The following is a 144,179-nucleotide window of genomic DNA, read 5'->3' as shown; positions in this document are numbered from 1 at the left end:
ACAGACATATAGGAGTTGCTACTATTAAGCTGCAGGATGGCGATTTCTCTTCTGACCTTCTATCCATATTGTCCGAGTTTCAGTCGTACTTTAATTATTTATTTATTTAAAGCATTTATAGAGAACACTGTCACCATACTGGTATCCTGGTGCTAAAGTCTCTACAGGTACTGAGAAAGAAGACTACTGCAGCTGAAATAGTGCTAAAATGTGAGGAGGGAGTTATTTAGGGAAGAGCCAAGTTTTCAGGGCTTTTCTAAAGTGCAATAGATAAGACAAGGATCTAGGATGGCGGGTAGCTAATTCCAATCCTATATCCGGGTGGTTTGCATCTCCATGAGTGCCGGAGAACTAAAATCTATCCACCTCCACTTTCATGACTGTTGGCCCTGCTTAAGCATATTGTGCCTTATTTATGAGGCCCAACTGGCACTATTGTGCCGCCGAAAGTCACTTTTTTGACGTTCCAGTGGCACAATGTGCCACTGACATATTTATAAGGCCACATAAAGCCATGTTACATGGCTTTTTCATGGCCTTATAAATATGTGCCTGTTCAAGCAGAAAACTGCATTAAAGGCCTGTTCCATGAGTGTTGCTGGGGGCGTTTCCAGCAACACCATCAGCTTTTTGACACTGCCACAGATTTAATAAAAATTGTAAGTTTGAAGCAGCTCCAAAAACGTACGCCTCCCAATGGGAGACGTAAGTGAGGCACATCGAGGAAAAATATATTTATTTCTCCTTGTTTTTTAGGTCTCGCCTGCCAATGCGCTTGCGCATTCGAGTTGGCGAGAGATATAGGGGCTTAGCCAGAGTTTAACCAAACTGGCGATTTGATGCTGTGCCCGTGCGCTTTTTAGGTCAATGCGCAAGCGCATTGACCTAAAAAGCACGTGCACATCAAAGCCAGCCATCTGTTCCCCAGCTTGTTGCCGCCAGCAGCTCTTCCCGCTCCGCCCCCTGCTGCATCAAAGCCTTTCATTCCCCCCAGCGTGCGATCTGACTCAGCCATTTCTCCTGCCCTAATTATTCACGGTCGGCCGGCCATACTTTCAGTTTCACGGCCGCCAGGCCGTGTCTCCTTTTATTTTAACTTTTTTTTTTTTTTACATTTCTTAGTTACCGCTGGGTCTATCGATTCCACCTCTCTCCCTTTCCTTTCTTCGGCGCAACTGGAAGCTTGGCTGATGATAAATTAATCAGTACATTTACGCAATATACCTAATTTTCACTGCCCTTTTCGGTACAATTGTCAATTTTAAGCAATGTACCTCCGCTATCAAACACAAATAGGGGCTGACTTTATTCCCACATATTGGCACCTAATCGCCAGTTTTAGTTAATGACCAGTATGAGACAAAGAGTCTTTCACCACTCATATAGTCTTTCCTCACTTTTTGCCGCTCTTTTGATTTAACACAATTGCGGTTGACGCTCCAGCTCTTACGTATGTCCTCAACCAATGAGCTTTTAGAGACTTCCATTTTATTCACTTCCTGGTTCCAGCCCTCACTCTTCCCCTACCTGGTACCGAGTGATTTGTCGTGGGGCTGCAACTTCGCCGTATACTTTATGAAGGGTAGATTCACTGTGTCTTGCGCGGTAATTTTGGTTGTTGCATCACTATTAGTGAAAACATGAGCCAAACACCATGTATTTGATGTTGTGAACACGCGCTACCCACTCGGGAGTAACATGGTTTTAGCAGTGGTTTGCTCACGATTTTCTGAAGACAAGTTGTCGTGTTTTGGTGTAATGGGGCCAACACAACAACAGGTCTGTTATGCATAAAAAAGAAGGTAGAAGTAAAGCCAAGCAAATGCATTCCTATTTGTGAGAGAAATAGCAAGCTGTGGCGTGGATTATTTTTTTTAAACCATCTTTTTGTTTGCTTTTCAAAGAACTGAGCTTGAAAGAATCGCATGTTGCTTCTGTTATGTATTATTCAATTACGGCTTTCTTGCATGGTAACTAATTTCTGTATTGTCTTCATAAGCATTTCTTTATCCACTTTCGTAGAAAATATACTTCTGAATATAACTAAAGAGAATCGTATTAATTTCTCTTGAATCAAAAACAATAGTAATGTGTACGTTGCGGCTAGTTTGTTTATTGCCCCTCTTTTCAACTGTGATTTCTTCCTGTTACCTCATAGGCCAGTACTTATCCTCATTGGAGGGATACCATGTAGAAAAAGAACATTTTGAAACTTAAAGGCATATAGACTGTGCACCTTAAAATCTGATTGCTGTCTTGCAATTAAGACCGTTCAAAGCTATAAATGGACTGCCATGAATTGGTATGCTGCACCCGGTTCTCACTCTCTCCTCCAATATCCCTCTCACTGCTCTCCTCTCTCTCACTCTCTCACTCCAATCCCTCTCCTCTCCCTCCTTCCCTCTCGTCCTCCCTCTCTCTCCCTCCCCTCACTCTCTCCCTCTCCCTCTCTCCATCTACCTCTCGCCCTTTCCCTCACTTCCCTCTCCTCTCTCACCCTCTCCCTCTCTCTCCCCTCTCTCCCTCTCTTAACCTTCCCCCTGCTCTCCTTTTTCTCCTTCTCCCCATCTCCCCATCTCCCCCTCTGCCTGCTCTCCTCTCTCTCTCCCTCTCTCCCTCCCCTCTCTCTCCCCTCCGTCCTTCGCTCTCGTCCTCCCCCTCTCTTCTCACTCTCCCTCTCTCCCTCTACCCTCTCTCCCTTTTTCTTTCTCCCTTTACCTCACTTCCCTCTCCCTCTCTCCCTTTCCCTCTCTTCCCTCTCCTCTCCCTGTCTACATCTCTCTCTCCTCTCTCCCCCTCTCTCTCTCCTCTCTCTCCCTCTCTTTACCCTCTCCCTCTCCCTGCTCTCCTTTTTTTCCCTCTCCCCATCTCCCACTCAGCACCACCACAGCATCACTCAGCACCACCACAGCATCACTCAGCACCACCACAGCACCACTCAGAAATGCCACAGCACCACTCAGCACTACCACAGCACCACTCAGCACCACTCAGCTCCACCGCAGCATCACTCAGCACCACCACAGCATCACTCAGTTCCACCACAGTACCACTCAGTGCCACCACAGAACCACCACAGCACCACACTGAACCACCACAGCACCACTCTCCACCACCACAGCACCTCTCTGCACCACCACAGCACCACCCCAGCATCACTCAGCAACACCACAGCATCACTCAGAACCACCCCAGCAACAGTCAGCACCACCACAGCACCACTCAGCATCACCACATCATCACTCAGCACCACCCCAGCATCACTCAGCACCAACACATTATCACTCAGCACCACCACATTAACACTCAGCTCCACCGCAGCATCACTCAGCACCACCACAGCACCACTCAACACCACCCCAGCATCACTCAGCACCACCACAGCATCACTCATTGCAACCACAGCATCACTCAGCGCAACCACAGCATCACTCAGCGTAACAACAGCATCACTCAGCGCAACCAGAGCATCACTCAGCGCAACCACAGCATCACTCAGCGCAACCACAGTATCACTCAGCACCACCACAGCATCACTGGTTCAAATATGTTCTTTCAATGTTTCAAGCTGTTTTCAAGCTTTCAAGCTTTATTACAAATCACAAAAAGATGTTAATATTTCACTTTTGTTCTTGGATTTTCGTCACAATAAAAAACACTGAACATAATCTTCACAAAAGTAATTCACAAAACTTAAAGCTATTGACATTACAAATTAAATTAATTAGGTAAGAATTAATTATTTTAACAAATTAAAATCCATTGTTATTTGTAATATCAATACATCTAAGTCACGTAAATACAAAACATGTTGCATTACAAATGCTATCGGTGTCACATTTGCGAAAGTTATAACTATTGGCATTGTAAATGACAAAGCTATTAATTTAGCTATTTTCAAAAACAACACATAAATAAAAAAAAAAGTCATTTACAAGACCAATAGCTCAAACTTTCCTAATGCGAGACCTATTGCATTTCCAATGCTTGTCTTCTTTTCATGTGTGCTGTATTCTACATTCAGCAGCACACATAGAAAGAGGGAAAAGACTCTTGTGATTGTTGTTGTGCGCCCCTTCCTGCACAAAAACAATCCTGCATGAAATGGAGGCACCCTTGCACCATGGGCCTTAGTTTAGTACTAGGCTGCTAAAATGGAGCCAGCGCAGGGAGAAAGGACAGGAATGCACAGTATTGCTTAAATACAGTGCATTCCTGCCCTTTCGCTTTGGCGTACAGCAGTGCTGCAAGGTGCCTCGCTGCTCTGCCCTATGCCAAAATCCCATAAAGTAGGCCCTATGTGGTTTTTTTAGCCGCTTCTGCATTGATTATGTTCCGTTGAGCTGTACTGCTAAATTTTCAATAAACAGAAACGAGTTAAATATTCCTTTTTAGTGAGACCATGGGCATTGACATAATCAATGCTCAACTGACAAAATATGGTGCTTCACGATTTGTAAATTGTTTTGCAGCGCTTCAGCTTTCACTCAGCATGACACAGTGGTGGCCTCCACAAACAAAAGGTGGTAGGGCTTTGGAGGAAAACGTGGAAGTGGTAGCGCGGGGGGTCCCCTGGCCCTGGCCTCGCCCCTCCCTACGCACGCTGGCTTAGCCACGAGCAGCTGAGAAATAAAACAATGAAGTATATTGTTTGATTTTTCAGGTGCTGGCTCTGAACCAGTGGGGCAACGCTCCTCCGCCATTGAGGAGGAGCCGCCCCTGTTAATTGCGGACCGCTAGTAGAATCTACATTGAAGGGGGCCTGAAGAAGCGCTTCTGAAGCCAAAAGCTCTTTATTTGAGGCTGAGGTGCAGAGAAGGAGGGTGTGGGCAGGGCCTTCATCTTGATGATACTCACGGGCCACAGGTGTCCTTGGAGGTATTGGATGAACGTTTTCATGCACATGTGCAATAGGGTCCGACATCCCCAACAAGTAGTGCTTTAAGTGGGCCGGGACTCTCAGGTATGAAGTACCAGAAAGGGAGAGTACCGGCACTTCTAAAGAGAGACGTAATACTTTTCATTGGAGAGTACCAGCACTTCTCAGAAACGAGCAGGTACTCTGGTGCAGAGTACCTGCACTTCTATTTTTCCATTTCAAGAAGTGCCGACAAGACGACATGCTGCTTTCTTCCAGAGATATTGACTGGCGGAGGAAGAGGTAGGTTTCTCTTTGGGATAAAATCTATGCTTCTGAAACCGACCAGAATGTTCCGATTTGACATTTTTCTGACCTTGAAGGTCCCAATTGCCAGGGAGGGCAGAAGGAAGCAAGCGGCCATGAGCAGGGGTGAGGACACTTACAGAGACTTGTTGTGTCTGGCCCGGTCCTGCATTGCATCAGTCTCATATCGGTACTCAGGGCAGAACAAGATGTGCCACGGAAAGGCAGATCCAGCCCATTGGGTTGCAGATATGATGCAATGCACTCGATGCAAGCCAAGTGAACCCGTCTTGCAACAGAGCAGTGCAGTGAGATTCCTTCACTTTGTAAAGATCTAACCTTCTGCTAAAGGTTTACTAAGTACTCAGCATTCACCCACACTGTAGGTGGCCGTAATGTGCACTGAGAAGGCTTTCTTAAACTCTGCCCTGCTCGCAGCGCTCACGGGGCACATGCGCCCACCTTGCCATTACTAATGTCAAGGGACCCGATTCACAAGAGTAATCTGAGACAGAATCCTAATTTTACAACTTTCCGTATTCACAAGGGGCATTTTGGAGCAGTAAAGTTAGTATTTTGTCTGTAGCCTGACCTCGTCAGTGCCGGTCGCTCTACCCGCCGCGTGGCCCCTCCAGGAAGTCACCGGTTCCCTGCTGCCGCCGCCGCCGCTCGCATCGCTGCCCTGATTGTGCCCCCACTGTGGTTTTTAGGATCGCCGTAATATTGCCCTGATTTGTACTGTTCTGTCTGCTCCTGTTGCCTTGTGCTGTGTACTGTTCTGCCCCCTGTTTCACCGTAGTCTTGCCCTGATTTGTACTCTTCTGTTCCTGTTGCCCTAGCGCTTCTGTCCCCGCTGTTGCCCACTCCGCTCCCTGCCGCTGCTCCCCCGCTGCCCCGCCCCCACTCCTGCTGGTTTCCCTCGACCCTCCCATTCGCCACCCCGCCCCACCTCCCAGCTGCTCCTCCCTCGCTCCTCCCCCCCACACTCTCCATTTATGGCAGAGTCCGCACGTGCGCGCAGCGGGCACGCCAAAGGTAAGCCCGTCTGCGCCCGTCCGCGCCTGGACCGCGTCCAGCGCCAGAACCCCTGGCCCCCGCAGAAGCCAGCCCACCCGCCGGACCTACGACGCAGCCACCCTCAACGCACTCAACACCGGCCGGATCCCGAGCTGCCACCGAGCCACCCCTGGATGCACCCACGGACCCTTCACCTGCCAATCCTGCAAGTTCTCCTGCAACCGGACCTGCACCGCACCCGGCAAGCCGAACACCAGCAGCAACCGCCTGAAGTGCCTCCTGCTCAATACCCGCTCCGTCCACAGACACGCCGTGGAACTCTGGAACCTCCTCGACTCCACATCCCCAGAAGTCGCCTTCCTCACGGAAACATGGATGAACGCCTCCTCAGCGCCCGACATCGCCATAGCCATCCCAGACGGATACAAGATCACCCGGAAGGACCGCATCAACCAGACCGGAGGAGGCATCGCCATCGTCCACAAGAACATCATCCGCATCACCACCAACTCCGACGACACCCTCACAACTGCTGAACACCTGCACTTCCAGATACACACCGACCCCAAGACCACCCTCAGAGGCACCCTCATCTACAGACCCCCGGGACCTCGCACACATTTCAGCGAAGACATCGCCGACTTCATCAGCCCGCACGCCCTCCCCTCCGCCGACTACATCCTCCTACGGGACCTCAACTTCCACCTAGAGAACAACAACGACAGCAACACCACCACCCACGCCACCCGAAAACACCACCAGCTGATCCACACCACCAAGAAAACCACATTCAAGGAACAACTAGACAACAACGCCCACAACAGCAAGGAACTCTTCAACATCATCAAAGACCTCTCGAACCCTAGCGCCGAAAACAACGACATCACCCCTTCGCAAGACCTCTGCAACACGCTCGCCTCATTCTTCCACAGCAAGATCGCAGATATACACAACAGCTTCAGTACACTGCCAATGCACCCTACGACCATACCAACGCCCTCCACCACCACCCTCCGCGCCTGGACCCCGGTCAACACCGAAGACACCATCCGCACGATGAACTCCATCCACTCCGGATCACCAAACGACCCCTGCCCTCACCACGTCTTCAACAAGGCCGACTCCGTCATCCCACCCCATCTCCGGAACATCATCAATGCCTCCTTCGACACCGCCACCTTCCCAGAGAGCTGGAAGCACGCCGAACTCTCCGCCCTACTGAAGAAACCATCAGCAGACCCCACCGACCTCAAAAACTCCTGCCCCATCTCGCTCCCCCCTTTTCCTGCCAAAGTCATCGAGAAGACCGTCAACAAACAGCTGGCCGCCTTCCTCGAGACGAATGGATCCCTCGACCACTCGCAGTCCGGTTTCCGGCCCAACCACAGCACCGAGACCACCCTCATTGCAGCCACCGACGACATCCGAGCCCTGCTCGACAATGGGGAAACAGCGGCCCTCATCCTCCTGGACCTCTCTTCAGCGTTCGACACGGCTTGCCACCGCACCCTAGTGCAGCGCCTCAACAACATCGGAATCCAGGAGAAGGCACTGGAGTGGATCATCTCCTTCCTCGCCGGAAGAACACAGAGAGTCCGCCTCCCCCCGTTCAGATCCGAGGCCACCAAAGTCATCTGCGGCGTACCACAAGGATCATCGCTCAGCCCCACGCTGTTCAACATCTACATGAGCCCCCTCGCGGCCATCGCACGCCAACACAACCTCAACATCATCTCCTACGCCGACGACACCCAGTTAATCCTCTCCCTCACAACGACCCCGCCACCGCCATGACCAACCTACACGAAGGGATGAAAGTCGTAGCCGAGTGGATGATGAACAGCCGCCTAAAACTGAACTCAGATAAGACGTAAGTCCTCATCCTGGGATCATCACCCTCCACCTGGGACGACTCTTGGTGGCCTCCCCGCCCTGGGCAGCGCACCCAAACCAATGGACCACGCACGCAACCTGGGCTTCATCCTGAACTCCTCCCTCTCGATGACCAGACAAGTCAACGCCGTCTCCTCGTTATGCTTCAACATCCTACGCATGCTACGTAAGATCTTCCGGTGGATCTCCATCGAAACCAGGAAGACGGTCACCCAGGCCCTCGTCAACAGCCAACTGGACTACGGGAACTCCCTCTACGCTGGTACCACAGCCAAACTTCAGAAAAGACTCCAGCGCATTCAGAACGCTTCAGCATGACTCATCCTGGACATCCCCCAACACAGCCACATCTCCGGACACCTGAGAGACCTACACTGGCTCCCCGTCAGCAAGAGAATCACGTTCCGACTCCTCACCCACGCACACAAAGCTCTCCACAACCCAGGCCCCAGATACCTCAACGACCGCCTGACCTTCTACACTCCCACCCGCCAGCTACGATAGACCAGCCACGCCCTCGCCGCCGTTCCCCGCATCCGCAGAGCCACAACGGGAGGAAGATCCTTCTCCTACCTGGCTGCCAAGACGTGAAACTCCCTCCCCATCCACCTCCGCCTGACCCAAGACCACCTCTCCTTCAGGAGGCAACTCAAGACCTGGCTGTTCGAGCAGTAGCGGACCCCCCTCCCCCAAGCGCCTTGAGACCCTCCAGGTGAGTAGCGCGCTATACAAATGCTGTGATTGATTGATTGATTGATTGATTGATTGATCAGTTAAACTTAAATTTTACTTAAGTTAAACTTAAGACCAAAACTTACGTTTAACTGAGACAAAATCCTAAGTTTACTGCTCCTAAATGCCCCTTGTGAATACCGAAGGTCATAAATGTCGTGTTGTCGTGGTCAAGGAACTCAGGACACAGGTAATGGTCTTTACTTCTTTATTATTACAGCTTGGCCACTGTGTGCCCACGCACATCTACATCCCCTGATGGCTGACCATGAATGCCCCTTCCCCACACCCCTGACCGGATGTGGTGTCCGGTTTCTTCAGTGTTCCCTTAGTGACCTACAGGGTCCTAGGGCCAGATGTAGGTAAAATAGATTTACCGATTTTTAATTACCGAATTTTACCAATTCGGTAATTAAAAATCGGTAAATCTAAGGGGTGGATATGTAGGTATTCCAGATGTGCTGGTATACCGATTCGGAAGAATTCGGTATTTACCGATTCGGTAAATACCGAATCGGTAATGCCCATTCATTCCTATGGGCTTTGAAGCCCATAGGAATGAATGGGCATTACCGATTCGGTATTTACCGAATCGGTAAATACCGATTTTCACAAGGGTGCAGGGGGTGTCACTTTGACACCATCTGGCACCCCCAAAACAGGCTCGGTGCCATGTGGCAGGCATACATGCCCTACGGGCAGGTCTGCCTGTCACATGGCATAGGTGTGCATGCACACATGTGCATGCACACCGGAATCGGTATTTTACCATCAAATTGGATTTGATGGTAAAATACCCATTCGGTAAGGCCTCTGGGACTCTGAAGAGTCCCACCTACATCTGGGTGCCTCAGAATCGGTAAAATTACCGAATTTTTATTTTACCGAATCAGCAAAATTACCGAATCGGTAATTTTACCGATTCAATAAAATAATGCCCCCTACATACCTGTCACCCGTTTACCGATCGGTAATGGCCAAAATCGGCCGTTACCGCTCGGTAAATGGCCTCAAACGGCCACCTACATCTGGCCCCTGGTGCCCTGTTGGAAGGTCAATAAATAAAGTTAGAATTTTGTCTCAGATTAGTTTTCTGAATCGGTCCCATTGTGTTACAGACCAGGATCTCTTCCCGCATCCAGCATAACTCGAACCTCTTCATACAAATCTGGGAAAGATATTTAAAATATCTATAAATATATTTACTACATTTAATATATGCTTGTTTGCATATATAGAGTCCGATCCACTAACACATCAGGTTATAATAAGTCGTGCACTTACAGGACAGAAAGCAGATGGGTTCATGGATCTGTGGTGGGGACTGCATGTGGAGAATCAATGTCAGTACATTGTAGTCACAGGTGATTTTGTACATTACCTTCCACAAACTGTCAATTTTAGGCAATGGTCGACCGAGTGATTTGCGCACCATCAGAGCCAGATGAACGCCCTAGTCTTGACATTTCACGGTCACACACCTCATTTCCTCTGCTGCACAGCACCATGTCATGGTTGGAGTTTATCAGTTGGGGGCATATTTACAATAAACTGGCAGAGTGCTGTGCTACTCCAAAATTAGTGACCCTGCGCTCCGACAGTTTTAAAATGCAGGGATTCGCCATATTTACAAAGATATCCCTGTGTTTCCCCTAGCGCTGGAGCTAAAAAAACTGTCTAGCGCCAGCGCAGGCCCCTTAGCACCATTTTGCAAGGGTGCCTGTGCTTCAGGGGCCATTGCTTATGTGTAGGACGGGACACCTTCCTACACATAAACAATCTTTAGAGGCAATTTGCTCTAAATATGTGTCCTGCACCATGCAGCATAGGTGGAAAGAGCAATATACGAGGAGAAATAAAACATTTCTCCTTGTATCGCCGGTTTAAAGGCCAAGTATTTCCTGGTCTTATTTTTGGCACAGGTCCATACCTTGTAAATACAGGGCAGCGTGAAAAAGCAATGGGTGTTTTGGCAGAATGCCCACTGCAACACCCATTGCACGCCCCTTTTACAGTAAGTGCTGCATGAATATGGGAATTATTTACACAAGGCAGCGGTGAGCCACAAAAAGTGGCTTAACGCCGTCTTGTAATTAAGGCGAAGGAGTTAATGTTACCAGAATGTCACAATAAGTGACATTCTGGTGGGGTAAACATCTTGTACATATGCACCTTGGTTTCATCAAGGATCATAAAAATAACACTGACATTAAGTTTTGCTTGCACACCTCCATTAGAACAACACATCTGTGTGAAGTTAACAATTCAGTAAAAGGCTGAAACAATGTTAATCGTCAAACACGGGGACTCCATCCTGACCAATCCAAAGGGACCTCTCAAGGGTACCTCTTAAGTTTGTTCAGGTGTCAAGTCCTCACACTCGTTTATAACACAATGGGGCATATTATCAAGGGCGATATTGCGCTTTAGCTAGACGTTTTCCAGCGAAAGCGGCGATATTTTTATCGCCCTATTAGCATGCTATCGCTAGCAGCAGTTAGCGACAGCTTGTAGGCGATAACTACAGGTTTGGGGCCCGCTTTGAGTGCCTGCGATATTTATCGCAAATGACATGCAAAGTGGGCGTACCCAACCTGTTAGCGACTGAAAGCAATCACTAACACAGCTATCGCCTATTAGCAAGGCAGGCAAATTGATAAAAAAATGTGCACTTAGCGCGAATATCGCCAAAACCTAATGCTTGCTCAGACCACTTCTTAACCATGTATATCCAATTGGAGATGGATATTCATGTTAAGTCCCCATTAGCGATAATGCCTGTATATCACTGGATTTCCAGCGATATTCACGCATTGAGCTGCTATCGCCGGATATTTTATCGTTTTGGAGATAAACATTGGTAATAACACGTTATCTCGGCCATAATATCCGGCGATAAAAAAAATGCGCTAAATACATTATCGCTATTTGTTGCTAATATGCCCAATGTCTCTGCTCTGTAAACTCTGCCATAATGTTCCTTTTTAAAAAGAATCAACACTGGAAGTGCAGAACGGCTATGATACCAACTTTAGGGCAGATCATCCGAGCCTCTGTACCAGGTGCCTACTGCACAAACATTGTCTGTACTTTGCGTATTACCAAGAACAACTGCCATGCCCACCTAGAGAGGGAGCTTCATTTTAATAGTGAGGCTCCAAGCATCCTTTCCCTTAGTTAACAGAGGTAGCAGAGGTCGGAGGAGGTCTTTCCCAGTTCAGCTGCAAGCTGAAGGATATAAGTCTCTGTGCCAAGTGGCAAGGGGAATTCTTAAAGACCTGGGAGTAGATTTTTAAAACAATTGATGCAAAGCAGCAATACTGCGTCAAATGGAGAGAACAGGAATGGGCCATATTTACTGACACGGTACATTCCTGCTCTCCCGCTGCACAGGCTCACTGAGTGCATCCAGAGCCAACACAGGCCCCCTTGAACCAGGGTGCAAGGGTGTCTAAATTAGAGGCAGGATTGTTCCTGCACAAAAACCATCCTGTGAGTCTTTTCCGTATTTCTACATGTGCTTCAGAATGCAGCACATGTAGAAAGAGGAAATAACAAGGAGAAATACACATATTTCTCTTGTTACACTTCACCCGGCAAGGTGTACCATTCTGACACATTCCCAGGTTTACTAGTGTTAGTAAATCCAGGATTGCATTAAAAACACGGGTGTCTGTGTGGGAACTCCCACGCTCCACCCATGGAGTGTCTACCCTGTGCTGAGTAACACAAGGCAACGACTTGTGCTGCCTTGCCATACTCCTGACTGACTATGCAATGCAGAGCCATGCCACGCAAGGTGGCTCTGCGTGGCCCAGTAAATCTGACTTAAGAGCTTGCGTCGCCTTGCATCACCTTGCATGATGTAATGGGGATATAATCCCTTACTCAGTCTGGGCTCAGTTCTTGTTGGAGGAGTGAGGGGGTTAGAGGATCCTTATGTGTTTATTCTGTTTTTCTTGTCAATAAAAGTCTTTGCTTTCATCCTCTGCATTGGCAGGCATGTCTCCCCCAAATCTCGTCATTGTGTGTGGCCCTCTTGGGCTCGCAAAAGCCAGGGACCATATTTATGACATTTGTGGCACAGGGCAGTGCAGCAAGTCACTTTGGTGGGCTGCCCTGCGTAATAAGGAAAGGGTATGAATGCGCAGCATCCTGGTGCCATTTTGGTTTGGCCAATGCTTGTTTACTTAAGCCCAGGGCTCGAGTCGGGGTACTACGCGGGCGGTCGGCATCCCCCCACTTATTTTACCTGGAGCTCGATAACTAGAGCAAATAGAGCCACACATTCACTCTTTGGCCTCTCTGGGGCGAGATCGGAGCTCATTCAGAACGCTGCTCACGTGCTGGCTTCTCTGATGCAATCGCATCTAAGTGGTGAGCGAGGGGAGGCAATGAATCTGATGGTGCAAGCCACCTTTAGTGACGTCACTTCCTGTTGTGACGTCAGCTTCTCCCTACTTCTTTTTTTAGGACTTGTGCCCTGGTTTTGTTTGAGGCATCTCTCGACCTGCTTTACTCCCAGGGCACACTACCTTATCAAATGTGGGTACGATCTGTCCCCAAGAAACACACTCGCACTCACAGATGGGATGAGGACAGTTCGCCAAACCATCATACGACGCTCTACCGCGGCTTAAGCAGGGCACAAGTCCTATAAAAAGAAGTGGGGGGGACTGACAATATGCAAATTACCTCTGAATTTGTCCTGGTGTCCGAAAATTACGCAGGGACAAATTCAGCTTATTTCTGTGGGGCCCAGCTTCTTGGCAGGTGGACAGCGTCCAACCTGTGAAAAGAGTAGGGGGATGCCATCCACCCGCGTGTATCCCCGACACGAGCCCTGATTGGAGAGGTGGGGAGTGTGGCGCAGTGGCCAAAGGGCTGGCTCCAGAGCACGTTGCTCAGGGTTCGATCCCGACGCCAGCGGCAGCTCAGCACAACACCCTGTGACACTGGGGAATAGCCCAGTCAATCTCACCGAAAGCCCCCAGCTCCTTGAGACCCCAGGGGTGATTAGTTGGTGCTTTACAAATACCCAATACAAACCCTATGTAGAGGGTGTGCAGTCCGCCTAGAGAAGTCACTTTCATCTGTGAATCTGGAACTAAGGGGCATATTATCAAGGGGGTTTATCTCCGCTTTTTTGGCTTTAAAAGCCAAGAAAGCGGAGATAAAATTATCTCCCTATTACCTAGCTGTCGCTAACACCAGTTAGCAACAGCTAGTAGGAGATAGCGACCATCTTGGGCCCCACTTTGCATGTCAGTGATATTTATCAATAATGACATGCAAAGTGGGCGTGCCAAGATGTTAGCGACTGAAAACAGTCGCTAACATCGCTATCTCCTATTACCAACTTTTGGAGATATTCGCGCTAAGCGCGAATATCTCCAAAAGCTAACACCTGCCCTGAGCAGTTCTTAGCCATGTTATCCAATGGGAGGTGGATAACATGGCTAAGAGCATTAGCTCGGTAATGCATGAATATCGCTGCCTTTTCAGCGATATTCATGCATTGCGGCGATTTTTATCGCATTTGCGATAAACCTTGGGTTTATTTGCGGTAAAAATCGCCGCAGCTCTGCGGTAAATTTTTGTCTCTAACCAAGCAATAGCGATAATTATCGCTATTGCTTGGTAATATGCCCCTAAATACTTTCAAATCATTTCCAAGATCTGGGGTAAAGAGAGGAGAGGGTGTAGCTTTTCGGCTAGAGCTGCCGACTTTGGATCTGGGCAAATCACGTAATCTCCTGCGCCTACCAAAAAATTAAAGTGTTCTTATGTAACGTTACCTGCATACATGCCAATAGACCCGATTCCGGTGGGAGGCTACCGCCTGAAATTGCATTTTCTACAATAGAAGTCAATGGGGAATTTTTTTTATTTTCCCAATTCTTTTCACTTTAAATCTCCCACGTCCCTGTCCTAAAATGTTGGCATGTATGAACCGGTGCTCATGTAAAGCGCGCCAATACCTTTGGGTCGAGTCCATGCTGTATAAATCTCCAAGAAAAAAGTGGGCTTGGGGTGGCACTGAATATGGGCGTACGGGGACCCTGGCGCACTCCTTTGTTCTTTAATGCTGAAGCAGCTATTCAGGGCAGTTTTCCACCCGGCCTCCTGAGCCCACTTTCTCCAGCTATGTTATACATTTACATATTTATGTTTTTTGCTGTTATTTACATGATTGAGCCAGTCTGCGAGGAGCAGTTGGCACATTCTGACACATGCATGTTATAGAAGCAACGGCTGAACTTTTGCAAAAACTAAATGCAGTTTAAAATTGTGCGGTTAACAGAAAGCACCAAACATATTGTAAAACAATAGTATCTCAAGTTTACTGTGCACTTGGTTCAACCTAACTATCCAATTAGGCTGCATGGTTGATTTTAAACTGTTTGTATAAGTTGAAGTGTAAGAGAATCTATATATTTCTAATAATCATGTTACGATTTCTGTGGTTGTGTCACCATTTGCTGCTATTATATAATGTTTTTAACTAAACATACAATAAACCTGGCATGTAACCCAACATTATTCTACTCGGAAACTCTGGTTCGATGGTCCATCACAGAGAGCTCTCCCAGGTGGACACTTAATACATCCAAAGTGTCCCAAATGTAACGTCAAGGGAAACAAATGTCACAGAAACTCTTTATGGTGATGAAGATCAAATCAGACCCTTCACAAGTGTCCCAAAGGACAGTAATCACACTATGTTACAGTTCAGTCCATTATGAAGATGTTCGTAATTGTTTTGCCGACACGTGTTTCGCTGTATGCAACCCCTCTTCAAGGCTACAATTTAAAAAAAGTAAAACAAGAAGCAAGCAGAAGAATCAGATTGAATCCATAAAAACATATGTGAGATTATCTAATTTAAATAAACTTTATTTATTAAATCTAACAACTCAACCAAAAAATATTAAAATCACTATGTTTACTGCATTATAAAGTTCTTATTGCAGCTCACAGTGATACAGAGGTGAGCTGCTCACTTGAATAAACAAACTATCATAAATAAATATGGTACTCCAAACCAAAGTGAACAAATCCAGAAGATGTCTTGCACACCCTAAAGTGCACTTTGCAAACACATATAGGGGCTTATTGACAAGCCCCTTGCGCCGCTGCGGCATTACTTTGTTTTAATGCGACGGCGGCACAGTGTGCTGGCCCATATTTACAAGGCCACGCAAAGCCACCCTGCGTGGCTTTACATGTGCTTGTAAAAAAGTCCCCATTTCACGCATTACTCTACGTGAAAGAGGCGTTCCATGAGTGTTGTTGTGGGTGTTCCCACGCAACGGCCATGGATTCTGCTGTATTCCCAGAGTTATAACTTTAAATTAACCTGGGAATGCATCATGATCATACACCTACTCAGGGGAGACATAATAGTGACACAACAAGGAGAAATACTTTTATTTCTCTGTTTGTTCCTCTTGCTTTGTGTGTTGAATTCTGCATCACACATAGAAAGAGGAGATGCCATCAGGTGTCCCTTCCTACACAACAACAACCATCCCTGCGCCATATTGCTGTAAATATGGCGCATCCCTGTGCTTTTACAATGACACTTCTCTGCGCCGTAAAATGGCTTGTGGTGCCACGGTGCATCATTTCCTCGTAAATGAGGTCCATAATTTTCTAACACACAGTCGTGACCAGAAGGAGGGTAAGTCTTGAAGAGCACTTGAGAAAAGAAAGCTTTTAAATGGTTTCTGATGTAGTAAGGAGGTCAGTCTCAGAATTAATGCAGGTAATTCCAGAGGTGCATGGTGTATGAGATGTTGCCTCCTCTGCCGAGATGGAAGAGAAGAACCACTATTGAGGTATGTCTTCGATCTATGCTGAACCCTGCTCTGGCTGGTGAGAATAAACCCTGGGTTTGTTACTCTTCAGCTGTGTACATAGAGGAGAAATCAGGACTGGATAATATGCAGCAGTGATATCTATCTATCTTCAATCTATCTATCTATCTATCTATCTATCTATCTATCTATATATATATATATATATATATATATATATATATATATATATATATATATAGATATATATATATATATATCTATATATATATATATATATATATATATATATATATATATATATATATATATACACAATGTCCTATTCAACATTGGACAGGACCCTTTACCACAGTCCAGTCCGTGGCGTCACCTTACACCCTTGTGTGTTACCACATTCAAAGCGTTTGGTCCATAGTTCGGGTGCACTGGCGCTCTTTGTTAGGCGGTGTGTGTCTATGGGCGGACCAAGCTTCTTAAAATTACAACAACCCCCTCCACACGAGAGAGGAATGAGTCGCCACTCCATCCGATTTTACCAAGTTTTTATTTGCAAACAGCACGTTCTGATGGTTTTGAATCCAATGCATTTCGGTCACTTCTGTGACCTTCGTCAGAGATGAGGAAAAGAACTTCGCAGGTCGACGTAGCAAACAGGTTCTCCACACAGCCATAGTGTTTTTATAACATCCTTTGTTGTTGCCCCCTACTGGGCGCTACGTTTACAGCTCAGTGCAAGTTGTTATGGGATATGTAGTTTGCTCCTTGCCTCGAAGTTCTTCACCTCTGCAGTGCTCTCTCGGAAGCCCGTCACAATGTCCTATTCAACATTGGACAGGACCCTTTACCACAGTCCAGTCCGTGGCGTCACCTTACACCCTTGTGTGTTACCACATTCAAAGCGTTTGGTCCATAGTTCGGGTGCACTGGCGCTCTTTGTTAGGCGGTGTGTGTCTATGGGCGGACCAAGCTTCTTAAAATTACAACAACCCCCTCCACACGAGAGAGGAATGAGTCGCCACTCCATCCGATTTTACCAAGTTTTTATTTGCAAACAGCACGTTCTGATGGTTTTGAATCCAAAGCATTTCGGTCACTTCTGTGACCTTCGTCAGAGATGAGGAAAAGAACTTCGCAGGACGTTTTAAACAAAGAAACCCACTGAAATTCACCAGTTATTGTTATCGCAAGTGACTATAACTCGTGCCCTAAAGTACTCATCAATGATGTCGTTTCAGATGTTGCAATGTTTTATCAATTATATTATAGAACATGTCCTTAGCGATGTATTATATGTAATATACTATGTAATATACTACTCTGGAACAACCCCGGGCGTTTTCCAACTGACTCCAGACCAGCTCTCCACACCTCGAGAACTGGCATAACTTGAGTATACAGACTGCGTTTGCCATGTTTTGTTGAATTTCACTCAAGATGGCCATCTTGACACTGGTGGTCATTTTTCTTTTACTTCCTCCAATAGCTCAGAGGATAGCTATGTATTTCTTGGGGTCAGTCCATCTCGCTGATCCGCGCCAGAATTCAGATTACAAAACATATGAGGAAATCCCCTGGATTGGCATGCAAGGCTGGATGTGAAAGGCTAGGGCAAGGGCATCACAGAGAAGGTCCCAGCCCTTCCGGCTTTTTAAAGGAGGGTGACGCCGACTTCCGGTGGGTGCCATGTGCATTTGGGAGTAGTTCAACAGTTCGCCTCTGTTTGTGCTGCGTTCTCTACGGTACAATTGTGCATCGTCAAAACACAAGTGTTTTCTGTGAACAATCCTTGCACTGTTGCAGCGAGGCTTTTCATCCCAAACAAAGTCCAGGTGTGAGAAATGCAAATCATCAACGAGGAGGTGAGCAGCCAGGGAGCACCGCTCTCTTTCCAGACACATCCATGACGTGTTGGCCAATCAAAGCCCCGGGCACTTCTTGAGTAAGAAAGGGAGGCACCGTTCCGGCTTCCGGAAACAATTCTTATGCTGTGAGGTCACTTCCCCGCACACCTAGCTCCCTAGGTCCTGACCCCGATACCATGGCAGGAGACTTAAAAAAATGCTAATGACTTGTGTGGGGTGCGGCGGAATTCCAGGAGGGAAGAAAACAGGTGTACGTCACAGTCTCCTGATCTATTTACGTTCCCAAAAAAATGTATTGCTGCAACAGCTGTTCACAAATTGTTGACGTGTCCCTTGTAGTGTCGGAACACAAAGACACGCCTTACTGCTTGATCAGACAGTTACAGGCAACAGCGGATCTAATTTCCAATGTGTTAACCATTTCTTGTTTTTTTGTTATTACTGTTTATACAGACAGTCCTCACCAAGGAGTGATGTCCAGCCCTCACAAAGGAGTGATGCCACAGACAGCCCTCAGCAAGGAGTGATGTCCAGCCCTCACAAAGGAGTGATGTCACAGACAGCCCTCAGCAAGGAGTAATGTCCAGCCCTCACAAAGGAGTGATGTCACAGACAGCCCTCACAAAGGAGTGATGTCACAGACAACCCTCAGCAAGGAGTGATGTCCAGCCCTCACAAAGGAGTGATGTCACAGACAGCCCTCACAAAGGAGTGATGTCACAGACAGCCCTCAGCAAGGAGTGATGTCCAGCCCTCACAAAGGAGTGATGTCACAGACAGCCCTCACAAAGGAGTGATGTCACAGACAGCCCACAGCAAGGAGTGATGTCCAGCCCTCACAAAGGAGTGATGCCACAGACAGCCCAGCAAGGAGTGACGTCCAGCCCTCACAAAGGAGTGATGCCACAGACAGCCCTAACAAAGGAGTGATGTCACAGACAGCCCTCAGCAAGGAGTGATGTCCTGCCCTCACAAAGGAGCGATGTCACAGACAGCCCTCACAAAGGAGCGATGTCACAGACAGCCCACAGCAAGGAGTGATGTCCAGCCCTCACAAAGGAGTGATGTCACAGACAGCCCTCAGCAAGGAGAGATGTCCAGCCCTCACAAAGGAGTGATGTCAAAGACAGCCCTCACAAAGGAGCGATGTCACAGACAGCCCACATCAAGAAGTGATGTCCAGTTCTCACAAAGGAGTGATGTCACAGACAGCCCTTAGCAAGGAGTGATGTCACAGACAGCCCTCACCATGGAGTGATGTCACAGACAGCCCTCACCAAGGAGTGATGTCACAGATATCCGTCCTGTGCATGACCTATGATATTTCAAGAATCTGACTTGAGAATAACATCACAACAGGAACCTGTCATCAACCTACAATGGTATTCTGGAGTCAAACTGAGAGGTCCCCATGGGAATCTGCTGACAGTCACATTACTGAAGGACATACTTATCAACATACGTGTCACCAATTACTCACTGACCACCAACTCCTCGACGCAACTCAATACTGCTTCAGACCCAACCACAGCATGAAAACAGCGCCCATCGCCACTACCGACGACATTCATTGGAACCTAGACCGAGGTGACACGGCTGACCTCTCGGTGGCATTCGACAGAGTAGCCACCCCGTCCTCATGCAGCGCCCACACAAGATACTCCAAGGACCCGCCCTCTGCTGGATCTACTCCTCCTAACTGGAAGGACACAGTCAGCCAGACTGGCCCCCTACTCTTCGGATGTCCACAACCTCATCTGTGCGTTCCACAAGGAGTCTTTTCTCACACTGCCCTACCCTCTTCAATACTTACAAGATCCCTTTAGCAAACATCATCCAAATCTACGACACTGACATCCTATCCTACGCCGATGGCACTCAACTTGTACTCTCCTTCTCGGACACAACCTCGAACACCTGGACCAAGTTTGCCAACTGCATGATCAACGGAGTAGACTGGTTGAAGACGAACTGTCTAAATCTTAATACTGACGTGACAGAAGTTGTGATCTTCGATAAGAACCCATCACTGTGGGACTCCACCTACTATTCGGCAGAATTTTGACCCATATATCCACTCCCACAACCGAGGGCAAGAACTTCAGGTTCATAATCGGCAGCCAACGCAACATGGCCGCACTAGTCAACACTGTTACAGTGTCCTGCTTCAACACCCACTCCCACCGGTGAAGCGTAGAACTTGAGGATTATCATTTACAGCCAACCCAACATGACTGGCCTAGTCAATGACATTACCTCCTGCTTCCACACTGAAGATGCTGGGAAATATCTTCAAATGGCTCCCAAGCAGCACCTGCAAAATTGTGTCTCATGCCCTCTCCACAGGCAAGATGTACTACGGGAACTCCATGTATGCTAGGATCAACAAACAACTTATCAGACAACTTAAAAACATCCTGAACACTGCAGCCCGGATCACGCTCAACTTACCATGCAACATGTACATCACTCCACACCTCAGAAAGGATTCCAATACACAAACGAACCCAATTCAAACTCCTCACAAACAACTTCAAAACACTACACAAAACTGGCCTAGCCTACCTCAATAGCAGAATCTCTGCCCAGCTGGACCCCTACTTGCACACTTTCCATACATACCCAAAACCAGAACCGGTGGCCAGGCCTTCTCCCTCATCACTCCCGAAGCCTGGAATGACCTGCCATCACACATAGGAGCAGCCACCTTAATTTTTGAGTTCTGCAAGATGCTGAAGACCTTGATCTTCGAATAGACCCCTCACCAGCCTTATGCTTGAATAATCTAGCTCCTGCAACAGTGGCCAAGATACCCTTCTGGGGCATAGTGCACTTTACAAATACCTATAACATAACAAGGAACCTGACATCAGACTGTGGCATCACTCAAGAAACCGGGGGGCATATTTACAATTTTCTGTGACGTTGTGATGGCGATAGGGGCTTTGCCTTATTTTCAAGGCAACGTTAAGCCACTTAATGTGGTGTAACGCTGCCTTCTAAATAAGGCTCCCTTTCACACTGTATTTAGCGTGAAAGGGGAGGGTAATGGGTGTTGCGAAGGGCGTTCCACTGCAACACCCATTGATTTTGACAGTGCCCCCTATTTATAAGGGCAGCGTCAATAGGAGGCAGCACCGAAATTAAGACCATGGAAAACATGGTCTTAAACAGGAGACACGAGAAGAAATGCTTTATTTCTCCTTGTTTTTGCTGTTTCCATGTGTGCTTCCTTGTGTATGTGAAGAAGGTCCCCCCTTCCTGCACATAAACAATCATTAAAAAAAAGGCAGTTTTGGCAACTTCTATGTGTGCATAGAAGTTACAAACCTACATTTAAAGATTGTTTATGTGCAGGAAGGAGGACCTTCCTGCACATGAACAATCTTCCCCTCAACATTGGCACCCTTGCACTATGGTGCAAGGGTGCCTGCGTTGGCGCTAGGCAGCTAAAGTTAGCGCCAGCGCAGGGGGAGACACAGGACTGCACCGTATTCTAGTAAATATGGTGCACCCCTGCATTTCTAAAGTGACAAAGCGTGTCGTTAGCCTTCTTATTTTAATGATGCGCTTCGCCTCTTTATTGTACATACGCCTCCAGATGTCAGTCTATGACATCACTGCAACAGCCTGATGTCAAGGTGCGGTGTCACTCTGGAGATCCGGTGTGAGACTGAAATAGCCTTTTACAAATCGGACAACAGTATGTGACAGGAACTTGGAATCAAACTACACAATCACACTGGGAACCCAGCGTCAGGCTGCGTAATCACTCAGGGAAAACATTACTCCAAAAACCAAATGGCACACTTTGAAGTCACCCTACAAATCCGTCATCAGACTGCGACAACAATTCAGGAGCCTGACGTCAAATTACGTTATCACTCTGGAAATTCGGAGCTAGAGTGTGACATCATTGGAAGAAAAGGAGAGGACATGAGATTGTGTAATCACTTCAGGAGCCTGGCGCCAGACTGGGAGGGTCACTCAGGGTATTTTCTGTCAAATTGTGACATCACTGAAGGAACCTGACGTCAAACTATGACATCATTTCAGGAATCACATCAGGCTATGATAGCCCTGCAGAAACCTAATGTCAAAGCACAATGTGAGTTGTCGGACTATGAGGTCATTTCAGATACCTGTCCTGAGGCTCTGACATCACTTCAGAAACCTAACGTCAACCTTTTGACATCACTCCACAGAGCAGATGTCAGGCCCAGACATCACTGGAGGAACATGGCGTCAAAGTAAGATGTCACTCCGGGAATGACTGTGACATGATTTCAAAATGTCGACCCAGGGGCTGCTCTAGGCTCATGGCGGCCCTGGGCAGGGAGCGTAAGTAGGGGGCCCCAGAAGAGGGGTTCCGGGCGGGGCGGGGCGCGGAGGCCAATGAAGAGGGGGGGTCTGGGTGTTTGGAAGTGGAACAGAGCGGGAGGCTGACAAATCCCTGCCAGAGGCCGCCACGCAAATATGTATCCATCCTCAGAGGATTATTATATTAAGGATATATATAGGCGTGGTGGCCCCAGGGGTTTGGTGGCCCTGTGCAGGTGCACAGCTTGCACATGCCTAAGGCTGCCCCTGGTTTACCTGAGACTGTGACATTAGTGCAGGAGAGGCCGCTCCAGAGACCGGAGTCCAGACTGGTCATATCAACTTTTGGGGCTGAGTTGAGCGCAAACATCATGCTTTAGGTGATATAGGACCACAGGCAATCTAAACAATAGGGAAGGGCTTGGGTGTCCTTGGCAGCATTCACGTCTTCTCAAGTTTGCCCCCGTCACTCCATAAGGCAGCGGTCCCAGACTGATCATGTGTGATAGATCCCACACACATCAGAATGCCTACCCCAGGTCAGCACCAATCCTTGGAGGCCTTTCTGAGACAGGCTCCATGTGAAAGGATACCGAGGTCACAAGACAATACTCTCACACATGCAGCTGGTGTGCGTTCACGTTTGATTGTCACCTGCCAAGAGCCTCTTACCCTAGCTGTGCTGGCAGACACTGCCGGTTAGCACTCTTCAGTCCATTTACCTTGAATTTACCTTCAGTGAGACTCAGGTAGTGGGACTCTCAGTAAAAACCCCAAAACTGGGTTGTCCAAAAGTCAAATATCCAAGGGGCTAAATGGGCAGACCCCTTATCCTTTGTGATCTCTATGGAAGCAGATGCCTGAGTATGGATCAGAAGTATAAGTGGTGTGAGGTTTATTTCACTTGAACACACTTGGATGAATATTAGGGGTGTAGAGGTATTTATGGGTTCACGGATGGGTGATGTTTAGGGACAATCAGGGATTTTTTAGGAGTTTTAGGGTTCAGAGATGGGTGGAGTTTAGGGGTGCAGAGGGTTTTTAATGGATCATGAATGGGTGAACTTTAGGGTGGTAAGGGCTTTTAGGGTTCAGATATGAGTGGAGTGTCTAAGTGGTGAGGGTGTCTTAGGGTTCACGGATGGGTGGCATGTAGAGGCGTTCAGGTTTTTTAGGTTTTACGGATGTGTGGAGATTAGGGCTGCTGAGTGTTTTTAAGGTTCAGTGAAGGGTAAAGATGTGGGGTGGTGAAGATTTATAAGTGTTCAGGAATGGATGGAGTTTAGGGAGGTGTGGAGTTTTAAGGGCTCAGGAATAGATGGAGTTTATATGCAAGGGTTTTTAGGGATTAGGGATGGGGGTTTAGAGGTCAAAAATAGGTGGAGTTTAGGTGTAGTGAGGGATTTTTAGGGTTCAGGGATTGATGGAGTTTATGGTTAGAAAAGGTTAGAAAAGGCTTTTATGGCTCAGGGATAGGCGGAGTTTAAGGGTCAGGGATGAGTGCAGGTTACGCATGGGGAGGCAGTTTTTAGCAGGCAGAAATTAATTATGCTTAGAGATGGTATGGGTTCAACAAATTAAAAGCATCCGAAGTAATTGTTTGACAATATAAAAGATATAAATCCTAAATACTGTTCACTGACGTAAAGTATTAAAATAAATACCTTCGACAAAAACGTATCTGAAATGAAGACCTTCAACCATTTAATGTATGCTTTAAAAATGTGTATACAGAAGTTAATCTCTGAAAAGGTATTATATGAATTGCTTTCTATGAAATGGTAAATCACATTCGTACTGCACATTTCCATTAAATCATTTAGATGAAATGGTTTCAAAATAATGGTATTCCATTAAATAATTTTTCTGTTAAATTACATACAACCATCAACACTTCTTATGGCACTTTAAGAATGTTTCCCTCACTTAGCTCGTAATCAGATTCTAGGCCTTTAAATGCCCTACTAGGCCAAGTTAATTACTAGCCACCAGGAGAATCAAAAGCTTCCACACAGAACAGAGTCAGTAACAGTAGGTAAACCAATTCATGGGAAAGGAAGGCGCAGGAATAAAATCTGAATCTGCTAATTACCTTCTCACACTGCACCTGGACTAGAAAAGGCTAAGCGCGCAGAGGAGGAGCTTACCTGTGAACTTTTGGTGGGAAGGGATCTGGCATTAATGTCAGATGGGGTGGAGCTGTGGCTCCCAAGGAAGGTCATTCCATAGACCACTTTAAATCGCCATGTTGGAATGTCCCAGAATGCCATGCTGGAATGCTGGAGCAGGGGTGGAGTGATGATGTGGTACCCTAGGATTGGCCATGGATGCCTGGATTCTTAACATTTCCACTCCCAAATAAAAACTCCTGAACAAGGGGAGAGGTATTTGAGAAAACACTGGATGTGGGAGCAACAAAAGAGTGCATAGCTAGAAGGGAAAGTTAGCCGATGCTACTGCAAAGATGGACTGATGGATTTCAACTCTAGTTGGCCTCTTGGCTTTTCAGGACCAATGTCACCAGCGTCCTTATACCCCCTGAGGAACACTTGGGGAAATAGGTCTACTGGTGGCCCTGTGTGGTTCCCATGGGACTACAGTGAACTGTCCCATATCTCCACTGCCACACAGATGCCCTTCAAGAAGCTGGGTGGCTCTAAGACCTGGGGAGCATGATAAAAGATTGTGTTCTCATTGCTGTGGGGGGCTGTTAAAGATGCCCAAAGCAGGAGAGCCCAGGAAGAAAACAGGCCTGGCAAGGGAGCAATGAATCCAGGTTCCCCAATGAAAAAGCAATTTAGAGGCCAAGAGGCCTAAGGTAAAGGATCAAGGTGGCTAGACTTCAGTGTCAGGAGCTTGGTAAAATAAAGCCGAATACATCCATATTGGCCCTTCGGCCGGAGAAAAGAAAGCAAAAAGCTCAGTTCTCCATGGGGGCAGGACAGAAAATGAAGTGGCTTGCACTTCACTGTATGTTTATTATACGCCCCTGGGGAAGGCCAAGCCTCCAGAGGTCGACGCAAAAACAATAATTTCAATTCTCATGGGAAAGGGTTTGCATGGGGTTAACACCCCCAGATTACTTTTGGTCCAGGGGACCCCATCTCCTGGAGCCCAATACAAGCCAAAGAGCCTCTATTGCTCTGTGTGGTACCCACAGGAGAGGACAGGGGGCAGTGTCATCTTAAGCATTTTGGGGATCCCGGGCAAGACATAGTTTGAGGGACCCTGAGAAGAACAAATTTGAATGTTACAGATTTCCTGCTAATTCAAGCCCACGTGATGCAAAACAATAATATTCTATATGAGAAACTTTAATGAGGTCACACAAAAATAGTTGAAGTATGTCTTGCCTAAGACTCCAGAAATAATTAATAAGACACTGGGTAGAGATATGGAGGAAGTTAAGCATAGGGGGTAAGTTAGATATAGCAATTGAATGGAGAGAGATAAAATATAAAGTTCACTTTCCCAGGGGCCATTTTGAAGGCGGGAGCCCTAGGCAAATGCCCGAGTTACCCATGACATCAACCATCTCTGGAGGGGCCCCACCAATAGTTTTTAGGTCCAATTTGAAGGCTGCAGGGAGTGCAACAGCCACCAGATGATACCCAACAAAAGTAGATCTAAGTCTCTCTGCGGTCACATTTAAAACCCTGGGAGAGATTTTGCCTATATTTAAACAGAACTGGTGATGGATATGTTCATAAGCTCTAGCCTTTGGGAATCCCTGCTGGTTGGTTCTGAATAGAGGTGGGCAGAATGTTTAAATCCACCTGCGGAATAAGTGGAATTTTCGTCACTCCGCATTACTCTTTATCGCAGAGTTCCAGCCAAATTCCACCAGTCACTGTGTGGTGGAATTTTTCTCCTACAAGGCTACAGAAAATGCGAGCTGGGGAACGCGAGCAAGATTTGGCACCTCATAACTCAATTTTCTAATAATTGACACCCCCTTATACTGGAATATTGCATCTGGTATAGGTAGGAATAATCTGGTTATATGTTACAGAACACACACACGGTGTAATGTGAAATGAGGGTGTCAGCAATGGTATTTCCACTTATCTGATTAAATATATTGATAATTTAAAGCAAAGTATTAAATAGTGTGTGTAATAAATGTGCTTTTCCTTTTTGTAAAAATGCCCTCAATGGACAATAATTCATTGAGTGTTGTTGTAGTGTACCAGCTATTACTAGGCGCACCACTTTCCCCGAGTGGGCCTCGGACTGCTTTACTTCACTGGCCTGAAGAGCACTTTGTTCCCAGTGAAGAGAACAATGTGGACTTATTACTTGTGAAGGACTCGCATTATTTGCAACTAATAGCCCAACTCCTACAATGGGCCACATGTAATCAGGTTTTACGAGGTAGCTTTAGACTCGGTGGACTGGATTGAATATTTCTGGTGAAATTCACAGGTGTGAACTTAGCTCTGGTCAATTTGGTGATTTGGTAACATACCAATGAGGGTCTCCATTGCCTTCATTATCACTATGTAACTATTGTAAAAGCAACCCCCTCCTCAATTAGTAGGAGAAATGGTACAGCAAATCTCTGCAACATAAAACAAGTATTGGTAAAGCCAATAAGTTTAGATTTAAAGTTTTACTATATTAGATTGAGGGATGCTGACAGGAGCCAGTTGCAGCACATAAATGGGGTTATAGTTGAAAAGTAGTCCCTTATGCAGTTCAAGGCAAACACTAGAGTAGCGGCGGAAGGATACAGACAGTAGCATTAGGTGAAAAATAAATACTCCACTAGGCTGAGTCAACACATGATTTTCAAAGCATCAAGTTAATGGCTGAAAGAGGCAGATCAAAGAAAGCATCGGCTCAAAGGTGTGGACCTAAAGCTCACTTTAAACCAAAACATGAGTAGCAAAGCTAGTAGTACTGTTACGCTGTGTAATATGATAAGGAATAGCTTAGGGAGGGTTTAGTCCTTAAGAGAGCCAATCACATTCTGAAGAATCTGCAACCACTGCCAGCCCTTCCTCTTCGTGTGATGGCTCTCTTTAGTAATGTGTGTGGAGCAATATCTCAGCGACATCAAGTGCCAGCCAGAAATGCTTCTGGGGCATATCTCAGACCTTTTGACCAATAACATAAGTCACAAGTATTGACATAAGTAAAAACATATCCCCAAGGCCAAATGGTGCATAGAGCAACTATGGGTGAGCTACTTCCTGAGACTCTGGATACAAGGAACAAATGGGTTTGTTATTACCACGTATTGGCTCTTTGACACCATGAGTAGTAAAGGAGGGACACGCGATGGGCTCTGTTTCATCCCCTTATAAGGGCCCAAACATCATGTTTAATTGTGGCTACTTGCTATCAGGATTAGATGCATTAAGATATATCGGAGGTTTGACATGGACTCCGCAGCCAAATACTCTGACGTGTCATCGACAAGGTGCAGTAGCCTGTTGGATTGTACATTTGTAAGCTGCAGAGCTTTTTAAGTTCATCCTAAGTTTAATAGGATATTCACAAAAGACACTGAACTGGTAGAATTTTTATTTAAAAACATGGAGTCAAATGTGACCTTCTGAGGGCGATTAAATGCTAAGGAAATACTTAGATTATCCAAGCATGTTACAAAAAAAAATCATGATAAATTTACAAAACTCCCTAAAAGTACAGACTAGCAGCAATTCGTCTACGGGGTCTGTAGATTGTGTCCACTGTAGGGTATTGAAAAGAAGCATCTGTCACAAAACCCACTGGAGAGACTCATTTGGTAAAAAAGAACCTCTGGACAAGTGACCAAAGACTGTCAAGGTGAGTCAAATGGAGGTGAATCTTTGACTTCCAGGTGTACGATGAAAATGGGGGGGTTCTGGTTCAGCTAAGAGTGACCTCAAGAAGGACTGGTACAAGATAGCAGAACACCATGCTCGACAACAGGTGCCCTGGGGGAGTTCAAGGGTGAATCCCTTAAACCCTGTATTTAAGGTCCTGTTTAAAATGCTCCGGTCCATAAGTACGCGAGAGGAGCCAGATAGCTGCTTCATGACATTTCTAGACATTTATTTACTATTGCATCTAGCAATTAAATCCAGTAGGGTAAGATCTAATGGGGATCTTCTTACCCTTTACTCTATCAAACCACAAAGACATGGCAAACTGGTAGATCCTTTAGTGGTGAGGACTTTGTATTTATTTACTTTTTTATTTAAGTCTTGATTGATGTAACACAAAATCCATCAGCAGGGGTTCACAGCACTGCACAGCACATTATTAAATGAAAAAAAGTTGACTTTCAGTACAGTTCATTAAAATATCAATATCATAACAAGATAATGATTCTATGGTTCAGGGCAGGCGGATCAAGGGAGCATTATTCAGTGCATACTTAAGAGTGAATTATGAGAGGTTGAGATATCAAACCGGTGGATAGGGAACATCAAGAAGGGATACAATCAAAGGTGAGTACCAGGATAAAGGGATAAAAATACAGCAAGAACAACCTCCCGGTTCAGGGGGAAAATCTTCTAGAAAGACGAATGGGATAGATAAACCAGCCATCAGAAGAAATACGTAGTAGGGACAAGGACACTGACGTGCTCAGTGACACACACATTATGGGAGATGGTGAAAACAGGAAATACAAAGACACTGAGTCAGACCAGGATTAAAGCTGTATGACACAGAGTAAATTTGTACCTTGCAAGAATAATAAGGCTTGTTAATTATTGTGTGAAGATTGCTTCCCCATCTAAGGATGTGAACAACGTTGCAGTAAAGAAAGTGATAATAGTCAGAGCACTATTATTGGATCGAATAATGCTGTGACGTATGGGTTATTATGGGTGACTTTAATGGGTACTTGTTTAAAATAGGAAGATACAATACTGGTCACTTCTAATTCACTTAGTCAGATTCCAAATGTTGGATAATCTCATAAACAAATAAGTAGTAATCGATGATCATGGTGATAGAATCATATGCCGTACAATCATAACGCTTGACAATATGATCTGGTGTCATCGCGCAGTGACGTTCTGGTCTGTGTCTTTCTAAGATGTAGCTATTGCAGTGTATCCCAATTTTAATATTTTTGCAGGTTTTCCCTTGAAAGGAGTCACGTGACCGGCCGTTTTCCCAGTCAATAGAAAATTCTACAGTCACAATTCCACAGTGGGAAATGTAGGTGTCTTTGGGCAATTGCAAGTTATTTTCTCTACAAAAAAAACATTTTTCTCCTTCGAGAAATCACTTTATCCTACGCTTTACCAAGTTTGCAGGTTTCTGTTCCTCTTCCTACCCTGGAAGGGGATTTGCTGAAGCCCATTGCAAGAGGTAATATCAGCCCAATTCCAAGGTGGGAAATGGTCCGAGAGTGGTTTTTGAATGCCAACAAACTCATATATTTATAGATGTTCATGAATTCTCACCATGCTTTGTCACTTCAACTACTTGCATGGGTTTTGGACCTGCCTGCTGCCCACGTGGCCAGAGGATCACTGACTTTCTTGAAGAGCCTAAGCAAAGTTTCCCATTTCTGGAGCCCTAGGAATCCTGTTCACACCCTCAGCTGACACCTTTACCCTGTCACCTTACAAACCTCACTGTAACAGCCTAGTCCAAACTTCGACTGCCTTTGTTATCTACAGCAGCCTTTGAAAAAAGACTTGCATACTACACTACCTTATTACATCCCACTGCCATATTCCAGATCCTGCGAGATCCATGTGGCTGGAGCTCCAGCAGTTCTGGTCTGCCACCATCCTCTCTTCTCATTCCTCTGCAGCACTTACCTCACCCCTGGCACCCCAGCCCTCAACCGAGAGATGCACCAGAACACACCTGGCGGCCTTAGGTCGGGTATCACCAGGCTAAAGCTGATCACCTTTACTCATCCCTCAGAATGCGCATCCCTTCTATCCATTGTAACCTTATTCGCCATCAGCTATACCCATGGACTGGACTCAACGGGGACTCTTCAGACAAACCACTGAATCCAACATATGTGCTCCTGCATCTTAAGTCTGAGACCTCCCTTCCCTTAAGAGACCAACAACCAGGAGCTGCTCCATGGGCTAGCCACTTGACCTTTGGATATCAAGGTCAAGGCATCCAGACTCCCAACACCTACCCCACCTTAGAAATCTCCCGAAGATGGACCCTTGCCTCTGGGCAGAGGTCATCGAAGGAACAGATGCTTGACTGTCCACAGCCAGTCCATACCCTCTGTGAATTGGGTACATTATGCGGAAGTGCTCTTTGTAATGGAATGTAATAGAATGTTAGGTGGTTTCTTATGATGTGTCTTTAAGTGTATTGTGTTTCTTTGAATTCCTTGGAGTGTTCTGGGCTCGTGGTTCGTTCAGTGACTGCAGTTACTGAACGATCTCCGGCTGGTCAGGATGCATATGTATCGTGGGTGAATAACTTGGAATAAACACCTTTATTTTTAATAAGAAGTCTACAGCTCTCTGTTTATTACACTCTTTCTGCTTTTTCCATCAAAACCCAAGAGTATGCCATCTTCCTGCACCTGATCCCTCTGGTGATTCGAGCAGACCCATCATGGCAGAAACTATAAGGTACATACCAAGCACATGTTCCTCCATGGATTTGTGGGTCTGTGGCGGCTGCAGTAGCAGGAGAACTTGTGATCTGCGTTGGTCCTACTTTAGTGCCACCGCATGAAGGCTTTCCGCTACAGAGTGAACCCTGTGTGGCACCCGGTGCCACCCTCGACATGCCAATTCAAGGAGACGGTTGCCTAGGAGACAATATAAAGGAAGAGACACTTGCACCTCCACCATGACCTGCTACAGCGTGTCAGAAGTAGGCCTGGATCAGCCCCATGAACCATCAGATGGACTTCTCAATCGGTTCAGCGACTACACTTGGCTTCCCAATGGTTTATAAATGAGGAAGATACTACAACTGACTCTGCATAGGTCTAGTTCAAGTTCAAGTTCAAGCATTTATAAAGCGCACTACTCACCCAGAGGGTCTCAAGGCGCTTGGGAATGTGAAAATTATTTGTTGAATAGCCAGGTTTTAAGTTTTTTTCTGAAGGAGATGTGGTTTTGGGTAAGGCGGAGGTGAGTGGGGAGTGAGTTCCAGGTCTTGGCTGCCAGGAAGGAGAAGGATCTTCCTCCCATGGTGGATTTCCGGATGCGCGGGACTGCGGCGAGGGCTTGATTGGACGATCTAAGTTGGCGGGTGTTTTTGTAGAAGGACAGTCGAGTGTTGAGGCATTCGGGTCCTAAATTGTAGAGGGCCTTGTGTGCGTGGGTGAGAAGACGGAATGTAATTCTTTTGTTGACGGGAAGCCAGTGGAGGTCATTTAGGTGTCCAGTGATGTGATCTTGGCGAGGGATGTCTAATATGAGTCTCACTGATGCGTTTTGGATGCGTTGGAGTTTTTTCTGTAATTTTGCTGTGATTCCGGCGTATAATGTATTACCATAATCCAGTCGACTTGTGACCAGTGCGTGGGCGACGGTCTTTCTTGTCTCGAGGGGGATCCAGCGGAAGATCTTTTTGAGAATGCAAAGTACATTGAAGCAGGAGGAAGAGACTGCGTTGACTTGTCTGGACATTGAGAGAGAGGAGTCTAGGATGAAGCCAAGGTTACGTGCATGGTCTGTGGGTGTGGGTGCTGTGCCCAGAGCGGAAGGCCACCAAGAGTCGTCCCAGGCAGAGGGGGAAGATCCTAGGATGAGCACCTCCGTTTTGTCTGAGTTGAGTTTTAGGCGGCTGTGTTTCATCCATTAGGCTACTTGGTTCATGCCTTCGTGCAGATTGGTTTTGGCGGTGTTTGGGTCTTTGGTGAGGGAAAGGATCAGCTGGGTGTCGTCAGCGTAGGAGATGATGTTAAGGTTGTGTTGGCGCGCGATGGATGAGAGTGGGCTCATGTAGACGTTGAAGAGGGTGGGACTGAGTGAGGATCCTTGTGGGACTCCACAGATGACTTCAGTGGCCTCTGAGTTGAATGGGGGAAGTCGGACTCTCTGAGTTCTCCCAGCTAGGAAAGAGATGGTCCAGTCCAGGGCTTTGCCTTGAATGCCGATGTTGCTGAGCGTTGTATGAGGGTGCTGTGGCAGACTGTGTCAAAAGCGGCTGAGAGGTCGAGTAGAATGAGGGCCACTGTTTCTCCGTTGTCCAGTAGAGTTCGGATGTCGTCAGTTGCTGCAATGAGGGCTGTTTCGGTGCTGTGTTTGGCCCGAAATCCGGACTGAGAGGGGTCGAGGGAGTTGTTGGATTCAAGGAAGGCGGCGAGCTGGCTGTTGACGGCTTTCTCAATGACTTTGGCCGGGAATGGGAGGAGGGATATGGGTCGGTAGTTTTTAAGTTCAGAGGGGTCTGCTGTGGGTTTCTTCAAAAGGGCGCTGAGTTCGGCATGTTTCCAGCTTTCTGGGAAGGTGGCAGAGTTGAACGAGCAGTTGATGACATCACGGAGATGGGGTGAGATGATGGAGTCGGCTTTGTTGAAGATGTGGTGGGGCAGGGGTCAGTTGGCGAGCCAGAGTGGATTGAGTTCATTAGGCAGATGGTGTCTTCAGTGGTGATTGCGTTTCAGGCGCTAAGGATATTAGTTGGTGGAGTAGGATCTGAGGGGGTGGGGAGTGTTGATCGCTGGAAGTATTCTCGAAGCTGTTGTGGATGTCGGCAATTTTGTTATAGAAGAAGGAGGATAACGCATCGCAGAGGTCTTGGGAGGGAGAGATGTCGTTAGATGCTGCGGCGGGGTTGGGAAATTCTTTGACGATGTTGAAAAGTTCCTTGCTATTGTGAGTGTTGTTGTCGAGACGATCCTTGAATGCTGATTTCTTGGCTGAGCGAATCAGTTGGTGGTGTTTGCGGGTGGCTGCCTTGAGGGTGGCCATGTTGTCATTGGTTGGGTTTTTTCTCCATGTTTTCTCCAGGGTGGTGCATAGCTTCTTGGATTTTTTTAGGTCATCATTGAACCAGGGAGCCTTTTTGCTGGCTGATTTGATCTGGTGCTTTTTCAGGGGTGCTAGTTTGTCAGCACTGTGGGTGATCCATTGCTTGAGATTGGTGGCCGCTTGGTTAGGGTCCAATGAGAGGGTGGGAGGGTTTTGGTTGAGTGAAGCGAGGAGTTGGTCGGAGGTGATTTTGTTCCAGTTTCTCTGAGGAATAAGTTGTGGGCGGTTGTGGGTCAGGGTGGTTTTGTAGCTGAAGTGTACACAGCTGTGGTCCGTCCAGTGGAGAGCTGTGGTGCGGTCGAAGGAGATGTGTTTGCTGGAGGTGAAGATAGGGTCGAGCGTGTGTCCGGCTATATGGGTGGGGGTATCAACAAGTTGTTTGAGTCCGAGGTTGTTCAGGTTGTCCAGAAGGGTGGTGGTGTTGCTGTTGTGTTTGTTTTCAAGGTGGTAGTTGAGGTCTCCTAAAAGAATGTAGTTCTCGGAGGCGAGGGCATGTGGGGTGATGAATTCTGTGATGTCATCGCTGAATTGAGTACGGGTGCCTGGAGGTCTGTAAATGAGGGTGCCTCTGAGTGTGGTCCTAGGGTCGGTGTGGATCTGAAAGTGGAGATGTTCGGCGGTTGTAAGATTTTCGTCGGAGCCAGTCGTGATTTTGATGGTGTTCCTATGAATGATGGCGATTCCTCCTCCTGTCTGAATGGTGCGGTCTTTACGGATAATCTTGTAAGCGTCCGGTATGGCTATGGCGATGTCGGGTGCTGAAGATGTGTTCATCCATGTTTCTGTGAGGAAGGCGATGTCCGGTGACACAGTGTTGAGTAGGTCCCAGAGTTCAGTTGCCTGTCTGTGGACTGAGCGGGTGTTAAGCAGGATGCATTTCAGGCGGTCAGAGTCGGTGCTTTGTACAGAGGGAGTAGATTTGGTGATGGTCCTGGAGCAATTGAACGTGCAGGAGAGGCAGGCGAAAGGGCCGTGGGTACGTCCAGGGGTGGCAAAGAAGCAATGAGGTGTGCGTCCGGGGTTGAGGGCGAGGAGAGTTGCGGCATCATATGTGACTCTAGTGGGTTGGGAGTGGCGGGGACCAGGGGGACAGGCGCTGGGCGCGGTCTAGGCGCGGACGGGCGTAGACGGGCTTACCTTTGGCGCACCTTCGGCGCACATGGGGCGCGACCGCTGCGCGTGGACGCTGCACGTTGAAGCATCTGTCATAAGTGGAGAAGTGGAGGGGGCGGAGCGTGGGAGGGGGAGCTGGGAGGCGGTAGCGTAGGGGGAGGGACGGGCTGCAGGCACAACAAAATGGTGGAAGCAACAACAACAAGGACCACCAGGACGCTATGGGCGCAAACAATCAGGCAGCAATTGTGCTTAGGGGCCAATGCGACTAATGGGGTCTAGCGGTGGAGCAAACAGTATTACTATAGTCACTGAGCAAAGCAATGCGGAGCACTATGCCACAGACCGGCTTCCAAGTCAGTTTCAATTAAGGTTATGGCAGTGGGGGAGATGCAGCGCTACGCACACAGGCCAATTAAATTATTCTAAACACTGAAAGCAATGCGAAGTGAGAAGCAGCAGCGCTATGCACACAGGTCAATTAAAATATTGTAGACAATGAACGCAATGGGAAGTGAGAAGAAGCAGCGCTATGCACACAGGTCGATTTAAATATTGTAAACAATGAACGCAATGCGGAGCGCTACGCCGGATATCGGGTGCAGAATCAAATTGATGTATGGCAGTGTGGAGAAGCAGCGCTACGATAGCACTGAGTCCTCAAATGCCCTTCTAAGGATTCAACGGTTCTTAGTCCAGGGGCTGGTAGGCGTGTTTGAGCTCCGCAGCAGTGTTATGCCTTTATGAAAGCTGTATCTTGAGAAAATACATGTTTTTATTTAAATAAAGGAAAGGCTATGGCAGATAAAATAAAGGCACACAAAAACCACGAGATTCTGCCATCTTTACACACTAGCACAATTTACATAGTAATGTGCTGCATTTTAAATGACATGGAATTGTGTGACCAGTGTTAACCAATGGGAAAGATTTGGCGCCTTCAGCAGTCTGAATGGGCTCTAAAGATTATAGCCCTGAGTCTCTAGTAAGGCAGTCCAAAAAAGCAGGAGGCTAACAAACACCACCGAAATAAAAACAAGGGTACCACTGAACTCCAAGCGGTATGTGTTATGATGACAAAGGCCGGTTTGCACATCTCAGTGTCCAGTTAACTGGGCCACTGCGGGTCTGGTAGTTGGGGTTGGGCATACAAAATGCAGCTGAAGGGGTAAATCCTAAAAGCACATAACTGGTCATGATTTCATCCTTTCCTGCAGATTCAGAGTGATTCCCTGTGCAGGAGACCTCTGCCATGTGTCCCCTGGCTGACGCTCTACGTGTATTTTTGTCGCTCTCTCTTAGACCTGGCACCATTGGCGTGGGCCTCCCTTCCATTTTTGCTGTTGCCTCGTGTGTTTTTGCTGATGTTGGATGCTTTGGGCACTGTGCCAGTGCTGTCCAGTGCCACAGTGCAAGTGCTTCCTTCTGTAAATTGATGTATGAATTGGTGATTCCATAATTGACTGATTTGGTTTACTTGTCAGACCCTAGTATAGCGCACTGAGTGTGCCCAGGGCATGTCGATCCAAATGCTGCTAGTGGGCTTGCAGCACTGGTTGTGCCACCCACAGAAGCAGCCATGTAAAATGGGTCTAAGGTCTGCCATTGTAGAGCCTGTGTGCAGTCTGATACTGTCATGCTGACTGGGCAAGTGCACCCCTTTGCCAGTCCCTAAACCTTCCCTTTTCTTCATATCAGACACCCCTATGGTAGGTCCAAGGGCAGAGTGAATTGTAAGTATAAGTTAGGACATGCCCTGGTGTGTGTGGCATGTCCTAATAGTGAATTACAGCGATTTTCGTTTTTCACTATTGCAAGGATACCTGTTCTCCATAGGCCAGAATGGGCAGCTAGATTATTACATTTTATAATCCTAACTGACTCAGAGAACATGGTAGAAATTCGAGTTTAGTATGTCTGGACTCAGAATGATAAAAAACATCTTTTAGTGACGTTGGTTTTAACATTCTGTGTTTAAAAATACCACTTTTAGAAAGTAGGTATTTTCTTGTCTAACTATCCAAAGCCTGCCTCTGCTAGGTTGTGTATTCCTTGTCTGGAGTTTGAGTGACAGGGCTGGGGGATTCCAGGGGACAGAATGAGTCAGCCCAGTGGTGAATAGAGAGACCTGCATTTAGATGGGTGGGAGGAGTAGCACCTGGGACCTGAATAGGGCTGTACCTGCCTTCTACAATGTTGGCTCCACCTCCTGGGGTGCGGCTGATGTCTCTGCCCTGCACAGTAAAAGAAGAGAAGGAATCCTGTCAACAAAGTGCTCCAAGGCTGTGCTTTCACTCCACAATGCTGGCTCCACCTCCTGTGGGGCGTCTGATGTTTCTGCCCTGCACTGTAAAAGGAAAGAAGGAGTCTTGTAAACAGAGTGCTCCAGAACTGGTTTGGACTAGGCCAAGGCCCCTCTGCCCTCAGAGGACAAATGATTTTGGGATATAAATATTGTGACTCTGACCCCAAGAAATTAGATCACTTTTGGACTACAAGAAGAAACCTTTGCTGAGGAGAGAAACCTGAAGAAACTGAGGAGAAACTATTCCTAAGCTGAAGTGCTACTTGGGGGATTGGCCTGCAGTGGTTGCCTGACTGCCAAAGAAAGGAGAAAGAACTTTGTGTGCTTTATTTTCCAAGTGTGAAGGATTTCCAAGGGCTTGGAACAGAGCTTGCCTCCTGCTGAAGACTCAGGGACAACAGACTTCAAACCTCAGCTCCCCAGAGTTCTTTGGAAGTGCCTGCTACTGTTTTGAGGCCTTCTGAGGGACTGCGTGTCGCAAGGAGCTGGAAGCGCGACTCAACTCAGAAGAAGCATGTCGCCGTCGATGCTGTTGCCGTAGCATCTTGAATGTCGCCCCTGTAGCTGTCGTAATGCACCGCATCAAGAAAAGCATCAAGAAAAGCACATCGCATCCACGGAGAAGCGCGCCGCCGTCGGAGCTGGTGCCATTGCATCTTGGATGTCGCCGCTGTAGTTGTCGCATTGTGCGGAAGCCTCTCGCAACATCGGAAAAGAGTGCCGCAGCCGAGGCTGTTGCCTTCGCATCGCTGAACAAGGGTGTCACTGCTGCAGCTAACGAATCGAATCGAGACTTCTCGCATCATCGGAGAAGCATGCCGCATCCGTAAGATCTTCACGTCTTTATTTCTTTGTGCCGGAACTTTGCCGCATTTCCATCGCTGCAGCATCGCTTGTTGTGGAGGCGTTCCGCATCGTAAGGTACATTGACTTAAAGTGTCACATCTTAAGAACTGAACTGAACTAAGCTAAAACTACCATCTTAAGAATAGTATTGTGGATTTTTGTCGTTTGTGGTCTTGTGTTACCTCTATATAAAGAATACTTATTTTTGATATAAAACCTGTTTGGTGTCCATCTGTAGTGTTGTCACTTGATTACTGTATGTGGCCACAAATGCTTTACACAGTGCCTCTGAGATAATCCTGCCTGCTCGTGCCAATCTACCAAGGGGGTGAGCAGGGTTTTTTTAGAAGTGCACCCCCTTACCCTGACTAGAGGCAAGGGTCCCTATTTGTCACAAGTATCTACCTGTGCCAAATAGAGACCCCTAAATCTAGCACTCTCCAACAGAGTACTAGACTATTCTGTCTGTGTATGAGTGTGTGTGTGTGTACATGTATGTGTGTGTATGTGTATACACGTGCATATGTGAGTTTCTGTGTATGGCACATCAGTAGGAGGTGTTTGGATGCACGAAGGTCCCCAAGGAGGCTGGGGATAGCTGTAGCTCTTGCTGGTAGCTGTCTCTGCTTGCCTTGCAGCTCCTCCGTAAACAAACTCTTCACTGGTGCAGGAGTGGGCCTTTGGCTTCATCTCACTGGTTGAACAAGCTCAAGCAGGCATGCCTGTGGTCTGCAAGAAGCAAACACCTCCTTGTCCATCCCATTGCATCATCTTCCAGCTGTGGCAAGCGAGCCGGAACACATCAACAGCCTGGGATTGGCGGATGAGTAAAGAACTGTATAGAAGAGATCAAAATTCCATGCGAACATTAAGAGGTTCTTGCTCTGACCATGGAGCTAGAGCAAGTAAGCATTAGTGGATGTTAGTAATTAGGGCACTGGAGCTTGGACTTAAAAAGATGCATTGGTTGGTTCTCTTCAGATTTTAAAATGCTGCACACGCTCCGATTGGCTGACCTGTCGAGCCAGAGAATCAGTTCCCTTTTGACTTTGGCCAAGATATATGTGCCATCTTAGTAGAAAAGAATGCAACAATAGTAATAGATTTAGTTTTCAGCCCAAGTTGGTCTAGTGTTTTGGTAATCTCCATTTCAAGGTGCAGGTTTCCCAGAATTGCTGGGCTGTTGGAAGTAAAGTGGTGATGAAATGAGTCAGGTGTGACCAATTTCCATGCTCTGTAGGTTTCGTGCATGGATTTGGTGACTCTTGCTGGTGTCTCATGTGTGGAGAAAGTGAAGCTACTTAGTGAATGACTGATCCATGTGACTGGTTTAATTTCTTTGACTGTAGTGTCTTCTAAGTTAGAAAATAGAAGATCTAGGGGGTCATTAGGATCGCGGACGGACTTGAGTCCGTCCGCGACCCCAGAGTAGAAGGGAACGTCCACATGGGCTGCGGCGTTCCCTCTGTGCAGATTTGGATGTGACCGCCAGGGTGGCGGTCACATCCTCTATCATTAACATTGCGGCGGGTGCAGCTTCAAGCTGCACCCGCGGCAATGTTAAAAATGCATGCACTGCATTTGCGTGCACAAAGCGGCAGGCACCGCGTGGTGCCTGCAGCTTTGTGCACGCAAATGCAGGGGGGTACCATAGGTACCCCCCATGTGCACCCCCCCACCACCCCTTCACCCAGGGGGCCCGCAACGGGCCCCCTAAGTGAAGGTCCGTATGCTTTTCCACGGCGGAAAAGCCGCCGTGGAAAAGCATAGAAGTGCAGACATCCTAATATGCCTGGCGGTGTCTGATAGACACCGCCAGACATGTTAGTGCTTTTCCGCCGCGGTCGGAAGGCGACTGCAGCAGAAAAGCTGCGGACAGAATACCAGACCCACCAGCCACCCTAATTTGGCGGTGGGTCTTTGGAGGCTCCGCAACGGTTTTCCCGCATCCTCCAGGCCGGCGGTGGCTTCCGCCGGCCCGGAGGATGTAGGAAAACCGCAATGATAATAAGCCCCTTATTGTGTGCCCTGCGATGTGTGTAGGTCCCTTAATCCATTGCTTTAATTGAAGGATGGACATGTCATTTTCAAGATGGGTTGTTGCTGTGTTGTCAGTTTTTTCATATTGGACATTAAAGTCTCCAATGACCAAATAGTTTTTGTATTTTAGACATGCGGGCAATAGTTGTGTGAGCAGTTTGGGGCTAAAGTCTGCTTGATATCCTAGGGGATTATAGATCACAGCTGCTCCCAGTAGTGTGTGATTCCCTATATTACGCCACGATAGTTCAAATGGCAGTGATTCATGCTCTCCCAACTGGGCGGTTATAACGGAGGAGCAGGTAATATAGTCTTTAATAGAATCCCTAACCCCCCGCCCTTCTGACCATGTCTATCTTGTCTGAGTATTTTATACTCGGGAGGCAGGGTATTAGCGATGTCTGGGCAATTGCTCTCACCTAGCCAGGTCTCTGTGATGAAAACCAGGTCTGGGTCTGTCTCTTTAATAGTATCCCTGATCTCCAGTGCATGTTTAGGCACTAACCTGGCATTGAAATTGATTCATTTAAACTTCCTATGATCGTCCACTTCTCCCTGTGACTGATCATGCGGAATTAGGCTGCCCCATTTGCACCATATACAGGAGAATGGCCCTTCAATACAATCTGAGATTGGTTTACATGAGGCGTGGGTGGCTAACCCAAAAAGTGCTTCTCTTGAGTAGCGCAAAGGGCTCTTTAATTCTTTTCCTTAGGAGTGCCTTAGGAGTGACACAAGAGAAGGCTGCTTATCCATATGCGTGGGATGCATGCAGGTATGCATCCTGACATCAAACTGTGAAATTGCTCCATTAGCCTGACCATAAAGTGTGAAATCAGTGCATAAACCACGTGTGTGACTGTGACATCACTGAAGCAACCTAGTGTTAAACTGTGAAATCACTAATGTAAAAATGTGACATTACTCCAGATACCCACTGTGACATCAGTTCGGGACACTGATACCTGCGGCTGCACGCAGCCCACGCAGGGGGCCAACCTAAAAGGACGGCCCTCTTAGTGCCAATTAGGCACGTACACCACCCCTCTAGTGGTGGGACTCGGGGAGGAGTACCCTTGCCTTAATTCAGGTGCGTCACTTCCAGCGCACAGAGGTCGGGAGAGGGTACTTATACCTCCCCCGCCTTTCTGGCATCCTCTTTGCACCGAACACACCATCTCACTCGTTGTCTCGCGTCGTCGGCTTGACCCGGGACTGAGCTGGAGGTCTTGCTTTCACACTGCTTGTCAGGTCTTCGTCTCGCGGCGAATTAGACGTTAGTGGTAATCACCTGTTCAACACGTGGCACCAGCGATACTTCCCAACCCCCATCAGGTTATGCTGGGGGCTTTGGGGGTGCCATGGCCTGGAGTCTTTCTGGGAGGGTAACTCATGGCCTGTGGGCTTGGTCGACCGAATGACGATACCGCGATGTGGGCCAGGTGTCTTATGTAGACCGGTTGGCCTGACCCGGGTGTCGCTGGGGGTGAAGCGGGCTGAGTTCTCTCCCACCCGTAGTTACGGCAGTGATCGAGTGAAAGGTGAAGAGGGGTTGTGGAGTGCCTCGGGCGATGTATTACCTATAGCGGGTTCCGTTGTAAATGTAAATTGATACTTGTATAGCGCACTACTCACCCGCAAGGGTCTCAAGGCGCTTGTACGATTACCACTGTGGAACCCGTCCTGGCTTTCCCTGTGAGGCGTCCACTCCTGGGCACCCCCAGGGTGGAGGCCAGGCATCATTAGCGTTGTGGGGGCCGTTGTGCAGATTAAGCAAGCTATTGCCCAGAGTTGCAGAGTGGGACTCTATGATTAGAATAGGCACCGAGGCGAGAATTATCAGGTCCGTGGAATTTTTGAGCCCAAGACCCGCCGAGGCGGGGAATTGAACCCTGGTCCCGGGCTAGACCTCTGCATCAGGGTCTGCCGCTCTAACCATTGAGCCACACTTCTCCACTTCATATCGGCCCGGGTGCCTTGAAGGTGCACATTTGTAGCATTGCAGCACCCAAGGGTGGTGGTGGGGGGGCGGGCGGCGGACAACCTTAGGGCGGTCCCCCCCCGGGCAGTTTGGGAGGGGCGTGCGGGGAGGGGGCTGAGAGCACAAGCAGGCATTTTTTGGGGCTACTTTTCATACAGCCCAATAGTAGCCCAAAGTATAAATACTGTGGGCTACTGCTCCCAGCCACCATTTTGCCCTTTGTGACCTGGTGGCTGGGAGCGTTAGTTAGGGAATTTTTTGCCCCTCCCTCCCTCCCTTGAAATAGGTTTTACTGGGTTTTCATTATTTCTCTTCCCTTTTAGTATTTCTTAGCTTTTCCTAATTGGGTCTCTTTGTTGTTTCCAGTGCACAGGGTAGGCTGGTTGTATTGTCGCTAGGAAGAGGTGCTGTGCAGTGCGGGGATTAGTGGAATTTTGCCAGCGTTGGCAGAGTTTTTTGTTGGATAGTTTAAAATTGGGTCATTGACAGAGATTGTTTGGGCAGGTTGATTGCTGGGGCACTTACAGAGGTTGGGTGATCGTAAGTGGTGAAGGGGCAGGCAGGGGAGTTGTGCTGTAATAGATGTTAAGTTTTATAAGTTTGTGTGTTATGCATTGAATTATGATATTGTATTTTTGTAATGTTGTAATGCTCGGGTGGGGGGCGGGTTTCGAATAACTGTTAGGGGCGGGGGAGGGGAGTAGGGGTTAAGTAAGTGTTTTATTTAGTGAGGTTTAATTTTGTAAGGCATTTGGCCGAGGAGTTTTAATTGTTATGTGCACCTGTTCCAATAAAGCGGCCTTTTACACACAAGGAGTTGTTTGTGGTCTTTCCCCCCCCCCCTCGCCACCCCTCCTTCCCAAAGCCCCTTCTGCCCCCTTCATTGGTGGATTGGGTCGGGTGGGGTAGCTGAGCAATGTGGGTTGTGTTCCGTGGGGGGCGGGCAATGCTTACCCTGCAGCAATCATTTTCGGGTGTACCGTGGCCCCTGCACGGCTTGCCGTTGTGGCAGAGGGGAGCTGGTGGTAGTACTCAGACCCCGGCCTGAGTTAAGGGCCAGATGCGAGTGTGTACCGCTGCCTCCCTCCACAGGGAAGGATGGGCGGGGCTGTTTTTCTAGGGGCTTGGGGTCACCGCCTTCGGCGGCTGGGGGGTCTGCTGTTGTGGGGAGGGCTTGTCGCCAGAGCAGCTCCGAGGGGAGAAGTCAAGTTGGAGTCTCCTGCCACCTCCTCCCCAGGGGAGGACGTGCGGGGTCGGTTTGGGCGCTCGGGTTGACATCTGTAAGGCGTTCCTAGGGAACCGCTGTATGGAACAGTTTAAGGTTGTTCACACTGCCTCCCCAGGGGATGGCGCAGGTAGCTTTTGCCTGCATGTGTAACCCGGATTCGCGGTCGGGGAGGCCCAGTACTCGATTGCCCCTGAATTCCGTGGCGCCAAATTTTGGGAGTCTCATTAGTGTTGTGGACATCACCAATCGCGATTCGCGGTGAGGATAATGACGCCGGCAAGCACTGATCGCTACTAGAGTCTACTAGGGGTGCATCACTGTACTGGTTTCTGGTACTAGCAGGCCAGGGTGGAAAGTGTGGCCTTACAGCTGGAGCTGCCAACCTTAGTTGGGGACCCGGCTGCAGGCCTGTAAAGAAGTACATGGATATCCAAGAAGGATGATTACGAGAACGAGGTTTGTAATCCAAAGGGGTTTATTACCAGGTAAATGCAGCATACACGGAAGCGCCACCAGCTCTCAGCAAATATAACAGTTCAATGACATGTTACAATAACTGTGTATAACTAACAGAAGTTGAACTGAAGGAACATCCTCGAGAGATGCACCTTCAAACATAAACATGTTTGAAGGAACACTCTCTCTCGAGGATGCAGGGGATGGAACACGGGAAGCATAGAACACATTCACAAATGGAAGCATGGGAATAAAAGAAAGACTACCTTACATCATCTCCCTTCTTATAAAAAAACAAAAATATAAATCAAACAATTAAAACTAAGACATATAAAAATCCTTAAACCTAGAAGGAATGGAACAATTGCGATTTGGCCTAACAGGTTCATATATTCCACTTAAAGAAGAAGACATTTGAGAAAACATAGGAGAAGATTGCAAATCCATACCTGCAGATGAAGTGGAAAGAACAACAGAAGAACAAACATTGTTATGAAGATAATCAGAGGGAGTACCTACAGGAAAATGTGAACATTCAACATCATTGGAATCAGTTTTATATACAAGAATTCTTTTTACCTGACATTGGAAATTTTCACAAGAGCCCTTTTACTCCACCACCGCTTTTCTTCAAGAAAGACTGAGCCTTTAGAAGTTTTAACAATCTGAAAAGGAGAAGAAAATTTTGACATTCCTTTTAAACATTTCTTCGGGTTCCTAAACAAGACCCAATCACCCACCTGAAAATCTTTCATAACAAAATGGGAAGAAGCATCAAAGTACTTCTTCTGCAAAGTTTGATTTTTAATAACATTCTCCTTAAAAATACTCTTATCATGACAAGAAATACAAGAAGAAGTGTCCTTTCTTAAATCCTTCAACCAGTTTGGACAAATCACACCATTCGGATTTCTTTTCTTCAAAAGTCTGAACGGGGAAATACCACTTGTTGAATGTGGTGTGATTAAATAGGACCAGATTTTCTTCTTCAAAAAATCTTTAACTGGGCAATTAGTAGCAAGAGCTATTTGCACACCCTCTTTTAAAAATCTATTAAATCTTTCAATTAGACCGTTAGCAGCAGGGGAATAGAGTGCTACTTTTAAATGTTTATTGTCATGTGCTTTACAGTAATCATGCATGGACAGGGAACACAAAAGTGAACCATTATCTGTCACAATTTCTTTTGGATAACCCTCTATGTGAAAAACTCTCTCCAAAAATTTGATAACAGAAGAAGAAGATGGAGAATCACAAAAATCTACCTCCACCCACTTAGAATGGTAATCAATTAAAGCTATTATAAAGCGATCACAAGCTGGCAATAGATTAAAAGGACCAGAAAAGTCCAAGGCAACTTTAGACCATGCCTCATCTGGAACAGACATAGGATGAAGAGTCAATTTATTGACACACCAGTGTTTATCCGATAAAAGACAATAAGGTAACATCCTTGTCTAAAGCAGACCACCAGAAAAACTCTTTAAGTTTTCTGGAAGTGCTTCCAATGCCTAAATGACCCTCATGCGCACATTCCACCAATTTCATGCGTAAAGAAGAAGGTGGAATGCATCGATCTCCACGCATCAAAATCCCACTCACAATAGAAAGATCTTCAGAAACCTGAGCAAAAGATTTAAGTGAAGCAGGTAAAGAACGTTCCTTAGGCCAACCATTAATAACCATGTTATTCACAGCCTGTAAAACTTTATCATCACAACAGGCCTTGAACCATAAATCCTGAGTTAAAAATGGAAAAACCTCTCTTGAATCAGAAATTGATGCTACAACACATTCAACATCACTAAACGTTGCCTCTACATAATCCTCCAGGAGAGGAAGTCTTGAGAGACAATCCGCTCTGACATTGAGACCACCAGACACATGGCGAATTGTAAAATTAAATTCATGTAATCTGGATAGTAAACGCACCAACCGTGCTGAAGCCTTCCCAGTGCCATTACCATTCAATAAATTGAGTAACGGTTTATGGTCACTTAGTAACAAAAAGTGCGTGCTCCAAATAAAACTCTTACATTTTTCCACAGCCCACGAACAAGCCAATGCTTCCCTCTCAATGGTGGAATAATTTCTCTCTGCAGTGGACAGAGACCTAGAAGCAAAACCTACTGTACGTTCAAGAGAACCTGTGTGTTGAGACAAAACTGCGCCTAGACCTAACTGGCTGGCATCAACAGAAATCGTACACTCAATTCCTGGGGTAAAAGATGACAAAGCTGGAGAATTCAAAATTGCTTCCTTAATTGAAACAAATGACTTATTTACAACATCAGACCACTCAAACGTAGTATTTTTCTTAAGTAGGTCCCGTAAAGAATGAACAATCTGAGAGTAACTTGAAACAAATCTAGAGTAATACTCTGTCATGCCAAGAAACGACCTCAAAGAATCTTTGTTACCAGGAGCGAGCTAGGACATCTGAAATGGCTTTTGTGAGCGAGAATTTTGGTTTAGTGCCCGTTGAACTAATGGAATGACCAAGGTAATCAACCTCTGATTTCAAAAATTTACATTTATCCCTTCCCAAAGTGATACCAACATTCTTAAAACATGACAGAACCTCCTTTAAAGTGTTAACATGGTCCTCAACACTTTTAGAAAAAATAAGAACATCGTCCTGATATGCCTGAACATTCCTGATTTTACCTAGCAAAGAATCCATAAACTTTTGAAAGACACTTGCGGCCGAAGCTAGGCCAAAGGGCAACCTCAAATACTTCTAAGCACCAAAAGGTGTAATAAATGTAGTCAAATCAGTTGACTTTGCTGATAAAGGAATTTGGTGGTAAGCACTACGCAAGTCTAAAAGCGTGAAACATTTACATCCATCAATACCAGTAAGGAGATCCTGAATTCTAGGAATGGGATGACAATCAATTAATATATTTTTGTTTAAAGACCGAAGGTCTGCACACAAACGGATACTAGAATCCTTTTTACGAACAATAACAATTGGACTGACCCATTGGGATGAATTTGTGGGTTCAATAATCTTGTCAGAAACCATATTATCCAATAACTTTTTTAAATCATCCCTAACACTGAGGGGAGTTGACCTACGTTTGTGCACAACTGGAATTGCACCAGGCTTCAACTTAATAAGATGTTCAAATTTTTCAACTTTACCCACATTTGAATTAAACACTTCTGGAAATTGTTTTATAATATCATTAATACAGGACTCATTAACTTCTTCTACCATAGAAATTACAACATCATTCAATTGAACTGGATTCTTAGATCAGGGGACAAGTTTTAAATTCATTTTGGCTAAATCCTGCCAATCAACTATACTTTTTCCTTTAATGGCTACATAAACCTTAGTATAAGTTTTCCTACCCAGACATGTTATCTCAGACATGAAGAAACCAAGCATCTCAATATCTTTGTCTCCATATGCTTTGGGTATAATGTCAACTTTACACAAAACAGTTGAATGAGCCCATAACTTGTTAAAAATGACATCAGAAACAATTGTGACTGGAGCACCAGAATCAGCCATCATGTCAAGTGAGTGTTTACTAATAAGTACCTGACAGGTGGGATCAGGAACATGTTCACTATCAATTAAGTTTCCACATGAGTCAACAGCAAAAATGTATTTAACCTCACTAGACATTGTTAGTAAATCTATAGTATTGATGTTTAAATGCCGCATGTCAGACTCTAATGGAACAACATCAACACCTGATAAGGTATCAATCTGATCAGGTTCATATGTTTCAGCAGTTCTAACATGCACAATACGTTTAGCTTTGCATACACTGTTAAAATTACCAAACTTATGGCAGTTTGTACATTTCTTACCAAGGGCATTACAGATTGGGCTATTGCTAAGATGAGTTCTTGATCCGCACCTGAAACAAAATGTGTTAGTTCGAGGCTGTTGAGGTTTGCTAAATGTGTTTCTAACTGCTAAAGCATTAATTGATAAATCATTTTGAACAAAATTAACAGGCACAGAGTTTTCAGCAAGAATACTTTTCGAAGAAATTATACTTCTTTCGATGCTTTTAGCCATATCAATGACTTCAGCCAACGTAGGGTCTCTGCAACTCAAAATTCTTTCCTGATTTTTTTTATGGCAACAACCATAAATAAATTGATCTCTGATGTAAATGTCTAAATCGGTTCCAAAGTTGCATTCAGCTGACATGTTCCTTAAAACAGAAATGAAATCTTCTACACTTTCCTCCATATTTTGCTTTCTTTTCCTAAAATTAAAACGCTCCAAAATAACATTTGGCTGTTCCAAAAATTTTCTATTTAATCTATGAACTGCGTCCCTGTAAACATTCCATCCATCACCCCTTCCTGGAGGTGGAACAGCAGGAGATAAGTTATCATATATTTCTCTTCCAGCTCTCCCGAAATGGCTATAAAGAATGGCCAATTTTATTTTAGCCGTGTATTCTTCAGCATCAATTGCTATTAAATAGTTCTCGAAACTTTTAAACCATGTTTTCCAAGGTTCAACTGGTTTTCCATTAACTGGTAAAAATGTATTCAAAATAATCACTTGTTGATTATTTTCCATGTTCAAATATTCCTTTTTTTTTAAACAATTAAAATATTTTTGTATAGTTTAAAAGTATTTAAAATAGACTTGCGGTCTTCCTGTATTTGAGCAATAAAATTTCAGTCTTTGAAGAAAGAAATGTATCCAATTTGATAAATAGTAATATAAATGTATTTTAGAAACGTAAATAAAGTCCACATACCATTTCCACATAGATTTCCTTCTCGATCTGAACACTTGCGCAGAGATTTTCAAATCGGGAATAAGCAAACCGAAATGAGCGCGTAGTGCTCTTTAAGAGATCGGGTTGAAATACTAAGCGCTGCGCGATGATGTAATCGCGGGCTGATCTCACGTGATTTGACAGCACCGTCTCAAACCACAGAAATGCTTTAAAATCCGAAAGTGGATGAAGAAAGGTCCTTGAAGAATCGTAGAAAAAGGTACGTGGTGCACACAAGTTTCTTTTTTTTAAAACAGGCAGAGTGGAGCAAATACATTCTTGGGGAAGTATTGTTACTATCAAATAACAAACCAAGAAATTTGTGAAAATGCCGAAAATGACCGGAATTCCCAAATCCTGCCGCCAAATGTAAAGAGGTACATGGATATCCAAGAAGGATGATTACGAGAACGAGGTTTGTAATCCAAAGGGGTTTATTACCAGGTAAATGTAGCATACACGGGAGCGCCACCAGCTCTCAGCAAGTATAACAGTTCAATGACATGTTACAATAACTAACAGAAGTTGAACTGAAGGAACATCCTCGAGAGATGCACCTTCAAACATAAACATGTTTGAAGGAACACTCTCTCTCGAGGATGCAGGGGATGGAACACGGGAAGCAAAGAACACATTCACAAATGGAAGCATGGGAATAAAAGAAAGACTACCTTACAAGGCCTCGGCATCAGCCCGGCAGCCAATTAGGCTGGGACGCGTCACTGGGCTCCTTGTATCGGCGGGTAACGCAGCTGAGGCACATGTACAGTGCTTACCTAATGGGCAGCTGCTCATAATTTATATATAGAGAAGGGCAGGATGATATAGTCAAAAACAAGCATTAGAAATGCAATAGGTCTCGCAGCATTAGAGTTAGTGCTTTTAGAATTGTTAATGGTTTTTTTTGTAAATCTTTAGCATGAGGTTGAGGGTGAGTGAGGGTGAGTGAGGGTGAGTGAGGGTGAGTGAGGGTGAGTGAGGGTGAGGGTGAGTGAGGGTGGGTGAGTGAGTGTGAGTGTGAGTGAGGGTGAGTGTGGGTGAGTGTGGGTGAGTGTGGTTGAGGGTGAGGGATTGAGGGTGAGGGGTTGAGGGTGAGTGAGGGTGAGGGGTTGAGGGTGAGTGAGGGTGAGGGGTTGAGGGTGAATGAGGGTGAGGGAGGGTGAGGGGTTGAGGGTGAGGGGTTGAGGGTGAGTGGGGGTGAGTGAGGGTGAGGGGTTGAGGGTGAGTGAGGGTGAAGGTGAGTGAGGGTGAAGGTGAGTGAGGGTGAGGGTGAGTGAGGGTGAGTGTGGGTGAGTGTGGGTGAGTGATTGAGGGTGAGGGGTTGAGGGTGGGTGAGGGGTTGAGGGTGAGTGAGGGTGAGTGAGGGTGAGGGGTTGAGGGTGAGGGGTTGAGGGTGAGTGGGGGTGAGTGGGGGTGAGGGGTTGAGGGTGGGTGAGGGGTTGAGGGTGAGTGAGGATGAGGGGTTGAGGGTGGGTGAGGGTGAGTGAGGGTGAGTGTGAGTGAGGGTGAGTGAAGGTGGGTGAGGGGTTGAGGTTGAGGCGTTGAGGGTGAGTGAGGGTGAGGGGTTGAGGGTGAGTGAAGGTGAGGGTGAGTGAGGGTGAGTGAAGGTGAGGGTGAGGGTGAGTGAGGGTGAGGGGTTGAGGGTGAGTGAGGGTGAGGTGTTGAGGGTGAGTGAGGGTGAGGGTGAGGGGTTGAGGGTGAGTGAGGGTGAGGGTAGGTGAGGGGTTGAGGGTGAGTGAGGGTGAGTGAGGGGTTGAGGGTGAGTGAGGGTGAGGGTGAGTGAGGGTGAGGGTGAGTGTGGGTGAGGGTGAGTGTGGGTGAGGGTGAGTGAGGGTGAGTGAGGGGTTGAGGGTGAGTGAGGGTGAGTGAGGGTGAGTGTGAGTGAGGGGTTGAGGGTGAGTGAGGGTGAGTGAGGGTGAGGGGTTGAGGGTGAGTGAGGATGAGTGAGAGTGAGGGTGAGTGAGGGGTTGAGGGTGAGGGGTTGAGGGTGAGTGAGGGTGAGGGGTTGAGGGTGAGTGAGGGTGAGGTGTTGAGGGTGAGTGAGGGTGAGGTGTTGAGGGTGAGTGAGGGTGAGGGTGAGGGGTTGAGGGTGAGTGAGGGTGAGGGTAGGTGAGGGGTTGAGGGTGAGTGAGGGTGAGTGAGGGGTTGAGGGTGAGTGAGGGTGAGTGAGGGGTTGAGGGTGAGTGAGGGTGAGGGTGAGTGAGGGTGAGGGTGAGTGTGGGTGAGGGTGAGTGTGGGTGAGGGTGAGTGAGGGTGAGGGGTTGAGGGTGAGTGAGGGTGAGTGAGGGTGAGTGAGGGTGAGTGTGAGTGAGGGGTTGAGGGTGAGTGAGGGTGAGTGTGGGTGAGGGTGAGTGAGCTACATCTAATGACTTCAGAGGACTGCTTATAGACTGTTTAAATTACAACCATTGTCGATAGTAAGTACTATTGACCCTGATAACGAAAACACACAACACCAGCGGTCACGGCAGACTGAAACACCCCTCTAACGCACGCTGGTTAATAAAACGAGGCACAACACCGAGGAATATTGACCAGATCACTAATAAGATTGGAGCGCCAATTGATTTTGAACCAAATCAATAGGAGATTAACACAATATTTGTAAAGCAGTGGAATGTGGTGGGGACGTGGCGCAAACAATAAGTGCAGCTAGATCATATACTCAAATACATCCAAGATAGGGTGTTAACGAATAGCGGGTAATTTAACTGAGTGATGCGGCTTCGCACTATGACCTCAAAGTAAAATGGAGATTAGCAAGCTGGAAAATCTGGAGGGTTACTTACATGCCGCTGGTACCAAAAGTGTCTGCCCGCTTCCCTCGATGTGTACACGGGCTTGTCTTGGCCGATTATTTTTAAATAGGTAAGCCAGAGCGCGCCAAACCAGATTGCTCGGTATTTCCGGGTCACGTGATCAGGGCATTCAAGTCTACGCAGTGCCAGACTCTATGGTGCGTGCGTGCTGGTACAGCAGGCAACACTAGAATGCTGACCCTTAAAAACAAATCAGAAGGCGCTTCGTGAAATCGGCGACACAATAATCTTCGGCACAATAGTAAAAGCAAGCACCAGTAGAGGCGTGTTTGGAAACCGAAGACTGGGTAAGGGGAGAGATGCATGGATTGGAGAGATGCAGGCTGTACTATGCAGCCCCATTAACGATCCCGCCCAAGCAACCATTTTGTATTTATTTACCTGGACAGCCGCAGTGGCGGACTGAGGAACGCTCGCGATATTTACAGGCAGCGCTACTGGATATGGAGCCTGCGTGTAGAAATAATTGGAAACAAGGCTAGCGGCAGGCAGGCAGGGGAGGAGAGGAGGAGGGGGGAGGAGAGTAGGGGAGGCACGGCCTAGCGGCCGTGCAATCAAGTAGTGAGGGGGCGGAGCTGGGGGAGGCTGTGGAAGAGAGTAGGCAAGGCGACACGGCGGGAGGGGGCGGAGCGGGTAAACAAAGACGGACATGCACGCGCCCGTGACTTTTAAGGTCAATGCGCATGCGCATAAGCTTAATGCGCATGCGCATTGACCTTAAAAGTCACGGGCACTGCAAGGAATCGCCACGATTCCTTGCAGTGTGGATAAAGAGTGGATAACTCGCAATACTCTCGCCTTGCTCGATGCGCATGCGCATCGACAGGCGAGACCTAAAAAACGAGGAGAAATAAAGACATTTCTCCTTATTGTGCCTCCCTTTTGTCTCCCTTGGTGAGGCGTACGTTTTTGGCGCTCCCTCAGACTTACAATTTCTGGTAGGTCTGGGGCAGTGTCAAACAGCCATGCATGTTACTGGACACGCCCCCAGCAACACCCATGGAACGTCTCTTTCACCCAGCTTGCTGCGTGAAAGGGGCGCACATATTTAAAAGGCCATGAAAAGCCATGTGATGTGGCTTTACGTGGCCTTATAAATGTACCAGTGGTACATTGCGCCACTGGAGCGTCAAAAAGTGACGTTCCGGCAGCGCAACAGTGCCGGTATGAGGTCCCTCAGTATTTTCCTTTGAAATCTAGACAAGTTAGATATTCTATCATTTTATTTCCCGTTTTGAACTTAATTGCAATTATCACTGATCTCTGATCTATTCTGATACCAGAAGCGAGTGCTATGAAGCGCTTGCAGTTGACCATGTTGTCAACCCAATAAACAAGAATGACACACATGATGGTGTTTCCACAGCACAAGTGGTTGATCACAATCACTCAAGAATCTGACCTCACTAAAACATGTCATGTTAGGACCAAAGGAGGTTGCACTGCTACATTTCACCCAGGTCTGCAAAAAATACCTCTGTAATTGAAAATGGTAGATTGTTGAAGGTTCTCAGATGGAATTTGTGAAGATGGGGAAAGGGTGGGAAAGATGGGTTTTTGCAGTAGACCAGCGGCCTATTGGCAAAAATGGAATCAGTGAATTCGAGAATCTTTACGAGTCCCCTGAAAATCCTCAGGCATTCATAAACACGAGTCTGCAATGGCGTGTGGATTCCTATCTGTGCAGACATCACCACACCTGCAGGATTATCTAAGCAGGACTTTCACCAGGTAAAACCTGACAAAGTTTGTGCAGAGAAAAATTGCAGCTCACCGAGACGTACCTGTACTAAGGATGAAGAGACGACGGTTAAAAGGTGCGCATCCTTCTTTTAAAAGACCAGAGCGGGAGGCAAAGTGTGTGCGCGAGCAGGGGGTAGAATGCATATAAATGCACCCGCCCTGACAAGTAAAACGCTGCGCCAAAGGGAAGCAATTTGTGGCTCGAATGGGTGCAGGGCCGCCGGCGTATGGTTAAGGGGATGGAGACGAGAAGGGGGAGATTGAAAATATGCACGACACCGTAGAAAGAAAGGATGGAGGCTTAAGGCACGCTGAAGGGCGAGGAAGGCGAGGGAGGGAGGAGAAATGTCAACAGTTTGGACAGGTCCTAGTACTACAATAGGTGGGGGGTGTGCATGTCAGATCAGTTTTGGGACAGAGCTGCGTGTGCTCAAATGACTTTATCAGCATCGTTCAAGGAACGCCCACCGAGACGTACCTGTACTAAGGATGAAGAGACGACTGTTAAAAGGTGCGCATCCTTCTTTTAAAAGACCAGAGCGGGAGGCAAAGTGTGTGCGCGAGCAGGGGGTAGAATGCATATAAATGCACCCGCCCTGACAAGTAAAACGCTGCGCCAAAGGGAAGCAATTTGTGGCTCGAATGGGTGCAGGGCCGCCGGCGTATGGTTAAGGGGATGGAGACGAGAAGGGGGAGATTGAAAATATGCACGACACCGTAGAAAGAAAGGATGGAGGCTTAAGGCACGCTGAAGGGCGAGGAAGGCGAGGGAGGGAGGAGAAATGCGAGAAACGTGTGAAGCAGGGGGCGGGGGTAGCGGATACCTTTGAAGTGCACTTCAAAGGCTTGTTTGCAGAGCGCACGCTGGGGGATGACTGTGGGAGGGAGGCTGGTGTCTGTGCACGCGCTTTTAATGGCAATGCACATGCGCATTGAGCGAGCTTTCACGGGCACTTCATGGAATCGCCCGATCTCGGTAAGCTCTGTATAAGCCCCTTTATATCGAGCTCCCGCTCTCAATGCGCATGTGCGCATTGAGATAGGTCGCTCGACCTAACAAGGGCCACTATTTGAATTATAAGACCAACACTGGGAGGCTCATGAATGAGGGTTGCTGCATCAGTACTCTGCCCTGACTGACTCGCGTGTACATGCTTGACTGCGTGATGCTTCCGGGCGTTTCAGGGCACGCGATGCTGTAAGTGTAATCTCAAAAAGGTTTGTGTATCTGTGCCTTGCCAGTCCACAGGGGTAGAGTGTGGCGATGTCATCATGGCAGTTTGCCTGGTGTGCTTCGAGCCCCAGCTGCGGATTGCCCGGGGACCAGAATGATCCCTACACACGGTTTACCATGGTTGATAATGGGAATGTTTCAGAAGCATCAACAGGTAGCAACGGTATTGCCATTAGGAATACGAAGACCATATAGGAACTTGGTAGTGTCATGTTGAGTTTGGGGCCTGCCATCATGTGGATATTGTGATTGCGGGGGACTTGGGAGTGGTAATCACATGTCTATTGCACTATTGGTGTGTGCCAGGCCTATTGGTCCTGCCCAGTCGTCTCGGGCTCCCCTGGTCCGGCGTAAATATGGAGGAGCAGAGAGTCTTGCGCCAAAGTCTAGCAGCGCATTGGCTGGATGACGATCCCACCAGTTGGTGTATGCATCACTATCTAGGGCAGTGGCACTGTCAAGGTGTGCGTTCGATACTGTCACCGGAGAGTTCGAATCCTGTGCTCGCACAATTCCTGTCCACTGTGATGTTTTCCCTGTTGGGCGGGGTCGGGGGTCTGCTGGGCCGCGATGTCGGCCTCTGGGCCCGAGGTTTTTGAAGTGTTGGCGCTGGAGCAGCATCTTTAGCGGGCACCCCCCAAGGGGGATCGGTGCTCAGGGGCAACATTTTGGGTAAAATTGAGGGTCGAGGTCCATTTGTAGTCTGATTTCCCTGGATGAAGGGAGCCCAGCATATTAGGATCACAAGTCTCCTGCAGGCCAGGGGTTTGAAGCCCAGTTGCTGTGGATAGGTCACTCTTGTGCCTTGCTGGCTGAGGCTTGTCCTGTTTTTATTGCATCTGTTGGGTAACAGTGGGTTGCACATACATTTATCCATTCTACAGGATGGTACTGTTGATTTCAGTTGATTCGTAGTGCTGCTTAGCTGGAAAGGTCTCACTGGCTGAAGAACTTACCTTTTCAATTTAATTGAGACATTTAATTCAATGTTACAAACACAAATGAGTCACAGCCTCACCATTTGAAAATGGATGCATTTTCAATATGCTATGCAACAAAGCTATAATTGTGGCTTATTTATCTTATGCAACTAATAGGCATTGACAAAGCCAATAGATGGGCTTGTTGTAGGTGTAGTGCTCCTTTTGTAGTAGATATAGGGATGCAATGACATAGCGGTAAAATACCAGGCAACGGTTAAGGCACAGCCTTCTTCAGGACGCGTGGGGGACTCTGACGCGTTAAAAACACAGCATACTGAAGGTTTGAGGTCAGGAGTGCATTTACTTAATCAACAGCACATGCTGTAGTGCTACCAACCGCCCTGGGCCAAAATTATTGGGGCACCTGTTTGGAACGGCTTTTAATTGATACAGTTCAGTTTTTCATGCCCACTTTGAGGAAGGACTGACAGTGCACAGACACACTCGTCTGAATTCCGAATGTTTACATCCAATATTTGAGGACGGTGACGTGCTTTCAATACTGTAACACAGCAGCAGCTGACTAATATACTGAAAATAATCTTTGAAACTCTCCCACTTCTCATATAGGAGGTTCTGTTTTGAGCTAAAAGAAACCTTTTTTTGGATGTTGTATGAAATGTGAACACAACATTTCTCTGCAAATGTCTGTAATAGATTTACACACTTCACCCTCAATAACAAATAAATTAATGGAAAATGGATTTAAAACAATCTGTTTAAGAATTAGGCATGGTCAGAATTAGGGCCAGATTTTCTGCAGAACAGAGCTGTCTCCATCAGGCCACCCCGCTCTAAAGGCTGAGGCCCTAGTACCTAACGTGCCAGGTGGTTGAGACTGTGTATTTTTGATACTCAGCTCAACTTGAAATACATCAATTTCATCCCAAAGTGTCACAGACACAAACACATGCTATTGTCACACATGGGCTCACTCCAAGCTCGAAATGTCCAAAGAAAAATCAACCAGTTTTAAAAAAGAAAAAAAACAAAAAAAAAACCTTGGTCTCCCTGGATTTCTTGTTCCTCAAATTGGTGTAATTCTGATATTGATATGTTTCCCACATTTCCTGTGGTGATTTGATCGCACAAAAGTGTCATGCATAGCCTTGGATGTCACTCAGTTGCACTGAAATTATGCAATTGTCACACGGCAACTTGAGTCGGTAGGGTGTATTCTGTAGTAATCAACTCCAAGACACATAAGAAGTTGAGTAGGAATATGTTTATTCAGCACAGGTGCCAGCAGCCGCAGGCAAGGGACCGGATCTGAGGGCAACTGCCTCACAGAACACGAATCACTAACAACATTCTATAATAGAATAGAAACTAACATGCACATGGATAATGACCAAAGCAACTAAAGAAGATAAGACCATTACATTATCCTCTTCCTTGTACAGTGAAAACAAAACAAAGAAAAGCAAAAATAATAAAAGAAAATACATTTTAAAAAAACTAAAAACTTACATTTCAAAGATTTCAGGAGTAATTGGAAAGAACTGAAAACTGCCTATAAATAACTAGCAGAATTTTGCAGGAACAAAACGTTGCCTGTTGCTCCTACGTAGAACAGTAGAATCCCTTTGAGGAGAAGAAGACTGTGAAGAAGAAATGTCATCATCACACAGATTCCCTTTGTTGTAATTTAACACATGAATTTCTAACAATCCTAGAAACATTCCACCATTGTTTGTTGCTCATTATAACTGCATTACCTTAAACCTTATCAATAACCAAAGGAGAGGAGAATTTACAACAACCATTCTTCTTATGAACTGGAAATTTCACACAAACTAAATCCCCAACAACAAAAGAATGAGACATCGTTTTTTACCTTGAATCAAAATATGACTTTTGTTTAGATTGTGCCATGGTAACATTTTCTCTGACAATATCATCTAAATCAGAAATAGAGTCCAACTTTACCCATTTGGACATCCAACCAGGGCATAACTTAGAACAAGATTTCCTCCCACGCAAAAGTTCAAAGGGTGACACTTTAGTGGACGAGTGAGGTGTTGTGCGATAGAACCACAGCATTGAACGTACTGCATTCTGTACATTAAATTTACCCGCTAAGGCCCACTGTACACAGTTGTTAAGTACACGATTCATGTGTTCAACTAATCCATTTGTTTGCGGGTGATAAAGTGAACTCTTAGAATGACTATTACCACACTGTCCCAAAAATTGTTCAAATTCTCTGCTCACAAACTGTACACCATTATCGCTGACAATGGTGGAAGGAAAACCCTCACACAAAAATACATGCTTTAAGAAATTAATAACATTTTGAGAATTAGGTTCACCAATGAATCGAACTTCTGGCCATTTTGAGTAATAATCAATTGCCACTATGGCAAACTTAGAAGAAGATGGAAGAACATTGAATGGTCCAACAAGATCAATACCAATTTTCTGCCAAGGTGCTACAGGTAGTTCAATTGGGTGCAAAGGAGGAGTTCAAACAATAAAGTTTTTCTCTGCACTAGAACAAACAGCACATTCACCCACAAAAGAATCAACATCTTTATCCATTTGGGGCCACCAAAAATACTCACGTAACCTCCTCTTTGTGAGAGTCTTCCGCAAATGCCCCTCATGAGCTACTTTCATTAAACGTAACCTGAGAACATCAGGAGGAATTAGCCTATCACTGCGTACAAGTAACCCATCTTCAACAGAAAGTTCAACAGAAACCTTAACATAGGTCTGCAGTGATAATGGGCCATCCTTGCTTAATATGATTAATGACACAAGAAAGAAGATTGTCTTTCGCAAGCTCCTCTCTCCATTCCTTCTCAGTAACAGCATACATGTCATACAAATCAAGACTGGCAATAAAACACTCATCCTCATCTCCCAAATCCAACTCACTTCATCAACCGGAAATCTAGAAAAATAATCAGCTCTCCCATTCTTATTTCCAGGAATAAAGGAGACACAAAATCATATTGTAACAATTTTGTGGATAAACGAGCTATTCTCGGAGTGTGTTCTTTAAGTCTTTCACCTGGCAAAATGGAAACAAGTGGACTGTTGTCTGTATGTAATCGAAAATGTCTGCCCCAAATATAAGATGTAAACTTCCTCACAGCCCACCAACATGTCAAAAGTTCATTTTCAATGACTGCGAAACTTAATTTGGTGCCCCGCAAAACTCTTGAGGCAAAACCTAAAGTGTTCTCGACACCACCAACAGATTGGGTAAGAACAGCACCTAAACCCAACCCACTAGCATCCACAGTTATAGTGCACATTGCACTTGGATCAAAAGGTTTAAGAACATTAGGACAAGTCAACTGTGTCTTAATCCACTCAAACGTCTTTTGAGCATTCGAGTCCCAAAGCGCCGAGACACCCATGGGTAATTGTAGCGCTTTAAAAATTGCAAAAATAAATAAAATAAATAAAGGAAAGGAACACTCTTCTTTAACATGTTGGTGAGAGGTTGAGCTTTCGAAGCATAATCCGGTACAAATCATGAATAAAATTCACATAAACCTATGAATGACTTAAGCCCAATTTTGTCCACAGGAGCTGGACTGTCAACAATCGCCTTGATAAGAGCGGGCCTGGGTTCAATTCCCTGTTCAGATAGGACATGACCAAGATATTCTATTTTCTTAACTTTGAAAACACACTTCTCCTGTTTGAGAACAACACCACTGTCTTGCATAACCTCAAGTACATTGAAAAGAGTTTCATCATGCGCATCACTGGAGTCACCATGTATCAACACATCGTCTTGAAAGACGACTTCACCTTTATTGTGTTTCAACATACCAGACATAATCCTTTGGAAAACAGCCGCCTCTGAGGCCAACCCAAATGGCATACGGCAATACTGGAAAAACCCACAAGGTGACACAAAAGCTGTAAGATGTCTCGAAGAGGGATCTAACACAACTTGGTGATATGCTGAAGCCAGATCTAGTTTTGAAAACCATTTAGAACCACAAACGAAACTTAGCATGTCGGAAATCTTTGGAAGGGGATGAGAATCAACCCAAATGTTTTTATTTAAACTGCGAAGATCAACACAAACGCGAAGATCACCATTTTGTTTCTTCGCGACCATTAAGGGAGACATCCACAATAAAGATTCTATTGGTTTTATGATCCCCTTACTACACAAATCATGAAGTTCCTTCTCTAATTGATCTCTGATACTAAAAGGAACATTCCTCAATTTGTGCTTGACGGGAATGGTACCATCCTTAACCTTGATGACATGGGCAAACCCTTTTATTTTGCCCAATTTATTGCTAAAAACTGAGGGATAGTGTTCTGTTAATTTGACCGAAAAATCATCTAACCCAACAACAGAGACTTGGTTTTTGGTACCTGGTCGCAAAACCATTTTGAACAACCCTTGGTGGTACCAACCTAGAGTTAGCAATCCTTTAATGGCCACATAAATTTTTCCATGAATCACTCTTCCTCTGAACTCCAATGAATCTTCAAAGAATGCAGCCAACTCAATCCTTCTCCCTTCATAAGAAACCGGAGCTCTATCTGGAGGCATCAAGGAACGAGAACCCCAGAGCTCAGCAAAAAATTCTTGAGCAATCATCGTAATCCTCGCCCCTGAATCAACTAACAAATTTACAATCTTCCCTCCAATGTTAATATCCACATAAGGGTCAACGCATTCTTCATTTTCACAAGATGAATTACTCACCACCACAACCATGTCTTTCAAATCATCTTGAATATTGCTAAGATTAACGTAATTACCCTCCATGGTGGAGACATTCGCAATAGGAGAAGAAAAATGGTTTACATCTGAGAAAACACGTTTGCCACTTTGACAAATTTTGGCAAAATGCCCCATTCTTCCACATATTCTACAAACAACATTTTTTGCAGGGCATGGTCGACCAGATTTAAAATGTGAAAGATTTCCACAACGATAACATATATTGCTTTGTTTGAATTGCTTGTTTTCCACACGTGTGGAATTACTGCTCTTAAGATCTTTAGCTTTAACAACAGCAACTGTCTCATTTGACACTACTTTTTGATCAAGTTCTTTTACAGAAATCTTAAAAAGCTCAATGCTCTTGGCTGTGCGTATGGTTTCTTCAAGGGTTGGATTACCCATAGATAACAACTTTTGCTGAATGTTCTTATCCAAACATTTGCAGATGTAATGATCACGAATCAATTGTTCATTGAACCCCTCAAACTGACAATCTGCACTCAGTTTACGCAAGGCTGAAATGAAGGTTTCAACATCTTCGCCTGTCCTTTGTTCCCTTTTGAAGAATTTGTGCCTAAGTACAACGATACTGGGTTGAATGTCAAAACGAATCTCCAACTTCTTTACAGCTTCATCATACTCATCAAGCTCTGCTTCATTTCCTGCACGTACTAATTCTGGAAGGTGCTTAAAGACAGACCTACCCTCAAATCCCAAAGAATTAAGAAGAAGATATTTTCTACGCTCAGCCCTGAAACGTGAGGCACCTATAGCACCAATATATGTCACAAATGCATCATACCAATTTCTCCAAGATATTGGTGGATTACCAGGCGACTCCAGAAAAGGAGGTGGTGGAGATACTGATTGCATTCTTTTTTAAAAAAACAAGCAATATCCTTGTGACTCTATAGTGGAATTTCCCAAAATAATGGCATAAAATATAGTACAGAAAATGAATTAGAGAAGAAAAACGGTGTACTTATACGTACTCCTAAAGTGTGCAGTTCAATGTCACCATACATTTACATAAGTGTGCGTATCACTGTGTACTGTAGCTTGACACGCAATAACCATCACTACAATTGTGTATATCACAATATATCCTCTTTGAGTGTGCGTGTCACTTGAAACATGAAACCTGACACGCATAAGTAAGTGTGCGTGTCACTGTCGTTCCACCCACAAGCAAAATGCAATGTTCAATCCCTGAATATTCTTTTCGAGTGTGCGTATCACTGAAACCTGTAACTTGACACGCATAAAATAAGTGTGCGTGTCACTGTCGCTCCACCCACGAAATGTAAAAACAAGTGGGACACGTAAAAGTATGCTAAACCTGGAGCTGTGAATGGTCGTTTCACAATTTAATATTCTCGCTTCAATGTTCTCGACCATAGATAAATTTCCGCTCCATAAATCCTAGATGCCTTGTCGTTTTTGTAAACACTGTTTTTTTTTTTAATGAAACTGCAAAACTACATGCATTCGAAATGAAATGTCATATACTTTCTTTCTACATGTATAACCATCAACGACGTGCAGACAATGTTAGTCACAGCGTGAATAACGTAGTGCAGCTTTTTAAACAACTCTTTTCGTAAATGCGTGTACACTTTAAGATGGCCGCCTCAACGTCGTCTTTAAAAACAATCAGACATCTTAAAATGGCCGATACGTGAATTGCGCATTGAAACTGACTGCGTTCCACATGCGTTTCACTGACGTCAGCCGCGCTGTGTAGCGCACTTTGACAACAAATTTTTTCCCAAATATGCCTGCGCTGCTAACTGAGCCGATCGACACAGTACCTCCAAAACTTGACGCTGGGAGATAAGAAACAGTTCACCTCGTTACTGCCTCACGATGGTAAGCAGATATTCTATTCTTCGTCGATGCTCGAATTTCTTCATGACTAGATTTGAATGATGCATGGGTTCTTCTTGCACCTGTGCATCGTCGCCACAATATTCTGTAGTAATCAACTCCAAGACACATAAGAAGTTGAGTAGGAAGATGTTTATTCAGCACAGGTGCCAGCAGCCACCGGCAAGGGACAGGATCTGAGAGCAACTGCCTCACAGAACACGAGTCACTAACAACATTCTATAATAGAATAGAAGCTAACATGCACGTGGATAATGACCAAAGCAACTAAAGAAGATAAGACCATTACACATCCGTGGTCCAAGGGAGGCGAATGGTTCCCAGTGGCATATGGTGTTCGGACAGCGAGAATTGCCAGGTAAAGGATAGCTGCAGCTTCCTCTAGACCTCCCAGTCACTTGAAAGGGGCAATTCACTGAAAGCACCATGGTTCAATAAATTAACCAGCCCAGTGTGGGGCGGATGCCAACACGGGTCAGTTTTGTCTCCAAAGTGGGGATTGTGCACCGCCATTCCGTTTTCAAAATGGCTGCTGCTTCCTGGTTTCGGCACCTGGCAAGTGTAGGTGAAGTGTCTGGCTGTTGGGGAAGTACGGAGGACGTGGAGGGACACCAGTGGTCTCTACAATTTCCCAGGAAATCTGCTTCAGTGGTTTCGTTTAGCCATGGCTTGGTGTTTTACAAACATTGTACCTGCCTCACAGGGTGGGACTGTTGATTCCAGTTGATTCGGTGTGTTGCTTAGTGGTAATGGTCTCATTGGCAGTTGAACTTTCTTTTCAATTGAATTGAATCATTTAATTCAATATTCAACACACAAAGGTGACAGTCCCACCATTTCAGAATGGAAGCATTATCAATATGCTATGCAACTAAGCCAAAATTGTGGATTATTTACCTTATACAACTAACAAGCATTGTCAAAATGCACGCGGACAAGTCAGCCCCGCCCACAATGCATTGACCACACATCCCGGAGGTTTCCTTGGCTATGATGCGCTGCATTAGGACCAAAACTGAGGTCGTAACCCAGGCCTTGTGTGAGGCAACCGCTGCCCATTTACAGTGCGCAACACCTGCTGGGCGTGCTTATTACTGACAGTTCTGATGGCTTTGGGAGCAATGTATGCTTGATTTGCTCACAGTGGCAGGCAATTTCTGCATGGGCTTGGCTTCGCAGGCTACCCTGCAGTGGTTTTACTGGCTAAAGTGATGGAATGGATAGTGTGGCTTGCATGTGCTAAGGGATGGGTCCTTCGATGCCATTTATAATCTTACTCGGATGGTATGCAGGCCAAGGATTGGCGGCATGGCCCCCTGGTGCTGTGGATGGTTTGTTGGTTGGCAAGCGTTCTGTTTGTCGCAAGCTTGCACAGGCTGTTTCCGCAGAGTTTGGGGCAGGTTAGCATCCCCCACCTTGTCTCTGCGGGTTTGATGTGTCTTTCGTGTCATTATGACCAAGTAGAGCCTTTATCTAGTGCTATAGCTGGCCAAGGAATGTCAGGCAAGAACCCAGGGGATTTTAGAGCAAGTGTTCCCTGTCCTGATCCTAGTAAAGGCAGGTGTGAATAACATTGGTAGCCTTCATTTCAATTGGGCAACATTCTCCTTCAAGAGAGAAGACATTCCCGGACGCATACAGGGAGCATATTAGTTTCACAGGAGATGCGTTTACACAGCCAAATCAAATCAAGGTACTCAGTGGCAGATGCATAATAGACATACAGCCACAGAAACTAGAGAGACACCATTCATTTGTTCACCAGAGTTTATCAGCAAAACTGCCTGCGCATAGATCTGGTCGATGCAGCAGAGTAAGTGCACTCTGTCAACAAGCATGTATGTATAAATCGTTTTGTAACGCGCTCTGTTACTTGGGAGTATCCTGGCGCGGTGGGAAAGAGGAAAGGAGAACAAGCAAGAATCAGCTTATATCACACTCCTAAACAGATGGGTTTTGAGATTTTTCTTGAACTGGGCTACACATTGACTGGAACGCAGATGAAAGGGAAGGGCATTCCAGGCTCGGGCTGCTACTACTGCAATGGACTGGCCTCCTAGCCTGGTTCGCTTAAACCGGAGGAGGGTCATTTTAAACAAAGAGGACAATCTAAGTACTCTTGTAGGGGCATAGAGAGTAAATCTCTTTTTCAGATAAGCAGGTCCTTGGTCGTGAGTAGCTCTAAATGAGAGCACTAAGGATTTAAAAAGAATGCGTTGTGGTACTGGGAGCCAGTGAAGGCTAGACATATGAGATCGAACGCTCTTCCATCTTGGAACATTAAAAAGGAGACGGACATTGGCATTCTGAATGACCAGCAGACGCTTAACCAAGTAAGCAGGAATGCCGCTGAACAGGGCGTTCGCCTAGTCCAGCCTTGCTAAAATAAGTGCTCGGGCAACAGTCTCCCTAGCCTCTCTAGGAAGCAGTGGAAAGAATTTTCTGAGCATTCTTAAAGTAGCAAAGCATGTCCCGGATAATTTCTTTATGTGGTCCTCAAATCTTAGATCCTCCCCAAACCAGATCCCAAGATTTTTCGCAGGGCCCCCCATCACCTTGGGGCAGGGAATATTCGGGGGCCACAGCGAGTTCTTGAAACTGAGGGGGAAGGAACCATAGAAAAGGACCTCCGATTTATCCTCGTTACATTTTAACTGAGCCAAGGTTAGCTAACGAAAAACTGAAGACAGGCAGAGCTGGACCGTTGCAGTGTCCAGATGATCGTCTGGCCAAGTAAAGAGTAGCTGCGTATCATCAGCATACCCTATAATCTTAGCCCCGTACTGTTCCGCTAGATAAACCAGGGGGGTGATGTAGATATTGAACAGTAGGGGACTAAGAGTAGATCCCTGTGAAACCCCAGTAAGAAGTGGTTTAGGCTCAGAGGCATAGGGTGGCATCCAGACCTGTTGTGTCCTGTCTAAAAGAAATGAGGACAGCCGGGCCAGGACATTGCCGCCGATGCCAATTGTGGATAGCCTGGCGATGAGGAGCGCGTGGGGGACGGTATCGAAGGCGGCAGAGAGATCCAACAAAATCAGGACCGCTCTGCCGCCCCCGTCCAGACACTCCCGGATCGACTCCGTCATCTCTACCAGCGCCGTCTCCGTACTATAGGCCGCCCTGAAGCCTGACTGGGCTGGGTGCAGAGCATTAGAGGTCTCTACAAAACTCTCCAATTGGCGAAAGACTACTTTCTCGCATATTTTAGCCAATGCAGGCAAAAGGGAAATGGGACGATAGTTTCCTGGAACAGTAGCATCAAGGCCTGGTTTCTTCAGAAGCGGCAGTAGCTTTGCCTGCTTCCATTTAACAGGGACCTCTGCTAAAGAGAGAGAAAGATTCACTATGTGGGTGACATCCCTGCAGACAATACTGGCCACTTCCAAAAATACCCGGGCAGGGCAGGGATCGGAGGGAGAGCCCGATTTAAGGGACTGCAGAAGAGGCAGGACATCACACTCTGCAACCAGCAAAAAGTTGATAAGCTGCTGAGTTTCACAATGGCATGGCCGGATAGCGGGGCCATCCCCTGAACTATCAGCCGGTAACGCAGAGAGCAAGTCCTGCTGAATCTTTGCTATTTTATTTATAAAGAAGTTAGACAGATCATCGCACCATTGTGCAGAGGACGGGAGAATGGTAGTTTCAGCCACCGGAGATACAAAACTTTTAACAATAGAGAAAATTTCTATGCTGTTATTTTCCGCTTTAGCGATTCTCCCCGCATAGTAATTCCCTTTGGCAGTTTTAATAGCCACATAGTAGTTTTTTTGGGCTGAGCGCAGGGCGGCCTTTGCGTCAGAGCTATATCCACCCCTCAAAACTCGCTCTAGCTTTTTACAACCCAATTTTAGCTCCCTCAGCTCAGGCGAGAACCAAGGTTGAGAAGGGCTGTGCCGGAACCTAGATACAGTAGCATGTTTAGTGGACGCATTCGCCGCCTGCAGCACCCTCCCATTAAAATCATCAACCACCTTGTCCATCTCAGGGGTGTGCTTCGGGCAAGTTTTTAATAGCTCCTGGCCAAACACAGCCAGGTTGATCTTCTGGGAGTGGCTAATGGGCAGTGCAAGGGCTGATCTGCCTACGTTTTCCACCTCCCACGAGAATCTGACGAGATCATGATCCGACCAAGTAACCTTATCTACGCCTAGCACCTTGATGGGAAAATTGGAGCACACTAGGTCTAAGAGATGGCCTCCAACATGAGTCGAAGAAATCATCCATTGTTTGAGCTGTGCCAAATCAAACACTTCCCCCAGGCGGCGCGTTTCCGAAGAATCAGTATCATCTACATGAATGTTGAAATCCCCGACCAGAAGAAATTTTGGAAAACTCAGGGCCCGTGGCACTATACATTCCTCCAAAGTCTCTATAAAGTGGCTGGCATAGCCTGGAGGCCTGTAGATCAAAGACCCCCCCAAAGTAAAGTGGGGACTAATAGTGAGAGAAAAATGGAGAACTTCACCATCCACCCAGGAAAAGTGCCACCCTTCCTTAAAAATTACCGCTAGACCCCCCCTCTACCCAATGGTCTATCAGCTCTAGCAATCTTGAAACCCCTAGCGACAGCAAGTTCAATAGTCGGGGCACACGAATCAGTGAGCCATGTCTCTGTGATAAAAAGGAGCTCAAGCTGGCCATCCACCAGAACATCAAAAATGTCAGCTGCGTGTTTCACCACAGATCTGGCATTGATTAGCCCGGCCCTAATTGTTGTGTGGCCTATACCAACAACTGAGCGTGGGGGTAAGGAGGGCTGGGGGAGAAAACCGCAACTTGGACACACCGCCATAGCACACTCCCAACAAGCGAGTTTGAGCTATTGAAATTGCAAATAACAATGCCTTTTTATTATTTTTTTGTTTTAAAAACATAAATAAAAGGCATTGCCATTTACAATGCCAATAGCTTAAACTTGAGTAACTGCGAGACGGTCAGGCTGGTGGTGCGTGTTGAGTTGAAAAGCCACTAAAGACCCCCAAGGCTGACTGCACGTTACGGCAGACTTTCTCACAGTCCTTTCTCCCCTTTGAAAGAATGAAATACACACACTAAACGTAAACAAACAGTTGCTTATGGACATAGAAAGTTGTCCTCTCCACTTACACCCGAGCTTGGACGAGCAACCAACGAGACTGTAGTAGGAGGGGCCAGGAAGTGTTTCTCTGGAAACCAGATCCCTGTCCTGGTGGCGGGCGGCAGTCAGCACGGAAAGCAGCAGCGTCGCCGTCAGCCTGCAGCAGGTCGCGAGCACCATCCTTCCAAACATATTAACAACAAGGGGTGGTGAGGGACAGAGTCTCTGAATTAAACAGAATACTCTCACCCAGTCAAGAGATCAGGGCTAGATCCAACACCGTTTTTTAGCTCACTGCACCATCCCAGTTTCAGAACCTGGCTGTATGCAAATTAGTCTGTTCCTGTCCCAGTGCATGATGGGAACAGGGCAAACCAAACTACAAAAGCCAATTCTTACACTGGGAAGGAAACAAGCTACCGGGGACCGGTTTCTGGCATTTCAGCCTCTTCGGCCCGGCTTGCTTGAATCCTGATGGTGCAATGAGCAAGGGACTCACATCTGAGTATACCCTTCCACGCTTAGGGTGGACAAAAATATTAACAACAAGGGGTGGTGAGGGACAGAGTCTCTGAATTAAACAGAATACTCTCACCCAGTCAAGAGATCAGGGCTAGATCCAACACCGTTTTTTAGCTCACTGCACCATCCCAGTTTCAGAACCTGGCTGTATGCAAATTAGTCTGTTCCTGTCCCAGTGCATGATGGGAACAGGGCAAACCAAACTACAAAAGCCAATTCTTACACTGGGAAGGAAACAAGCTACCGGGGACCGGTTTCTGGCATTTCAGCCTCTTCGGCCCGGCTTGCTTGAATCCTGATGGTGCAATGAGCAAGGGACTCACATCTGAGTATACCCTTCCACGCTTAGGGTGGACAAAAATATTAACAACAAGGGGTGGTGAGGGACAGAGTCTCTGAATTAAACAGAATACTCTCACCCAGTCAAGAGATCAGGGCTAGATCCAACACCGTTTTTTAGCTCACTGCACCATCCCAGTTTCAGAACCTGGCTGTATGCAAATTAGTCTGTTCCTGTCCCAGTGCATGATTGGAACAGGGCAAACCAAACTACAAAAGCCAATTCTTACACTGGGAAGGAAACAAGCTACCGGGGACCGGTTTCTGGCATTTCAGCCTCTTCGGCCCGGCTTGCTTGAATCCTGATGGTGCAATGAGCAAGGGACTCACATCTGAGTATACCCTTCCACGCTTAGGGTGGACAAAAATATTAACAACAAGGGGTGGTGAGGGACAGAGTTCATCACCACCCCCTTTTTGTAAATCGTTTTTGGCCACTATAGGTGTGGCAGGGTATACTCAGACATGAGTCCCTTTCTCACTGCTCCATCAGGATTCAAGCAAGCCGGGCCGAAGAAGGCTGAAATGCCAGAAACCGGTCCCCGGTAGCTTGTCTCCTTTCTGGTGAAGAATTGGCTTGGTAGTTTAGTCTGCCCTGTTCCCATGATGCACTGGGCCAGGGACAGACTGATTTGCATATAGCCAGGTTCTGAGCTGGGATGGGGCAGTGAGATAAATAACGGTGATGGATCAAGCCCTGATCTTTGGACTGGGTAAGAGTGGTCTGTTTAACTCAGACACTCTGTTCATCACCACCCCCTTTTTGTAAATCGTTTTTGGCCACTATAGGTGTGGCAGGGTATACTCAGACATGAGTCCCTTTCTCACTGCTCCATCAGGATTCAAGCAAGCCGGGCCGAAGAAGGCTGAAATGCCAGAAACCGGTCCCCGGTAGCTTGTCTCCTTTCTGGTGAAGAATTGGCTTGGTAGTTTAGTCTGCCCTGTTCCCATGATGCACTGGGCCAGGGACAGACTGATTTGCATATAGCCAGGTTCTGAGCTGGGATGGGGCAGTGAGATAAATAACGGTGATGGATCAAGCCCTGATCTTTGGACTGGGTAAGAGTGGTCTGTTTAACTCAGACACTCTGTTCATCACCTCCCCCTTTTTGTAAACCATCCTTCCAAACGGCAGAGTGCACGTGTGCTGCCTTCAACAGTCAACACAACTCGAGCCAGTTGAGGCAGCACGCAGCTCCAACCGCCGCCCCAGCAGAGTGTGCTGCGGGACTCCTGTAGAGGTAATGAGATCCTCTGTTTGTTTTCTGTGTTTCTGTCAAAGCTGTTACCGTATTTTTAAACATTGGCACTCACAAACGAGATGCAGCTATAGCAGGGAGATCATTAACTCGAGTTAGCTGCCTCCTGTCTGGGAGTCGATGACGTGGCAGAGTGCCACCTTCCACCCTGATAGCGCCGCCCACAGAGGTGTAGCTTGTGGTTGTACATATCTCGTAAGAAACAGATGACCGGGAGGGGAGGTGTTGGCTGTCAGAGTGAAACACTTTAAACTATTTCTACAGGTCATTAGTTTGTTTTATCCTTTTACGTGTCTGTCCTTATGTTCTGCACTGGCTCAAAGTCTTCAGGTTGGTTGCATTTCAGAAATTTGAAGAAATGATGGCTGTAATTTTATAAACAAAACAAGACGGAAGAGATGCCATGCACAACTGACACCGTGCACGTGCACATCATCATCGTGTCTGCCACTTGTTTATATATGCATTGCGCTTTCACCTTAAGTGAAAACGCAATGCATATATAAACACGCGTGTCTGCAAGAGACGCCGTGCACAAGCGTGCGCGACCGAAATCTCCAGTGCCGGTGAGCGGGGCCTAATGCCGACAGGGCGGACACCACCCCCGCTTCCAGAGAAGCCGGACACAAAAGCGACGACAATAGATCTCACCAAGGCGAAGCAGCGCTTGCGCGCTGCAATGCAGGTGAGATCTAAAAAGGGCATGTTACAGGTTGCTTCACTTATGCTAAATTCACTCGCCCTAAAGCCATGTTAGCCATGCTGGTTGTGGAAGTTGTCATCCAACAAGTGGGCCGCGGTTCAATAAGTGGGAGAACACTGGGTCAGAGCACAAATAGCTACAAGGTGTTAAAGGACATCTGGCATTCCCAGTATTGAAGAAAGGGCAGGTATTCATACATAATGCTCCCCTCCTGTTCCCACTGGCTTGTCTGCTCCCTGGTTTACATTAGCAGAAGTTTGGAAGTGCAAGACTTCACCTAGGGTGGTGACTGGCTTAATTTTGATGGACTAGTCCAAAAAGTTTCACATCTACTGAACGTGTGAAAGTTTCAATTGTCTATGCATAGTTTATTCATATACACAGTATCATATTAATTTAAGTCGCTGATTTGACTAGTGCGACCAGTGGACGATCACGCACCGAGGCACCTGCAGTGGTGAGTGATGCTGTGCTGTAAGGGTAGGTTAAATACGACTGCCAGGTCCCGCTGGGGTGTCAGCCAAATAGCCACCTGGACTGATTTACCTTTTGGATCTGGTGGAGGGTTCGACCTCAAGGTCATAGGATCTAACCCCTGTTGGGTTCAATCAAACATTCATCCTTCTTTGGTTGTTTAAATGAATATAAGTGGGCAGGGTAACAAATTTCTCTTATTCAGCGGCCTTATGCTTACGGGAGCACTTGACAAATACACAATTGTCTTGTTATGCTCCAACGAGCGCTGTACACAAATAACTGGGTGAGAGGAAGGTAGGGTGGGCTCGATATAACGCTCACTTCTACCTGCGTTGGCACTTCTTGTCAGGAGTTTTTTTTTCAAAGGAATTGCACTTCTTGCCAGGCAACGCTAACAACCCATCCACACCAAGCCTATTGTTTAAGTTCATCCTGGGCAGCATATACACAGCCCATTATTTCGCCACTGCGGTTGTCAGCGAGATGAATTACTAAATTACAACTGTGCAGTGTGCGTGTCTTGCTGACCCTGCAGTATTGCTAAGGCCGTCATTGCCGATTCGCCTGACACCATTAGCTAAAAGTGGCTTGCCCTCAGTGCAGTTGTTAGGAGAATAACAAAACCATTTACAGGTTACACTGGGCTTGCCACCAGCTGATCTCTTGCGTGAGTGGGTAACTGCATTGAAAAAGACGGGTTTGTATCCTTTTGCGCCTCGCGGGGTTTGGAGATCTACTTGGAGAAAACCAAGTTCATGATCTTCAACCCCCCCGAGGCGCACCCGCCCCAACCCTACACTGAACGGAACCCCCCTTGAGAGAGTCAAGACATTTGCATACTTGGGAGTGACCTTAACAGAACAATTTACATGGGACCAGCAAGTCTCTAAATCCTCTTTGAGACTAGCACAGATAATGGGAGGCATAGGCAGATTTTCCAGCACCCTATCTTTCAAACCGGTTACCCCAGCCCTAGAGATTTACAAAATACAGGTTAGGTCTGCAGCCTTATATGCTGCAGAACTCTGGGGACACACTAACACATGTAACCTAACGAAAGTGGAACATTCCTTCATGCGGCATCTGTTCAATCTCCCGCAAAGTACGCCTCTGCTCCCACTAAGTCTGGACCTGGGCCTGGAACCTATTTCTGAGCTGATGGCAGCTCGACCTCTGCTCTATTGGAGAAGGCTCTGGTCTGTCCCGGAGCTGGAACCGTTTAGAGCAGAATTCAAAACTATTTGGGGGCAGTTAAAGACCAAGAATATACCATGGCTGGCACATCTTAAGTCCCTTTTTTTCCAAATTGGCCTTCCCCAACTTTGGGATACACTGGAGGATAGCTGTTTGAGGATTCAAAGGACTGTCCTGGTGGCAGCTGTAAAAGCGTACAACCTCAAATTGGTACATTGTTCAAATTCCCTGGGCAGATTGTCCAATGACTTCCTGGCAATTAAAGCTGATTTCAGGATGGAGGCGTTCCTGGATCAGGTGCAACCTCCACTGGCAAGAAAGCTATACATTCAACTGAGACACGGCTCTCTACCAGTCGGGGATGAGACACGGCTCTCTACCAGTCGGGGAATTCACCTCAAGATGGACAAAAGCGACGAAGGCTAACTGCCCTGCCTGCAACCATGCCAGGGAAGATATTATACATATCCTCTTCTTCTGTCCAGCATATGGTGAAATTCGAAAGTGCTGGATCATCCCACTTTGTAAAAACTTGGGTTTTAGACATTGTGCTCTTGCCTGCAGAGTCTTAACTTATGACACTACCCCCCCTCCCTCCCCCCCATTATCTTTGCTGTATCCCGGTTTCTTGCCGGTATGTGGAGGAGAAGATCTGCAATAATTCATAAGGACTAAGGGACTATGGCCTTTATTTTTAGCTACTCCTTTGATATCTAATGTTTAATAACTTTTTAATCTGATGTATTTATATTTTAACTCTGTGCTTGTATATATTTTATTGCACTTTTATGGTCTTTGACCGAAATAAAGTTATCAAAGTGAAGCAGTGAAAAAGGCATAAAAGGAGTATGCCATAACACACAGACTACTAGCAATAAATCAGGGACCAGCTACCCATACACATTGATTTCGGTAAAGGGCAACCAATTCCAGACAACCAAATGCACCAGGTCTAGTGCTCAAGCATCTTGGGCCACAGTTGTTTAAGCACGCAGTGTGTAGCTAGGATCAGTCCAGGCGCACTCTGCAGTGAAGAATGCAAAAGAGCTGCACTTTGCCACAATTTGGAGTGCGACAGAAGCAACAGTTCTTTCCCAGTCAAAGCAATCCATTATAATTACTGTCAGATGCACAACATACAACTGTTCACCCAGCCTCACTGACAGTAGTCCTTTAACAGAAGTATAGAACGGGAAGTCTTGCGCCAGGGTGCCATGTTTTGGCAATTAAAAAGGTTGTGCAGATGTCTGGTCAACTTCTACGAAGTATGTGCACTCTGCTATGAGGGCAGGTTACAGGTGACTTCAGTTAAGCACTAAATGTCCCGCCTAGATAGCCGTAGTAGATAGGTTGGTTGTGGAAGGGGTCATATAACAAGGGTGCTGCTGTCCCATAGAGAGGGGAGACAGGTGTTAAGGCATAGAGTGCTAGAAGGATTGCAACTTCAGTTTGCAGGAGGTGGGAGCCTACAGTAGCTTGAAGGGTAATATAGCTGTGGTAAGAGAAGAGCTCCCTCCTGGGAGGCCATCACATTTCGACAGGTCTTGTGAGGTAGTTGAACTTCCTGGAGAAGGATGAACAACGTCATGCGCAAGTTCACAGACCAAAGGGTTTTTGGCTTTATCAGACACAGGCTAATCCAGGCTAACACCAAAGGCTCTTTTGACAAAGATGGTGTGCACGTGTCACAGGTGGGACTGGACCTGTTCCTCTTGGCCCTGGAAATTGCAGGTTGCCGGTGAGAATACAGCTGTGTTGGTGGGGGTGCTCTGGAGGCGACGCAGGCCGCCTCCAAAGCTGTGACGGAGTTACAGGCAGGCCCGGACTGGCCGTTGCGGGCACAGGGCAATCCCCCGTTGCGCCGCAAGGGTGGGGGGCGGTTTTGGGCCCAGGGTGCCGTTTTTGTTACAGGGCCGTTTTTACAGCATAGCGGTCTTGTAACAAAATCGGCTGAAAACCGGCCCGAAAAGAGCTCGGTCGCACCCCGAGGGGGCCGGCCGAGCACTTTGCCAGGGCCGGTTTTTGTTCTCAGTCCGGCCCTGGTTACAGGACGATCGGGAAGCATATGGGTACAGAAGGGTACCTCTGCAGGAGCACAGTAGGGATGCCAGAGCCAAATCCCAGGAGTCCTCATGGCAGGTTCCTGGAAGAAGTCTGTTGGTGCCCCGCTAGTCCTTTGGTGGTTGTGGGCCTGAACAACCGGGTGCTTGCCTTGCAACACTCTGCCCTGAAAGGGGCGTGAGTAATAAGGGACCAATGTCAGGGGCGGCCTTAGGCATGTGCAAGCTGTGCACCTGCACAGGGCCACCAAACCCCAGGGGCCACCACGCCAATATATATCCTTAATATAATAATCCTCTGAGGATGGATACATATTTGCATGGTGGCCCCTGGCAGGGATTTGGCTCTGTTCCACTTGTAAACACCCTAACCCCCCCCCCCCCCCCCCCCCCCCCCCACTCCACCCTTCTTTACTGGCCTCCACGCTTCGCCCCGCCCAGACCCCCTCTTCTGGGGCCCCCTTCCTACACTCCCTGCCCAGGGCCACCATGAGCCTAGAGCCGCCCCTGCCAATGTGTCACGTGACCCGGCAAAGAGGATCACCCCATAAGGTGTAGCACTGATTGGGCTCGCCACAGTGCAAGTTGGCTCATCAGGAGCGCAGGGCAGCATAGGCCGGTTACCGCTGTCTGCCCTTGGATCGCCTGTAAGATAGCCCCCCATATAGCATACTTTTGTCTGGAATAAACCTGCAGCAATATTTTCCGTGTGTGTATTTATTTATGTCATCATTCATGCTTTGACAGTGGTTGGGGAGTGTTGCCTATAATGACACTAAGTCTGACATCACACAGGCTCTCAGTGCCTTGTAGAAGTTCGCCACTAAAGGATCTTCACGTACCGTGGAGCACGCACAGATGTTTTGAAAAGTTTGGAGTTCTTTGTGTCCCAGCGCGCGCTGCACGCACGTGACGAGCTTGTTGTGACCCTGAGCTGGTGGTGATTCAGGAGGTGTGCGCGCGCGGCTGCGCAGGATCTCCTTACAAGGGCCGTGACATCAGAGGGACTCCCTCCCCCTGGGGCCTGGTGAGTGAGTGCCCCTTGAGTCAGAGGCGGGCTCAGCCGGCGGGACACGCGGGCTGCGGCATGAGACTGACTACACACAACAAGGAAGGAAGGAGGCAGAGAAGGCAGCCTGTCCGGCCCGGGAGCCAGCGTGCCCAGAAGCCAGCGTGCCCGGAGAGAGTACCGGTGACCACAGAGAGCCAACTTGCCTGGACAGAGCCAGCGTGCCCAGAAGCCAGTGTGCCCGGAGACAGCCAGCGTGCCCGGAGAGAGCCGGGGTGCCCAGAGACAGGCAGCGAGCCCGGAGACAACCAGGGTGCCCACAGAGAGCCAACGTGCCTGGACACAGCCAGCGTGCCCAGAGACAGCCAGGGTGCCCAGAGAGAGCCGGGGTGCCCAGAGACAGGCAGCGTGCCCAGAGACAGCCAGGGTGCCCAGAGAGACTCAGTGAGCCACGTGCCCAGAGAAAGAGACCAGGCGAGCCTGCGTGCCCGGAGAGTGGCAGAGTGCTGACGGGAAGCGTTTCAAGGACAAAGGCAGCTGGCCGAGTGACCCAGAGAGGCAACGTGCCTACAAGCAGGAGCATCGGAGCACGAAGGAGGAAGCCTAGAAGGGGACCGAGGGGTCGTGCCCGGAGACCCAACGGGAACGCACTCAGCCACCGAAGTACCGCGACCTGTCTGGTAAGTCAGACCAGAACCTCGACTCCCGGACCACGCTCGGACCTCCAGGAAGTTGGAAAGTTGGCCCCGGAGTCCCGGCGTGCCTTCTTTGTGGTGGTGCGTGGGGTTAAAACACGCAGTTCCCCCCTTACCCCTCCCCAGTCCACGCACACACATATTCCCAATGTGACAGCCCTCTTAGCGCCTTGAGGCAATTTATTTCAGAGCTACCGAGCGCGTGCATTCTCTTCCTCAGAGCACGCGGCGCTATAGTAAGCGCGGGGACACACTGTTCCTAGTGTAACCAGGCGCTATATAAAAGGTGTTATTATTATAGTAATGTGTGGAGCTGAGCCGGTGTGCGGAGCGATTCTAGGGGGGCTGTGGTCATCACCCCACACTAGTGATGTTCAGAGGGGGTACTCGTGACTCAAATAGTACACATAGTGTATTATAACCCCCCCCCCCCCTCCCTCGCTCCCACGTTAGTAGCATTGTGGTTTGTACGTTTGTGGGACTGGGGGGAGCATTGAAGTCTGTGGGTTTTGAGTGAGTGTCGAGCGCCCAGGATATGGTTGTGTTTTCTTACACACACTCGTTTGTCCTCCAGCGTGCGTGCCTTGCGGTTTGCCTGTTCTTTTCAGCGGGTTCCTGTTTTTCAGGCCATGCTTGTCCAAGGGGCGGGCCAGCCCGGAGGGAGGGGGAGGGAGGGTTACAGATGTAAACAGAGATCGCTGTCCCCTCACCCCAGCCCGACTTCAGGGAACTGAACCAGAACAAGCGCTGCCTGGAAACTGGCCCTCCTTCGAGGCGCCGAGGGACCGCCCCTGACGGCCACAGCCCCGAGTGAAGTTAGGGCACTTCCAGGCGCTGAACCTCGTGCTGTGGGGGAGGGGAGACGCACAGCATGGACGCCCATGGGGGAAGCCAAGACTAATGGCTGCATACAGCACTCTCGAAGGCGGGGTCCCACTCGTATTACTCACAGCCATGTGGGTCTCACTCTATCCACTACACTCACAGCCACTCGGGTCTCACTCTATTCACTACACTCACAGCCACGTGGGTCTCACTCTATTCACTACACTCACAGCCACGTGGGTCACAGAGTCACCCTTCTCAGATATGTCTCAAGCTGTTCGCAGCCACGTGGGTCTCGCTCTATTCACTCCACTCGCAGTCACGTGGGTGTCAAAGGTTCTCTCTTCTCAAACATGTGGTCTCTCTCTGTTCACTGCCCTCACAGCCATGTGTCTCTCCCTCCGTCTGGTCCCTTCCGTGAGTCTCCGCACTCACATGCACGAGGGACTCCCTTGGTTCGCTGCACACACAGACGCTTGGGTCTCACTCTGTCCGCTATACTCGTTAGCAACCTTTATTCCTCTCACAGCCATGTGCGTCTCATTCTGATCACTGTGACTGCACTCACAGCACGTGGCCCCCCTCTGGTCGGTGCACTCACAGCACGTGCCCCCTCCTCTGGTCGGTGCACGCACAGCACGTGCCCCCCCTCTGGTCGGTGCACTCACAGCACGTGCCCCCTCCTCTGGTCGGTGCACGCACAGCACGTGGCCCGTCTGGTCGGTGCACTTACAGCACGTGCCCCCCTCTGGTCAGTGCACTCACAGCACGTGGATCTCTCGACTGGGGGTGAATGTTTGATTTGCTCTTCATTCCGTCTTTCATTTGTGAGTCTTCTGCTTTCTTCCTTCCTGACCATGGGTTAGTGAGCTTGACAACAATGAAGTCACAGGTAGCCAGGTTGCATCTTCCTGTTCTGCCATAATGAAATGGCTGGCAAAAGGACCTATGGATACTTCCCTTCTACGCTCAGAGAACCGTCATCGAGGCCATGGTACTATCTAGGCTGGATTATGGCAACATCTTGTATACAGTAATCAGACGTCTTCAGATGGTTCGAAGAGCTGCAGCTTGACTCTTATTTCGGCTCCCTAAATACTCTTCGGTGTCTGGTCTCCCTCGTGATCCCCACTGGCTCGCAGCTGAGAAGCTCATCAACTTCAAGGCGCTCTGCTTTATGTTCAAAATCAAGGTTCATTCAGGACCACAATTCCTACAAAAACTGGCTGTCCCGTATCATCCTTCCGCACACTGCGTTCTAGGGCCTGTCTCTCTTCTCAATACAATAAGCAGATGCTCTCGAATGTGTGGCGTCCATTCTCTTTCCTGGGTCCCAGGATGTCCAACCCTCTCTCAGATCATATAAGAGGCTTCACTTCTTTTCGTAAGAAGCTCAAAACTTGGGTATTGTAGGTCTTGTTCATAGGCTACTGTCACCTGACCTCAAGCACGCGGGAACCTTATAGGTGGCTATGCACTATATAAGAACTTTAATAATAACGTTGTAGCTGGAGAAGTGATACCCACTATTATCTCCCCGCTATCTTCTCTGCCGCAGACACTTCATTTTATAATCCTATCCCTCCTCAGTATCAGCAATATTTGCTTGGTGCCTTGGTCAATACAAGTTTGGACTATACAAGTAGGCACTGTATAGGAGATATTGTATCCACAGGATGCATTTGCCCTGGAGTATGGGGTAACATAGAGGAGTTGGCCTAACGGCTAGGGCGGTCGATCTCGAATCTGGGGAACTGGGTTCGAGTCTCTGCAACAACACTGAACATCCTGTGATTCTGGGAAAATCACTTAATCTCCCCGTGCCTAAAAAAAATGAATGTGTCCTTATGTAACGCAACTGGTGCTATGTAAAGTGCTCTTATACCCTATACCTTCGGGCAAGTTTGCGGTATATAAAAATCAGTTTTTAAAAAACCATTGGCTCCTCCTCTCTGCTAATTTGACCATATTTCACAGAAAGCAGAACCCGACCGGGCTCAAATTGGAACATCGCATTAAGTTCAAATTTCTGTGCCTGGTGGCAAAACTTACAAGGGTGTGTAGACACATAGTCTTAATCACACACCCACTAGTTTTAATTGCACACACTTTTTATCTGTCCTGAAGAAAGCCAGCATATTCATAAGGCACTGGCTGAAACATGTTGACCCATCAAATGACGTGGGAGGTCGTAACTCGCCTCTAACGTCCCCCTGCCTTATTTTTAACCGCTGACGGTGGCCCAGGTATTAAAGTTTAATCCACCTTTGGGTACTGGGACCACCGCCAAGCCGTTTTAAATTCACATTCAAAGCACCCTTCACCGCACACTCAGCGATATACCTGCTCCGCTGTAATCAGGCGTCGAAGCACACCCGTGACACGCTAGGTGTCACTGGGTGGGCCCCATGATGAAGCATGCCACCAACTAGGTTGGTGGGTGAGGGCTTCATGAGCACACCTGCCAGGTGTCACCACCCTTTGACAAAACAAGAGTGAGTCACTTAGATTTCAATACTGAATCTTGTTAATCTTCCCCCCCCTTAACTTCAGCTAGTCTCTTTTTGATTAAACTCAAAACTTACAAGAAAACATCTTTTCTGCTCCACCAATCAGTCATGTTCTGCCAGAAAAGTTTTCCACCATGCACAGATCGGGAGGCTGGTGTTTCTCGTACCTAGTTCAGTACCTTGCCAGAGTATATCAGTGAAGAGCTGTGATGTTTCGGATTCCCCTCTATCCATTTGTCATTCGTAACAAGAGGAGTACATAGAGCTTGAATCTCTCTCCACTGACACTGCCTGCCAAGGAGAAGTTGTTGGACTAGGCTCTCTCAAACCACTGCCGTAGAGCAGGGGTCTCCAAACCGGTCCTGGAGGGCCGGATCCATGACAGATTTTTTGGATATCCTCATTGAGATACATGTAGTTATTTTAAAAATCTGGCATGGATCCAGCCCTCCCGGACCGGTTTGGAGACCCCTGCCGTAGTGTGTTGAAGAGCGCTAATGGGCCCAACCTTGTATCTGTACCAGCCGTATAATGCACGACCCTGTGTCGCATAGGGGCCCGAACACTGCTAGGGCCACCATTCAGCCCGGGGCAAATGAATATCTGTGCGATATGGGAGACTAAGGGGCCCCTCATCACATTCTGCAAGGGAGCCCCATAACTTTACGGTTGGTCACTGAGGTCTACTGCAACCTACCAAAGCCGACGGCTTACTCTAACTGGCCTCTACCATGGCCTGCTGTAGAGCCGCTGACAGGCCCGGCCTTCAAAGTCTACTGCAGAGTGCCCGAGTCAACTGGGCTTACTCTCTCTGGCCTCTACTGTGGCCTATCAAAGAGCAGGTGAAGGGCCAAGCCTCAGATGTCTACCACACCCTACCAGACCTGACTGGGCTTACTCTCTTCGGCTTCTACCATGGCCAGTCCAAGAACAGCTGATGAGGCCAAGCTCGGTTTTCTTTCAGAGCCACAGAGACAGTTAGACCACTTCCAATCCTTGCTGTAAATGGAGCCGCGCTCTATGCTTGTTATGGCCTATCAGTGAGCTACTGACCATCTACACCCCATAATCCTAAAGAGCAACAGTCCGGTGTCAACTCCATTTGGACACTGCAATAGCACACTGGGCAGAAGCTGGCTTTTTTACAGCACACCAGAAAGCACCTGCCAGGTCTGGACTTTCTTGTCCCTTCTGTAGCCCACAGGAGAGCAGCTGTCAGGCCTGGGCTCTCTGGCCCCTTCTGTAGCCCACCAGAGAGGAGCTGTCAGGTCTGGACTCTCTCGCCCCTTATGTAGCCCACCAGAGAGCAGCTGTAAGGTGTGGACTTTCAGGCTCCTGCTACAGCCCATCAGAGACCAGCTGTTCAGTATGGCCCCTTCTGTAGCCCCCACGAAAAGCAGCTGTCAGGTCTGGACTTCTGGCTCCTTCTGTAGCCCACCGGAGAGCAGCTGTGAGGGTTGGGCTCTCTGATCCCTTCTGTAGCCCCCCAGAGAGCAGCTGCCTGGTCTGGACTCTCTGGCCCCTTCTGTAGCCCCCAGAAAGCAGTTGCCTGGTCTGGGCATTCTGGTTCCTTCTGTAGCCCACCAGAGAGCAGCTTTCAGGTGTTGGCATTCTGTCTCCTTCTGTAGCCCACCAAAGAGCAGCTGCCTGGTCTGGACTCTCTGGTTCCTTCTATATCCCACCACAGAGCAGCTGTCAGGACTGGCCTTTCTGGCTCCTTCTGTAGCCCCCCAGAGAGCAGTTGTCAGGTCTGGGCTCTCTGGCCCCTTCTGTAGTCCACCAGAGAGCACCTGTCAGGCCTGTGCTCTCTGGCCCCTTCTGTAGCCCACAAGAGAGAAGCTGTTAGGCCTGGGCTCTCTGCCCCATTCTGTAGCCCACCAGAGAGCAGCTGTAAGGTGTGGGCTCTCTGGCCCCTTCTGTAGTCCACCAGAGAGAAGCTGTCAGGCCTGGGCTCTCTGCCCCTTCTGTAGCCCACCAGAGAGAAGCTGTCAGGACTGGGCTTTCTGGCTCCTTCTGTAGCCCCCCAGAGAGCAGCTGTCAGGCCTGGACTCTCTGGTCCCTTCTGTAGCCCACCAGAGAGCAGCTGTCAGGTCTGGGCTCTCTGGCCCCTTCTGTAGCCCACCAGAGAGAAGCTGTCAGGACTGGGCTCTCTGATCCCTTCTGTAGCCCCCAGAGAGCAGTTGTCAGGACTGGGCTCTTTGCCCCCTTCTGAAGCCCACCAGAGAACAGCTGCCTGGTCTGGGCTCTCTGGCCCCTTCTGTAGCCCACCAGAGAGAAGCTGTCAGGACTGGGCTCTCTGATCCCTTCTGTAGCCCCCAGAGAGCAGCTGTCAGGACTGGGCTCTGCCCCCTTCTGTAGCCCACCAGAGAGAAGCTGTCAGGCCTGGGCTCTCTGATCCCTTCTGTAGCCCCCAGAGAGCAGCTGTGAGGATTGGTCTCTCTGATCCCTTCTGTAGCCCACCAGAGAGCAGCTGTCAGGACTGGGCTCTCTGGCCCCTTCTGTAGCCCACCAGAGAGCAGCTGTCAGGTCTGGGCTCTCTGGCCCCTTCTGTAGCCCACCAGAGAGCAGCTGTCAGGTCTGGGCTCTCTGGCCCCTTCTGTAGCCCACCAGAGAGAAGCTGTCAGGCCTGGGCTCTCTGGCCCCTTCTGTAGCCCACCAGAGAGCAGCTGTCAGGTCTGGGCTCTCTGGCCCCTTCTGTAGCCCACCAGAGAGCAGCTGTCAGGACTGGGCTCTCTGGCCCCTTCTGTAGCCCACCAGAGAGAAGCTGTCAGGCCTGGGCTCTCTGGCCCCTTCTGTAGCCCCCCAGAGAGAAGCTGTCAGTACTGGGCTCTCTGGTTCCTTCTGTAGCCCACCAGAGAGCAGCTGTCAGGACTGGGCTCTCTGATCCCTTCTGTAGCCCACCAGAGAGAAGCTGTCAGGACTGGGCTCTCTGGTTCCTTCTGTAGCCCACCAGAGAGCAGCTGTCAGGACTGGGCTCTCTGATCCCTTCTGTAGCCCACCAGAGAGAAGCTGTCAGGACTAGGCTCTCTGATCCTTTCTGTAGCCCACCAGAGAGCCGCTGTCAGGCCTGGGCTCTCTGCCCCCTTCTGAAGCCCACCAGAGAGCAGCTGTCAGGCCGGGACTCTCTGATCCTTTCTGTAGCCCCCAGAGAGCAGCTGTCAGGTCTGGGCTCTCTGATCCCTTCTGTAGCCCACCAGAGAGCAGCTGTCAGGCCTGGGCTCTCTGGCCCCTTCTGTAGCCCACCAGAGAGAAGCTGTCAGGACTGGGCTCTCTGGTTCCTTCTGTAGCCCACCAGAGAACAGCTGCCTGGTCTGGGCTCTCTGGCCCCTTCTGTAGCCCACCAGAGAGAAGCTGTCAGGACTGGGCTCTCTGATCCCTTCTGTAGCCCCCAGAGAGCAGCTGTCAGGACTGGGCTCTGCCCCCTTCTGTAGCCCACCAGAGAGAAGCTGTCAGGCCTGGGCTCTCTGATCCCTTCTGTAGAACCCAGAGAGCAGCTGTGGGGATTGGGCTCTCTGATCCCTTCTGTAGCCCACCAGAGAGCAGCTGTCAGGACTGGGCTCTCTGATCCCTTCTGTAGCCCACCAGAGAGCAGCTGTCAGGACTGGGCTCTCTGGTCCGTTTTGTAGCCCACCAGAGAGCAGCTGTCAGGTCTCGGCTCTCTGGCCCCTTCTGTAGCCCACCAGAGAGCAGCTGTCAGGCCTGGGCTCTCTGATCCCTTCTGTAGCCCACCAGATAGAAGCTGTCAGGCTGGGACTCTCTGATCCCTTCTGTAGACCACCAGAGAGCAGCTGTCAGGCCTGGGCTCTCTGATCCCTTCTGTAGCCCACCAGATAGAAGCTGTCAGGCTGGGACTCTCTGATCCCTTCTGTAGCCCACCAGAGAGAAGCTGTCAGGACTGGGCTCTCTGATCCTTTCTGTAGCCCACCAGAGAGCAGCTATGAGGATTGGGCTCTGCCCCCTTCTGTAGCCCACCAGAGAGAAGCTGTCAGGTCTGGACTCTCTGGCCCCTACTGGAGTTCACCGGAGAGCTCTGTCAGGCCTGGGCTCCAAGGCCCCTTCTGTAGCCCACCAGGGAGCAGCTGTCAGGTCCAGGCTCGCCCTACGCCTGCTTCAGACGCTGACAGGAGTAAGGTGCCTCTGTTGTCAGCAATGCTCCCAGGGACAGCAGCAGACCTCGCTGGGTCCGGGTCACTTCTAGAACCCATTAGAATGCGGCCAATGTAGGAACCGAGTAGTTTTCGACCTCAGCTGCAGCTATCAGAGACAGGCTACCCTCTGCCACGGAGAGGAGAGCGGCTGTGCCCCCGCACTCTTGCACCTCTGTGACAGACTGACCGAGACCTCCGTAAAAGGCTAGCTAGACCCTCTAACCCCAGCGAGAGACCACGAGAGAGCAGCTCTCTGGCCTTTTCTGTAGCCAATCGGAGACCAGGCGATCCGACTTCTACAAACCTCAAGGGAGCAGCCGATAAAAACGTACGCCCTTTGATCTCTACTCCCAACCAATCAGAGAGCAGCTTAAAGTGCTAGACCCTCATCCCCGGGTTACCCACAAATGCACAAAAAGTGCCAGATCTCTACACGCATGCGCGCGCGGGCCCGTGTGCCTGCTGTACACAAGTGTGCTCCACGGTCCGAAGTTTATCCCAGTGCCCCAGCCGTCCACTCCGGAGAAAAATCTAGGTGCTTTTTCCATGAAGTGCTTAATCTGGGACTTTCTTAAGTGGAATTTCTGAGCAGCGGTTTTGTTTATATTTTCATGTTGGCCGAGATGATGAAACTGCAAGCAATCCTGGCACTTCTGCAATGTGGCGTGACCTCGCCTCCTGCCAGGCTCACACGGTGGCCAAGTGACAAGGCCGTTAGTCGGGGCGGGAGGCACACTTTCCTGGAAACGAGCAGCCGTGTACTGTAAGCCTGCATCGGGTGGAAGTCTTGGCACACTTTCCACAGTCAGGTGCCCTGTGAAGGGTTCCAAAAACAGTCCCATTGTCTTTGCGAGCTGGTCGCCTGCCACCATCTGGAGCATCAGTGGCAGCTGGTAGGTGAGCTCTGGGTGGGCCTCGTCGTCCCCTAGGAGAAAGGGCGGGTCTGTAGCGGAACCAACATCCTCCAAGTGGAGAGGGCTCTGGGTGGGCATGAATGAAAGGTTCTGCATCTCGCTGCGATGACATCTCTGCTTGACGGGTAGTGAAAGGGTGTTGGGTGGATATGCTCACCCCTTGAGTGAAGGGTTCCACCTCCTCCACTGATGGGACCTCTACCTGTCTGGTGGAGGTGGGGAAAGGTTTCTGGGTGGGTATGATCGTCCAATGGGTGAAAGGTTCCACCTCTCCCTCTGATGAGATCTCTGCTTATCTGGTGGTGGGCGGTGAAAGAGTTGTGGGTGGGCACAGTGGTCCCCTGGGTGTAAGGTTCTGCCTCTTCCTCTGATGGGAGCTCTACCTGTCTGGTGGAAGAGTAATGGGTGGACATGGTCGTCCCGTTGGTGAAAGGTTCTGCGTCTCCTACTGATGAGACCTCTATCGGACTGGTGGCTGATGGAGAAAGCGTTCTGGGTGGTTATGGTCGCCCCCTGGGTTAAAGGTTCTGCTTCTCCTTCCGATGAGACCCCTACCTGACTGGTGGAGAAAGAGTTCTGGGTGGGGACACTGGTCCCGTGGATGAAAAGTTCTGCGTCTCCCGCTGATGAGAGCTCTACACGCCTGGTGGCGGGTGGTGGAAGAGTTCTGGTGGGCACGGTAGCCACCTGGGTGAAAGGTTTCATCTCTCCCTCGGAGATCTTTACGTGTCTAGTGGTGGAAGAGATCAGGGTGGGCATAGTTGCCCACCTGGGTGAAATGTTCCACCTCTTGCTTATGAGACCACTACACGTCTGGTGGCGAGTGGTGAAGGAGTTCATGGTGGGCATGGTTGCCCACCTGGGTGAAAGGTTCTGCCTCTCTCGCTTATGAGACCTCTACACATCTGGTGGAGAAAGAGTTCTGGGTGGGGACACTGGTCCCGTGGATGAAAAATGTCTGCGTCTCCCTCTGATGAGAGCTCTACACGCCTGGTGGCGGGTGGTGGAAGAGTTCTGGTGGGCACGGTAGCCACCTGGGTGAAAGGTTTCACCTCTCCCTCTGAAATCTTTACGTGTCTAGTGGTGGAAGAGATCAGGGTGGGCATAGTTGCCCACCTGGGTGAAAGGTTCCACCTCTCGCTTATGAGACCTCTACACGTCTGGTGGCGAGTGGTGAAAGAGTTCCTGGTGGGCATGGTTGCCCACCTGGGTGAAAGGTTCCGCCTCTCTCGCTTATGAGACCTCTACACATCTGATGGTGGAAGAGTTCTGGGTGGGCACGGTAGCCACCTGGGTGGAAGGTTCCACCTCTCCCTCTGAGATCTTTACGTGTCTGGTGGTGGAGGAGTTCTGGGTGGGCACGGTAGCCACCCGGGTGAAAGGTTCCACCTCTCCCTCTGAGATCTTTACTTGTCTGGTGGTGGAAGAGTTCTGGGTGGGCACCATAGCCACCTGGGGGAAAGGTTCCACCTCTCCCTCTGAGATCTTTACGTGTCTGGTGGTGGTAGAGTTCTGGGTGGGCACGGTAGCCACCTGGTTGAAAGGTTCCTCCTCTCCCTCTGAGATCTTTACGTGTCTGGTGGTGGAGGAGTTCTGTGTGGGCACCGTAGCCACCTCTGTGAAAGGTTCCACCTCTCCCTCTGAGATCTTTACGTGTCTGGTGGTGGAGGAGTTCTGGGTGGGCACCGTAGCCACCTCGGTGAAAGGTTCCACCTCTCCCTCTGAGATCTTTACGTGTCTGGTGGTGGAGGAGTTCTGGGTGGGCACCGTAGCCACCTCGGTGAAAGGTTCCACCTCTCCCTCTGAGATCTTTACGTGTCTGGTGGTGGAGGAGTTCTGGGTGGGCACCGTAGCCACCTCGGTGAAAGGTTCCACCTCTCCCTCTGAGATATTTACGTGTCTGGTGGTGGAAGAGTTCTGTCGCCCCCGGGTCACGTGGTATGCCTCTAGTAGGCCCCTCTGCTGGCTGGAGACAGCTGGTGGGAGAGCTCTGCGTCGGTTTGGGCACTCCCTGGGAGAAGGGTTGTGACTCTCTCTCTCTCTCGCTCTCTGAGGGGGTGGTAGGAGAGCTCTGGCCTGGTGGTCCTGTTGGTTATGGTCGTCCAGTTGGTGGCCGGTGATTATGTAAAGCTCCTCCTCCCTATAGGTACCCCGTACTTTTACAAAGTGAAGGGTCAGTGTGAAGCCCGACCTGCTGGTTTCCGCCCAGGAGAGGCTCCGTAGAATATTCGGATACGTCTCGTTTCTGTGCCCCCCACACCCATCCCCCGATGTATTGTGGCTCTATAACACTGAAAGCGCTTCCTGCTCACCTGTCGCCCCCTCCCCGCCGGGGTCCCTTTCCCACCACCCTCTGTTTCGTGCAGCTGTTGTCTTTCCCTCTGCTGTCATCTTCCAGTAGAGGGTGCCAGGAAGCCGTGTTTCTGTTCGCCTGCCCCGGGCCCCCGCTCGTACCTCGGCTGGTGGCAGCCCTCGCCTTCAGGTGCCCGGTGGCTTCTGCTGACTTGAAGCCCATGAGAGGCAGCAGGGCTATGGCCGCGCATGCACACCCCTTCACCGATGTGCACTGGTGGAGACACGCACCCAGGGGCCCGGCTTGAGACAGCCACCCTCCCCTCTCTGGCCACCCCTTCTTGCCTTTCTGGCACCAGGGAACAGCGCCACAGGCATCACAGTGACTCCCGCCACGGTGACCCCGAGAGCAAGGTAACACGGTGACCCTCAGCCTAAGGTAACACAGTGACCCCACACTGAGGTGCCACAGTGACCCCCACCGGATGGGACGCCACAGTGATCCCCGCAAGCTGTGACCCCACAGTGACCCCCAGACTGAGGTGCCACGGCAACCCCCACTGGTGTGACGCCACGGTGACCCCAGACTGAGGTAACACGGTGACCCCCAGACTAAGGTATCACAGTGATCCCATACTGAAGTGCCACAGTGACCCCCACCGGATGTGACGCCACAGTGATCCCCGCAGGCTGTGACCCCACAGTGACACCCAGACTGAGGTGCCACAGTGACACCCACCGGATGAGACGCCACAGTGTTCCCGCCGGCTGTGACCCCACAGTGACCCACAGGCTGAGGTGCCACGATGACACCCACCGGATGTGACGCCACGGTGACCCCAGACTGAGGAACCACAGTGACACCTAGACTGAGGTGCCACAGTGATCCCCGCCGGCTGTGAGGCACGGTGACCACAAGACCAGTGTGCCACAGTGACACCAGGCTGAGGTGCCACACTGACACCCACCAGCTGCGACGCCACGGTGACCACCCCCAACTCTCCACACCATCGGCTGTGACGCCACAGTGGTCGGACATCTGACTGAGGTGCCACAGGGATCCCCTGACTGAGGTGCCCCGGCTGTGAGGCCATAATAACGCCCTCAGGCTTAGACACCACAGTGACCCCCACCGGCTGCGAGGTCCTCAGGCTGAGATTCCACAGTGACCCCCTTCAAGCTGAGCTCCCCGAGTGTTTAACTTGGGAATCTTACACAGAGGTGGTACTGGCCATCCTAAATTGGGCAATTAGTCCAGTGCCAGCTGCCGGTGCCAGGAGCAGCCACAGATCTGCCATCAGGAGCATCACTCCCCCGCGCTGCTGAGGCGGGTGGACGGGGCACCTGCCAGGCAGGCCCGCGCTGCCTCTATGCCATTCTATATCAGGACACTAGGTGTCGCCAGAGCTCGTGCACGTTTACCCTGGAGACGTGTATCACTCGTTATTCAGACCTCTAGGTGGCGCTGCTGTCGGTGCCTGGTTACAGTGCAGCATTGCTGCCTGCATCAGGGGGCACATCCCGCCGGGTATCTGATCCCACCTCATGGCAGCACACAGGGCGTGCTGTGAAGCCGCGTGTTGTTAGTCTGCATCCCACGAATTGCACATCCGGTAAAGGGAGGGGGCTGCGACGTGATTCAATGCCCTGGGGCCCCCCGGCGCACACCCCCTCGCCCACACCATTACTCGCGCTCAGGCTAAGTCCAGGAAATGTGACTTAGTAAACTGGGATTTGTAGAGCGACTCATGCGATTGGTCACACATGGGAGGGGCATCACCAGTCCCGGCCTGGCCTTCAGAGAGGCAGCGCTCACATCGCCCTGATAGGACAGCACGGCTCGCTGTAAGCCCAGTGGTGTGCAGCCCTGCCGCGTGCTAGGCAACCCACCTTGCTTCCTGGCCCACCATTTGTCCCTTTAGCCAACTTCCGTTCTATCAACCTCCTCCCCTTTGCCTGCTTTTGTCTTTTTCCTTTACATCTAAACTCTACGACCCTTTACTTCTCTTCCTCCCTCCCTTGCCCCCTTTTCTTCCCTTTGTTATATTCTCTGTCCTTCATACTTGCTTTCATTTTTGGGTTGTTTTATTAAGCTGCCCACCGTGACCCCATTTCATAACAAGCATTTGCAGAGTAAAAGGTCTTGCATTATTTAAGTTTGAGCTATTGGCATTGCTAAATATTGCAACACCAATTGCAACAAAAGTCTATAAATTGTAGGCCAAAAAAATGTGTATTCATTTTTGTAGCAATGGTGGCATGCTGCGCTTTAGATGAATATGTTTAAAAGTAAAGTGCGCCATACTGCAATTGCTACAATAGTTAATTGTGGATGCATTAACAATTGATGTGTGCACTAATGGCTGATGGTGTGTGTGCCTGGTCAAACTGTGCACTGACGGCGGTGGTGTGTGTGTGCATGGTGAAAGCGTGCACTGACGGCTGGTGGTGTTTGTGCCCGGTGAAAGCGTGCACTGACGGCTGGTGGTGTTTGTGCCCGGTGAAAGCGTCGACTGATTGTGTCTTGTGTCTGGTGTAAGTGTGCACTGACAGTGTGGTTGTGTGTGGTTGTATGTGTGGTTGTGTGTGTGGTTGTGTGTGTGGTTATGTTGTGTGTGTGGTTATGTTGTGTGTGTAGTTGTGTGGTTGTGTGTGTGGTTGTGTGTAGTTGTGTGTGTGGTTGTGTGCGTGGTTGTGTGTGTGTGTGTGTTTGTGTGTGTGGTTGTATGTGGTTATGATTGGTTGTGGTTGTGTGTGGTTGTGTGTGGTTGTGGTTGTGTGTGTGGGTGTCTGTGTGTGTGGGAGTGTGTATGGTTGTGTGTGTGTTTGTGGTTGCGTGTGGTTGTGCTTGTGTGTGGGGTTTTGTTTGTGTGTGGTTCTGTGTGTGGTTGTTTGTGTGATTGGGTGTGATTGTGTGTGTGTGGTTTGTGTGTGGTTGTGTGTGTGGTTGTGTGTGTGTGGTTGTGTGTGGTTGTATACGTGGTTGTGTGTGTGGTTGTGTGTGCGGTTGTGGGTGTGTTTGTGGTTGCCTGTGGTTGTGTGGGTGTGGTTGTGTGTGTGGTTGTATGTGTGTGGTTGTGTGTGTGGTTGTATGTGTGTGGTTGTGTGTGTGGTTGTATGTGTGGTTGTGTGTGTAGTTGTGTGTGGTTGTATGTGTGTTGTGTTTGTGTGTGTGCTTGTGTGTGTGTGCTTGTGGTTGTGTTGGTGAGGCCGTGCAGGAGAGACTAGCACAGAGTTCAGGTCTGGGTGGGTTAATAACGGAGGATAAATGTCTGCTTATAAGTTTAAAGGCGTGTGGGACCCTCGGTCTTCTCTGGCTGAATTACATGATTTTAAAACATCATAATACGATAAAATGTAATCTTGAGAAGAAAAAAAATGCCATCTTGAAACAAACGGAATGGGAGGCACATGATCGGAAAGGGCTGTAACCTTTTGCACTACATAAACATTATGCCAGCTGAAACAATATGTGCGTCTGTGCCTGGGAGGCCCACAATTGCCAGCGGCTGAAACCTTCTGCACTCAACATCACTTGCTTGAAACAAGGGCGAGCCCATTAGGTAGTGACTGGTGCTTAGAGGCATTAGTCCTAGCAGTAGCGTCAGCATCAGACCTACTAGCACGCACTGTGACCAGCTGCTGGCTGCCCCAAACATGCAAGTATTGATCATCATCTTGTAAACCTAGCTCAGGCTGTGTCATCAATATGATGAAACATTTTTAGCTCGGGGGAAACAATGTATTTACGTACATTACTATTCTTTTCAGAGAGAGACCATTTGCATTTTGGTTTCATAGATACAGAGGTAAGGCAACTAAGGTAGAATACATTTGCACAGAGCGTTGTGACTTTAACACACAGATAAATCCAAATCAACTTATTTCCAATGTACAAAAAGATTGCTTTTTTTCTGCAGGGCTCCCAGCTATACAACAATGTTTCACCTTCCTATAGTATGGTCGCTGATCACTGAGGAAGAAGAGATTCACGGTGAAAGGCAGAGGGCTGGGAGACCGGACATGGAAGTGGGAGGAGTGGAAAGGTGGAGCTATGGAGAAAGAAGGCAGATGCCTTTAGAGGAAAACAAATATATAGAAAACGTTGTGAAAGAAGTAGCAATTAGGGTAAGAAGGGAGGTGGAGCACAAGCAGAACCAGAAGTTAGAGGCAACCGAGATAGAGTATACTTGTAACACCTGATTGGTGTGAGTAATCTGTTCAGTTTTCTTTTGCAGCCTGTTATATGTACAACATTACAAGAAATGGATACCCTACTTACCTCATATGTGACACTATTAAATCTCGAACGGAACAGAGCAAGTGGGGGTAAAGGAGCAAGCAGGTTAGAGAGAAAGGGGAGTAAATGAGGGGTAGATTAAGTGAGAGCGGGATAGAGAGGCTACTGCAAAACGTACGATAAGAGAGAAATGATGTGAGGTGTAAAGTAGTAAATCCACATTGGTGTACAGAGATAAGAGACGGAAAAACTGATTGAAGAACTGGAACCATGCAGAGAAGAGGTACTTGAGGTCGGATGTCACAAAGAGGAAAAGGAGAGTAAACTTGGATTTTTTTTTTGTTTGTGATCACTTTCGCAGCCGCTTTGATGTTCTCAGTGGCCGCGCGGCTCACTGAGAACATCAAAGCGGCTGCGAAAGTATCATGCAGGCTGACAAATGGTGCACGCGCCCGGCGCGCATGCACTGTACCCGATCCGCCTGTTTTGGGAGCACTTTCAGAAGCCTCACTAAATATCTCGCAAAGCATTGCTTACGCGATAGCTTGGCGAGACCTAAAAAGTACATACCTACTCAAACATCCATTTATTTATGAGTTTTATTTAGCGCTGGCTAGACTCGAAGGTATTATGGCACTTAACAGAATGAAGAGCAGGGCAAGAACCCAGTCACTAAGTATATGAATATGCAACAATCTTAGGTGCAAGTACCATAACAGCGATAAATACACATACAAAAATATTAGGCAATGCAGGTGGAATACAATGTGTACACAGAGCAGAAGTTCTGCCCTTAGGGCGGCTACTAAGTCTCAAATTTTGATAACAGTGAGAGAACGACCTTCTAATCTAGGCACAAGAGGCAAGGAGAAATAGAAGCCAAGTGTTCAGCGGGGTCAAAAAGAGACTAATAGAACAGAGTTCAAGATCTAATTCAGTTAATCAATAAGAGTTGGTAAAGCGCATCGACTCGCCCATGAGGGTCTCAAAGTGCTAGGCGAGTGGAGGGGGCTGGCTCCGTTTAGTGCTATGGGTCATCTGAAGAGCCAGGTCTTGAGGTCCTTCCTAAACTGGGGCAATGTGGGAGGTTGCCGGAGGTGGAAGGCAAGTGTGTTCCAGGCTTTGGCTGTGAGGTAGGAGAAGGTCTTTCCTCCCGTTCTGGTCTTATTGATACGTGGGACGGTGGCCAGAGAGAGCCGGGCAGATCGGAGGTGTGCGTGGAAGGAGAGGCGTCTGTTCAGGTATGCGGGTCGGGTGTTGTGGAGGGCCTTGTTTGCGTGAGTGAGGAGTTTGAAGGGTATTCTTCTTTGGCTGGAAGCCAGTGGAAATTGCGGAGATGAAGGGGCTTTTGGTAAGCCCTCTCCATCCATTGCTCCATTCACCTGCCATTCACCGTGTCTTTAGCTCACTAAAGCATACAACTTGAGGCAGTGGGTCAGCCCCCTTCAGCCATTGGCTGTCTTTCACTGTCAGTAGTTCCTAGTGTTCTAAGAATACGCATCTTCTGTCAGGTTATTCATGGAAGCTGGATCCTGCCTTCCATCCGTCTGGATGATGTAAAATCTATTTTATTCCCTGTCCATCTTGTGGAGTACCCTGCCTCGAAGGATCAGCCTTGTGTTATGAGAGGTCCTCAACAGAAGCGCCTACTGGAATGGAGTCCACATGGGCCGTCCTGTTCCGAAGCGGCCACTTCAGCCTCCATTGACCAGGTGACACCTACACGGGGGTCACTAAAGCCACTCCTGACCAGTAGGACCATTCAAGAGGACGCTTGGACCTGAAGGCCTACCACGGTTGAGTACCCCCTCACCGTCCAAAAATAAGATGGCTTCTACCGGTTTTGGCAGGTTTCCTGTAGGCACTTGGTACACTCTCAGCACACCTGGCAAGACACAGCTTCCCCCTCCTGGCAAGCCACAGCTTCCCCCTCAGGGCTCACTTCCTCCTCACCTGTATCTCCAGGTGGACTTTCTGAGGTTCAGAAAAACCTTGGAGTGCATTTCTTCTGACTGGCTCTTTTGCGTTTGTCTCAGTAGCCAGCAGTTCCCCCTCTGTCCCTCTCCCGAGCCTCCCCTGGTCCCACACACACATCACACTGATGCCGCTTCCATCCTGGCAGTACCAGCTGAGACTGGCAGATTGGGGCGGCGGGCATTCGTGCAGGTGCCTTTCCAGGAGGTAATGTTGGCGTTTCCCTCCAGCCCAGGCCGGCGCTGACAGCCTGCTCCCAGAATAGCGTGCCTGCTAACATCTGTCGAAAACAAAAATATCACCCACTGGAGTTAATAATAGAAAACGCGGAGCCAATGGAACGATATTTATATCAGACAATGTTGTTGTTATTACAGTTCTGGCATACATGCCCCGTACCTCAGGCTCATGAAGTGCACCTTTCAGGCAGCTTTGCCCACGGAGGCCATGTTAACCCCTTCCTCCCTTTCTGACGGACGAGTCCCAGCGGTTCCTCTGCTCCGACTGACCGAGGGCTGGGCGTCGGCGCTGCGGTCAGCTGCCTTGGCAGAAGGTTTGCACACGGCACTGCTTCTCCGTAGCCTGGCATGCAGCGGGCTCTGCTGTACAGTCGAGGCTGGGCACAGCACCCTGGCATGGAACGGGCCTGGTGCCTCTGTGCATGGCACAAGCGCGCCTGCTACTCAGGTGTCAGGCGCTACACGGCCCTGCATCGGATGATCAGGTGATGGAATCGGGCGGGGCCCCGCTGCAGTGCCCCCCTGGGGGGGGGGGGGGGTCATCTGAAGCAGCCGCTGCAGCCACCATTCATGGGGTGACTGGGGTATCCCTGCCAAGCCCCCCTCTATAGATGGGGCGCCTCTGCTCCAGTGGCATCAGCCGGCTATAGCCCGAATTCTTGTCTCCTTTGGCAATACATCTTGACGTTCTCAGACTTCACTGGCCCCTCTTGGCACGGCGCCCACATCTCCCGAAATAGTTCACTGCCGTGGAGTCAGTACTCATGGAGGACACGGGCCCCTTCACTTCAGTACTGCTTGATGAAGCGCACACTCCACCTGACAGGGTTTCAGAGCGCTGTACCCAGATGAGCACCATGCAGAGCAGGTCAACACATGCGTTGATTTACAGTACAGCATCGGTCACACATGACAGAGTAGATGATTTTCAGTGTGACTGGAGCACAGTAGTAAACAAAGGGTAACTACAGAAGTAGTGAGAGGGGCGTGGTTACCAACGGCCTGTAGTACAGGTTTGCATCACGAGAGAAGCCCGTGGCACCGCCGGTATGCGGTAATACCACGGTGGCACCGCCGGTATGCGGTAATACCACGGTGGCTTACCGCCGGTATGCGGTAATACCACGGTGGCACCGCCGGTATGCGGTAATACCACAGTGGCACCGCCGGTATGCGGTAATGCCACGGTGGCACCGCCGGTATGCGGTAATGCCACGTTTAACCAAGCACCTAGCTGCAAAACAAGGAGTGTGCTGTGTTTCCACACACCTATTCGGTCACGCTTTACTTTGCAACATTTATGTGGATAAAAAGTGCAGTACGTTTTGGGCGGCTAGTCTTCTGTAGGCTGAACCGGAATCTCCTGAGCGCCCCGAAAGAGACTTCAGGTGTCCATGTTTCCTTCTGAAGATAGCAGTTGGAAAGCGAACAAGAGGTCGGGGGTGGTTGAGGCGCTAGAGGGGGTGTGGTAAATAAAACAGAGGCGAAACACTCCGCAAAAAAAGTTGGTTTTGCAAGAGAAAAAAAAACCCTTCTTACAAAATGTAATTTTGTTCTTGAAAGAATCGCTTCAAACTTTGTAAGTGCGCGATGCGGACGTCGTCACCTTCTTGAAACATTCAGGTGTGGGACGCCTTTCCTGAGGTGGGGTCTGATCTGGGATTGAAAGGGGGAGGGGTTGAAGCACAACAGACCGGTCCCTGGGAGGCGACGTGGCGCAGCCTGCGGTTTTGTGGTTCCGTGAGTGAGAGATTTCAGCCCTCGTGATCAGAGTGAACTGTGGCAAACAGCGCGTCACGTGGTAAAGTGCACACATGTACACACAGACAGCAAGACTGCAAGAGAGACAGGAACCGCTCACGGGTCTGCAGAAATAAACAGCAGACTCAGACACGCACAGATGCCCCAAGACGCGCGCCCCCGGGTGTGTAGACACACAGAGCAGAGTGAGACCTGCACACAGAAACACACAAGGATGAATACACACACACACACCACAAAGGACAGGGGAGTGTGTTCTGGGGCGGAGGGAGGGTAGGTCGGGTGGGCCCAAGAATGCTGCGCCGTGTAAGGCCGTCACTCACGGGCCTCTGGTCCCGGATGCACCGGGCCGCCCGGGTATTTAAACCGCGGTTCACGTGACCTCGGGCCATTCCAATTTCAGGTGACTGTCTCTCAGCCCCTGGAGGCCGACTACATTGTACCTTGGATTCTGCTGATTTTTTCAGGGGTGACACTGAAATGGGAGCCGAAACTTACTCCCAGGGTGTCCATCTCTTACAGCACCCAGTCCCCCAGTTTTGGTGCTCTCGCTTGCCTGCGTTGAAATGCTCGCCAGTTTTACTCCTCCCTAGGCAGAGCACAAGTCCTAAAAAAAAGAAGCAAGGGGGGGGGGGGGGGGGGGGGGGGGGGTGCTTCAAGTTAGGTGGTGTCACCGGAAATGACGTCACGACAAGAAGTGACGCCACGAAAGGTGGCTTGCACAATCACACTCATTGCCTCCCCTCGTTCACCCATTAGATGCGATTGCATCAGAGAAGCCAGTGTGTGAGCAGCGTTCTGAATGAGCACCGATCCCACCCCAGAGAGGCCAAAGAGTGAATGTGTGGCTCCATTTGCTCCAGTTATCGAGCTCTCAAGTTTTCCACTGCCATGTGGGCGATGTCAGGCAGTCCTGGTTTTACAACTCCCCTTGCTTTGCGTTTGCATAATATTATAATGGTAATAATGCAGGTAAAATTCCAGCCCACGGATGTCTCGAGTCACTGGGTAAAGGGAAATCGATGGGGCGGCTGTGTGGGCAAGTAACGCCATAACTGAAAGTCCATAAAACACAAAAAATTGCCCCTTCTCAGTTTACTCTAGGTTGAGGACCAAATAAACTGTTCCATTAAATCTGGTCCGGTATATTTATTTATACCTATTAGTCATGTTCTTTCATACAAAAATTATTTCAAATGGCAGAAAGAGAATACACAATACAAACAATTACTAACAGTCTTATTAAATCACCAATCGACACAAAACATATTTACGAAAATATCAAACAAATAACATCAATATTACATCCAACAATCAATACAAATTGCAGTGCAACAATTTTGCAATATGTTAAACCAATTCAATGATCCAAATTCTTTACATAAAAAGAGTTACTTCATTCCAAGAGCAAACAAAAACATATATCACTGTTATCTTGAGACACACTAGATGTTACAATTAGCTCTTGCTGGGATAGCCAAAGCCCTCCCTCAGCCCCGCCAAGGGCCTATCTCCTTTTGTGTGCATAATTGAAAGTCCAGCTTTTGGGCAGGGGGGACGGCGTCCACCCGGTAAAAACCCGGTTTAATAAGTGGGGTACCCCGACTCGAGCCCTGTTCCTAGGGGACTGAGCATGGCTCGGAGTGGAGCAGGATAACGTCCTCGAATCCAGGCCTGAAACAAAGGATGCTGGGTGCTGCTCCGGTGCTGGTGTGAGGGGTCAGCCAGGCGGTAGTCCTTCAAGAGAGTGTAGATTGCCCTTTCCATGCACTGTCGCTCCGCCTGGGCTTTGCAGATGGCTTTCGTGATGGTTCTCATAAACCTTGTGATCTCGCCCTTCTCTTGGGGACTACAGGGTGTGATCCTGCGGGGTTTGGTTCTTCTGCATGTCAACGACATGGCTAGGTCTTTGGCTGTTGAAAGGCGGTCCATTGTCCGTCAGGACTGCCTGTATTAGGCCATGTGTGGCTACAATTTTTCAAAGTTTAGAAATAATCTCTTCCGCATAGGTGGTCTTCACGACCCCCACTTCCGGCTATTTAGAGAAGTAATCAATGACTACCAAAGAGTGTCAGCCATCACGGAGACAGTGGAAAGGCCGCCGTGATGGCATTCCACCTCCCCAACCTGGTTGCCGCTATTTCGTGTTGAAGACAGTTGTCTGCTCGGGTGGCTTCTAGGATGTTGATAAGGATATGGTGAGGGGCCGTGACCGTCCCACTATTACTCTCCCATAATCTTCTGCATCGTCGGCACGTGCTCCTCCTGTGGTGTGGCAGGGCAGGCATGTCTCAAAAGATAATCCACAGGGTTGTGGGCTGCGAGTCGATACTCCACGGAAGAGAAGGTATTCCAGTAGCTGCAGTATCCACTTTTCAATCCACACTGACCCTTTGAGCAGGGGGATCAAGGGTTTATGGCCCATTCTGACTGTAAATGAGTGTCCATATAGATAGATGTGGAAATCTCTGCAGCCCCAATCAATGGCTATGGCTTCCTTTTTGATATGTGCGCATTGCTGCTCCATGGGGTGTCAGAGCTCTGCTGGCATAGGTGACGGGGACCCACTCTCTGCAAGGTTGTCACTAGGACAGTTCTGCTCCCAGACCAGTAGAGCTGGTGTCCACGGCGAGCTCCGTGTCGTCGTTGGGGTCAAAGTAGACAAGTCTTCAGACAGCACCTGCTTTGTGTCCTGGAACAACGCCTCTTGTTCGGGACCCCATTGCCAGGGGGTTGACGCCACATTGAGATCTCGCAGCAGTCCTGTGACCTGGGTTAGGTTTGGCATGAAGCGGTCGCAGTAGATGACCATTCAGAAGAAGCTTTCCGACTCAGGTGACTGTAGAAGGTGCTGCTGCGGCCTGGATGGTATGGACTTTGGCCATCTCAGGGGGGATCCCTTCCGGAGAAATGGTATCCAAATAAACATATCTCCTCCTTCAGGAATTCACATTTCCCTTTGTGCAGTAGTAAGTACATGGACTAGAATGTCGCCGCTGACATTCAAAACCACGACGAGGCAAGCCAGCACCCTCCTGGTAGTGTCATGAAACACCTCAGAGGCACTGGAGATGCCAAAGTTGAGGTGCTTACACCGTCTCAAACCGAGGTAAGTGGAGAAGGTGGTCGAATGCGGGGAATCAGGCGCCAGTAGGATCTGGTGGTAGCCAAACCGTAGGTCCATTTTGGAGGATCATCGCGACCCCCAATGTTCTCCTATGACTTTGTGCAAAGATGGTGTTATATGGCATTCTCTTTTGATCGCGGTGGTGAGATCCTCAGGTCGACGCATAAGCGCACTTCTCCTGGCTGCTTTATCTTTCGAGCTGGGGTTCACTTTTTAAAGAGTCAGAGGTGGGACATTTTTGGTGCCCTGTGACAATGGCCCTTCACGGTTTACCCAGGTGGTGGCCACAGATGGAGGGTCAGGTGCCCCGGGTGGACTCCCACGTGCCACTGTCCTGCCTTGGCATTTTTGGTGCCCTGCTCCACCTGGATCCTTGTCGGTGGCTGTCACCCATGTTGCTCGGTATGTACTTCAAGTTTCGAATTCTACCTTGTTCTTCTTGTCCTTGACCGCATGTCAAGTTCAAAGTTCACTGTAGCGTGACCTGAGTACAACATCCCGGTTGAGGCTTTTGTTTTAGGCGCTGAGTGCCCGAAGGGTTAAAAAGACGGGTGCCCATGAAGTGAGCTGCGGCGCCCCTCTCCTCGGGCTGATGTTTACATTTCAGCATAAACAGAAATGTTCCTGTGCATGTTCCAGAGTTCACCTCGGCTTCAAGGATTGCACCAAAAGTACAGAATCACTTGTGAAAACAAACACCCGCCCAGGGAATGACACGCTGTCCTTGTTTTCTTTCAGAAGCGCGCGCCTTCCGTGTGACTCCCTCTGCATGAGACCTGCCTGGCTCGAGGTCGCGCAAGAGTGAGGTAGAACCTGAAGAGACTGACTCTACCCAGTCCCAGCAACCCTTCAGAAGCCCAAGCCTAATATGACTGACTGACTCCACCCCTGACCCATCATCCTTCAGATGTGCCCTGCACTGGCATCCTTTCAGAGGTCGAAGTCTAACGTGACTGACTCCACCCCTGACCTATCATCCTTCAGATGTGCCCTGTCCTGGCATACTTTCAGAGGGCCAGGCCTAACATGACTGACTCCACCCCTGACCTGTCAGTCTTCAGATGTGCCCTGTCCTGGCATCCTTTCGGAGGTCCGTCCTAACGTGACTGACTCCACCCCTGACCTATCATCCTTCAGGTGTGCCCTGTCCTGGCATCCTTTCAGAGGTCCATGGCTAACGTGACTGACTCCATCCCTGACCCATCATCCTTCAGATGAGCTCAGTCTTACCATTCTTTCAGAGGTCCAGGCCTAACATGACTGACTCCACCCCTGACCTATCATCCTTCAGATGTGCCCTGTCCTGGCATCCTTTCAGAGGGCCAGGCCTAACGTGACTGTCTCTAATCTTTGGATGTGCCCAGCTCTTCCAGCCTTCGAGAGGCTCGTCCCTTCCTTGGATTCTCCCCCCCCCCCCCCCCCACGTCCCCCCCACCACACACACACACGTTCTATTCCTGGCTGCGAGGGTGGGACCTGGGAGCACGAGGCAGGGGAGTTTCTGTTTATATTGCAACAACAAATAAATCATGTTCCTTTTGCCAGGAAATATTGGATTAGAGAACATGTGACCGAGGGCGCTCCAAAGTAAACAGAAGGAACTTCATGGCGTCTCTGTTCCATTTCTTTCATAGATTTCTTTCATAATTAGACATACAATAACTAGCAAGTAAATATCTTCATGAAAACCCGATTATGCAATACGTAAAAGCAAACAATGACACTATTAACGAAAAGAAATAGTAACAAAACAGGAGGAAAGAAAACAAAACAATAGCACAAATACCTTGAGTGCACAGGTAAATGATGAATCGATACAACAGAATAAAAATCTAATGTATACAACAAAAAGTGTGAGCCAATCGATAGTAAATATACATTCTGAGTCACCTTACATTTAGAAAAGGGCCTCCTATATAATCAACGAGGTTTAAATAGTCATTTACCTTGTAAATCATTCTTTCAAGCTAAGATTGAAGCGCTCTGCTGGTGTCTGTACAAGGAAGGGAAGCAGGCGCTTCCAGGTACCACTGAGCAGCCATTGGCACCCCACTGTGGTAGAGAGGACTCCCCTTTTGTAACCTTCCAGTGAAGTCACAATAGGGCCATCGAAAACTCATGTATTTATTTATTTGTGATTTTATTCAACACGTTCTAGAGCAGCGCCATGCTGGTGGGGGGTGGGGGGATGTCATGGGTCCGAGTGATAGGAAGAGAATGGGCCCTTGGCCCCCGGTTTGGTGGTGAAGAAGCCCGGAGTGGGTGCAGTGGGTCCTGGTGTCCCTAGGCCCTGGTGCAGGGCACCTGCTGCACTATTGATAGCGCCACCCCTGGGACAGAACCAGCATGGGCAACAGCCTGAAGGCCGTGCAGATAAAGGTGGCACTGCCAAGGAAGAGAGGGCATGCCAGCTCCTTGTAAAAGTTTTGCAGGAGGGGTTGGTACCGATAGCTGGGCAGGTGGAGTTCCCACTCGAAGCTTGAGTGTTTGGGGTTCGAGAAGGGGGGTTCTGAGCCCTGACGCAGGTGGTCAGTTTCTGAGGTTACTGAATTATAAAATGTGTGATTTAATGCACAATGCAGTCTGACTCCAACATGATCCTGGCTTCAGCGAGACCCACTTGAGGGAGAGCAGGGCTGGGGTGATCTGGCCAGACCTCCTGGTTCGTCATACCCCCTTGGTGGCAGCCTGCGAGGGGGCGGGGGCATGATACCAGTCTGTAGATTGGAATTTAAAGGGGTGCCAATCAGCGATGCCCTCCCACGTGACTGTCTAGTCAGACCCCCCAGGATATAGCGGCATGGATTGGCAAATTTAGCGGCACAAAAATGAAAATTTAGCGGCACAAAAATGGAAATTTAGCGGCATTTAGCGGCATTTTATTTTGGGTTTTTTGCAACACCAAACACAGATATCTTACTGTTTGAGTTATTTGACAACATGGAGCTATGTACATTTTGTTTATTTACAATTCAACCCATTTGTTTTAGGTAAAAGGCATGTTAATCTTGGCCATGTACGTTCAGTTCTTCAGAGCACTCCAAGTCTAGACCAGTATTGTGTTGCTGGTTATAATGTAAAAACAATAATGCCCGGATCGATTGTTCTGAAAGGGACCGTCGTCTGGAAGAGAGAATAATTTTGTATATGCTGTTGCTCCTTTCAGCATCTGCAGAGCTTGTTACACAGTCTTTGTACACAGCTGCAAGTTGGGAAAGAGCTGGAATGCGGTCAGCCAGCCCACGCCAAAAGAGGTCGGTGTCAATAAGTCCAGAAACAGACGCCTGCACTGCTTCTGGCCCTACATTTTCAAAGTACAGGCGAAGCTCCTGATCGGGAACTTCGCTGAAACCAGGGATGGCTGAATACGCAGTCTTGTCATTAGGCAGGATGCAGAGCCGCGCAGGGTTAAAAATGCGCACTTGTTTTAAGAATTGTATGCCTGGCTGGGCCTCCCCCATGTATTTGGCCACCTTTTCTAATGAATGTTCAAAAGCTTCATTAAGCTGGGCTGTTATTTTTTTTTTCTGTGCCAGACTTAATTTTGCCCCTGCAGTGGTCCGTAGAAATGGCTCTAGTGACTCCACAGTGAGGACTGAATTGTTGGTTAGGTTCATGTGGAGGTCCTCTAAATAATCGTATACCTTCATGGTCACTGGTGTCTGGCTCTGGAATAACTCCATCAGGTTCAAAATGCTTTGGAATTTTTCTGCCACAATGTCCAATTGGACTTTTATGCACTCCCTTTGGTCGGTGTTAAAAATCTTCTGTAGGTTTTCAAGGGAGTCTGGGGGAGACTTGCTGAGTTGCATCTCTGACTCCACAAACCCAGCATAGGCCTCAAAGTGCTCGCAGTGGTACTGGACAGCGGCAAACCAGGAATTCCAGCGGGTACTGCAAGGATCAGGTGCCACCCGTGCCTTCATCCCATGGTTCTCTGCAAGATGGTGCAAGTACCTTCTCTTTCTGCTGCCGGCCATGTAAAAGATGCGGGAGAAGTACAGCAGGAAAGCATTTAGCTCCACAAAAGGCTTCCTAAATGACTCTCCAACAAGATTCATTATGTGTGCCAAGCAGGTGATGTGGATGGAGTTTGGGTACAGATTCCTCAACACTGTGTTGAATGCCTTGAGCATGTATGCCGCGTTGTCAGTGTTGAAGGAAACAACGTTCTGGAAGTCTATGCTGTACTCTGTGAGCACCTTTACAACCGCTTGCGCTACAGTCCCATGGTTGCACTGGGATAGGAAGACTGTGTCCACCAGGTAGGTATGGATCTGACGAGCACCCTGCGGAGAGACAGCTGCAACTAGCACATTCAAAACACACCGCCCTTCGACATCTGGTGTTTCGTCAAAGATAACGCTGATCTTCTGATCTTTCAAGAGCTCTTTCAGCTCGTTCTTGGCACTTGTATATCTCTCTGGGAGATACCGTTCTTGCAGCTGATGACTCCCAGGTATCGCTCCACCATTCCGTACTCGCTCGTGCAGGAACTTGCGCAACACAGGGTGGTCGGTTTTGCTGAGCGGAATGTTCAACGCGGTGCAGACGTTAACCCACTCAGTTATCATTTCGTGGTTTGCGACACCGGCAGCTGTACTCTTGGTGAATAGCGAGTTCACTGTCATCTGCCGTGCACGTTTCGGCGAAGATTGAAGGTCAGGATCATCTGAACAGCGCTTCAAATGTTTTTGGGACCGCACATGCATATCCACAGTGTGTTTCCGGATGTGGTCCACCGCCACATTGCACACACTGCAAAACAGCACCCCACCATCAGCGTGCATCACATTGCTGTAGTCTCCGGCCCGGTCTGCTGCGGTTATCTGGGTGGGCAGATGTGATCTGTGCTTCACACCCTTTGCAAGCTGCACAAACTTATCCATTCTGCTTTTCTTGTGGTGGCTTGTGGCTCCCTTGTAAAACAGAAGATCTCCCGGTTGTGGCGCAGTCAGTTAAGTCACCTACAAAGATAGTTGGTATTACTAAAGGCACCTCAAAGGGGGGAAAGGCAATTGTTGAAAGGAAAGTTCAGAAGGCGCCGGTGCTCAACGATAAGAAATGCATGCAACCCTGGAGCACAAGTAAAGTGACAAACGTGATGGGCCATAACTGCAATGGTAACTGCCAGTCCCCGAACGGTGTTGAGCAAACAGACAGAGAAAACAGCAATTGCCCCAAACCAAAATAAACAAATAAGAAATTCTCCTGAGGTGCCCACAACCCCAAACTTACCAGTGCGCTGCGGCAGCTGACCCAATTCGGGCTCTTCCAACAGCAGATCCTTCCCAGTGATGCTCTGTAAAAGAAACCAAGTAAAGAGTTAGGAAAATCACCAGGTGCCCACAACCCCAAACTTACCAGTGCGCAGCGGCACCTGGCCCAATGGCAAGTAAAAATTAATGCCAAAGGGTCAAGATTCAGGACAAAAATTCAGTACAGTGCAGAGAACACAACAATTCCCCAGAACCAAAACAAACAATTAGGAAATTCCCCACAGGCGCCCTCAACCCCAAACTTATGGGCACCCCCAAACTTACCAGTGCGCTGCGGCAGCTGACCCAATTCGGGGTACGTGAGGTGGGTGTGGGGGTCACCTGTTCTACCAGGCATTATTGGGCTCGCCCCCACTCCGGCCTAAACAGAGCCCTCCTGGACACTGGGTGGCAGCTTCATGTCTCAGCAGTTCCAGGGGTGCCCAACATTGGTGACCTGGAGGGTGATCCCCACATTGGTGACCTTGGGGTGGGGCCGACATTGCTGACCTTGGGGTGGGGCCAACATTGGTGACCTTGGGGAGGAGGCCGACATTGGTGACCGTGGGTGTGAGGCCGACATTGGTGACCTTGGGGGTGAGGCCGACATTGGTGACCTTGTGATGGGGCCGACATTGGTGATCTTGGGGTGGGGCGACATTGGTGATCTTTGGGATGAGGCCAACATTGGTGACCTTGGGGGTGACGCCAACATTGGTGCCCTTAGGGTGAGTCCAACATTGTTGACTTTGGGGGTGAGGCCGACAATGGTGACCTTGGGGTGATGCCAACATTGGTTACCTTGGGGGTGATGCCGACATTGATGCCCTTGGGGGTGAGACTGACATTGGTGCCCTTGGGGGTGCGGCCGACATTGGTGACTTTGGGGTGAGTCCGACATTGGTGCCCTTGGGGGTGAGTCCGACATTGGTGACCTTGGTTGAGGCCGACATAGGTGACCTGGAGGCTGAGCCCAACATTGGTGACCTTGGGGTGGGCCGGATATTGGTGACCTTGGGGTGGGGCCGACATTGGTGACCTTGGGGTGAGTCTGACATTGGTGACCTTGGGTGTGGGGCCGACATTGGTGACCTTGGAGTGAGTCCAACATTGGTGACCGTGGGTGTGAAGCCAAAATTGGTGACCTTGGGGTGGGGCCGACATTGGTGACCTGGGGGTGGGGCCGACATTGGTGACCTAGGGGTGGGGCCGACATTGGTGACCTTTGGGTGAGTCTGACATCTGTGACCTTGGGGTGAGTCCGACATTGGTGACCTTGGGGATGAGGCCGACATTGGTGACCTTGGGGGTGAGGCCGACATTGGTGACCTTGGGGTGAGTCCGACCTTGGTGACCTTGGGGGTGAGGCCGACAATGGTGACCTTGGGGTGAATACCTTGAGAAAACTTAAACCCTTCCTCCCAGCCAAAGACTTCCAAACTGCAGTACAATCTATAGTCATCCCGCACATAGAATACGGTAGCACCGCCCTTTGCGGGCTCCCCCTAACTACAACGGCTCCCCTAAGAGCGTCCCTTAACGCTGCAGCGAGACTCATCACTGGCTCAAAAAAATACTCGCATATTTCCCCTGACTTTAAATCCCTGAGCTGGCTACCTTTTGAAGCCAGAATACATCTGAAAATCGCCTGCATGACACACAAGGCTGTACATTTGAACTCGCCAGCCTACCTCACTCAAAAGCTGACAATTTCTGGTGGCTCTAGAACTACTAGAAGCACAAACAATCTTCTGCTGAAGCCTCGAAGATTTCGGAAGGAAAAAACCTATAAACGCTCCTTCTCAGGAATGGCGCCCAGGATCTGGAACTCACTCCCGCCTGAAACCAGGCTCATCTTCTCCAACAAACTTTTTAAGAAAGAAGTAAAAGCGATCCTCATGGCTAAATGCACATGATCTATTATTCTGTATTTCTCAAGAATCCGCTCTGTACTACCTGCCTGACCCCTTGGACCATTTGTATTACTTGTATTATCGACTTATTTGATTGTAAACGTATTTGTATATTTTTATATTGTTGACGCACCTGTTTGACTTGCATACTGTACCTACACCAACTGAACTATTACTACTCCTGTACTACTGATGCACCTGTGTGACTATGCACCCTGTACTCACCTACCTCAACTATGCTTACCTGTATGCTACCTCCAAAAGCATTTTAAGCACGCTTAAACAAGTATATGCCACTTCTTTTTGTACCTATATACTAGTGGCGCACCTGTTTGACTATGCACCTTGTACCTACATTACCTCAACTTTGACCTACCTCTTGTTTATTGACCTACCTATGTAACGGTGCACCTTGTACCTAACTACCTCAACTAGTATACCCCCTTGTCCTTGTAAAGCGCTCCGATATCTGCAAAGATCTTGTTCGCGTTATATAAAACTTTCAAAATAAATAAATAAATAAATTCCAACATTTGTGCCCTTGGGGGTGATGCCAACGTTGGTGACCTTGGGGGTGAGACTGACATTGGTGCCCTTGGTGGTGAGTCCAACATTGGTGACCTTGGGGGTGAGGCCGACAATGGTGACCTTGGGAGGATGCCGACATTGGTTACCTTGTGGGTGATGCGGACATTGGTGACCTTGTGGGTGAGACTGACATTGGTGACCTTGGGGGTCTGTCCGACATTGGCGACCTTGGGGGTGATTCTGACAATGGCGGCCTTGGGGGTAAGTCCGACATTGGTGACCTTTGGGTGAGGCCGACATTGATGACCTTGGGGTGGGGCCGACATTGGTGACCTTGGGGATGAGTCTGACATTGGTGACCTTGGGGTGAGCCGGACATTGCAGACCTTGGTGGTAAGTCCAACATTGGTGATCTTCGGGTGAAGTTGACATTGGTGAACTTCGGGTGAGGCCGACATTGGTGACCTTGAGGGTGAGTCCGACATTGGTGACCTTGGGGGTAAGTCCGACTTTGGTGACCTTCGGGTGAGGCCGACATTTCTGACCTTGGGGGTGAGTCAGACATTGGTGACCTTGAGGTGAGTCAGACATTGGCGGCCTTTGGGGTAAGACCGACATTGCTGACCTTGGGGGTGAGGCCGACATTGCTGACCTTGGGGGTGAGGCCAACATTGGTGACCTTGGGGTGAATCCGACATTGGTGACCTTAGGGGTGAGTTCGACATTGGTGCCCTTGGGGGTGAGTCCGAAATTGGTGCCCTTGGGGGTGAGTCCGACATAGGTGCCCTTGGGGGTGAAGCCAACATTGGCGACCTTGGGGGTGAGGCCGACATTAGTGACCTTGGGGTGAGCCCGAATATTGGTGTCCTTGGGGGTGAGTCTGACATTGCTGCCCTTGGGGGCGAGGCCGACATTGGTGCCCTTGGGGGTGAGTCCGACATTGGTGCCCTTGTGGGTGAGACCGACATTGGTGCCCTTGGGGGTGAGGCTGACATTGGAGCACTTGAGGGTGAGGCCGACATTGGTGCACTTGAGGATGAGGCCGACATGGTGCCCTTGGGGGTGAGGCCGACATTGGTGACCTTGGGGGTGAGGCCGACATTGGTGATCTTGGGGGTGAGGCCGACATTGGTGACCTTGGGGTGGGGCCGACATTGGTGACCTCGGGGTGATTCCAACATTGCTGACCTTGGGGGTGAGGCCGACATTGGTGCCCTTGAGAGTGAGGCCCACATCGGTAACCTTTGGGTGAGGCTGACATTGATGACCTTGGGGGCAACATTTGTTACCTTCGGCTGAGGCAGACATTGGTGCCCTTGGAGGTAAGGCCGACATTGGTGACTTTCGGGTGAGGCCGACAATGGTGACCTTCGGGTGAGGCCGACATTGCTGACCTTCGGGTGAGGCCGACATTGCTGACCTTCGGGTGAGGCCGACATTGCTGACCTTCGGGGTAAATCCGACACTGGTGACCTTCGGGTAAGGTCGACATTGGTGACCTTCGGGTGAGGCCGATATTGGTGATCTTCAGGTGAGGCCGACATTGGTGACCTTGGGAATAAGTCAGACATTGCTGATTTCAGGTGAGGCCGACATTGCTGACCTTCGGGTGAGGTCGACATTGCTGACCTTCGGCTGAGGCCGTCATTGCTGACCTTGGGGTGGGGCCGACATTGGTGACGTTGGGGGTGAGGTCGACATTGGTGACCTTGGGGGTGAAGTCGACATTGTGACCTTGGGGGTGAGGCCGACATTGGTGACCTTGGGTGTGAGGCTGACATTTCTGACCTTCCGGTGAGGCAGACATTGGTGACCTTGGGGGTGAGGCCGACATTGGTGACCTTGAGGGTGAGGCCGACATTGGTGACCTTCGGGTGGGGCCGACATTGCTGACCTTGGGGTGAGCCGAACATTGGTGACCTTGGGGGTGAGTCCGACAATGGTGACCTTGGGGGTGACGCTTACATTGGTGACCCTTGGGGTGAGGCCGAACATTGGTGACCTTGGGGGTGAGGACGACAATGGGGACCTTGGGGGTGACGCTGACATTGGTGACCCTTGGGGTGAGGCCGACATTGGGGACCTTGGGGGTGAGGCCGACAATGGGGACCATGGGGGTGAGGCTGACACTGGTGACCTTGGGGGTCAGACCGACATTGGTGACCTTGGGGATCAGGTCGACATTTGTGACCCTGGGGTGAGGCCGCCTCGAGTCTAGTGTCGCTCCCCGTCCTCCCTCCATGAGAGAGTTTTTGTTCAAATGATCTAGGATTCTGATACCGCTAAGAGATGCCGTGGAAGCGCCTAGTGGAAGGCACTCCTCAGCACAACGCTATAAAATTCTACTTACACTGACAGATTCGTGACCGGGGCACAGTGGACTAATGCAACATTGCAGGCACGTTGACTTATGCAATAATAAGCATTTGGTATCCAGCGCCAAGACACAGCTGGGTGAAAAGTGTGCTTTGCGCAACGGCTCAGCGGAGGAGGAAGAGGAGACAATTAAATTAAAGAGGACGGAAGAGTGAGAATAAGGGGTGGGGACAAGGAAACGTGTGAAATAGGGGGGGGGGGGGGGGGCAGTCCGAAAGGGAAGATGTCGAAGAGAGTGCACGGGGCATTAGGTGAAGGCGCACAGAACACGCGGTTGAAAGGAGGAGCAGATATGAGACTCCAGGGAGAAGAACTTACTCAGAAGAAAGGGTAAATGTCACGAATTGAGGAGGTTGGGTGAGGGTGGAAAAGCGGCCGGTTTCACTGAAGCGGAAGACATCGACAACATAATGCGATGATGAAATTGGGGGGCGCAGAGAGAACCGGTTAGAGAATCGAGCACAGGTGAAATGGGAGAGGGCCAGGGTGAAGCCACCAGGAGCGTGTGAGACGGAAGAAAGGAGTGACTGCCAGGGACTAGTGGAGATAGGACGTAAAGAACGTAGACGAGAGTGGGCGGAAGGGGTCAGATTATAGCTCGCAGATGAAAGGAGGAGCAGAAACGAGGCACAGCCACCGAGCGATGCGTGAGATGTACAGTGGGGGCAGAGAGGAGAGCGAAGGGCGTGCCGTGTGGCGTGAGGGGGGCCAGAAGCGCCCCCACCCACTCCTCTGTTCCTTTCGGTTCTCCCTGGGTTTCCCCTCGGTTGCACCAGTGCCTGGCGAGAAGTGATGCCGGCTGGGGGGCGGTGCCAGCCGGTTCCGCCCGTGACTCATGCTGCTCTTGCTTCCTCTTGCAGCACCCACGGCTTAATCACCGCTTCCCGGAACCCCCGACCCGAGGGTGGGCTGTGGACGCACAGTCCACCGGGGAGAGAGCGCTGAGATGTGAGGTCCACCGCGTGGGTGTTTGCGTCTGGTGCAGTTCTACCTGCCTGACCGGGCCTTGGCTTTGCATTCTGGGATTTGTAGTCAACCTATGTTGTCAAATACTAACACTTATATCACCCTGTTCGGCGAGGCTATAAACTGTGTTTGATAACTTGTTTTTGGTGTGAATAATGCTGTTTCAACGCGTTTTGACAAACAACAAAAAAAACGATGACATAGCTAAGCAGGTTTATGCACCTCTGAGCAACCTAGGTTGCAAGTCTCACATGGTGGTCTGATCCGTGCAGCCACCTGGGATTGGTGAAAGGAGAGCCACTAAATCAGATTGCAAGACTTCGGTCCCTCCATTACAGGGAAAAGGGTTCCCATGTATCATTCCAGTAATAACAACGTGTTATATAGCGCTGCATATCGCAGTCTGTCATTTCTAAGCACTGTAAGTAAACACGTTACTATAACAGCCCTAGCAATAGACATGCTGCTTTATTTTTTAACCTGTATTCAAACTATCCTGGCTGATAAGGGCTGAAAGCCCGAAACCGGTCCTAGGATGCTTGTTTCCAGTCCAAGGAGGTGATGCTTGGCAGTTCTGGCTGGACTGTTCCCATGGGGCACAGGGTCAAGACTGATTTGCATATGGCTGGGTCCAAACTGAAATGGCACGGTGAGCAAAAAAACGATGGATTTAGGCCCAGATCTCTGTACTGGGGTGAATTTATGACATTGTTCTGCATTCTGTCCAGCAGTTGTTGTAGTTGCATTATGTTTAAACCTGGCACAATGTGAAGGGAACTGGTTCTTGAGTTAACAAGAATTGAGTTAGGCCCTCCCCCAGCGGCATCTGAACTGGTGTTACCGCTGGGACCGAAATACCAGCCTTTTTCCTGCTCAATATCACCAGATAAAACATGACCGAATGTGTGCATGGGAAGCACCTAGCATTCCAAGGTGTTGGAGCTGAAGCTATGCTATTAGTGTGTTGATCCCATTCTAAAAGTGCAGAATGCAGAATGGGTGGTAATCTTTACGGCTCCGTTCCTTGGTGCAATGTACCACACACCTCCGGAAGAGACTGCAGATCATTCAGAACTCAGTGGCCGGACTCTTCCTCGACCTCCCTAAACTGACCCACATCACCCCCCACCTCAGAAAGCTCCTCTGGCTCCCCACCCAGAATGGATGTCAATCCAAGAGGCTGATCCACACCTAAAAGCCCTTCACAACCAAGGACCAGCCTACATCAACCACCCCCTGAACTTCCACCAACCCTCCAGACACCGGCACCCCACCTCCCACTCCCATGCACACCCCCCCACCCCCCCCCCCGCATCTGCCGGAGCAGCAGTGGGGGACACGCTATCCTTCTCTTACTTAGCAGCAAAATACTAGAAAGCATCCCCCTTGACCTGGGGACCTCCTATTCAGCAAAGGACCCTAGACCTGGCTGTTCCACTGACCTGAGCAGCTACGCTCTCAGCACCTGGATACTCTCGCGGGTGATTAACCGTGCTCCATAAATGCGGGTTGATTTATTTGCATATGCCAGAACCAAAGGAGGCTCAATTCAGAGAAATGCTACTGACAAATCCACTCTGACAGCAACTGGGCAATAATTGTCCTGAAGAAGGCAGGATAAAAGATTCCCACCGAAACATAGCAACAAGGTCTTTTTAGATTGTTCACTACAATGGACCTAATATTGGTGATTTTTATGTTGGGGTGTCTTTGCAGGAGTGGGGGGGGCTGCTGAAGGAGCCCGGGATGAATGAGATGAACATATGTGCTCAGATTAAAAGAGAAAGACAAAAATAGATAGCTAGAGATATAAACATGTTTTCATTCCATTTCCAAAATGTGCAATCTATTATGATCACATGTGTAGTAAATAGCCAAAGAGTGCAGTTTTGGAGCAGGTTTTTCTCACTGAATGTTCTTGACAAGAAGAAAATAACAAAACTATTTAATGATATTTGGACCCTGAAACTTAGGCGACAATCAGATGTATACAGTAATGTTTCACATTAAAGAATATTGACGTAAACTATTGACATAGGCGACTTATATGTTTTCTGATGTAATATTTTTTAGGTCAGGGTTGGAGTGTGCCTCGTCTAAGATGTAACGCTCCTTTTGAATGGGGATATGGATTGCTTATAACCGCTTTACGGTGTAATATTTTTAGGCCACGGTTGAAGAGCTTCTGTCCTCTGTCAGATGTAATATTTTTTACATCAGGGTTAAAGTGCTTGCCTCATCTAAAATGTAGCGCTTCATTCGAAGGGCGTTTTGTAGTGCAGCCTCCTCCGTGAGCTGGACAATTATTTAGATTATGGTTGAAGTGCTCGTCTCCTGAGATGTAACACGTCATTCGAAGGGGAGTGTACTGCATGTTTCCTCTTGCAGGTGTAATATTCTTCAGAATCGAGTTGAAGTGCTTGTCTCCTCCGTGATGACGTGGCTGTAGTGCTTGTCTCCTCTCTGAACTCTTAGGGGCTTATTTACAAGCCGCTTGCGCCACTTTTGCGTCATTTTTAACATGGGAAAAGTGACGTACGGCGGGCGCAAGGGGCTTGTAAAATTGCCCCTAGGTCTCTAGTGACTGGGGTTGGGGTGCTTGCCTCCCATTATGGTATCTTGATGCACTGCGAGACATGTCGCCTATCCCGCCATGTCTAGTACATGTATTCAAACTTAAGGTGGTTGTCGAAGACCCCTGTTCAAAGTTGCTTCTCTGTTTTTTTCTCCATCAGGGCCTTCCTCCATCCTGCAGCAAGCATGAAAGAGCAGGTAGCCGTAGGTGTGGAGTACATTTCAAAACTGATTAACCGAAACAAGACCCTGGACCAGGACAAAGTCGAGAAGTTTGGGGAGAAACTGACTGCCATCCTGTGCGAGAAGTACACAGACCACTGGTACCCGGAGAACCCCCTCAAAGGCCAGGCCTACAGGTAAGCACCTCCTGCTGACACTGGTACCCAGAGAAACCCCCTCAAAGGCCAGGCCTACAGGTAAGCAGGCCCTGCTGACACTGGTACCCAGAGAAACCCCTCAAGGGCCAGGCCTACAGGTAAGCAGCCCCTGCTGACACTGGTACCTATAGATCCCCCTCAAGGGCCAGGCCTACAGGTAAGCAGCCCCTGCTGACACTGATTCCTATAGATCCCCCTCAAGGGCCAGGCCTACAGGTAAGCAGCCCCTGCTGACACTGATACCTAGAGATCCCCCTCAAGGGCCAGGCCTACAGGTAAGCAGCCCCTGCTGACACTGGTAAACAGACAACCCCGTCAAGGGCCAGCGAAACCGATAGCAAGCCTCTGCTGACAATGGTATCTAGAGACCCCCCTCAAGGGCCAGGTCTACAGGTAAGCAGCCCCTGCTGACACTGGTACCTAGAGATCCCCCTCAAGGGCCAGGCCTACAGGTAAGCAGCCCCTGCTGACACTGGTACCTAGAGATCCCCCTCAAGGGCCAGGCCTACAGGTAAGCAGCCCCTGCTGACACTGGTACAAGGAGAGCCCTCTGCTGACCACTGATACCAGGAGAAGCCCCCCCCCCACCCTGCCAAGGGCCAGGCCTACAGGTAATCAGCCCCCGCTGACACTGGTACCCAGAGAAACCCCTCAAGGGCCAGGCCTACAGGTAAGCAGCCCCTGCTGACACTGGTACCTAGAGATCCCCCTCAAGGGCCAGGCCTACAGGTAAGCAGCCCCTGCTGACACTGGTACCTAGAGATCCCCCTCAAGGGCCAGGCCTACAGATAAGCAGCCCCTGCTGACACTGGTACCTAGAGATCCCCCTCAAGGGCCAGGCCTACAGATAAGCAGGCCCTGCTGACACTGGTACCTAGAGATCCCCCTCAAGGGCCAGGCCTACAGGTAAGCATCCCCTGCTGACACTGGTATCCAGAGAAACCCCTCAAGGGCCAGGCCTACAGGTAAGCAGCCCCTGCTGACACTGGTACCTAGAGATCCCCCTCAAGGGCCAGGCCTACAGGTAAGCAGGCCCTGCTGACTCTGGAACCTAGAGATCCCCCTCAAGGGCCAGGCCTACAGGTAAGCAGCCCCTGCTGACACTGGTACCTAGAGATCCCCCTCAAGGGCCAGGCCTACAGGTAAGCAGCCCCTGCTGACACTGGTATCTAGAGATCCCCCTCAAGGGCCAGGTCTACAGGTAAGCAGCCCCTGCTGACACTGGTACCAGGAGAGCCCTCTGCTGACCACTGATACCAGGAGAAGCCCACCCCCCCCACCCTGCCAAGGGCCAGGCCTACAGGTAATCAGCCCCCGCTGACACTGGTACCCAGAGATCCCACTCAAGGGCCAGGACTACAGGTAAGCAGCCCCTGCTGCCCCCTGAAATAGTAGAATCCTCTGATGACACTGTTACATGGAGAACCCCCTCAAGGGCCAGGCGTACAGATAACAAGCCTCTTTTGACACTGGTACCCGGATAACCCCCTCATGGCCTCTGCCTACAGATAAGCAGCCTCTGCTGGCTGACACTGGTACCCGGATAACCCCCTCATGGCCTCTGCCTACAGATAAGCAGCCTCTGCTGGCTGACACTGGTACCCAGAGAACCCTCTCAAGGGCCAGGCCTATAGGTAAGCAGCCTCTGCTGACACTGGTACCCTGAGAAACCCCCTCAAAGGCCAGGCCTACAGGTAAGCAGCCCCTGCTGACACTGGTACCTAGAGATCCCCCTCAAGGGCCAGGCCTACAGATAAGCAGCCCCTGCTGACACTGGTACCTAGAGATCCCCCTCAAGGGCCAGGCCTACAGGTAAGCAGCCCCTGCTGACACTGGTACCTAGAGATCCCCCTCAAGGGCCAGGCCTACAGGTAAGCAGCCCCTGCTGACACTGGTACCTAGAGATCCCCCTCAAGGGCCAGGCCTACAGATAAGCAGCCCCTGCTGACACTGGTACCTAGAGATCCCCCTCAAGGGCCAGGCCTACAGGTAAGCAGCCCCTGCTGACACTTGTACCTAGAGACCCCTCTCAAGGGCCAGGTCTACCGGTAAGCAGCCCCTGCTGACACTGGTACCTAGAGATCCTCCTCAAGGGCAAGGCCTATAGGTAAGCAGCCCCTGCTGACACTGGTACCTAGAGATCCCCCTCAAGGGCCAGGCCTACAGGTAAGCAGCCCCTGCTGACACTGGTACCAGGAGAGCCCTCTGCTGACCACTGATACCAGGAGAAGCCCACAGCCCCCACCCTGCCAAGGGCCAGGCCTACAGGTAATCAGCCCCCGCTGAAACTGGTACCCAGAGATCCCACTCAAGGGCCAGGACTACAGGTAAGCAGCCCCTGCTGACCCCTGAAACAGTTGAATCCTCTGCTGACACTGTTACATGGAGAACCCCCTCAAGGGCCAGGCGTACAGATAACAAGCCTGTTCTGGCACTGGTACCCGGATAACCCCCTCATGGCCTCTGCCTACAGATAAGCAGCCTCTGCTGGCTGACACTGGTACCCAGAGAACCCTCTCAAGGGCCAGGCCTATAGGTAAGCAGCCTCTACTGACACTGGTACCCAGAGAACCCTCTCAAGGGCCTGGCCTATAGGTAAGCAGCCTCTGCTGACACTGGTACCCAAAGTTCTCCCTCGAAGGGCAGGCCTACAGGTAAGCAGCCCCTGCTGACACTGCTACCCAGAGAACCCTCTCAAGGGCCAGGCCTATAGGTAAGGAGCCTCTGCTGACACTTGTCCCCTGAGAACCCTCTCAAGGGCCAGGCCTATAGGTAAGCAGCCTCTGCTGACACTGGTACCCAGAGAACCGTCGCAAGGGCCTGGCCTATAGGTAATCAGCCTCTGCTGACACTGGTACCCAAAGTTCTCGCTCGAAGGGCAGGCCTACAGGTAAGCAGCCCCTGCTGACACTGGTACCCAGAGAACCCTCTCAAGTGCCAGGCCTATAGGTAAGCAGCCTCTGCTGACACTGGTACTCAGAGAACCCTCTCAAGGGCCAGGCCTATAGGTAAGCAGCCTCTGCTGACACTGGTACCCAGAGAACCGTCGCAAGGGCCTGGCCTATAGGTAATCAGCCTCTGCTGACACTGGTACCCAAAGTTCTCACTCGAAGGGCAGGCCTACAGGTAAGCAGCCCCTGCTGACACTGGTACCCAGAGAACCCTCTCAAGTGCCAGGCCTATAGGTAAGCAGCCCCCGCTGACGCTGGTACCCAGAGAACCCTCTCAAGGGCCAGGCCTATAGGTAAGGAGCCTCTGCTGACACTTGTCCCCTGAGAACCCTCTCAAGGGCTAGGCGTACATGAAAGCAGCCTCTTTTGACACTGGTACCAGGAGGACCCCCGCAAGGGCCAGGGGTACAGATAACAAGCCTCTGCTGACACTGGTACCCACAGAACCCCCTCAAGGGCCAGGTCTACAGGTAAGCAGCCCCTGCTGACACTGGTACCCGGAAAACCCCCTCAAGGGCCAGGCCTACAGGTGATCAGTATCTGCTGACGCTTGCCTGGAGAACCCCCTAAAGGGCCAGGTCTACAGGTTAGCAGTCTATGCTGACACTGGTACCCGGAGAACCCTCTCAAGGGCTAGGCATACAGATCAGGAGTCTACTGCTAACCACTGGTACCCATAGAACCTTCTCAAGGGTCATACCTACAGATAAGCAGCCTCCGATAACCACTGGTACCGGGCGAACCCCTCCTTTCAAGGGCCTGGCCTATAGGTAAGCAGCCTCTGCTGACACTTGTACTCAGAGAACCCTCTCAAGGGCCAGGCCTATAGGTAAGCAGCCTCTGCTGACACTGGTACCCAAAGTTCTCCCTCGAAGGGCAGGCCTACAGGTAAGCAGCCCCTGCTGACACTGCTACCCAGAGAACCCTCTCAAGGGCCAGGCCTATAGGTAAGGAGCCTCTGCTGACACTTGTCCCCTGAGAACCCTCTCAAGGGCCAGGCCTATAGGTAAGCAGCCTCTGCTGACACTGGTACCCAGAGAACCCTCTCAAGGGCCAGGCCTATAGGTAAGGAGCCTCTGCTGACACTTGTCCCCTGAGAACCCTCTCAAGGGCTAGGCGTACATGAAAGCAGCCTCTGTTGACACTGGTACCCACAGAACCCCCTCAAGGGCCAGGCCTACAAGTAATAAACCTCGGCTGACACTGGTACCCACAGAACCCCCTCAAGGGGCACAGGTACAGATAACAAGCCTCTGCTGACCCTGGTACCAGAGAACCCTCCCAAGGACCGGGCCTACAGGTGAGTAGCCCCTGCTGACACTGGTACCCACAGAACCCCTCAAGGGCCAGGGGTACAGATAACAAGCCTCTGCTGACCCTGGTACCAGAGAACCCTCCCAAGGACCGGGCCTACAGGTGAGTAGCCCCTGCTGACACTGGTACCCACAGAACCCCTCAAGGGCCAGGGGTACAGATAACAAGCCTCTGCTGACCCTGGTACCAGAGAACCTCTCAAGGACCGGGCCTACAGGTGAGTAGCCCCTGCTGACACTGGTACCCACAGAACCCCTCAAGTACCAGGGGTACAGATAACAAGCCTCTGCTGACCCTGGTACCAGAGAACCTCTCAAGGACCGGGTCTACAGGTAAGTAGCCCCTGCTGACACTGGTACCCACAGAACCTCTCAAGGACCGGGCCTACAGGTAAGCAGCCCCTGCTGACACTGGTACCCAGAGAAACCCCTCAAGGGCCAGGCCTACAGGTAATAAACATTGGCTGACACTGGTGCCCACAGAACCCCTCAAGGGACAGGCCTACAGGTAAGCAGCCCCTGCTGACACTGGTACCCTGAAACCCCCCTTAAGGGCCAGGCCTACAGGTGATCAGCATCTGCTGACGCTTGCCTGGAGAACCCCCTAAAGGGCCAGGTCTACAGGTTAGCAGTCTATGCTGACACTGGTACCCGGAGAACCCTCTCGAGGGCCAGGCATACAGATCAGCAGTCTACTGCTAACCACTGGTACCCATAGAACCCTCTCAAGGGTCATACCTACAGATAAGCAGCCTCCGATAACCACTGGTACCGGGCGAACCCCTCCTTTCAAGGGCCAGGCCTACAGGTAAGCAGCCTCGGCTGACACTGGTACATGTATATTTTGATTAGGCCTAGACGAAATTGTAATTACGCCGGCATCGTTTTGGTATTTCCTATTACTCTTTGAAGCAACTGGAAATGATGCGATTATAGCCATAATGAGTAATTTGGCACACAAATCCTACTGCAGGAGAACAGGAACAATAAATATAGCTGACGGTGGCTGTTGTCTGTCTTCTGTTGCATTTAGCGCTACTTTTTAAGCGCAGAATGCATCCACCAATCTATTTTGGACACGAGGATGCAGTTTGTGCCGCCAAGAAAATAGCCATAACTGCTGGGTTACGCTCCTCATGTAAATATGCGCCATCTTGCGTAATTTTGCTGTAATTTCACGTGATTATGCTGTAGCATAATCACACCAGTTATGCCCTCCCCATATTTTTATTTAAGTGGTATTTAAGAATAGGTAAATGGGATGTAGGTAATTTTTCGTGAAAAATTACCGAATCTGTAAGTTTCGATAATTACCGAATCAGTATTTACCGATTCGGTAATTGCCATTCATTCCTATGGGCCTGGAGGCCCATAGGAATGAATGGCAATTACCGAATCGGTAAATACAGATTTGGTAAAAGGGGGAAAACATTGAGGTGTGGCAGGGTGTCACTTTGACACCCTGTTGCACCCCTCAATTGTGTATGGGTGCACATGTGGCACACATACATGCCCTAAGGGCATGTATGTCTGCCACATTGCACTGTTGGAAAATCAAAAAAAATGCTTTTTCAAAGGTTTTCATTATTTACCACCAACTTGTAGTTGGTGGTAAATAACGAATCCTTAACTGAGGAATGAACCAACTTGAGTGCTCCCTACATCCTGGATTCGGTAATTTACCGAATCTGTATGTTAAGAATTCGGTATTTTACCGAACCCTTAAATTACTGATTCGGTAAAATACCGAATCCTAAAAAAATGCCACCTACATCTAAAAAGCCCAATACCGGTCGTAACGGATGAAATTCGGTAATTTCGGCCGTTACCGACCGGTATTGGGCGACCTAGATCTGGCCCCTAATGTTGATCATGGTGGCACAGTAAGGTGGAAGCCTACGGTCTGTGAGGAAGAATTTAAAAAAGTTTAAAGCAGTGCCTTTAAGTCCGGCCACCACTAAAACGATGATATGATCGACTGTGTCAAATGCAGCCAACAGGTCCAATAGCATAACCGGATTGAACTGTCTTTGGGCACGTTGACTCTCAAAGCATCTACAACAGATAAAAGAACAGTTTCAGTGCCACAGGCTGGTGGAATCCATCTTTGAATATTCCCAGGAAGTTGGTTGCCTGCAGCTGGCTGCACAGTTGCTTGGCAATGTGGTCTTATATAATGTTGGAGAAGTGTGGCTCAATGGTTAGAGCGGCAGACCCTGATGCAGAGGTCTAGCCCGGGACCAGGGTTCAAGTCCCCGTCTCGGCGGGTCTTGGGCTCAAAAATTCCACGGACCTGATAATTCTCCCCTCGGTGCCTATTCCAATCATAGAGTCCCACTCTGCAACTCTGGGCAATAGCTTGCTTAATCTCCACAACGGCCCCCACAACGCTAAGGGTGGCTGGCCTCCACCTTGGGGGTGCCCAGGAGTGGACGCCTCACAGGGAAATCCAGGATGGGTTCCACAGCTGTTTTCGTACAAGCGCCTTGAGACCCTTGCGGGTAAGTAGTGCGCTATACAAGTATCAATTTACAATTTAATGTTGGCTCCCACTGGCAGTAAAGAGCTAGGGTGATTGTTCTTCAGAATCACTGGGGGTCAGCTCCTTGTTTCTAAGGCAGATGGACCACTGAGGCATCTTTGAAGGACTGAGACACTATTCCCTGTAGTAAGGATGAGTTTAGGAGTTACCTGAAAACGCATTGAAAGAGGTTTCTCCCTTAGTCTTGGAGGGAGGCCAGTGGTAGCTTTTCGGAAGTGACCTCTCAGTCTCTGCTCATGAATATTTTATCCACAAAATATTTATTTAACTGATCGCAAAATGTGCGTGAAGTGGGGGGCTGAGGTGATATTGCAGTGGTGTCTGAGAGTTCATTTATAACGTTGAATGTTGTATTTTGTAAATTGGTGATAATAGTCATGTTATTAGTTCAGTAAGCCTGTTTGGTGCCTTTGGAATCGTCCAGTTTGCTAAATTCTCTTCTGCGAGACATCACTTTATAGTTTAGGATTGTCAGCAGCGTCATTCAGGCCCAATGTGGTCAACAGAATATAAACCTGAGAGCAGTGACATCTACCAGCCGGCCATTGGACGGCATTGGTAGCAGAATATAACAGTGACGGCAGGGATACCTAGTGGCCAGCCAAAGAATGACACTGTCAAGACAACTCGCACGTTCAGTGTTAACATGCTAGCAGTGTATTTTAGACCAGTCACATTCCTCCGCGTCATCTACTGGTCAGGCATGATTAATCAACAACATAAACAGTTGTACAGAACATAAGATTGACAACAGTGACATCTAGTGGTCAGCATGCATACAACATAGGCCCTCAGTATGAACGGCCTAGAAGGATGCTGGGACGTCTACTCTCTCTTCCCCGTGTCTTGTACAATGTCTGCAGATGTTTGTATGATAGGAGCTGATGTTTCGGCTGGCGGTGTCCGGTATTCATTGGTCTGGCACAACTCAATCTCGGTTTAATCGACCACCAGGTGGTTACGGTTTGGCCGCAGAGGGCGTGAGTTCTTGATACGTTTACCTACAGATCACCCGACAGAGGACACTATGGGGCACGTCTTTAGAAGCTCAACATACATGGCTGCAACATTATGGCTCATTCGCCAGCCAGAGGCACGACGAGGTTCATTAATAGCTGCTCTGTATGTCAAACTCGGTTCCAGCGTTCCATCGCAAGGGGTTCATCCATGGGGGTCAGGCTGTGGGCTGGGCCTCCCCAGACTGCATCATGTGTGGCGGGAAGAGGGATGGGTGTGTGGCGGGCGCTGCAGTGTCATAGGAACTGGCTTCGGCCAAAGAGGGCACAGTGCACACGTGTACGGAAGTACCACACAAAGCCGCACACTGCATTCCTGACCTGTCAGTGAGACTGGAACGGCGGCTAATGCAACCGATGAGACACACACAGGAAGTGGCCTGGGGAGAATTAATAGGAGAAAGATAATCCTATGTTGTTCCTGTGCTCAGCTTGAGGCCGTGCGTGCTGCGTGCGTCGCTTGACTGTTCACTCTGGGCGGAGACATGACCAGCTGTCAACCCACAACTGTATAAGAGTCTCTGGGAGGCGGGGAAGGTTGGAAACAGATCATCTGCAGGATGCAGGCTGGAATACTGATGCCCCCTCGAGGTATCTCGGGGTCAGCAGATGCAAGGACCACAGTCAAGTCAAGTCAAGTCAAGTCATGAAATTTGTATAGCGCACTACATACCCAGAGGGTTTCAAGGCGCTTAGGAAAGGGGAGGAGGATTATTTGTCAAATATCCACGTTTTAAGCTGCTTTCTGAACGCTAGGTGATTCTGGGTGAGGCGAAGGTAAGCGGGGAGTGAGTTCCATGTTTTGGCAGCCAGGTATGAAAAGGATCTGCCTCCCATGGTGGTCTTGTTGATGCGAGGTACAGTGGCGAAGGCTTGGCTGGAAGAGCGAAGTTGGCGGGCGGGGGTGTAGAAGGACAGCCGAGAGTTGAGGCAATCTGGTCCGATGTCGTAGAGTGATTTGTGTGCGTGGGTAAGCAGTCGGAAAGTGATCCTCTTATTGACGGGTAGCCAGTGGAGGTCTCTAAGGTGACCAGAGATGTGTTCGTTGCGTGGGATCAGCCTGGCTGATGCGTTTTGGATTCGTTGGAGTTTCTTCTGGAGTTTAGCGGTGGTGCCTGCGTAGAGGGTGTTTCCGTAGTCCAGTCGGCTCGTGACCAGAGCATGGGTGACTGTTTTCCTTGTTTCGGAGGGGATCCAGCGAAATGTTTTTCTGAGCATGCGAAGAATGTTAAAGCAGGAGGAGGATACGGCGCTGACTTGTTTGTCCATTGAGAGTGAAGAATCTAGGATGACGCCTAGGTTCCGTGCGTGGTCTGTCGGGATGGGTGCTTTTCCGAGGGCTTCCGGCCACCAGGAGTCGTCCCAAGCCGAGGGGGATGTACCTAAGATGAGGACTTCTGTTTTGTCCGAGTTCAGTTTCAGACGGCTGTGTTTCATCCATTCTGCGACTTCTTTCATTCCTTCGTGTAGGTTAGTTTTGGCGGTGCTGGGGTCTCTGGTGAGAGAAAGGATCAGTTGAGTGTCATCCGCGTAGGAGATGATGTTGAGATTGTGTTGGCGAGCGATGGCCGCAAGGGGGCTCATGTATACGTTGAAGAGGGTGGGGCTGAGTGAGGATCCTTGTGGTACGCCGCAGATGATTTCAGAGGCCTCGGACTTGAATGGTGGGAGGCGGACTCTCTGGGTTCTTCCAGTGAGGAACAAGGTGATCCAATCAAGTGCTTTTCCTTGGATTCCGATGTTGTTGAGGCGTTGTAGAAGGGTGCTGTGGCAGACTGTATCGAATGCTGCAGAGAGGTCGAGGAGGATGAGGGCGACTGTGTCTCCATTGTCCAGTAGAGTTCGAATGTCGTCTGTTGCTGCGATGAGGGCGGTCTCAGTGCTGTGTTTTGCTCGGAAGCCAGATTGTGAGGGGTCGAGGGATTTGTTGGCTTCGAGGAAGGCGGCGAGCTGGTTGTTGACTGCTTTCTCGATGACTTTGGCCGGGAATGGAAGAAGCGAGATGGGGCGGTAGTTTTTGAGTTCGGTGGGGTCTGCTGTTGGTTTTTTCAGAAGGGCGGTGAGTTCGGCGTGTTTCCAGTCATCCGGGAAGGTGGCGGAGTTGAAGGAGCAGTTGATGACGTCTCGGAGGTGCGGAGCTATGACGGAGTCTGCTTTGTTGAAGATGTGGTGAGGGCATGGGTCTGTGGGGGATCCAGAGTGGATGGAGTTCATCAGGCGGATGGTGTTCTCGGTGGAGATTGGGTTCCAGGCGTTAATGGTGTTAGCGGGGGGAAGATGGTCAGCAGATGGTAGGGTGGGTTGGCTTCTGGGTTGGTTGTCGAAGCTGTTGTGGATGTCAGCAATCTTGTTGTGGAAGAAAGAGGCTAGGGAGTCGCAGAGGGTTTGAGAGGGGGTGATGTCGTTGGAGTTGGCCGAGGGGTTGGAAAATTCCTTGACGATGTTGAAAAGTTCCTTGCTGTTGTGGGCGTTGTTGTCAAGTCGATCCTTGAATGATGTTTTCTTGGCTTTTCGGATCAGTTGGTGGTGAGTACGAATGGCGCTTTTGAAGGCATCCTTGTTGCTGGTGGATGGGTCTTTTTTCCAGGCCTTTTCAAGGGAGCGGCACAGTTTCTTGGATTTCTTGAGGTCATCGTTAACCCATGAGGCCTTCTTGTTGCCAAGTTTGTGATGACGTTTTTTCAGTGGTGCTAAGGTGTCGGCGGTGTTGGATAGCCAAAGGGTGAGGTTGGAGGCGGCTTCGTTGGCATTAGAAGAGAGGGCTGGGGGGTTTAGAAGGAGCGATGAGGAGATCTGGTCGATGGTGATTTTGTTCCAGTTTCTTTGTAGAGTTGGTTGGTGGTGGTTGATGGGTTTTGGTTTGTTGTAGGTGAAGTGAACGCAGCTGTGGTCAGTCCAGAGGAGCTCCGTAGTGTGGCTGAAGGAGACATGGTTGCTGGAGGTGAAGATGGGGTCGAGTGTGTGACCTGCGATGTGGGTGGGGGAAGTGACCAGTTGTTTAAGTCCAAGGTTGGCGAGGTTGTCCAAGAGGGTGGCGGTGTTGCGGTCGTTGAGCTTTTCGAGGTGGAAGTTGAGGTCTCCCAGGAGGATGTAGTCTTTGGAGGGGAGCGCGTGTGGGGTGATGAAGTCCGTGATGTCTTCACTGAATTTTGCGCGGGGTCCTGGTGGTCTGTAGAGGAGGGTGCCTCTAAGAGTTGTCTTGGGGTCGATGTGGATCTGGAAGTGAAGGTGTTCGGAGTTAGCGAGGTTGGCGTCGGAGTTGGTGGAAATGCGGATGGATTTCTTATGGACGATAGCGATTCCACCTCCTGTATGGTCGGTGCGGTCCTTGCGTGTGATCTTATAGTCTTCAGGGATAGCGATGGCGATGTCAGGGGCGGAGGAAGCGTTCATCCATGTTTCAGTTAGGAAGGCGACGTCAGGAGAGATGGTGTCTAGTAGGTTTCAGAGGTCAATGGCGTGCCTGTGGACCGAGCGGGTGTTGAGAAGGATGCATTCTAGGTGGTTGGGGTCGGGAATCCGTGGTGTGATCGTATCGGAGATGTTGTCGGTGCCGCTGAATTTGCAGGAGTGGCATGAGAAAGGTCCATGGGTTTGTCCAGGGGCGGCTTGGACGCAGTTGGGGGCGCGACCGGGGTTAAGGGCTAGGAGGGAGGCGGCATCGTAGGTAATGCGGGAGGGCTGGGCAACGTGAGGGGCAGGGGGTCTGGCACTGGGCGCGGTCCAGGCACGGACGGGCGTAGACGGGCTTACCTTTGGCGCACCTTTGGCGCGGATTGGGCGCGGTCGCTGCTCGTGAACGCTGCGCGCGGGAGCTACTGTCATATATGGATAGTGGAGGGGAGGGGCGAGGGCGTATCAGCTGGGAGGCGGGGCGGGTGCACGAGGACGACGAGGACAACAAACAAAATGGAGGCGGGGGGGGGAGGCACAGCGTAGCGCTACAGGTAAATGCGCTGAGAGCGTAGGGGAAGCAGTTCTAGTCTTACAGAGCGCAAATGAGGCACAAAGCAAGCAAAATGTCAATAAAGCGGCACAATTTCAGAAGCCACAGAGCGCCAATGCAAAATACACTTTGAGCAGATAAACAGCGCAGATCAAGCAAAGCGCTACTTAGCTATGCAGCAGGCGAAATGGACCAAGTGAATATTTCTGGCAAGCGAGGCAAAGCAGCGCGAAGAAACCAGCTGTCTGCAGGGACAGTGGGAGCGACTCCTCAGCTCGTGGGCTGAGGAGTCGCACCCCATTGGTTGCTGGTCTTCATTCCAGGTGACCCAATGCCGAATACGTGTCCTGGATTCTGAGATGTGATTTCTGCTCTCTGAATAGATTATTACTACATGTTGCACAAGTGTTTAAGAACTGAGTAGTTTGGCTGCTGGCAGCTTGGGCCTGTTATCTGAGAGGAGTTAGCGATCTCAAACGACTGCATGGCACTTCCTGCATCAACCAAGACTACCGACGGCAGCCTCAGCAGAGAGGCCAGTGTGTGGAAGTGCACGGAGTCCTCCGAGGGCGGTGGGTTATCTTGCTGTGGAGTGCAGTGCTCTCAGAACGTACACCACGGTGATACATACATGCACTGCGGAGTGCTTGCTTTACCAGTGCAACTATGTGCAGCCACTGCCTTGTTTGTTGGAAGGCCCGTGGCTTTGTTCAGATTAGAGCAGGTTATCCCTACTGTACCTTGGTGTCCAAAGTTTATCACAATCTGGTGGCTTTTCCACATCCTGTTGTGAAACGAGTTTACCATCTCACCGGGCAGTTGGGAGGCTCTGGACTGAATATGCGAGGCGCTAATCTAGTTTTAGGCTCTCAGGAGAAGGTCCGAGACATTCTGGTGGGAAGCTAGAGGAACACCATGGCCGGCCCATGTTAACCTCAGTCATTGCCTACACGCGTTCTGAATACACACACTCCCTGGCACCCCCTAAATAGTTATCTGAAGGTCAAGACTGCATGGGCAACTCGGCCTTTCATCCTTCAGAGGTTGGTAAATTGAGTTTCATTCCATCGGTTAATAGTAACACCTGGTATTTAAAGGACTTAGAAGTGTGGTACGAAGCGCTAAGTAGAAATGGCTGGTATTCTTCTCTTAAGGTTTAACCCTCTCTTCTGCAGGTGCATCCGCATCAACCAGAAGCAGCAGGTGGACGAATCGCTGCTGCGGGCCTGCGACGCCAGTGGCCTGACCTACTCCCAGCTCCCCTTGCCCAACGAGATGTCGCTCTGGATCGACCCCAGTGAAGTCAGCTGCCGGTGAGTCACAGGTGCCAGGGCTTGCCAAGGGCATGTATGTGGCAATGCCAACACCACATCTGAAACAGCAGCAGCATTATATTTACTCCTGGCTGTTGACAGAATGCTTTCCACAGAACACCTGCAGCAGGTGCCAAGAGGGCGTGTCCATTAACCAACTACTCACATGAACTGGCAGATATTATGTATTTCACATGCCACCAATTGTAAATATAGCTATTCAAAAAGTGTGAACACAAACAGTATTTTCAACTCTCTGGAAGTTTTGGGCTTCATGCTAGGCACAAGATTTATTATTGTTTACACTGGTGTCCTTGTGACATTAAGCAACGCTAAACGTTACAAACCACAGCATAGAACAACCTCCGTGGGATTTTTGTTTTGAAGTTGACGTACGCACTGTGCTAAATTCATGGAGAGTGGTACTAGTGAGCCAGGAATTCGGAGGGGTAGATTTACAAACATTCTGCGCTGGGTTAGCATCACAAAAGTGACGCTAGCCAGCACAAAGTTTTTTTTCCCTATATTACTTTGCAGCGCATAACTTGTTTTGTGCTGGAAAGTACCCTGTCAGTAACACAAAGCAGCGTGAAGCACAGATTTGTGTTACTTAGCGCTAAGGGGGGCATTAAATGGGTGGTACATGGGCCTTCCCTTGCAACCATCCATGCCTTTTGACGCAAAACCATATCTACAAACAATAGTAGACAGGGTTTAGCTCCAAAAGTTAATGACCTTTGAAAGGAGGCGTTAAATGCTGATATGTCTTTTTTTTCTCCTTTCTTTTCTGATTTTGCGTGTGTTCTGCACTGTGCAACATCCGTAGAAAGTAGGAAACCTTTTCAAATGTGTCTAAGCATGCTAATTTGTACTGGAGGGGTAGCCTTTCAGTACAAAACCTATGGTAGACTCGTGCACAGACTCGAAAATCTACAGGAGGGAGAATGGAGGAGAGAGCCATTTCTCTGTAGTTATGAAACTCCAGCTCCCTCCTTGTCACGCAGCCCAGCATTTTTGGCTTCTGTGCTGTGTTCCATGACATTTTTGAAAATCTGGGCCCAAGGAACAAGATCTACTATCCACACAGCGCCTTTAAAATGAAAGTTTCACAAAGTAGCACGTGCTACCTTTGCAAGATATATAAATCTAAACATATGCAATAACGGGTGAAAGGAAATCACATGATATTTGCACATGTAAGTCTGCAAAATGATCCATTATGTGATTTACCCTTAGGCAGTCTGTGTGAAGAGAACTTCAGCTGTGGGTGTGCTTTGAGTACAAAACTCACTTAAGACACCCTCGCCCCGCCTTCGCGCCACAAAACTAAATTGTTTTTACCATCATTCAAGCAGGGGTATTTGGGTTTCCATGGCCAATGACCTCATCAACGCAGCACAAACGTCACCCTTTAGTGCAGTTTAACCCAGGAGACTTTCACGTTGCATTTCATTGCCGCCTCCTTAGTAAATCTGCCCGAAGTCTTTCATCACATATCGCCCTGAAGGTGCCCAGCTCCCCGGCTGCTATTCTTAATCATTATATGTTCTTTCAGATAGTTTAACGTCATGACCCATCAGGCTGGATGACCATAAAAGACGCACTGTCCCAGGCTGGGACTGTGCATTCAGGTACAACAATGATGCACTGTCACCTGTTGAGGCATGAACCAGCCTGTGCTGGGGACTGTGCTCAGCAAAGGATGGTGACACTTTTAAACCTCTGATCCATCTTCCACTGCTGGTGGCAGAAAAGCCTGGGTTTAGAAAGTGGTCAGGGACCATAAGTCCTCCAGGAGGGTGCAGTGTGTGAAAATTCCCCCTTAGGGGGAGCGAGTAGCTGCTCCACTGCTTAGATAGTGTACAGTTAGTGCGTCTCCCGAGAGCTTTGTCCTGCGCCGGTGTCAGTAATGCGCTCTGAGGATGAAGGCAGACATGTTCTTCATTTGCATGAAGGCAGGTCTACTCTTCAGCTGTGCATGAAGGAAGGTAGGCTCTTACTGTGTGCATGAGCGAAGGTAAACTCTCCCTCTGAACATGAACTAAGGAATACTCTTCCTCTGTGCATGAACGAAGGTAGACTTCATCTGTGCATTAACTTAGAAAAACTCTTCATCTCCCCATGAACGAAGAAGACTCTTCATCTGCCCATGAACGAAGGTTGACTATTCCTCTGTGCATGAATGAAGGAAGATTCATCCTCTGTGCATGAACAAAGGTAGACTCTTTATCTGCCTTTGAACTAAGTTAGACTCTTCAACTGCCCATGAAGGAAGGTAGACTCTTCAACTGCCCATGAACGAAGGTAGACTCTTAATCTGCCCATGAACAAAGGTAGACTCTTCAACTGCCCATGAACGAAGTTAGACTCTTTATCTGCCCGTGAACAAAGGTTGACTCATCCTCTGTGCATGAACAAAGGTAGACTCTTTATTTGCCCATGAACGAAGGTTGAGTCTTCCCCTGTGCAAGTATGAAAGAAGACTCTTCCTCTGTCCATGAACAAAGGTATACTCTTCATCTGTGCATGAGTGAAGGAACACTCTTCATCTCTGGATGAACGAAGGTAGACCTTTCATCTGTGCATGAACGAAGGAAGACTCATCCTATGTGCATGAACAAAGGTAGACTCTTTATCTGCCCATGAACGAAGAAGACTCTTCCTCTGTGCATGAACGAAGGAAGACTCTTCATCTGCCCATGAACGAAGGTTGACTATTCCTCTGTACATGAACGAAGGAAGATTCATCCTCTGTGCATGAACAAAGGTAGACTCTTTATCTGCCCATGAACGAAGAAGACTCTTCCTCTGTGCATGAACGAAGGAAGACTCTTCATCTGCCCATGAACGAAGGTTGACTATTCCTCTGTACATGAACGAAGGAAGATTCATCCTCTGTGCATGAACAAAGGTAGACTCTTTATCTGCCCATGAACGAAGAAGACTCTTCCTCTGTACATGAACAAAGGTAGACTCTTTATCTGCCCATGAACGAAGGTTGAGTCTTCCTCTGTGCAAGAATGAAGAAGGACTTTTCCTCTGTGCATGAACGAAGGTAGACTCTTCATCTGTGCATGAATGAAGGAAGGCTCTTCATCTGTGCATGAATGAAGGTAGACTCTTTATCTGCCCATGAATGAAGGTAGACTCTTTATCGGCCCATGAATGAAGGTAGACTCTTTATCGGCCCATGAATGAAGGTAGACTCTTTATCTGCCCATGAACGAAGGTAGACTCTTTATCTGCCCATGAATGAAGGTAGACTCTTTATCGGCCCATGAATGAAGGTAGACTCTTTATCTGCCCATGAACGAAGGTAGACTCTTTATCTGCCCATGAACGAAGGTAGACTCTTCAACTGCCCATGAACGAAGGTAGACTCTTTATCTGCCCATGAACGAAGGTAGACTCTTCATTTGTCCATACAGAAAGATATGCAGTTCATAAAAAGGGAGGAAGGAGGGGACAACAGGACTGGGTCGTCCTCAGTCTATATCTATAGGAGGAATAAGGGATTCTCCCTATTTGAATTAGGGCCCTCACTCACCCGGCTGGGTGTCATGCTTCATCATAGGGCATGCTCCTCGTCAGGTCGGCGCTGCAATACCCGACAGGCTCCCTATGAGGGGCTCTTTGCTGGAAATCTTTTATTCCACAGTGCCGTTGTGTGCCGTGTGGGTATAGGGCCTTGGTGTGTAGATGAATGTGGTGCAAGTGAGCAATCAAAGTGGTGGAGTGAAATGGGATATCGAAGTTCTCCAGAGAAATTTTTTAATCAGTGAGATCTCCAATCCAATTAAAATAGGAGTGGCGCACTGCTGAAGTAATGTTCAGGAATGGCGCAAAGTCAAGTGGTCAACATGCTTCTTGCTTGAATAGTCTTAAGATCTAGTGGCGATTCCACAGGATCAAAATATTGAAAAGCTATATACACGTTGGTTGGTTGTCTGGTAATGTGACCCTGAATAACCAAACCTAAAACCTATAGTGTGGTACTTGAAGTTGGATGACCGACCCCTTTGGGGTTGGTAGCAATCAACAACAGCTCTCAGCAGGGAGGACACAGGGAAGTACCTAGTGTTGCTTGCTTCGCAGCAAGTGCACAATCAGACCTACCCACTCTCTGCTGGAATCCACTCTTTATTTGCCCATGAGCGAAGTTAGACTCTTCATCCGTACATGAACGAAGGTAGAATCTTCCTCTCCTCTGTGTATTAACAAAGGTAGACTTCATCTGCCTGTGATCGAAGGTAGACTCTTCCTCTGTGCATGAAAGAAGGAAGAACCTTCCTCTGTACATAAACGAAGGAAGACTCATCCTCTGTGCATGAATAAAGGTAGACTGTTCCTCTGTGCAGGAACGAAGATTAACTCTTCCTCTGTGCATGAACGAAGGAAGACTCATCCTCTGTGCATGAAAGAAGGTTGACTCTTCATCTGCCCTTGAACGAAGGTAGACTTTTCCTCTGTGCATGAACGAAGGTAGACTCGTCTGTGCATGAACAAAGGTAGCCTCTTCCTGTGTGCATGAATGAAGGTGGACTCTTTATCTGTGCATGAACAAAGGTAGACTCTGTATCTGTGCATGAACGAAGGTTGACTCTACCTCTGTTCATGAAAGGTTGACTCTTCCTCTGTGCATGAATGAATTTTGACTCTTCACCATCTGTGCATGAACTAAGGTGGACTCCTCATCTGTGCATGAACGTTCCCATCTCATAAAGTGTGGGTTCTGTGCATTATGTGATCCTCGTCAGCCCAGGCTGTGCACCTAATCTCTCTCTTCTCTCCCAGGCTTGGCGAGAATAGCAGCCACTTCACAGTCACTCCTGATGAGGGCAGCAAGGAGCATGGCAAGAAGAGCCCCTCAGAGCTGGAGACTTCTGACTACCACTCGGATGGCTCGGATTCCCCGTGCGAAAGCTCCTCTGAAGATGAAAGCATCCGTAAGCCGAAGGAGGAGGTGTGCACCCCCAAGGTGCCCGTCATCAACACAGTGAAGCAGGTAGGACACTTCACCTAGAGATGTTCTACATAGAGACTACAAAGGCAGTGCCCAAGGACTCTTTGACAGACTCAGTGGGTGGAGTTTAGAGCAAGCTGTAAGAGGTGTTAGCAATGGCCAGGAAGAAGCCGAGCAGCCTTTTGACATCACTAGCCAAGCAGCTTTCTGCCCTAGGATAACTGCTTGTGAGCCCTGGAGCTCTGAACTGAGAGAGAGATAGATAGATAGAGAGAGAAAGAGATATTGTAATTGTAGGGGGTGATGCAGGAATGAGGTGCCTCTGAAGAACTGTCATTGGCTCCCAACAAGAGAGGTGTGTGTGTGGGGGGGGGTCCCATTGTAGGGGTGATGCAGTACTGAGGTGCTTCAGAAGAACTGTCTTTTGCTCCCAGTGAGAGGTGTGTGTGGGTCCCATTGTAGGGGATGATGCAGAACTGAGGTGCATCAGAGGGATTGTCTTTGGCCCCTAGTACAGAGAACTCAGGGGAAGGGAGGGTGGGAGGTCTTAAGGGCCAGAGTGAGGTGCATGGAACAGACGTGTGCAGTTCTCAGTACAGGGAGATCTGGGGATGCGATGGCTTGGGAACCACAAGTGAGGTGCATGGCTGAGATGTGTGTGGGGCCCAGTACTGTAATGGCAATTAATGAGCATTAATGTGCATTTGCAAGTCCTGAGTGATGAGCATTGTCAGAGCTGCCTCCAGGCCTAGTGCTTGGAATAAATGTGGGGGTCACATCGCACTAATGAGGTGCATTGACAAGTGGTTCCTCCTGTAGGTCACGAATGGGGTGTATTTAGAGGGGTTCGGTATTCATATCCACGCAGATCGTTCCTCATTCTTTCCTCTTGTTTTTATTTTTCTCTTCTATTCCTAATTTCTTGCTCCCTCCTCTCATCGCTGTTATGTTCTATATACCCTTTCTTTCTTATCCTGCTCTCCTCTCATACTCCTCATTCTGTGTTCCCTCCTTTCACTACACACTCATTTCCCATTCCTTCCTCTAATTCACTTTGGGCTGTTCTCTTTTTATATATCTAGTATTTTATTCCCTCCTGACTTCTCTCCGCCCTCCCTGTCCTTCCATCCCCAGTCATCCTCTCTTTTTAGTGATCTGCTCAGCCTTATTTGTGTCTCCTTTCTGGACCGATATTCTATGCCCCTCTGACCATGTCCATTACTTTTCCTTCTCTGACATCACTCTTTTGTCTCCTCTTAGGGCACTCAGTACTTCTACCACCCTGCTCCGGCCGCGCCGTTCTTCATCCCGTATGGCAGCCGCAGTCTCAGCTTCATCCCCACCTACCAACCCATGACCCTGTATTACATTTACCCCAAGGTTCAGAAGGTCTTTCCACTGCCCTCGAGGACTGCTCGCCAGAAGCGTAAGGTGGCCAAGTCCTAAGGACCATGGCCTGAATGCATAGACTGCATGACTGCCACTCAGATCAATGGACGGTGGTGGGGCAAACACATCTCAGGGAAGGCCCACAGCCACGAAGACCAGTTGCCCCGGCCCTACTTGCAACTTCTTACGCCTTACATCGAGGGTCTCAGACTTTCATTTCTGCGACCATGGCAGATATCAACTTTCTTTTTGGAAAAAAAGGCTGGGCAGGCCTTTGATTTTTTGGGAGCTTTAGCAGGTGCTAAACATAGTGCATGAAATAAGGTGAGTTTGGGGTTTGTTTTGTGTCCAATCAGCCTGGACTAGCGAATTTGTAGCCTCCTTTTCGAACACAAATCGCAATGCATTCCTGAACTGTAGTGTTGCTTCTCTACCTCACAGGGAGTGCTGGCCAAACCTGTTCTACCATCTGACTTACTTTGCAGCAAGAATGTCACTCATTTCAGTTACTGACCAGAGGACGAAGCGAGTCTTCATCAGTTGTAGACCCAGCCCGCCACCTCCACACACCAAAGCATCTCATTGTCAAGAACATCATTGGTTCAGATGCACTGGAGTCTCGCTGATGTCCTCACTGTGCAACGCATGTATCCTGTAATCAAGAAGGCACGCCTAGCAACATTTGAAGGTCAAAAGTGAACATCTGCGACAGAAGAGGGCCTCATTCCTGGTCTGTATTCAATGACCCGGATGTGGTTTTAATTAGAGATAAGAATCAAAATGCAAATTACACAGAGAGCAGAAGCAACAAGGCGGCCTAGATGCCTTTTGGGGGTGGGATGGTCAAACGGGTGGGATTTTGGGAAATCAGGTTGAGGTACGTGGCAGCTTTTTTCTGTTTCCTTCAGACTCCACATCCATTGCCCCAGCAGCGGGGAGATATGCATTTAAACTGGTGGGGCAGCGCTGCAAACGGCATCATTTGGAAATCTCATGGAATGCAGCCTGCGAGCGAATTCAGACTTACTTTGCAGGAAGTTTTTAGTGAATTGTGCTTTTTGCTAGAATTGGGGTCTCAAGCATTGATTTCATGTTTAATTACGGTACACTTTTGGTTCAAAATTGACTTCGCAGAAAACCCAGATTCAGAGGGACTATAAAAGAGGGACTATGGTCAATCATCTGTTGGCGTAACTCGTTTAAAGGATTGCGAAACAATAAAGAACCAACGAAAGCATAACAGGAAGAGGGAGAAAATGACAAAAATATCTTCCTGGGAAAGTGGCCGTATGTGAATCACTGCAGGCGACTCCAAGGCACTGTAAAGCGCTTTATAGAAGATCAGACCTGGATCTGATGTTGGGCCAGGAGGGAGTGGGAGAGGTGGGTGGCTTGAGGTGGAAGTGAAGAAGAAGCCAGGGTTTTAGCCAAAGAGCACCTGTTTTCAGCTGCCTTTTTAGTATAATCAGTTATGTTCAAGGCTGTTTACCAATGCAGTAGACAATACTACAAAGTCCAGAATGCACTGCACTGACAACTAAACACGTCAATCCTGTGCCTCGTGACGGTCTAGATCCCTTGAGTAGAGTTAAATCTGAGCTCATTCCACTGCCTGTGCATCTCATCCATGCACGCGCTACATTCCGCACGCATGCGCACTTCCCTGGATGCGCAAGCATACCTGACTGTTGAATTCCATGCTTGATTTTTACTCTTCATGATGTGAATTTGTGTTGAGTGCTGCAGCTACTGATGTGCTTGGGTACTGATTGTCGTTTTTTACCAAATTAGCTTACATAGTTACTTTATTATCTAATTTAAAATTCTTGTTTACTAACTGCCCTGTTTGGGGCCAGCATTGGAAACTCAATGCTTTCCTGTTCACACACAGGTCTCTTTGTAGAACGAAATGATCCCTCTGCTCCTTGCAATCTTTATTTGTCATGTTGGGGAATAAGAAACGGGGAATATAATAAACAAACCACGTGCTTGGCCCATGTATTCGTGGCAGCCATCTTAGAAAGAGAGGGTAATTCTGTTTAGTAGGAGAGCCATTTTAGAAACCACGATGAAAATGCACAGACAGCTAGAAAATGTGGGGTAAAAACAAAAGATAATTTAAATTACGGCGCTAAGTGTCTGGATGCCAAATCTTTGTCTTTTTTGCTGGACTCTTCCTTGCAGTGCACGTCATTACAACACTCAGGTTCTTGCTTTACTTCAGAGTTTTAGAAGTACATAAAGGCGGTGCACTGTTGCAGAGGGAAGGAAGTCTTTTGTGATATTTTGTTACATATTTGCTTTAAAAGTCGTCCGAGTTCTGGTAACAGCTGCCTGAAAACCATTCTAATGTTTTCTCTTGTGGTAGCTACGTGTTTGTTTTCCATCAGTTTGCTGTAACTGTGATCCCCCAGGGAAGCAGGAAGGGTTCATGAGACCTAAGCAGGAAGTGGCAATACAATGAAAACTCCACTTGTTCCTCTGGGAAACTGGAGGCTACAAGTGTTGGAAAAAATGGCAATGAACAAACACGTCATAAAATAGAAATGTAACTAATTCTTTTGAGACACATGTAAACTCTCTTTTGTTGTTATATAAATATTGTAAAAAGCCCGCAATCTTCCTGCAAGGTCTTCTGAGAGAAAATCATCTAATGCTCTAAAGTCCCTAAAAATGCTTAGGGCCGGATTCATCCTGCTTTCCTGCAATGCAGCACAGCAAGACCCCTTGCTGCGCGTGCTGCAGTGCGTGAAAGGGATAGGGCTGGAATGCGCCACATTTAACATTAAATGGTGCATTCCTTTTCTCATGGTGCAGAGTGTGCTGCTTGTGCCTGCCTTGGGGCAGCATTGTTTTAGTGCAGGAAGGGGCACTTTCTGCACAAAAGCAATCCTCAGAAGCACTCTCCTCTTTCTAAGATCATTATTCAGTTCACTTAGAAAGAGGAAACAACAAAGAGAAATACAAATATTTTTCCTGCTTGTGCCTCCCATGGGAAGGAGTAGCATTTTGATGCAGTCCCAGGTCTACCAGTCTTGCCAAAATCAGTGGGTGGATGGGTGGGAACACCCACGCGCCACAGATGGAATCCCTTCCTGGGGTATAGCACCGGAAGGCAGCAACTTGCACTGCCTTGCGTTACTTCAGAACTACCGAGCCACGCAAGGTTGCCTTGCCTGGCTTAGTAAACCTCATTCTAGGGGTCGTCCTGTTCCACCTTGTGTGGCGATGGTGCGTCACAAATATGATACCATGATAAATGTGCCCCTTTGTGTTTTAAATGTTCCCGTATGGGATCACTCTTGGCTTCCACAGGAAGCCTACTCTGTGCAGTAACATTATTTCTATGCAGTGAATCACTGTGCCATTTAACTGGAATAAAAGTGTGAGATATTTTCCTGGTCTCAGGTACACACCCACCTTGTCTACCAGCAAAGATCTCCCTGTGCACTGTATTCTGTTATTAGTTGTACAGTGAGTAAACAAAGCCAGCTGCCTGTACATCATGCTCTTACTGGACTTTAATCGCTCAGTCCTCTACCGACCACAGTACACAATTGACTGAAGTGATTTAGAAATGAAACTGTGACCGTCCTGTCCGAATACACATTTAAATATTAGTTTCCTTCTGAAGAAGGTCTACATCTCAAACTAAAATCTGCTGATTTCGTAGATGTTCACAGGATTATTTAGGCTCTATTTGCTTTGCAGACATTGGCTTAAACGTTTATACTCAATTTCTGCGCTGCCTCTGATTAAGAACGGAGTGCAAATTGTGATGCTGTGCATTTGTACCCACTTTTACTACCAGTTGGTAGCTGGTAGTAAAAGCGAGGGAAAAATGCTTCAAGAAGGAGCACAAACACTGTTACCAGACCTTGTAACTCATTTTTTTAACACATTTGTAAATCCGATAAAAATGTGGCAAACTTGCACTGTAGTATTTTTTCACTTTTTACACTAGGGTTTATGTGACTCCTCATTTTCTGAAGTTGTGCCATTATGTAGCTCTTTTTAGGTTAGGAGGTGTTTTGGGCGGGGTAGGAGGTTCTGTAAAGTACCGTTTAGCAGAGCTCTGATGCAAGTTCTGCTTCCTGGTGAGATTTCACTCAACAAATGAAAATCAGACAGATACATTACTTCACAAACCCAAAGTCAGACTGCAACATCACTTCCGGCACTTGATGAAAGACTGACATCACTGTTAAAAATAGATGTCACTCAATGAATCTAGCATCAGCCAGAGAAGTCTCAGCTTTGTCCTTGAAAGTACCGGGGAGGATCTAAAACATTTTATGTGAAATAAGTTGGTACCTCGCAGACCCTACGTATATTACTGTATCCTGAAGGTCATTTGGTACTCGATGTGTGCAGCTAACAGTAGCGTGCGTTTCAGACATTGCTAAAGATTTTATGATTTTAGAGTAGTTGTAAGGTTTCTGCAGTGGCATTCACCACTGGCTGGACAAATATGTAGTTTTATTTATATTTGTTCTGTTACATGTCAAGCTTTCAACCCTTCTGCACACAGTATCTGTGGTGATGAGGTGCAGCGACATGCAGACAAACCACCCCTACACTGGAACACGAGGGATTTGGGTGTTAGCTTTTTACATCTTCCACAGGTTTTTTTCTGCAAAACTGGAGCCTTTTATTTTAATTTGTATACATGTCTTGAAATATTTATAAAAGCCATGTAAATACGTCTGTGGAACGGGATTCTGTGATTTGAAATTAACTGTTTTTAATAATGTATTGTTTTTATATATATTAATTGTGTCTTATTATGCAGAAGAGACTTTTGAGCTAATTTTATAAATTTGTACAAAACAATAAATTGTTTATATTCAAAACTACACTGAGCTTTGAAGTTGTTTCATTGTTACGAAGGAATTGAAGCGATGTCTATGTGTACTCGTCTGCGAGGGTGAATCTGTCTGTTTTGCTCTTGATGCCCCTTGTAATGTTGGCCTGTAAACTGTTAAATTGCCCTTTGTTAACTGCAGTCTACTTCCACTTGTGGTACCCCTGCTATTGTTTACCTGTACATCAGTGAGTTGCACTCTGTTGCCTGCAGTAACCTATCACTTCTGGTGTGCACTGGAAGACTGTCATATGTTACTTTCAGTCTTATATCCTCATTGAGTCAAATCAAAACATGGTTGTTCACGGCATAAACCTAAGACCAGTTCAGGACTACGGGCATGTCATAGCGCCAAGACGCCTCCGGGCATTCGTGCGCTTTAGAAATGGATAAATCAAATCAAATCAAATTGAGAATCCTGGTAATGTTGGGTTGCACACTGTGAAGCATCCGGATGTGACCTGGAATCCGCTTTCACTCTCAGCAATCCTGGTAATGTTGAACTTAACGCTGTGTAGCTGCCTCGTGTGACATGCTCTCTCTCTCTCTCTCTCTCTCTCTCTCTCTCTCTCTCTCTCTCTCTCTCTCTCTCTCTCTCTCTCTCTCTCTCTCTCTCCCTCTCTCTCTCTCTTTTCTCTCTTTCTCTCTGTCTCTCTCTCTCTCTCTCTCTCATATTGTTGGCCTTTACACTGAAGTCTTATACTTTTTACGCACACCATCAGAATATATTGGCCTTAGTCCTGCTAGCTCACAGTCCTCCATCTGTACCCCTAACCTGGCAGAGTGTCAAATGGATTATGCAACCTCAGAACATGGCAACCCTGACTCCCCAAGGAAATTATATAAAGAGATCTAGAACCTTTTTGTTTGGTAACTCATGCATACCCCAAGAAATGCACAGCATGGCCTTTCAATATTTATTGAAGCACTGTGGTTCTTGCATAAAAAAACATGTGCTGCAATAATGAGCAGAAAGAAGCTGAATAACATGATCAGCATTACAAGAATGCTGAAGAAGATAAACAAATTAACCATTTTTCTGTTACAGAGAACATATGTGTGCAAATAAGTACTGCAATATATTGTACTCCTACCTAGCTCTACCTAACCTAGGGTACCTGCCAGAATACCTGTAGGTTGATCTAACTCCCCTGTTGCCTGTGGGCAAGTGTCATCAGGGTGCCTGTCTTAATGGAGAGCTGGGAATCATTCCTCGCAAGAGGTGAACAGGAATCAGCTGGACAAGGAGAGACCTTTCAGTGCTAGTAAAATGCTCCTCTGACTAAACAAGGGAGTGATGTATTTTTGTAATAAACATCACCCATGTTGCCATGCTGAAATCACAGTCAACCTGCTATTGTTGATTCTTCTAATATAGCTCAGTTGCTGAGCGGCCAATAACAAATAACATTTTGCACCATGAACTAAGCCCTTGTACAGAACGTAAAGACGTGAACATGTAAAATGGTGGTGTTGCTACCCAAACCTAAATGTGACTACAAAGCTTCCTAAAATGTATGCTACGAAGATATAGTTAATATGAAACCTTAAAGCATTGTGCACCTTTAATAATAAAATCACAAAGAAAGCCAAATTGGATGTTAAAACAGAAAATTGAAGAAAGCGATAATTAAAAGCACTTCGTGCATATTTACAAGCTCCTATCACCAACACGTCACTTTTCTAGATGTTGTGGTGGCGATAAGGGCTTCACCTCATTTACAAGGCGGCGTTAACTCACTTAACGTGGCTTAATGCCGCCTTGTGAATAAGGCACACTTTGATGCTATACTTAGGCCATTTTATGGGTACTCACTTCCGTCAAATTCAAATTATTATTATTATGACATGGGTGTGGCCGTCTGAAAAGATCTGATGGTTTTAACATTGAATATTAAAAAGCACTTACAAGAGGTTATGTAGCACACTTTATGCCAATCAATAACTCTTCTGTCAAGATGCACCCACCAATTACAAGAAAACAGAAAGAATCGTACTTCTATCGCAGGCAACAAAAACCTTATTCCCAGGCACTGCAAACTTCCCTCATCAATGAGCATAAAAACATGGCAAGAATTAAACAAGCCACTCCCCTTTTAGCACTGGAGAAACGACTTTAATATTACACGTACATTTTGGGCCAGGGATTCTCTAACCCAGCAATTGCCATTTTATTCAGGGATGGCCAGCAGGGGCGGCTCTAGTCTCATGGCGGCCCTGGGCAGGGAGCGTAGGTAGGGGGCCCCGAGAGAGCGGGTCCAGGAGGCCAGCTAAAGCATACATCGCGGTGCCTGTGCACACCAAAGTTATGCTCATGGCGGTCTGTGAAGGGCGCCACGCTGATAGAAAAAATCACATTGACGGACCTATTGAAGTTATGAGCATAGAGGCCCTTGAAGGGTGCCATGCTGACAAAACAAGACAAAAGTGGGTGCCATGCTAAAACATATAGCATGGTACCCGTGCTTATTAAATGTATGTGCATGGCTGCCAGTGAAGGGCGCCATGGTCGTGGCGCACCAGGAAAAAGAGTATCTTCTGAGAAACAGATAAACAATGCAAGCAGAGGGTACCTGTAGTTGGTCTGTGCTGTTCTTTGCAAAACTGAAGTGATGTATCACTCCGTGAACCATTTAGGAAGCAGCAATGAGGCGAGACAATGCATTGAACCAATTGGAAAGCAGCAGGCGGGGCATAAATCCCTTTTCTCTACAACAAGTATTCCACACAGCGCATGTGCGGTCTAGGCTCGACCTAAAAATGAGTGGTTTTCTTAGTGAAAAAAGGCAAGTTCGCCGGGCATTACGGGGCGCTCCTCGGTGAGCACGTACATTTTAGATGAGTTGCTGTCTCACTGTTTTGGGGAGAGCCGCTGCTGCTAATCTTATATGTGGCTTTGCACCGTGCTCTTTGGCTCAAGGTGCCCAGTCCCACCTTGGCAGCACACATTGGGGTACAGCCCACGGAGCCCACCCCTGGTTGTCCCTACCAGCTCCCCGCACGGGCAGTACTTCAGCGTGTTGCAGCAGGAGCTAGCAGTCCTCGTGGGCATGTCACTTGTGGCAAACCTCCCGCTCCCCCCAATCACAGGCAGGAGGAGCAGGCCAGGCCAGCCACACGGGAAGTGCTGCAGCACTCCCAATCACTCATCGCCTTCTCATGGCCCTGGAATAGGGCACTGGGCCCCTTCCTGCTTCGGTAGGAAACCGCAACTACGCTTCTTCAAAATGGCTTCCTTTTCGGGTCCAGGAATGGGGTCCTGGGCCCCTTACTGCTTCAGTGTGGGGGGGGGGGGGAGGGTTGATTTTTTAAATGTATTTTATTTATAAAGTTTGATATATCATGAATATGGCCCATGAGGGTAAGAGAGTGCTTTACAGATAATAGGAAATAAGAAGCTAGAGAATGAACAATAACATAATCCAGAGAGGTACAGACTGTGCAAGTTCACAAATTGAGGAAAGTTACCTCAATAGGCATGGTCCAAAATAGAGAATATAATCATGGGTGAAAATCCAGTCAAAAGGTGTGAATTTGTTCATAAGTAGTTCTTTACCTTCTTTTTTTAAATATGCAGTTCAGGGGCTCAGTCTGATTTCAGGTGGAAGGGAGTTCCAAATTCTCAGGACAATACCCAAGAAAGCTCTGTTCCAAGTTTTATTTTTAAGGACTGTCTATGGTTTCATATGGCAGCCTGTTAAGGGATTTCAGATTCAGGGAGGTGTGTGTGTTTCTTTTTCTTCCTGTGATGAGTCTAGCAGCAGTGTTAAGAGAGGAAGGTTTCAACAAGGATGCACCTCTGGCCTATCCTGATGTTCCACATCACCTCTCTGCCCCTGTAACAACCTCCCTGCACAGCCTGCTGGGATATTTCAAACTGGTGTCACCCAGTAGTCACTTACTACATCTGCCTTAGAGGTCTCAGTTCCACCCCTCACTGACACCACTGCCAGGGCCTTCCCCAGCAAAACTTTAAAGGATGTCCCCTGGTTTAGCTTCAGCGGCCTGGGATCCCTCCTTTGTTTAGTGGGCTTGGACAGGTCCCCTTCCTGGCACAGGATAGCAGCTGGCTGATTGATGCAGAACAGCCCCCCCTTTCCTCCACAGAAGCTGACTTAAACACTGTGAATTTCTCCCTTTGAGGGGGGAGGTCTTTGTTCCTGCCACCGGAGATAAAAGTAAATAGCTCAGGAGGGTAACAAAAGGCATGGATTCTGGTCCTGAGCTGAGCCAGAGAAATATGGCATTCTGGGATGACCCATGAGCTGTAAAGCTATGTCTTTGAACGTTGCAGAATTGATCCTTTCACATAGGTTACACTGTAAATTGGTACAACTCTGATGTCTGTAGACCCAGGGGACGCGGAGCTGCACTCTAAGGTAACCTTTCTCATAAGAGTATAATGGAGTGTCACTGCAGTCAAGACAGTAAACCACACCAACTTTCCATATATGTGTACACCATCATTATAAGGCCTATCCTAAGTCACCACCCAACCCTGCAGAGTCACTTCTATGCCAGGGTACCTGTGCATAGTTCCTGGGCTGCACACAACAGGAGTCTCCCAAGCACAGCCTTCACACGTGCACACACATTCACGTTTATCCAGCCAGGTGCCTCTTACCTTTGCTGTGCCACAGCAGTCATATTTTAATATGCAGACTCTGGTGGTAGACGTGCAGTCCATTTGCCATGAGTTTACTGTGGGTGAGTCACAAGCTATGAGGCTTCACCATAGAGAAGGCCTAAAACCAGGTGATAAAAAAGCAAAAAATGTGGGCAGATTAGATGGACAGAAAATCATTTTCCTACAGGAGGAGACTGCAAAACTGGAGACTGGAGTTCAATTGGGTCAATGGCAGAATCCTCTCCCTACCCCACCCAGGGCTAACGGTGGTCACGGATGTATCGCTACTGGCCCAGGTAGGCCTTCTTAGAGTGGTGGAAGTTCAAAGGCCATCAGTCTCTGGCAAAGAGATGACTTCACATCAATTTGTTGGAGTTGAGAGTGATTCGCTTGCTGCTGACCATCAAAGGATCATTGCAAATCTTCTGAACTCATCCCTTGATCTTGCCACTGTCCCAGCCTTATGGAAACATGCCATGGTTACGCCCCTTCTGAAAAAACCGACTGCAAACCCGGAAATACTCGCCAATTGCAGACCCATATCCCTGCTCCCGGCATTTTCCAAATGTCTGGAGAGACACGTACATTGTTTTTTTTTTTTTTTTATCTTTCCAAAAAACAGAAGCGTAGAAGGGTGTTTGAAGATACGTCGCGCTGCTGTTTCTCCTTCGACGTACCGAATGTACGAGCTGAGAAACGGAAGCACTTGAGAGTGTTTTAATAAACATCGCATCGTTGTCCTCTTACCGATGTACCGCATTTGTGTAGCTGAAATCCGTGCAATAGGAAACATTAACCAACAGCACTTTGCTACGATACATTACTGAACACGCGCTGTTCAACCATCGAGATACTATACACAAGTCAATTAACAATGGCGAAATAATTACAGCCCTACGCTATCTACCTGAAATATTAAGACATACAAAATAGTCTGGAAGCGGACTATTATTTTAGAATACTACCCCATCAATAAAAGATTTTAACTCTGAAGATATTTTTGCTTTGTTTGAGATCAGAATTATGTTAAATAATGATTTCCTACAAGCTATCTTTGGGAGCCTGAAACTTGAATGTTGAACTTTTTACACAAGTCCTAATCAGCTTTAATCAAAATAAAGAAGTATGATGGTAAAAGTCCTGATGAAGACATAGTGTATGTCGAAACGCGTCGGCAGGAAACCATCTGTTATTCTTATCATATAGCTTTTTATTGTGACAACATATGTATTAGTACAATGTTATTTTATCAATTGGCATCAATCTAGTGATTTTTTACTATATGTGTTTATCATATTAAAAATTGTATTTTTTCATATTGAATTAGTTGTGTGTTTGCCTTAATCCATTTTTGCCTCTCTCCTTAATTGTATGCCTGGGATTGTTATCTCACATATATTGTTTGCCCTGTCCCAGGATATTGATCCAAAACAGGGGGTCCTTGTTTTCTGTCAAAAGAGACACGTACATTCTGCTTTAGCTACTTTCGCAGAAGAAAACTCTCTACTACATCCATCTCAATCTGGTTTCAGGGCTGGCTTCTCTACAGAAACTGCCCTGCTTGGAGTCACTGAACACATCAGAAAGCTACTTGACCAAGGTCAGACGGTCGCGCTCGTGCTATTGGACCTGAGCGCGGCGTTCGACACCATCTCCCACGAAACTCTTATCAAAGAATTGCACAAAAATGGTGTACGAGGAAAGGCACTGGATTGGATCCGGTCCTTCCTGACAAACCGAACTTTCCAGATCACATCTTCACGAGCCGTTTCGGACACCCTGCCTGCATCCCATGGAGTGCCCCAGGGGTCTATTCTAAGCCCTCTGTTCTTCAATATATATCTCAAACCCCTGGCCGACCTTGTTGAACAATCGGGTCTTACTCTTATGAACTACGCCGACGACTCCCAAATCATCTTTTCCCTATCCGAATCTTGTCCTCACTCCCCTTCGTTACTCAAAGATGGACTCTTAAACATCCTGAACTGGATGACAAAAAACCAGTTAAAATTAAACAAGACGGAAATACTGGTCCTGGGAAAAGATCAAGATCTGTGGAATCCCGTACACTGGCCTGACCAGATGGGCGCCTTTCCTACCCCGGTGACCCACGTTCGAAACTTGGGCTTTATTCTGGATAATTCCCTATCCATGAACCAACAGGCAAGTAAGGTAACCGGCCTATGCCTTACCATAATTAAATGGTTGAGGAAGATCCTCTGGATGCTGCCTTTGTCCACGCAAAAGACCGTAGTCAATGCCCTCATTACATCAAGGCTTGACTACGGCAACATTCTGTACTTGGGCGCAAACAAATCTGTAATTGGCCGACTGCAGGTGGTGCAAAACGCAGCAGTTCGGCTACTTTGCAATATTCCCAAGAACTCCGGAGTCTCGAACCATCGTCGGAAACTTCATTGGCTCAGGTTCGAAAACAGAATCCGCTTTAAAGCCCTGAACTATATGTTCAGAATTAAAGCAGGTACAGCACCCAAATATCTTCAAACCCTCGCCTACCTCTATACTCCCAAGCGAAACCTTCGGTCGCAGACGGCAGCCTGTTTCTGCGTACCGAGATTCAAACGGGCGAGAACAGGTGGCAGATCCTTTGCCCATCTGGGACCCTCCCTTTGGAACCCGCTCCCTCCCTTCATCCGGAAGGAAGAAAATTACATCAGGTTCAGAAAGCTTGTTAAGACCTGGCTATTTGAACAATAACACTCAACAGCCATTTCCCCCTATTTCTGCCCTCAAACTAGCTGTGTCTAGGCGCCGGGAAACCCTTTTTGGGTAGCTGTTGCGCCCTATAAATTGGAAAAAAAAAAAAATAAGGAAGGTTGGTGCAGGTGCTGATGGACAAAAGTGCCGCCATGTTGTACTTCAAAAAGCAATAGATAACTCTCATCCCAATGTCTGTAATTTATCGAACCAGGATGCGACTCTATGCATCCCAATCCCATCTTGCACTCACCCAAAAGTGCCACCAAACATAGTGCGTACGTGCGATACACTCACCTCATTATAAAGATCAAAAAAATGTAATTTCTTACACGACTTTCCTGACTTTATTTCCAAAACCTGGGTGAGAGCGGGCTAATGCCCTATAGTCACACTCTAAATAAATCTATAGAAAGTTATACAGAACAGAATGCACCACAAATCATACCCTACAATACTCCATTCTAGATTGTACTGTAAGCCCCCTAGTTGTTTGTCTTCTTTTCGATCTTTCCAGCTTTCATTCGTTAAATTAAACTGTGCGCATTTCTATTTCTCACAGGGTATTTTCTTTATTCATATTACCCCCTCCTTACCGTGTTTTAGTCATACACACAAGTCAATTTTTGATATGGCATAGACCCCCACCAGGTGGAAAAATAATTGGAGAGAGCAAGAGAAGAGGAAGGGGAAATTTCTGTCCGTACTCGGCTGCCCGTGATCGGACTCCGACTCATGTATTTCAACCTCCCGCCTCACTATGACAGGCTCCAATTATTCATAGCTTAGTCCTATTCACTGCATCAAGGTCCTATGTTTACTATTCATGCCACTCTGCACCTTCCTGTAGTGCGGCGGGGCCCGGGGTGACAGGGCCTGCGCAGCGCTCTAGGAACAGCACACCACACAGAGACTCGGGGTGCCGTGAGAGATAGTCCGCCGGGTTGTGTACTCCCAGAAGGAACACGACCTTGAAGTTGTATGCTTGCAGCTGTACAGCCCACCATTCAATTCTGGGGGGGGGGCGCTTGTCTTGATGACCTTGCAAAGAGTGGGAGCATCTGCTTGTGGCCCATCACCACTTGGAACTCCTGCTGATACAGATATGGATGGAAGTGTTGACAAGCCCATTTTATTGCCAGGGCTTCCCTCTCGATTTGGGCGTACCTAGTCTCTGTGTCTGACAGCGCCCAGCTGGTGTAGGCGACTGGCTTCCAGGTCTCCTGGCCATGTTCCTGAAGGAGGACCGCTCCTAGGCCCATTGGGATGGCATTCAAGACCAACTCTTATCCATAAGCGCTGTTTTGATGGTATTGAATGCTATGTTGGCGGCTA

The 144,179-nt window shown here is 48.6% G+C and overlaps 1 protein-coding gene across 1 annotated transcript; it reads left to right on the top strand.

Annotated features, from left to right (window-relative positions):
- The first annotated feature begins 74,528 nt into the window (after window positions 1-74,528).
- On the top strand, window positions 74,529-135,493 carry LOC147701065 (protein BTG3-like). The gene is made up of 6 exons (XM_086929859.1): window positions 74,529-74,659; window positions 74,848-75,162; window positions 110,984-111,181; window positions 124,146-124,283; window positions 129,078-129,288; window positions 130,507-135,493. Exons 3-6 carry the CDS (start codon window positions 111,009-111,011, stop codon window positions 130,690-130,692), a joined length of 708 nt encoding a protein of 235 aa, XP_086785985.1. The 5' UTR covers window positions 74,529-74,659; window positions 74,848-75,162; window positions 110,984-111,008; the 3' UTR covers window positions 130,693-135,493.
- The last annotated feature ends 8,686 nt before the right edge of the window (window positions 135,494-144,179 follow it).

Source organism: Lissotriton vulgaris, chromosome 7 (genome assembly GCF_964263255.1).
Source record: "Lissotriton vulgaris chromosome 7, aLisVul1.2, whole genome shotgun sequence".
NCBI lineage: Eukaryota > Metazoa > Chordata > Amphibia > Caudata > Salamandridae > Lissotriton > Lissotriton vulgaris.
The sequence above is the reverse complement of the archived record's forward strand: the minus strand, read 5'-3'. Positions and strand labels throughout refer to the sequence as shown.

Coding starts and splice junctions, on each gene's coding strand:
- LOC147701065 (XM_086929859.1), top strand. CDS start 111,009: ATGAAAGAGCAGGTAGCCGTAGGTGTGGAGTACATTTCAAAACTGATT. Junction 111,182..124,145: donor CTCAAAGGCCAGGCCTACAG/GTAAGCACCTCC, acceptor TCTCTTCTGCAG/GTGCATCCGCATCAACCAGA. Junction 129,289..130,506: donor TCATCAACACAGTGAAGCAG/GTAGGACACTTC, acceptor GTCTCCTCTTAG/GGCACTCAGTACTTCTACCA.